The following is a 121,896-nucleotide window of genomic DNA, read 5'->3' as shown; positions in this document are numbered from 1 at the left end:
GACTGTGTCTGCAAAGTATATTAACCAATGTCTTAAATACAGCCAGCTAATATTTAAAATATTTTTATACTTTACTTTTTTGTCTATTAAATATTTCCGTTCAAAAAGTCATCACGAAACCTATAATATTTTACGATTATATTTTTTAGGCGCATCATAAGCAATATTTACTGTTGCTGCGCTACTTATGGACAAAGTTGTCATTCGTGTAGAATATAGATTCTATTCTTAGCATTAAAAAAGACAAAATTTCATCAAATTCTTTTTTATTTTTTTCACATGAAAAACATCATTTTTTTACAACATTTAATATCAATTAAAACATTTCTTTTCTAAATAATTTACAATTAACTAACAGAGAGATAGAAAGATAGATATAGAGAGATAGATGTATAGGTAAAAATACAAAAAAATAAAACAATATTGAGATAAATTACTAAACTTATTTAAAGTTTAATTTTATTATAGTTCTGCATGTTTAAAATCAAAATTTGATAATATATGTTTTGAAATCAAGATTCATTATTTTTGAGAAAATATTCTAATTATTATTTATACATTTTGGAATGGTTTTTAAACGGGGTTGATTCGATTATTTTTATTTTTACAAAATCAGGACTAGTTAACAAAGAAAGAATTTAACAAATACATTAGTATTATTTTTAATAATTTTAAGAAAGATACTCTTATTTTCAATTTTTATCATTATTATTATTTAAAAGGATCAAGGTTTATATTCTTTGAATTTATTAATGTTGTTTGCTTTAAAATTTGCTGCCAAGAACAAAAAAAAATTTCAACTACTGGGAAAGTTAAGAAAAAGGGTTGAAACAAAAGGGAAATATTAAAAGAGGTTGGTATGACACAATGCTGGTTTCAGAGTCATTCTTTTATTCTTTGATACATTATCAAGTTTGTCAGAAATAACCAGCACATAATACTGCACCAAATTGTGCCAAAACGACTCGGGAATCCGCCTAAAGTAAAGGACAAGGAATTCTCAAAGTTTCCAAAGTTTTGGACAGTCTGTGAAAGGCAATTTAGAAGTTGGATAAAAGTTCCACCACTTCACAATGTTGTGTTCTTGGTGTTAACGCAATGCAGTGTAATCTAATGTAAAAAAATAGCAAACAATCTTTTATTTTTCCTACTAGCCAATTATATTGTATTCTTAACCTTTTCCCTCAAACAATGATCATAAAAAATAATATGAAATATTTGTAATTAATCTATTTAAAAATCAGGTATGGCAAAATAGAAATTCAATGTGCAAAAAAACGCATTTTTTGAATTTATTGCACATTATCCTTTTTGTTGGAAAAAATACACTAAAAAATCAATAACAAACATTTTGGCTTTTTTCTATATGTATTTGAAAAAAAAATATTTTATAAAAGAACAAATATAGTATGTAAGCAGATAACAAAACTTAATGAAAATGGATTTTTAATAAATAAAAATCAAGGGGTAAAAGTACTTTTTATAACAATTATTTAATAGGCATATAAATACATAAATTGGGAGATCGAAATAATTTTCATCAGTTAATTTTAATTTATGCTTTATATTTTTACATAAATTTTTTCACTGAAACATTTAAGTCTTAGGAGAAAATAATTTTAAGTTATAATTGATTCTTTGACCTCGGCACAGCGTTTGAAAGATTTTTTCTAGTCAAAAAGATAACTTAGAACTATTTTAACAAATTATATTTAAACAATATATAGTTCATAATTTTACATAAGGGATACATTTGTAATTTACAATAACAAAAAAAATGAGGAAAGGCATTCATGATTATAATATTTAAGAATCGAACCATCACAGATTTTTAACTACATTTAAGTAACGGCCATTCCATTTTTTACGTGGTCCAATATTTTTTTTGGAGAAATGTTTATATGGATTTATAAATCAGTTTATATCAAATTTAAATGCTCAACATAGCATATTTAACATAATTATCACTATAAATAAATCTTTTTTTATTGTCTTTTATTAAAGTTTATTAATATCTATATACTATTTTTGTAATATTTAATTAAAGAAAGACTTAATCACAAAGAATTATGGGGTTAAATTTTTCACACAACGAAATTTGAAAATCGCCTATTTGAATTTCGGCGGTAAATTTCTAGTTTTACCGGACGGTGGCGATTTAAATAAATGTTTTGTTGTATGGTTATGTTCTTCTGCATGTAAAAGATTATTTGTTCTAACATTATAGCTCTGAAATCACGAGCGTTTTCATAATCTATGTATTTCTATTCTTCTCTAAATCAATCATATGATGAATAATAATGAAAAAAAAACTGCTATCTAAAGTCCAATTTTTCGCCGCCTGCTGCGGGGGCGAATTTATGTGAGCAGACCCTGGTTGTGGTGGCCCATACCTTCGGAGTTGTACCACGAGTAGTTGGGATACCCGCCCATGGACATCTGGCCGCCAGCTCCGCCCAAAGGCATCATCGGGGGCGGTTTGATATCTTGCTGGAGGTGGGGCGGTATCTGGCTCGGCCAGTGGGGAATCGGCGGGCTGCCGCTGTGGTGGTTGTTGCCCATGTGCGGGTGGTGGGCGGGCGACATGTCGCCGTGGTTTTGACCGCCTCCGGCGGGCGAGGGCGTTGTGTGGGGATGGCCGCCGGGTCCGCCCCCGTGTGGCAGGTAGGACGGGTGGTTGCCGCCGCCGTGCGACGGCGGTGGCGAGTGCATGCCGTCCCGCATGGAGGGCGGCGAGTTTTGGCTGGGTGAGCTGGGCGTCTGGTTGCCGGGCATGCCGATGGGACTTCCGCCGGTCGGAGAGCCTGGCATTCCCATCATGCCGCCGCCGTGACCGGTGCCTGCCTTCATCAGCTTCTTGTATTTACTCCGGCGATTCTGGAACCAGATCTTTACCTGAAATTTAAAAAAACATTATTTTTATATACAAGCACATTATATTTTTAAGCCTAAATGAGTTTTTTCTTTAATATAAACAACCAAACTAATATAATATGAAACTACTATAAATAACAAGTAATATGACAGCCAAGCGAAAATATTTTGTAGCCAATTTATCATTAATTGAAAAACTTTACTACTTCTGAACCCAGGTGGTCTTATATACCGTAAACTCTAAAAAAATTTAAAAATATATAAATTTAATCTGAATATAAAAATGAAAAAAATTTAAACAGGGGTAAAAATTAAGTAAGCATATTATACATTTTTGCATTATTACAAGGAAAATGCTGTTTTACAAGTTTTAAATTTTTATTTTTTACAGTTACATTGATACAAAGCAAATAAAAGATGTATGATCGGTAATAAAACAGAAATGAATAGAAATTGGATTTACTATTTTTTACTTTCAGACAGAAAGGTGTTTCATATTTTAGATTTTTTATGCGTAAATAGGATAAGAAAAACATGTTCAGAACATTTTGGTATTCCAGAAAAAATTTGTCATTTTTTTTTGCAAATTATATTGAAAGGACAAAGTTATGTATGTAAAGTTTGACCAACTTATCAATAAAGCAAGGAAGTGGCAAGAACATTAGCGGTTTACGGATTTTACCCCCTCTCCCGCTATCTTACATTTAGTGAAATTCACCCCCCCCCCCCTCTATCTAGAGTTAAGGATTTATATCATATAAGGGAAAATACCCCTCCCCCCCCTTCCTCAAAGATAGGATCAACGATATCGAAACATGGCCTAAAATTTAGATAAAACTTAAAAAACATTTTATATTTTAAAAAAATCAGGATTAAGATAAGTAGCGTGCGGAAGGAGGGTGTCAACTCCCAAATAATTAAAGATATTAAAAAAACTGCTTTCCCCTTCTTCACCCCATAAAGATTTGACACACCCCTGTTGAATCGCTGTGCACGCCACTGGTTAAGATCAGCACAAAAAAATAAGAACAACCTAAATCTACATTTTCATAAAAGTATAAATTCCTATTAATGCTTTCTGGTAAAGGCTGTCCCTAGTAGTAAGACCGGAAAGTTGTATAAATATTGATAATTAAATGCGTCACGGGATCTTGGTAAATTGCGTCATGCCTTTATTATTTCATTAACTCTAAGCCTGCTCCTATAGCCTAAAATTTAACCAACAACAGTAAAATTATATCTTTTACGTAGTATTTATGTTTTGTGATTATACAATTTCAAATGACCTAAAAATCGTCCAACTGATTTAGCTACTTGGCTTCTTATTTTACTTTTAATAGATTTTTTAACAAGAAACTTTAAATCAAAATAATTTAAAACTCCTCAAAATAAAACCCTTTTCAAGTATTTATTTGTTAAGATTGTAAAAATTCTTAAAGACTTAGAGATGACAAAATTAATGAACCCCGAAAAGACACTTTTTTAGAAAACAAAAAAAGTTTCTCAGCCCAAAAAGAGTTCAATGTACCACTCATATGAATCGGGGATAAATTTTCTAATAAATTCTAGAATACAAATAGTACTAGGGAAGGAAGGTAAAACAACATGCCCTAACCCAGCAGGGCAATAAAGTATCCAATATAACCTAACCTAACCTAAAGTAAAGTAATACACAAACAAACGATAACTATTTATTTTCAATTATGTTTCGAAATAATGGGTGATGGGGTCTTGTGCTCAACAAAACATTCTAAAGGAAAACGACAACATTTAAAAAAAATCATTGGTTGGCTTGTTAATACATTTTCAGTATGCCTATCCTTACCCCTACACACTGTATATACTATAATATATACACCCTTAGTTTAAAAACAACTCTAAAAAAATTTAGCTTGTAATTTTTGTCCTATTGTTTTAATTCTAAGAACAAAAAGACTTTATATTGTTCTATACATACAGATCTAGTGAAAGAAAGGTAATTTGTTAGTTTTATAATGTTTTACTTTTGTAAAAAAAAAGAAGCCTAAAAGAGGGACAAAACGAGCAAAAAGTAAAACAAGTATTTCTGTAAGACAAAAGGATATTTTTAAAGCTTTACTTTAAAGTTTAAAGTATTTACAATTGAAAATGTAAAAGTATAAAATAATAAAATGTTCTTCATTTTTACTTGTTTGTGTTTGTGAAAATTTCTGATCAAACTTTCAATCATATTTTAACTGTGTCGAAGGGTATAATTTTTGGTAGCCCGTAATAACTGCGGTTAATCGTTGTAGGGTGCATTAAAAAAAACTTTTAAAATTTGTACCAAATAATCACTATAAATGTATGTTTATTTATTGAATTTAACATTATTTATTGATGATTTTTTTCAACCGTAAGAAAACTAGAGAAATGAAATGAAAAATAGAGAGTGAAAAAGCTAAAGCATAAAAAAACTAAACGTTCCAAGTGTATCATTATTTTTCTGATTCTGTGATTCGATTGGACATTTTAACCATAATAACATACAGAGCTGTACAATCAAATTTTATAAATTGAAATATCTATTTTTTTGTTGGCTTTCAAAACATTTTTAATGGCAAGGTCTTTCTGCAATTAAAGTACGTCCGTTCGACAGTACGTTCATTATTTAACTTAGCTATTAAAAATGCGTAAATAGTTTATTGTGTCCTGGCAAAGATTGCATTTCCTTGTGTATACAAAAAATGCTGTAAGTTTATTTTTGCTGCTCTATTGTAAATATGATAGTCCTTTTTTCTGTTTGTCTTTAAAGGCCTAATTATATGGCTAAAAATAAATGAACTATTAAATAGGTCACACTATAAGTACAATTTTTATTTATTTACCTAATAAAGTAGTTAATATCAAGAAAAAAACATTAATTTTAATTAGAATTAATTAGTATGGGCAGACACAAGTTTAAATGATTGTTTATCATTTCATAAAGGCCAATAACCAGTGTTCATTAATTTGAACAAGGATATTTGTTCATAAGAAATAGCAATAGCAAGATAATAACATTTTCGAACTAATAAAACATTTTAACATTATTGGATGTTTTCATTGGCGGATTTTTTACTCAATGTTTTTCATTTTGAAGATTTTTTTCTTAATGGTTTTTTAGCCTTGGGTTTAACATTATCAATGTTTTTTGTTAGAAGTTGAAACATACCTCAATGTTAAAAAATGTGAATTTCTTAATGGTAAAAAAAATGTACTTTTGTTTGTTTTATTGTTTGGTCACCAGTTTAAACTCCTGGCGTCATATCAAATTATTAATTCAGATGATTTTCACCCTCAGGCCTATTATTTGTTATTACACATCTATAAACTCAAATTTGGTTGGGTAACAACTCTTGATTTTGTACAAGAATGAAAAGATAGATTTAGGATAGAATACATTTTTCTCCGATATTCATAGATAAATAATATCAGTTGTGCCCTTAGAGGTACAATTAATTCAAATCTTATTAAATAGTCCAAATAAAATTTAAAATTTTATCCTAATTTGATTTTTTTTTTAATTAAAAAATGTAAGTTGTTACCGAGCTAGCTAATCTAGAATTAAACTGCGTATTATGCATCTAAACATCCTTTATTTATGCCCTTTCTCTACCTTACCTAACCTAATACACACAGCATCTGAGGGGTTTAGTAAAACCGCATATTGGTCATCGGATGGCATAATAAGTTTACCCAGATTTTTTCTTTTTCATTTTAATAATTTTTTAGCTGACGTTAGGAAAATTTCAATTAATTTAAATAATTATCTTGTGATAAAACTTTTTAAGTACAGTAAAAAGAAATCATATAAAAATAAATTTTAATAAAAGCTAGCTCTTAAGGTATTATAGAGTGAAAAATTTCCAGAGCTGAATGGTGATTATATTGTTTTGACTATAAGAAACCAAATCATCATATTACATATGTATAATGTATATCAGACAGCTACTGCCTCCTCCCCTTCTTCAGAATTTCAAAGGGTTATGTTGGGAAGGGGGGTTGGGGTTGGATAATTGATGTTTATACGCACCTAGCCCCTAACCATTAAGGCCATACGGAGGCTTCAAATTTAGGCTTTGAGTCATAATACACGTCCAGGGACATATACAAATTTATATTACTATCATTATTTATGCCACTTGAAGTCTACTCAAATTTTCCCACAAATTTCAAGGACGTACAGACGGGCATTTATGTTGGTAGCTGCGCTACTTTAAAAGCCTGGAAATTAAGAAATCAGGTTGTTTGATTGATAACGAAATTAGTTTTGCTATAATAATGGATATTAGGTATATATATTTCTAATAACATTTTTAATGTATAATAATTTCTCAAGTAGCCTATTTAAGAAACCATTGATTATTTTTAAAAATCAATTAAAATTCAGGGATAGGTGTTTTGAAGAGAATTTATTATAGTTGCCAGAGTTTTATCTTATTTAGCTCTTTTCATATTAAAACTTCATTTTGTACTTTTTAATCCAAAAATATAATAAAAGTAATAAAACATTTCCCCTTGCTTAACTAAATATAGGAAATAGTTAATCCAATAAAAATTAAAAAGTTTGGCCGAGAACAGGAAATGTTATTTGCCACGGTGTATTATGATAACTCATCAGTTTATTTGATTGATTGATTGTTGGGAGAAATAAATCTTTTTAATTTCTATAGGATGTTGAGATTTTTAAAGAGGTTGCCTTAAAAGAAAAAGAAAATCGTCCAATATAAGACAGGGAGGGGACCTAAAAATATATACTAAATTCAGTCCAATTTAATATATTTACAAATTAAATAGCATAAAACCATCCCAGGACCTATGTGAAGCTTCCCTTAAATAAAGAATTTACTTACATTATTGCTATAAAAAAGTAATCTTTAAATAACAAAAATATAAATAAATTTGTATTGATAGGTAAAACCATTGGCAAATTGTGACTATTATTTCCCCTCTTTACATAGTAATCATAAATACATAAATAATCAATGAAAGATCCCTAATTACATTCTACCATGAATCAAAAGGGGGTCAAAATTACTGCCAAAAAATAAGAATCCTCAGAAATAAATAAGGAATAAAAACAATTTATGATAAGTCATTAAAAACATTTCAAATTTTATTAAGTAAGCTATTTTCTTAATAGAATAATATTGAAATGAGCAAGTTTAATTCATATCTGACCTTAGCAAAGCTCTTGATGCAATATATAATTATAAAATTGCGCAGCTACTCTATTTTTAACCTTTGACCAGCAAGTACCACTGTGTGTAAAAGTTGGTGTGGTCTAGCCAATCAAGAAATCAGAACCATCCCTCCCCATTAGCCATTCCCTGCCCCCCTTACCTCCGTTGTGACTATAAGAGACTAATTCTAAAATTTCGTGACTCCCGGATGCTTAAGCACTTGGTCCTTCAGTTTTGGCGGATTTTGACGGAGCAATTTGGTGAAATATTAACCCATGGATTCAAATAGACTTCATGGCTTCATTAAAATATAAATTGATTGACAAAAAAATGACTATTTATGTCTATTAAATGACAATTAATAAAAGTCGTCATAGCTGACATATTGTCTACATAACTATGTTGATACAATAACCTCATAATATAGATATTATGGCAGTTGTTTCAATTATGATCCACCAAAAAAAATCCGCCAACGTGTTCTGTTGGGGGAAATTTAGAGTGCGAATCATTTCCCCTTTGTTGTGTCGAGTTTACACTTAGCATAATGGATATTATTCAGGGGTGTCCACAGGATATTAGGCGTATCAATTGAGAAGGGGGGGGGGGAGCTTTGGTAAGAGGGGAATACTTCATTTGTCCAAAATTTATATTGACAATTATTGTTTAATTTCATTTCCAATATAATAAGAATTTGTTTAGCATTCTTTGCAAGTTTTTTTTTTTAAGTTTCCGCATAAGTAACCATGTTTTTTTTGCCATTTTTGTACCAAAAGGTAGAAAGAAAATATGCAATATGCCAATTTTTTGCAAGTGATTGTGTGTGTGTGGGTAAAAACGCAAAATTTTGAAATACTGTCATGCTACATAGGACAGGGAAGTATTTTTTTTGAAATAAATAGAAGAACAAAAAAAATCCTTAAAATTGTACAATTATTTTTCTATCTATGTTATATTGTAATTTTCAATTCAGAAGGAAGATTATTTATCTTCCTTGCACCTATCCTTGATAATATATAGGGGTAAACATTCGTCTGGGAAAAATATTTTTTATCGATCTTCTGCTTTGCGCATTTTTTGCAGAATATTTTGCAAATTCCTTCATTTTTATTTTGATCCAATTTAAGACCTCCCCTATACTTAGTTGAAAAACTTTTTTATAGGCCAATTGGGAGTCCCAGAAACCTTAGTTCGCCTAATGTTAATGTCGTATGGGTGAGTTGCACCTGGACTGAACAGTCAACTTGTCAACTCAAGGCCAGACTCTTGGTCCTTCACCTCATACCCGTGGTACAGTACATTGCAGACAACCAACCCTTTGATTGCACGATCTTTGTCTGGAGATCCTAACTGTGCATGGTAGTGAGTTGCGCCTGTTTGGGGCCAAGGCATTCCCCCTACTCAAACTCTTTGATGTCCTGTGCCGAACAGAGCAGGTAGGTACCATTTTTAACGTCTTTGGTACGACGCGGATTCGAGTTTGCATCCTTCCCATCATTTCCCTTGACACTTTAATTAGGGCTTGTGGGTAATTTACACTTCAACCTTATGGATGGTGAGTTAAGGTTTCGTGATTTTTGTCACGATATTATTGCGACTTTTAATGCAACCAAGGCACAGGACGTGGCGCTGTTTCGACAACGACACAATGAAGTCACATCAAATCCTAGGGGCTTTTCAGTCAACCTAGTATTTAAGGGTGACTCCCAGTAGATGAACTAACAAACGCTACTACTAACACACTAGCTAGCTACTACACAATGCTAGTCCACAGGGACTTTTCAGTCAACCTATGACTGAGCAAAGTTTTTCGATCACTAGTGTACCATGCCAAGGACCACCCATGCATACCTGATTTAGGGCTAAGGCTTCCCCCCTACTCTTACTCCAAATCTCTAACGCCTGAAAGAGCAGCAGTAGGTACTAATTTTTACATCTTTAGTATTGATGCGGTCTGGGGACTCGAACCCGACACCTCCCCAACAGATAAGCGGACGTTAAACCACTGAGCCATATCTGCGGGTTCGCCTAACCTTACCATCTAAAGTAACATTAAGGGGGGGGGGGGCAATGAGCAGTCCAATGTTTTTTAAAAGAACTTGCAAAATATTTTATATACACTTACACATGGAGTAAAGCTTAACACTCGCAAAATTGTCTGTTTTTTTTCAGTCTACAAATAATATCTTGTAATTTAAGTTTAGTTTAAATGCCAGTCAATGCTTTTTCGTATTACGTCTTAACAAATAAGGTATAGATATTTCTTATAAAGTCAATTTATATAGGCAATGGGAGAGTGGGGGAAGGGAGTGGTTGCGCCTACAACCCCATGCAAAATTGTCAAAAGCATATCGATCCAAAAGTCACAAATGCGTATCAATGAACTTCCTTTTTCACGTACAATATGCGTAACATTTATATTTGTAATCATTATGGTAATGATTGATTTGTGTAAATTTAACGTACTGTAGTTTGATTTATAGAGATGCTTCGCTTCTCACTTAAAATACCTTATAAGGCAAACTGTTTGATATTAAAACTGTGCTACTTAAAATTTGCTAATTTTATGCCAAAAAATGTAACGTTTTTAGCAACATTTTGGCACATTTGTGTATGTATGTGTATGTGTGTGTGTGTGTATGTGTGTGGGTGTGTACTGTTCGTCTGCCAGTCAGTCATTAGCAGTAAATTTGTTGATTGTTAATATTACGGAAACCTAATTATACTGCACTTCAGAGAAATTTTGTTAAATGTAAGAGGTAAAATTTAATAGTTGTTTACTAAAGATTGTCCTTCAAAATCACCAAACAATGAGATAAATCAGAATCAAGTATACATTAAATTTTAAGGTACGGGGTAAAAATACTTGGAGTATATTTTATTCATTAAAAAAGCTACAGTAATTTTGGTTAACATGATGCAAAAAACGATACTTTTGACTCAATAATGATTCCTCCCACCGAATGTATAGACACTATGTGTGTGTGTGTGTGTGTGTTTGGCTTGCGGTTGTGGGTAATCAACCATGGCCATTGTCAAACCAATTTATTTGCTATCTTTCTATCCATTTTCTATCACTTTGTCTATCTTTCTATCCATTGTCTATCACTTTATCTATCTTTCTATCCATTTTCTATCACTTTATCTATCTTTCTATCCATTGTCTATCACTTTATCTATCTTTCTATCCATTTTCTATAACTGTATCTATCCTTCTATCCATTTTCTATCACTTTATCTATCTTTCTATTCTTTTTCTATCACTTTATCTATCTTTCTATCTATTTTCTATCACTTTATCTATCTTTCTATCCATTTTCTATAACTGTATCTATCTTTCTATCCATTTTCTATCACTTTATCTATCTTTCTATTCTTTTTCTTTCACTTTATCTATCTTTCTATCCATTTTCTATCCCTTTATCAATCTTTCTGTCCATTTTCTATCACTTTATCTATCTTTCTATCCATTTTCTTTCACTTTATCTATCTTTCTATCTATTTTCTTTCACTTTATCTATCTTTCTATCCATTTTCTATAACTTTATCTATCTTTCTATCCATTGTCTATCACTTTATCTATCTTTCTATCCATTTTCTATGACTTTATCTATCTTTCTATCCATTTTCCACCACTTTATCTATCTTTCTATCCATTTTCTATCACTTTATCTATCTTTCTATCCATTTTCCACCACTTTATCTTTCTTTCTATCCATTTTCTATCACTTTATCTATCTTTCTATCAATTTTCTTTCACTTTATCTATCTTTCTATCCATTTTCTATCACTTTATCTATCTTTCTATCCATTTTCTATAACTTTATTTATCTTTTTAGCCATTTTCTTTCACTTTATCTATCTTTCTATTCATTTTCTATCACTTTATCTATCTTTCTATCCATTTTCTATCAATTTATCTATCTTTCTATCCATTTTCTATCACTTTATCTATCTTTCTATCCATTTTCTATCACTTTATCTTTCGGTTATATTTTTCTATTTATGTGAATTTCCATTTAGTTAAATTTTTAAATTTATTTTATTCAAATTTTCTATTTATCTTTATTCAAATTTTCAATATAACATTTGGGTTCAAATCTATCTATTAGGATCTAATAAACGGCAGTAATCAGGGGTCAAAAATATAATATCTTTTATTATTGAACAATAAAAAGCACGTAAAACACTTGCGACCACATAATGTGATTTCTATAACCAAATTGAACAGTTTTTAATTGGTAAAAAAACACGTTCAAAGGTCCATGCTTTTGGCCATTTTCCTCCGAATTTTCAACCAAGTAATTCTATAATATAAAGTTGTAAGAGTATGTACCTGAACCTAAATATATAGGATATTGATAGGGAAGCGTTTTAAATGTCTTATGGAGGTTTTGATCTTTTTTTCTGACCACTTCCACCCTTCCCAAGATGCTAATGAGGAAAAAAATGATAGATAGATAGATAGACAATTAATAGATAGATAGCAGGGAAGAACATTGTAGGAGAGATGCTTTTATTTCAAAGGTTGAAGGAACAGGTCAATTGGCGGTGAATTAATCTTCTTTTTATTCAACCATATGATTGTCTAGCTTTTGAAACAATGGTAGGAAAATTAGGAGTAGATTAATTTATCCTCAATTTACCTATCAATGCATCCATGATCCTTTCTATTATTCAGATTTGTTAAGGAATAATAAAGAGAAAGAAAGAGAGAGATTAAGATGGAATAGAAAGGGTGTTAGTTCAGGGGGGGGGGGGGTGGCTGAGGGTTAATTGAGTTCTATTATTGTGCTAGAATCAATTAGGATAATACGGCGGGTCTATAGTGGCAATGTAAACTGAAATTACAGTATAGAAACTGCCTTCCCCACTGCTATGATTGTTATGGAACATATGCACGAAATTGTTTGCAGGAATTGAATTTAATACGGGACAAAAGGAGTCTTCAACTGTGAGAAAAGTTACAATTACTCTTCAGGGAAAGGTCAATAGGTATAAAAATATAGAAATATCACTAAAAATGATTTTAAAGAGTTATGTGTAAGAAAAAAACTTGTGACATTTCTGATAAGATTTAATGATATTTAAACAAACATTAAAAACATAAAAGCAAAGCAGTTTCTGGTATCTTAAATGACAATTTGAAGGGCGAATGCTATTGTCAAAGATTAAACATCTGTTGTCGAGATTATCCATGCAGGCTTTAGGAAGTGGTTAGTTCAAGTTATTTTTGTTAAACCTGAATGGAGATGGAAAGTTAATGGGATTGGAAAATATGTTTAAACACACCAAAAAAAAGTTTAAAAATAAATTTCGAAAAATTAAACTTGCTTTATCCATTTAAATAGAAGATAATAGTTATTTATCGCATCGTATTATAGCCAACTTTCCATGGATATTAAAATGAAAAATTATGTGTTTAAAACCAGTTTTGTTACCCTGAAGGGCACTGGCCCAGTCTAACAAAACGTGTATTAATTTTATAACTTTATTTTAATATTTGTGGAAAATTGTCTGTAATTTAATGCTATACAATTCTTTTCAGTATGGCTGAGAACCGGTTCTAATCCACCAGCTATTAATCGGTATCTTTGACTAATTTTCCAAAGTAAGACATTCAGCCTTTGGAAACTTCATATATTAAGGAATAATGAAATATAACTTAAATTGGCAGGAAAGTAGGAACTCTATTTTTAAAAAGTCTAGTAGTTGACTTTTAGCTAATCTCTATAAAAAATGTGCTAAATCCTTCCTACTTAAGTATAACTGATCACTATTCATAGAAAGTTCACTGCAGGGAAAGGCAAATTGAGTATAAATTGTTATTCTCATTAAGTTTTATTGTTAGTATTTCAAATTCCAAAGTTTTTTTTGAAGATAGATATTTTTTTCAAAAAAATTTAATAATCATAAAATCCGTAAAATATTTTACTTTCTATAAATAGTTTAAGTTCTAAATTTCTATTATTCTATAATAATCTTATTTAATTAAATTTTTCATACAATAGTAAGTCAACAAATAGTAAGTTAATAATGATTCAAAACCAATTGAAAATCTTGAATAACTGCTTATGTCAAAATGAATTATATTAAACAAATTGGGGCACGGCCCTAGATCAATTTTTTTGCAGCACAGCTACTCTATGATTTAGGAATGTCCTTCCGTCCGTCTGTACGGGCCATATTTTAAAAATACCCACCAAAATGTACATTTTTTCTCGATTTTTACTGTATACTACTTTATCTTCTTTTTCCATAATTATAATGTTACTTATTAGTATTATAGTCCCTACTGTAGCTGTTTAAAGTTTATTTTAGGGTTGGGCCGGATACTTTTTTGGCCGGATACCGGATACCGGATATCCGGCTAATTTCAAATGCCGGATATCCGGTAACCGGCCGGATATCCGGCCAACGCCGGATATTCGGCAAATATCCGGTTATCCGGCCAAATTACCGGATATCCGGCCGGATAACCGGCCAAATTACCAGATATTAAAGTAATAAAAAAAATTTCTTCAGAAATCTTATATAAATTTACATAAAGTTAAACTTATTCAGAAAAAATGTTCTTCTAGCTTCAATAATAAGAAAATTATAGCCATTTAAGATTTTAAAAAGCAGAGATTTTTGGTGTAAAGTATAAAAAATTATAGAGCCGGATATCCGGCCGGATAGTTTCAATATCCGGTATCCGGCCGGATATTGAAAATGGCCGGATATCCGGCCACACCGGATATCCGGCCCAACCCTAGTTTATTTTCATATATTTAAAAAAAATAAGCATAAATAAACAGCTTTTTAATTATATGTTATTAAAAGAAAAGCTGAAAAACATCGCTACCACTATATTTCTAAAATAGATGCTCATCTTTTGACACACACACACACACACACACTGGTTATAGGGCGAGTGCGGTTTATACAATTGATTCCATGCTGAGCATCCCCCTCCCTCCCCATCCCTTCACCCCCCCTCTAAAGCCGCGGGGGCAAGAGAAACTCAAGCAAACAGGGGAAAGAAGGGGGAATTAGTTTCGATGGTTTGCCGCCAAGTTTACTTTTTGGCGGCAACTTGAATTCATATATTTTTGTTAATCTAAAAGGCTATGTTTATTTTATTTTTAAATACTAACATGTATATATATTTGTTTGTAAATTTATCAATATTTAGATAAAAAATAATAGATAAACAGATAGATTTAAAAACAAATTTCAAATAATGTTCTTTTTTAACTTTAAAAGCCAAAAATAAAAAAAATTACACTTTTAAGATATTTATTTTGCCGCTGAATAATATTCTTCTTCCAGATTTAATCAAAATAATTAACTTATTAGCTGTTTAAATACCCTAATTTATTAAATATTGATTTGTTTAGTACATATGATGTTAGGATATGGGATGAAAAAATGATATTCTTATAAATTTGTTTTTGAATGTGAATAAAAAATTTCACATATGAATGGATTTAAATTTAGTGTGAAAACGGTGATCGCACGCACACAATCTATTTACGTGCACTGAGGGGTTAGGCGCTCACAGACGTGCTTTAATATTTTGTACAACAATCAAATGTGCTTAAAGAATTGCTAAAGGTGATATCAGAAAAAAACAATGATGATAACATCCATAAAAGTGAGGCTAATTCAAACGGTAGGATAAATTTTTAGAGTATCAGAACTTAATCAACAAAATAATAATTTATAAATGTATACAAAAATATTCTGTTTAAGGACATTCTTACGTTTTTATAACAAAGAATATTTTGAATTTAGTAGAAATTGGTAAAGCAAAGTGTGAGTTCCAAAAAGGTTACATATCATATCAAAAAGTTTCAGGGGGGGGGGGGCACTTTAATATCATTTAAATGTATATTATTTAACTTTGTTTGGCTTAAAATAGAACAGAGCTTTGATTATAAGACATTAAATCTTAAATTTTGTAGACGTTTCAGACGTTTTGAACAGTATTTTTATATTTTAACTGACACTCTAAGTTCTTGTAATTAAATTTATTCTGTAATTAAATCTTAAACAGAAGAGTGTCCCTTTTAAATTGTTTAACCCCAAACAGGAGGATTTTTCAAGCATGAGGGGGGGAGGGAGGGTTGGTTGTGAGATTGTTTTCTAGTGAAATAAATAGAATTCAAAACTGGTGTCGGATGTTTAGTTCTTCATAATTTATATGTCATTCTTTTCCTGTACCCCCCCCCCCCCCCACAAAGGATATTTCCTTCCTTGTCTACAGTTTACCCCCCCCCCCCTCTTTATTTTCCTTTTTTTGCATGAGATTTTTTAATAACCACTTTTAATTTTCCCCTTTTCTTGTCATTTTAATATGAATAAAAACATCATATGAATTTTTAAAATGATAAATTTGCTGTTTATTTCTAAAGGACAAAATTAAACTTTAGTAAATGGTAAAGTAAGACAGACGGACAGTTTGTTTTGTATAATATTTGTATCTATTCCTGTATATATGTATGACAATATTATAACTACAAGAAGTCATTAAAACTGTCAACTTACCCTCTTCCCTCCCCCCCCCCTCTCCTCAACTAAAGTCAATTTTTTGACAACTGAATACACATGGCTTTTTTCCTTACTAGCAGTCAATTAGCCCCCCCCCCACTCATATTTATATTTAACATCCCCCCCTCCTGTATTTCTATATTTAACTTTCAGCCCCACCCTCATCCTTCCCCCCCCCCTTTATGTCAAAATATCAAAAAAATAATAATTTAATATTTTTTTTCTAATTCCAAAATATTTTATTGAATTCCCACCACTGCACAAGAAGGCAAAATCACCCCCCCCCCACTCCCCACTTATTAAAAAAATCTCCCCTTTTTCATAATTTCTCTTTTCTTACTATTTTTGGGAAGCATTATTATTTTTTAAAAATAAGAGCAAAAACAAAAGAAAAATAAACTCTAAGATTCTTTTCCCTTTTTTGGCAGTTAAGTGACGTTTTAAACTAGAAAATTTCAAACAAACATTTTTTATGTTCTTTTTGTTTTTCATTCATTTTCATGAAAATTAAAGAAAAAAATTGGAATTTTTTCTTTTTGTTGTCGAAATTTGTTGCTGACATACCTAAAATGTAAAGAAAAATATTAATACAATTTACCAATAATAAGACATAAAACCTTAAATAAGCAAAATCGAAAAAAAATTGTCGACATGAATTACTTAAATCTAACAGCCATGACAAAAAGATTCTAATATAAACAAGCAGACAATTAAATCTTTAAAATCTGGTTGCTTTTAAATGCATTTCAAAACTAAAATTTCTAACCTTTCTTCAAAAAATAGATAGAAAGAAAGATAGATAGATAGATAGAGCCCAAACCGCTGTATTTCTGAATAGCGGGCTGAATTTTGTAGCAAGTTGTTGGTAGGATTTGCCCGCTATTATCCTAACTTATAATTTTACAAAACCTCTCTCTCTCTCTCTCTCTCTCTCTATCATTCTCTCTCTCTCTCTCTCTCTCTCTCTCTCGCTTTCTTTCTCTTTAGAGAATTCAGCCCCTCCCTCTTCCTGAACCACACCCTCCCCTTTCTCCTTTACAAATATAACAATGTTGCCTTTCTTCCCCCCAAAAAATCCCAACCCCCTTTTTGGTTTCCAAAACCTTTGAAGGAAAGAAAAATGAATATGTGCATTGAAGCGAAGTTATTTTCTCACAACACAAGAATTATAATATTCTTTTAATGTACTCCTCGAATATCAAAGAAAAAATTGGCAAGAATTTAAGTATTTTTTTACTAATGTATTTCTAATGTACTAGATAAATTTTGGAGGGAAAAATTAGTTTTTTGAAAGCTTTTCTCCCAAAAAACTGCAGTGCCAAAACCAAGAAACTTTAAAGCGGGTTTGGAAGTTTTTGAATTTGATGGCATTGCAGTAGTATTTAATTTTTGTGTACCATATAACCTTTATGCAACTATGGTGCAAAAAAGACATAACAAACCATATTGACTCTCCTAACTTAAAAACCGAACATACAAACACACAAAAGCAGAAAAAAATGACCAAAAAGTAATATTTCAAAGGCTCCTTTACTATGTAGATTCTAATCAGATGTGTATCTCTGTGTTTACTAGTGTTACCTACTTATGTTTGATAACACAATCAGACGAGAACTGGTGCTTATCGGATGTTTATGTAATGTTATGTGTGAAATTTTGAATAATTATAATCTAATTAAGAGGTGTACTACTTACTACCAACTGAAAAAGGGGAAAGCTAATTTGATTTTTCCCAAACTTTTGATTCAAACCGTTCATTTCATTACAAAATTTTGTTTAGTTCATAAAATAAGAATAAGAGATGTAATGGTTAAATAAAAATGATCTGAAAATTGAAAAAGAGTGTTTAGATTTTTTTCTTGAGGAAACCTATCCCCTGGTTCGTGATGGGTGCCTGGATGCTGTCATGATTGTGACAGGCAACTACAGCCAACTGCATGACAGCTAGAGTCTTCAACCAGATGGCGATTTCAGGGTGGCCAAAACAAACTAGTTTTTCCCCATTTAAAAAAAAATTTAGTGGGGTAATATGGTTGAGCATTTTCTAGATTTTGGTGTAGCTTTTTAAATTGATCCTTCCCCTAAATATGTTTTTACCTTTTTCTACTAGTTAATGTCACATATTAAACGTAGAAAAAATTATGAGGCCTAAAAAAAACATTTTGGCATCCCCGAATTTAACAACACAACGAAAATAATACAAAAGGCACAGAAATGAAAATCTATCATAATAACAGATATCGATATTATATAACTGTAACTTTTTATTAATTTTAAATAATCATTGTTCTAATTTTTGGCTATGATGTATTATATTTTGAAAAAAAGAAGCATTATAATTAATAGATTGATAGATGTATATTTTTGATAGATGGTTTGTAAGTAAAACCAGAACATAAAATGAGTTTAGAAGAGAGGGCTGCATATACACAACCCCCCCCCCCCAAACAAAAATTTAGGGGTGGGTATGGCAATGGTGCATTCACCACCTGTTGATTTGCACAAAAAGAGGGGGGAGAGGTAAAAGGACTTTACAATTCAAATTTTGAATAGTAAGAAATAAAATTTATTGAATAACGTGGAGACTGTATTAAATGGACAAAGTTAGGATTTTTCAAAATAAAATTTGAAATTTAAAAAAAAAATAAATGCTAGGACAGTCTTTTTAGGCTGAAAAGGCCTGTTTTGTTGCATAAACCACTATTTGATAGGAAAAAACAACGAATTTCTACCAGTTTTGACGGCTAGAATAAACAGTACATTGTTGAGATAATCTTATTAGCTGCTTGCTATGTCAGGCGTTTTAAACGTAAACTCCTAAGATTCTAGACGAAATGGTTTAATGATATTCAGTAGAAAGATCTATTAAAAAAGTATATAAAACTATTTGAATTAATTTAAGAAATCTTCCGAAACTGGTTGAACGTGTGCTTTATTATGCATAAAAAGTAGTTATCCATTAATCTATTTCAATGTGTTTTATGCATACTTAATTTGTTAACAACAACATTTAACTCCGCGGGGAGTCGAACCACTTCATAAGTGTTCTCGAAAAACATCCAAAATCGCAAAAAAATATGAATGAATATAATATGTATAAAAATGCAGATAACCAGAAAGATAGTTGGAAAAATTATTACACAAATATAAATTGCTGATTTTATATGAATACATTTTGCTACATTGCTAGAATATAAATTTCTTAAGGGCTTTTTGTTCTTCTTTAAAATAGATTTTATATTGATAGTTTTAGTAGTCAAAAGGATGAGAAAAGTTAATGGAATATGGGAAATCTTTTGCTCATTTAAATAAATTTTTCATTTAGAAGTGATAGCTGATTTTTACATAGGTTTTTTATTGTTAAATATTCAACCTATAGAATTTTTATTAAAAATATGTGGTTTATTTTTATCTCATTTTTTGTTAGGTGGACTATTTCAAAGAAATGGGCTTACTACAATAGCATTGTAATAAAAAGAAATTAAAAATCTTCACCAAAAAAATCAAAACAACATTTGTGGTTCTTGCATATTTAAAAGTGGCTGGCATATGGCCCAAATTTGAAACGGTTAAAAAATTTACATTTTATGTACTTGAATAAAGATAGAAGTTGAAAACAGATGCTTTTCACAGTCTAGCCTATGAACTGCATGCTAATAGACCAGAAAGTAAAATCTATTATCATAGTTTGTTCAATAAAAGTATCGAAAATTCCCAATTAAAGAATTCTTGCTCAACCGTTATTATTTGGCTCACAAAACAAAGAGACAATAAGTATTTATCGCATCGTATTATACACAGCTTTCCGCGGATATAAACATGTATAATTATAAGATTAAAACCAGTTTTTTTTTACCCCGAGATGCCGAAGGCTGGGAATCGGTTTTAATCGAGCGGATATTAATCAATCGAAGCCATACTGGAATAATTTATTTACGATATCAACCCAATTTTCATAGTGCCCACTATTACATAGTGCCACAGGTGCCCTGCAAAGGTTTTGGGTGCCCGTCTGTATCAGCCCATCCCCCTTCCTATCGACACTCCCCCCATTATGTTAAAAAAATCTTTCATACAAACAACTTATTTATTTATTATCTATATTACATTTTTAGTAGCAGAGCAACCATATAATTAACCTTTGCATATTTTTCGAAATGACGGATTTTAAATTGTTGTTTGCTGCATTGGAGTAAGCAATATAGGAGGGAGGGGTTAAATAACTGTATGTTCCCTTACCGAGGACCCTGTGCCGACTTTCGATTGGGTCTATGAAAATCAACCAATAGCGTTGGAATATTAACACAAAAGATCAGAAAGCAATTTGCTAGCAGACGAAAAAGATCCACAACAGGTTGCACTACGTATGGAATAACATGTTCTTGTTTTTATCTAATCTAAATATGCCATTATTTATCTATACATTTTAAATAACGAATTTTCAAATGTATTAACTGATATAATGATAAATAGACGATATTTTATCACTCTTATTTATTAAAACAAGAGCGAATACGTCCTTTAGTACAGCTTTTAGTAAAAAAACAGACAAACAGGAATTCCTACCAAATATGCATATGACATATTTCTATAGAATCTTATTAAAAATTCATAAAGGTTCCACTCGATTATTACATATTATTAAGTATTAAATCATTGGGAAAGTACACAATTCTTTAATTTTATGTTCAATCACATACGCGCGGATTGTCATTTATATTCGCAAAAAGCAATAATAGATATTACTATTAAAGCAGGTTTTACCAAAAAAAAACAGTGATAAATGAGAAGGAGCAGTTTTGAGCTGTGTTTATTTAGCTTTGATAGCTTTTATTAATGTACAAAATACTTTTTGCGGAAGGCAATACCCACCCTTCTTTATACAATGACATAACCCTTTTTTATGTTTCATTAAAAGAGACAGCATTTTTTATTGTTAATAAAGACACTTTAAAATATATTTTTGATATCTAATTTAATTTAAATAACAGATAATCGAATTCTATTGGGCTATGATCAGATTATTGAAGTCAGAATAAAACCTTTTGGTACTAAATATATTTCAAAAAGAAACCTATTTTTAGCTTTTAAAATGCCCCTTTACAATTTTTTTACCCCGTCATTTTGCCAATCAGTGTGTAGTGTCTGCACCTTTATTAACCATAATTTTTATCAAAATTATACATTTCAATATTTGCTCAAAGAGAAAACGGTGAATTTGGTGGTGGCTCTCTTTTTAGCCTTTTTTTATGATAGTTGTAGCATAGCTTCTCTAGATTTGGATAAATGCGCAAATATCCGTCATATTTTCGAAAGACTTATAAACTAAAAAAAACACACTTGCATTAGAAATACTGTACAATTTAATTATTTGGATCATGGAAAGAAAACTTAGTAGCGGGTTTCTTTGTATTTTCGCAGTAGCTTTTCTCATATTTCTATATTTCTAATCCCTAGTCTAACCCTGAGGGGCAATCATTAACATTGAACTAACCTAACGTTAGCTAAAATAACCTATGTAAATACCTATGTAAAAACCTATGTAAAAATACTACGAAACCTGCTACTTCGTTTTCTTTCCACTAACCAATTATCTTATTTTAAATAATTTTTTTCATAAAAATAAATATCCTTGTTAAAATCAATACTTGATCAATTTTAGTTGCATTCCAATAGAAGCAATTTATTTTTAAAGTTTGTATGCCATTGACTATGTAGAGAAACTAAATGATTATTTTTTCATTGTTGAAATGTAATTATTATCACCACATTCTGTCATATGATAATAGATAAACAAGAATTACAAAATCCATAAGTAGTAAAGCTAATAAATGTAAAATATTTTATCAAAATTAACAGCAAAACAGATGAAAAAAAAGTAAAATAAAAGGGTTAAATCTGAACAGAAAAATTGTTAAAAAAACTTATTTCTCTTTTTGAAAGGACGGACGGACAGCAAAGTGGATTGGAGATTAGTTTCGTTACTAATAAATAACCCAGGCAATAATTTGTCAATATATTACATATTGTATTTATATGAAAGGGTTGACAACATTTATCGGCGCTATCATTATTTTTATTTTCAACATTGTTAATATTTTTTTTGTTGAAAAATTATTAATCTAAATTTTATTTAATCGTTTGCAATTTAGGCTATAAACGCTGTACTTTGTCAAATAATTTTTTATTAAAAAATATTATTTTTCTAAAAATATTTTTTAAGTCAAGGATTTTTTAATGTTGTTAGGGAAGGACACACAGTAGCCATGAATAATGGCCTAGCCCAGCGGGGGATAAATCTACCAAAAAGTGTCCCTCAGTCAGCACCCCTGCAGGGATGAGGAATAAGTAGCCTAAAACTAAATTACTTTAAAACACATTCTTTATCTAAAAGTTTACTCTGAATGATGATAAATTGGGCCTGTTCATTGCCAAGGAACTAAATTGGAACCGTTTTAATGTCTTTAATATGACGCGGATTTGATTGAGGCTCGAACCCCCAACCTCACCGATCTTAAACATACTTTAATAATTGTTCTACATAAAACTTATCCAAAGTTTACCCCTAGAGTGAGGGGTATATAAATATAATATGAAAATAAAAGACTTTATTTCTACATAGAAAGAGCTCCTATTAACACTGTACAAGAATAAAATCTTCCTAAAAAATCATGGCTTGAAGAAGCTTTTAATAGTGCCTTTACAAAATGACGTCACACTGGCCTACCATTGGTCAGTTAAATGTTTACTGGCCTGTCATTGGTAATTTAGTCTGTGTATTGGCCTTTCATTGGTCATTTGTGTTGTATGAAGTCAAATAGAAAGTTTGAAAGAGTACTAAGTTACTTGAGTTGTTGGCTGCTAAATAGACTATAGAGATGGACGTATTGCTGTGAATCTTAAAGATCATAGAGAAGCTACGCTTCCTGAAGGGTTGACTACTGAATAGTTGTAAGTAATTTATCTATGTACATACGGCTATTATAATATAAAACCCAACACAAATTGATGAATAAAAGCGTCCAACAGCGCACGTACGAGTATACTCATCATTATAATTGTTTCATCCTAGGGTGGGGTTAAACTTTAACAAAAATAGCCAAAAAGCACCATAATTAATCTCTAATAAACCTTAACATTTTGAGCTTTTTTATTAGCCTTAGCTGACAGTTTTAAACATTAGTAACATTAAAAAAATAGCCAAGCAATGAAAAAAAAATTTTTGTTGAATAATTCTCTGAATACCAGTCCTTGTTTGAGACACCTTTAGTAAACCATTAACAACCTACAGACAAAGGTTGTTGAAATAAATTGTCTCCTAATAGCATTATTGAATATTATCAGTTTTAAGTAGAAGAGAGATGGCTAGATAGACAGAAGAACAAACAGATATATAGACATATAGATGGATGGATTGATAGATAGAAAAAGCAAACATAAGATTTACAGACTACAATTTCCAATTTTCTATGACGTTTAATAGAAAACTAACAGCCGTTCCTAAAAGCTTAAGTAACACAAGCATAACAATGAGAATAATGGTTAATATTGCAGTGATTATACTACAATTAAACTGTTACTTTTGCGTATAGTATATAGTAGTAGTAGCAGTAGTAAATTGTAATTATTAAATTAGTATAATTAGTAATTACGCGGCCTGAACCTGACTTTGAAATTTTAATAATTATATCCAGCGTAGCTGTGATAATGACCCACAAAAACATGGCAAAAAAATTTCTGCAATTTTCGGCCGTTTTGTTTTGCATTGCTTTCATTTTGATTGTAGCGCAGCTTCTCTAGTTTAATTATCTGAACGTCTGTCTTTTCAAATTGAACATTGATATTAAGAAAATTGCCAAACGACTAAAAAATGTAGTCAATTATACTTTTTTCAACATTAATACTTGATAAAACGTAACTTGCTTTGCGCATTTATTTTCTTGTGATTACTTTTGTCACTTTGGCCTATCAATCATGTATAACAAAAAAGGGTTAATTTTCGAATTCATTTTTGCACTAAATTTTGGCGACACTCTAAATTATATACATTATTCTATTTATTTATTTAAGTATAATACATGTTTATATGTAATTAATTATATGCTCCCTGTTAAGCTTCAATGTTGTTATTATGTCAATAAAAGATTATTTTTACAAATGATCATTATAATATTTTATATCGAAAGCATAAGTTTGAAACTGAGAAAAAGTCGATACCTACTTTATAAATTGCAATAAAGTCAGAATAAAAACCACATGAAATGTATGTCAACACTGGTGACTAGGTCTAACAGAGGTAATTAATAATCGTAATTAAATGATTACATGACGAAACTTGTTTAGACAAACAAAAAATATATTTAATTAGATTATAATTTTATTCAAACACAAATTTTTGCTTTTTAGTAAAGCACCAATTCAGTGATCTAAATGGATAAGCCAATGGCCGATTAATTGATGTACATCCCCAATGATAATACTCAAAATTACCCCTTCTACAGATTAAAATTAGTGATTGAAACATTTGAACACTCAAGAACCAACCAATCAAAATTCACTATAGTCCCCTAAGTTGTTAAGCCAACGGAATTATAAAACTTTGGGGACTTGTGTAATATACAACTCATTTTTCCCTCTATCTCTTTTGTATGTCCTTCCGTTCGTTTGTCTTACTATTTTACTTTTGATATCTACTTATGGGCAAAATTTTTTCTTGTTTTTGAAGATCTTAAGGGCAAAACTTTTATTTGACTTAAAGAAATCAAATAATAACGAAATAACTTGCAAAGTCAACATTTAACTTAAAGTTAAGCAAATAAGTTTTATTAAAAGTCATCAGAAAATGATTAAATTTATGGTAAGTTTTTTTGCTTAATGCATTTTTTGGAAAATATCTATAAATTATTAACATACTAAAATTTGGCAAAATTCTTCCCTTTTCTCATACAAGTACGTTAAGCTGTTTTAATAATAATATGTGCAATTGTTTTATAGATTAACGAGCGGAAGACGTATGGCAATAACTTTTTAAATAGTTGCTTCGTTACTAAAATTGTTATATGAGTATATAAATGTTTTTTTTTTAATGTTTAACTTCCATTTATAAAATTTCTTTAGTATCAACTTTCCCCTTTTTATGCATTTCTTTCCCGTTAATCATTTTTTCTCCTTATAATATTTTACTACTTTTTAGGGACTTGATTCTAAAATATTATTTTACAATTTTTTTTATTTGCCATATTTGCTTAATTTGAGATACTTTGAGGGTTGGACTTTTGATTTTATGGGGTATAAGTCTTGAAAATCTGATTTAGGGTTACAGTTTATTATTGTTTTTCTTTTAGAATCAGGGGCCATTTAGAAAAGCAGTTGTAGAACAAAAAATGAGTAATTACTTTTTAATAACACGTTGGTTCAGAAGCTACTAAGCTAGCTTGTGTATGTGTGTGTGTGTGTGTGTTTGTGTATGTGTGTGTGGAATGATAGATGGACATATTACTTTATTATTTGTAATATTCCAAACCAACTCTTGACGTCTAGCTTTTTACCTTTAAATATTACATTTTATTTCTCATAAAAGAAATGACTTTAAACAACACCATATTGCTGCTCTGTCAGGCGCTTTTAATTACTGACAAAAAGAAAGTTTATAAATGAATGAAAACAAAAGAAAAAAAAGAATTATTTTCTATGATGAAATTGTGTAACTTTAATCCTAATCCAATCTAGTAAATAACAAACAATTTTTTTACTAAATAATTCGAGGATTTTCAAATCTAGGTTAGAAAACTTCAGAAGATTTTCTTCGCAGATGAATTGAAGTTGTACCTATTCTTATTTAAACATGTATCATAGTACAAATCTAAGCGAATAAAGCATATTATTAGGGTAAATTTTAATCCATGATTTAAAACATCATATATTTCAAAAATTTCCGTCATATACGGATGAAATTTTATATGTTGTTGGATTATCTCGAATCCTAGTTCATAAGTCCAATTAGTCCTAGAACTTTAGTAGGTTCTAAAAATTATTGATAGTTGAAAAATAACAATATAGTCTAGTATACTATAGACAGATATTCTAATGTATTTTTGGTAAAATACAACAGTAAAATGTATTTATTTATTATTATAAGGAAAATCTTTTCATACAATTAAACACAATAAAAGATTCGGATTACTCCTTTTAAACTATACAACTGAATTAAAAAGGATTAATAATTTAAACTTCATTTTTGTCTAAAATAAAACAAATGAAAAAAGCTCTTTTCCCTAAAAATTAGATATGCAAAAGATCCCTGTTGAAATAAGCTGTTACAATGTTATTACTTTAACCCTGTCTATCCTAGGGCGTTTGTGATCACTGCTAGGGACTTGTATTCAGAAAATACCAATAATAGAACAAGGAATTTGACTATATCTCCTTCTGTCTTTTTCTAATACTTATATAAAAAAGCTTAAAGGACAGGACTTATTCCAGCATTTGCTATAATTTCTTTCTATTTTTGATTGCAATTTTTTTTTGGAATCTTAATTCCCTTCCCTGTTATGAGTATTGCCCAGGGGAAAGGAAAGGACTATAATAATGGTAGCCCTGCCCCCCTAGTAAACCTATCCTAACCTTAGATTGATGGCACTCTAGAATTGACCCATACAAAAGTTGTATAAAATTACGTCCCTACGTTTTGGTAGATTTTTTTTTATATATAAAATTAGACTATTTTGGGACAAGTAAGAAGTTTAAAATGTAACATATCTTGCCATTCAAAGATGTTTTGCTTTCAAAAAGAAAAAAATGTTTTAAACAATAAAAGATCTGTGAATACTGGATAATTTTAGCTAATGCTTTTAAAATATATTTTTTTGTACTGCTAAAACACTGAATAAAATACCCTTAGGAGGATATTCTTTTTTTTGCTAACACATCTTTTGTCTAAAAGAAATAAAAAGAATAAAAAGGCATAAATTGTACATATAAGAAATGTTTTAAGAAAATGTATTTAATAAATATTCTATTTTTAGACAAAATATGTTATTAAGTTTATCTAAGTTTGGTTTAATGCCACAAAATTAAAATATAAAAAAGGTTTAAGTTGAAATTTTTCTTTTTTGAAAAGTAAAAGTAATACAAAAGTTTAAATTTTGATCTGATAAAGGTCTTTAGAATTGAACAGGTTACTGTAAGCTTTATTCTTTTAGACAGGAAGCCCCTTTTTAAAAATGTATGCAACATATTCAAACCAAGGTTCAATAATCAGGTGCATATTTTAAATTTTTCATGCTCCTTCAAAATTTCGATCTTTCAAATTGTAGCATTTAGAAGTTTTTAAACTAAATTTAGATTTTTAAAATTATCATTAGATTAAAATTCAAATGAAAAATAAGACAAGTATATAGTAAGATGAATAATAAAGATATACTTTTTCAAAATCTAATATTCCTTTCTAAATTGACAACCTCAATGAAAAACCTAGAATAAAACCAAAAGCTTGGACATAAAATTTCTCCAGGCAAAATTTTATATTTTGGTTACTTCCATCCCTCCCCCCTTCATTCCACCCCTAAAAAACTTCCAAAACCAACCCAAAAAAAGTTTGAATTAGGAAGAGAAAAATGTATCATTTTTGTTTCAACGAATTTGTAAATTTTAAGATTTTTTACCCCCTTTCAAACTTCACATGTGCAGCTGACGAAAATCTTCACTTTTTTGACATATATTATTATCAAATTTAAAACGTAAACATCACAAAAAGTTGGCTTTAAAAATGGTTTGTAATGGTTACTCAACCCAAAAATCAGTTGCTTTTCTATTAAAAAATCCCCAAAAGTGTGTAAAAAAGTTAAAATGTGTAAGTCAAGTAGTAGTTTCAATATTTTTGCTAAAATTACAACTTTAAAGGTTGAGCATTGACAACTAGTAGACAGCTACCCTCCCCCCACCCTCCCCATCAATTTTAACATTTATCTGTCTATCTCTAGTTCATATATGGTCTTGTTTGCTCATTTTTCTTCAACGTTTTTCTTCCTTCACCACCCCCCCTCCTACAAAAATCTTTTGTTTTTTAAAGTAATGAAAGTAGTTCACAAAAGTTGCCCACAGGGAGGGAGGGGACATTGGGCTGTTTATTCTTTTAGTCCAAAAGGTTTAAAAAGAAGTTTTCTTATTCGTTGGCTCAACATATTTGGGAACTTTTTAAAATTTTGATTGGTTGGTTCAATAAGTTCAGTGTTCAAACATTTCAACCACTAATTGTACTTCACAAAGGGGGTAATTTTGTGTATTATCAATTTATCGGCCATTGCATTATCCCTTTAGATCCCTGAGTTACCCAAGCTACTCCATATTTTAAACGATTACTTAAAGCAAAATAAGCATATAAAATTTATTTAGAAAATAAAATGAAACATTTACTTGTTTGGTGGTCTGATTGTCATTTAAAGAAAGCATACCTGAAATTACAATATTTGATCAATTAAAATTTCATGTGCTACAGCCAATAATAGCATTTTAATACCTATCTTTAACTAAAAATAAATAAATACAAAACAAAACAAAAGACAGAGACTTTTTATTGAAAAAAATCTAAAATAAGATTATTCAAAATAGTGAAAAGTTTTATCAAATGAAACACTTAAAAATTGTTTTGGACTTGGATATAAAATGAGCTACACTTTTGATTGATTTTAAAGAAAACTTGTCTATGTCTAAACAAATATAAACCCTCAAAAAATCCACAATCACACATGAAATAGATATCAAATAAACGAGTATTATTGATTTTTTTGTGTCCAATTTTTTTTGTAAACAAAAAATTTCTTATTTGAAAATTATGGGGGTAAAATTTAGAGTGACTTTTCTATTTTGGTGGTAGATAAAATCAAAATTTGGATACAGATTCTGAAAAACAATTCTTAGAACAGGGGAGATTAAGATTTAAGCATTTCTGTAATACCCATGAAGAACTATACTGATCATTCAAATCTTGAAAACTTATGTTCTGGTCATTTTATTGCATAATACTTTTCGTTGTCCATTGATAGACTGATAAAAATAATATGAGGGTATATTGAGTGTTTTTATTGATTATTTCCAAACATTTTTATAGTAGTATTGTAAAATAAATTCTATATTATTATTTTAGAAGATAAATTCTTAAAATTAAAATCAAAAACATTTTTAAAAAAATTTAATTTTGGGTTAAAAAAAACTTTGACATAAGCAAACAAAGTTGATTAAAGAATTATACAGGAAAAATTTTATTTTTGTCAATTTTTGCCACTAAAATAATGGGGACGCGTCATGTACACATCAAAAGGACCCGCTGTTTCTAAGATGGTTGTGCAAAAGTAAAATTACAGCACAATCTTAGTTCATTATGAACTGTAATTTCAATGTGTTTGATGGCATAAAACTGTTGCTAGAACCCTGCTAGGATGTCCTGACTAAAATACTCACAGATAAATGACAATATATAATTTTACAATTTTTTGTCCCCCTTAAAAAAAGATATTTTTTTTCGGCTTAATATGTGTGTGTGTGAGTATGTGTGTGTGTGTGTCTGTGTGGATGAGAGATAGAACAAGGAAAATTATGTCCAATAGCAGAGTAGCTTTAAAGTCAATAAGATTTTCTGAGACCAAAAAAAGAACATATCAGACAAAGAGACCTCAAGAAAGAAGACATAAATTTATAATTGGTAGACAGACAAATAAAGGTCACTTATACAGAAGCATCGCTACTAAAAACAGAAATTTTATTGGGAAGAAAAACTGAAATACGAGCCCCTATAAAATATCATGAGTTTTTGGGTAAAATTTGATATAAAATGCTTGCATAAAAAAGAAAGAAATACAAAAGGAAAAAAAAGGTGTTAGAATGGAAAAATTGAATAATATAGTGCTATATTTCATATCCTTTTTACAAAAATACTTTTTTATATTTTATATCGAATCAAAATGAAGATTTTAAGGCCCAACAAAGCTTAAGGCCTTTCAGGCCTGCTAATGACTTTGAAGCATAAACATCTGTATCTATCTATCCATCTATTTGTGTATCTATCTATGTGTATGTGTCCGTGGGAGTCGGTATTATCAAAGTGTTTCTATTCCAACTCATAAATCAGCATCACAGAGGATGCGCCTCATCTACAACATTCGCAAGCTTCCAGTAAAAATTTAAAATAAGAATTTTACGGTGATTCATTACGCGATCTCAACGGCTAAGACATTAGACTGTTAATAACGCTGGTATCCAAAGTTTTTAAAATACGTGATCCTATTCGTTGGCACAAAACTATTGGTAGTTTCATTAAATAGTAATCCAACTTTACAACAAACAGTTTTAATCTACAGCAAGGGTAATTTTGATCATCATCATTGGGAAAGTGTAGCAATTTATCGCCCACTGTCTTATCACTTAAGATCCCTGCAACTTAGAATGTATTAAAGATTACTAAATATAAAGATTTATTATATTTAGGACCTGCCAAGAGCCGACGAAATTAAGCTATTTAACAAGCAAAGGTATATTCTGCCTTTGGCATTAAATGGCCATCCAATGATACACACAACCACACACAACCACACACACACACACACACACACACACACACACACACACACACACACACACAGATAGACCTCTTAATAATCTAAACACCACTTAATGAAACTCAAGTTAGGATTTAATTAATTTTGTTCTGTCTTACTTCAAAATGGTTTAGCTATGAAAAAATACTAAAATCGGCTGATTAACATTTAAAATGAGGGAAATAAAGACATATGTTTGACCTTTTTTAAATAACACTATAAATCGGCATTTTCTTAAGATTTTTAACATCTAAAAAAAAGGTATATTTAGCCACAAAATTAGGAATATTGCTAACCATTTATTAAAACATTTTGTGTGCTATTATTACAATTTGCAAAACCCCAAACAGCCTTTCAATATATTTTTTAACCAGAGCACTATTGATGGTTTTATTTTTTTTTGTTTTAGGAAAAGAAAGAGATAGTGCATTTGAAGAAAATAATTTTGCAACAATTTGAAGGTTTATCTTAAAAGAAAATATTAAAACATTAATTGATTAATAAACATAATTGATTAATTTAGATCTGTAGCTAATATTAATTTGTTTAGTTATACTGCTTTTTTTAGGAATCCTCATATTTGCTTCTGTAAAAAGGGTTTAAAAGGGTAAATGAAAAAGTCCCTCCAAAAATGTTATGACAATAAAATAGACATGTGCTAACAAATTGTTTTTAAGTGCGTCCTTGTGATAACTATGATGGATAAACAGGGGTAAGACAATGGATGATTAATTGATCTTCCCCTTATAATTGTAATCTTTTACAGTTTGTACTTTTAGGAGAAAGAAAGAGTTGAAGATTATCTCTCACTTAAAAATCTGCACTTAAACCGGTTGGTAGATTTCCCCCCCCCCCCCAATTACAAAATTCGTTGCTTTGTACTGGAATTGAGTACCTAGGACTAAAAATTAAATAAAACCCCCTTTTTTAGGCCTAAGTGTATGAAAAATCTCCCAAAGTTTAATTAATTGATTAATATTCTAAAACCCTCCTAACTAGGGTATATAAATATGATAGGTGATTCTTCATAAAAAATAATCATGGCATAACAGTATCATGTATATATAATAGTTTATACTGAAAAGTACTGTTACATAATGCTCTATAAGACCTAAGAAACGGCCTGATATATTTATGAGCATAATAATGTGTTCTTGCATACCAACATGTTGTAGACATGGAGAGCTCTCCCATAGTCTTCACATAATACCACCAAAAAAGCAAAAACGCATATTTATCAAAATTGTACTTGATTAAAAGAAAAAAGGCAACTTTGATAGTTCAATAGCAGATAATTCAGAATGCAATTATACTCTGAACTGTTTAGCTTAAAACAAATTTAATCTTCTTTACTCTGTCCTCTATATTTTTATTAATTTGCAAATTATTTATTTTTGCTAAATAATTTTCATAAATTTTTGCAAAAGCCCCTTATGTACTACATATAACTATACAAGCCAGTTGCGTCGCGCTACCCTATAATTTATTCCAAATTTATCGTTAACATAATGACTGAATATAAAACATAAATTTCATAGGCGGGGTTGCAAGCCCATTTTTTATGAGCAGCATTTTTATAAATATTTTTCTCGTATTCATTCGAATCCGGTGGATAGGAACCGGTTCTCATCCATACGAAAAAACTATGTCTAGCATCGTATTATATCCAGCTTTCTACGAATATAGAAATGTACAATCATAAGATTAAAACCAGTTTTTTAGCCCGTGCCTTCGGCACCTCGGGGCTAAAACTAGTTTTAATCTTATAATTGTACATTCTATATCCGCGGAAAGCGGTTTGTAATACGTTGAAAGAAATAACGATTCTTAAATTCAAATAAAAACCGATGCTTGATTTGATTTTCTAAATAAAAAAGGAAAAATCGTGAAAGAATGATAAAAATAAATCTTTTATCTATTTTTGTTACTCTATTTCCGTCTATAAAGTTTTTACTCTGTTTTTAATTCATTTACAATGGTCAATGAAAAAATCTACTAATACGATAAATATATAACATAAAATCAACATTTATGAATATAAAAAAGTAAAAAACACATATTAAAAAACTATTTTACCAACAATTATTTGATCTGTTAAAAAAAGATCATCATTGAAAAAAAACGTTTTGTAGATAAATTTCCAGGTGTCTCATTTTACCCTTACTTTAGTATATTATATATTAGTAAATCTTGACTGTAACAATCTAACTCATTCATTTACTGGTTGTATATGAGCTATATGGCTGGCAATAAATCTTATTCTTGTTTTAAAATCATTTTAATTCAGGCTCTTTTGTCATTTTGATAGCAGACAATTAATATTTTTACTTCATTTCTTTATCTCTCTTCCTCTCTATTTCCCCTCTCTAATTCTCTCTTTCTTTTTTAAAAAAACAGGGATAGGGGAATAGGGCAATGATTTCAAAGTTTTCTTTTTAATTTTCTTACTATATACTTTTTTTTTATTAAATATTCTTTTTTAAACTAAGAGACAAAAAACGAAATGTTTATTGATTTAAACTTTTGTTTTAAAAGCTATGCTACAGTTGAAGGTGTAGAAAAATACTTTATTGTGAAGACCCACCCTAGCTTCCCTGATAAATAATGATTCTTTGGTCAATTTCCTTTTTTCCCCGCGGCAATTCCGCCACTCATTTAGAGCTTTTTCATTGATGGGGCGATTCTACCCCCCCCCCCCACCCCAACCCTCACATTTTTTTAATGATGCTTAAATGTTTTAAAAGTTTTTCTTTAATTAGAACCTGTATGTTAGAATGCCAAAAAGAAAAATCAACTAGATAAAATCGTCATATTGTTTACAAATTTATTTAAGCAAAGCAACGCTATAGCTTGGCCCAAAATGCCTAAATGTTGGGTGTTAAAATTACGATGTTGTTCTATTTTTCGTTTAACATTCAAAATTTTACCTTTTTTTTCTTCTAAAAAGCAAGATATTATAATAAATACAAAAATATTTCAAAGTTAACCTATTATATCCTGCAACGATCACTCCCGCGCCCAAAATTCATGTCGGCTTTGGTTAGCCTCAACATTTCGGGGGGTGTTATCACACTCCCAAAAATGTTAAAATCCGCGAAAGCTAAATGTTAAGAAATTGCTGCGTTTTGTGTTTTTTTGGTAGATGTCTTTAAAAAGTTCTATATGGAGTAAATTATATTGTATCTTTCTGAATTAGATCAAACGTATGGATACCATAACCCCTATGGGCCTATAGGCTATCATATAAACCTATGAAATACGGTAAGGTTTCTAGGGAAAAAAACATAAACTATTTTTTTTATTTGTATTTGTAATCAATGCTTGAAAATTGGAATAAATATTGATCAACTGCTTAGTAATTCAAGGGGTCATTATATTTGAAAATCTTTAGATATCCTGTTTTAAAGATTATTAGTTTCTGTGGCTGTAATACCACAAGAAAACCACATAACCAAATCAAACATAAACCCCAAGAAACCACACTATGTGTGTGTGTGTGTGTGTGCCCTTAAACATTTTATATACAAACATGAAATAAACATCTCTAGTACACTTCATTTATAGTGTAAATATTTAATAAAATAATTTGTAAATTAGCAGTTCAAATCTAAAATGTATTCCATTAAAAAAGGGGTTAGATTTCCATCTCTTAAATATTCTTTAATAATGACAAAATGTCCAAATGGCAAAAGCTGAAGTATCTTTGCTTTAAATACTCTTTATCATGCAAAGTTAAACACACACACACACACACACACACACACACACTGACTACACCAAGCATGCCATTTTCACCACGAATTTAAGGGTCAGACGCCCGAAAAAAAAGTATTGTTTTTTTTTTGTAGCGAAGCTACTCTATGTGTTTGTGATAGTATGTGTTAGCATTTTTAGGGTGATATGGCTCAATACTTTCATGGAAAGACGTTGAAATTAAATGGTAGTATGTTTTGATACTTTTGTTTTCAGAAAAAAAATTAAGGAGCAAACTCCCTCATCCCTGGGACTCTGAAACACTGAGTTTTTAACCTATAAAATGGTGGCGGATTTTTTTATGTTTTGCAGCACGCATGAAACATGAATTTGCAAGAAAATACATCGCCCTAACTCCACAGATATTATACTAAACATTAGAAAAGTTTTAAATGGATAAATCCCAATTTAAACAGACTATTTGCAAATTAGTAACAGTTTAAACGGAAAAAATCTACCAAACAAAGTGATAAAAAACTCTCGTAGATTTAGAAAAAACAACTACGTATCTATTTCGTATTTTATACATTTTTATATTATTACAATTCATATTTTTAAGAAGGAGGGTATCTATGTTTCTCTTGCAAAAGTATTATCATTGACTTTTTATTAAATTTTGTAAAGTATAAACACACGTTTAAGAATGAAAAAAAAAGAATGATCCTTTTCCTCACTTTTTTTTTTGTAGGTGTATAATAGTCATAAAGCAAAAAAATATCATAAATTTGAAGCCCCTGAATGTAAGTGAAAAGTTATTGTGATGCCCCTGACTAGTGTGTGCATATGAGTGGTGTAGTGCAGAATATAATTACCCAGGCTTCGCTTGACCATGGACATACATACTCTTATTCATACAAAACCGCAAAAAAATCGTCGAAACACTTTTGCAAAATATCTTCCAAATTTTAAAATAAAATTATAATTAAAAATCTTTCAAAGGCTTATTAAGTCAGTTAATATTTTTATAAACTGAATGTTTTTGGTTGCTGGTTCGAATCCCATGAAATTATTAGCTGGAATGCATTGACACTTATGCATGCACAAATACGAGGAATACAATTTACATCTTAAATTCAGCTCGATATCTTTCTCTTTCTATCTTTCTATCTCTTTCTAATTTTTACTGGTTTTTTCTAATATGTATCTTTTTTTGTTTTGTTTTTGATTTCTTTATACTTAAAATAACTAACTTTATAAAAAGACTGCTAAAGCAAGATTTAAAGTGATTTTATGTCATCCAAAAAGGGTTAAATTTATGATCAAAATTAATGACAAATGATGTGTAAAGGGTTAACTAAGTTTGAAAGAGGATGGACTGAATAATTAAGACACATGCAAAGTTTTTATGCCAAGGCACAAAATATTACAACTCTATATATCTTATGGGGTTCAAACAATGTCACAAAAAGTCTTAAAATAGGCAAATAATCAGCACCTTTAGGGATAGTATTATCTTTGACATATTGACAAAAATTTGTTAACATATATTATTGTTTAAAAATTTACTTTAGCTTAAGTTAAAAAATGGTTAAACATTTTAATATCTTTTATAAAAATCATAAATACATGCATACAAATTTTCCTGTTTTTCAAGGAAGAGGGCGTCTAAAAATTATTTTAAATAATTAAATTGGACAGAAATTATTAACCAATGATTTTATAACCACCCAAAGTTTTAAAAAATTGAGATGATTCAATTGATAAACCGCCCACCACGTTTCCAAATTTGAAAAGTCATTTCTATAAAAAAAATCGAGACATTCTTCCCCCTTTCTGATATAAAATACTCAAGGAGGGATAGGACATTGAACTATAAATCATACTTGTACCCAAATTTTGAACGGTTGGTTCTAAACTAGTAGTGTCAAAACCTTACAACCAATAAAATATCTACAAAAGGGTTGGTTTTGTTTATAATCATTGGGTATGTTAATCAATTTGTTGTCAATTGTCTTATCCCTTAAGATCCCTGAAAATGCTCAATACATTTATAAAATTAATGCATTGATTAATCTACATCCAAACATTTCCAATTCAATATTATTGAATATAGAGAAAGATTAATTCTATCTTTCATTGATGTATCCTTAAAATTCTGGATTTGGGCACCAAAAATTAATGGGGAATGGGGTTGAAAGGGACGTGGACTAGACTGAGCCAGATAGAAATGGCCGGGGTAAGAAGAAAAAGCCAGGCTATCACGAAATTATTTGAAACATATTTAAAAGAAAAGAAAATGTATAATATATATAAACAAGGATGATAATATCCATGAGTAGCGTAGCACAGAAATCATGTATTTTATAAGTTAAAAATGGTTTATGTAGTAAATGTTTATTTGTAAGAAAAATCTTCACAAAAAAACAGCTGTTTAACTTTAAAGGCAGCCAAAAAACATTTTATGCTTCCATATACTTTAAAAAAGACTGACGGATCAGTGGATTCAGAGATTGAATCACAATTTCACTTTAGGACAGACGGACAGGCAAAGTTAGTTATAAAGTAGCTTCGATGAAAGATAGCAACACAAGATATAATATATTATTTGCATTTGGCAAAAATAAACCTTTTTTTTGCTTAATTTTTGGCTAAAAAAATCTAAAAAGACTCACAAAGTCTAAATAAAACAAGACTAAGACTTTTGATAGATTTTTAGTCAAAGTTTTTGTTTAATAATCGTGAATTTCAAAAATAGGAAAATCAAACTTTTTTGTTTTATAGATTTTTTGAATTATTAGTAAATCTTCAATTTTAAACAATACTTTTTGTAAGTATATTACTAACAACTTAAATTATCATTAACTGTAGTCATTACTTTCTTTTAAAAAAATATTAATAAAAATTTATAACAATACCTAGTTATTTAGCGCATCGTATTATAAACAGCTTTCCGCAGATATCAAAATGAAAATTATCATATTAAAAAATAGTTTTGTTAGCCCCGAGGATTCGAAGGCCCGGGCTAACAAAACTGGTGTTAATTTAATGATTTTCATTTTGTCTGTAATAGGATGCTATACATGATTTTTCTACGGATATTAATCGGTTTGGAAGCCATACTGGAAAAGAAATAAAATATTTTTAAAAACTTGAATTTGTTTAAAACAAGAAGAAGACACTACGCCACGATTCTTAAAATCCTGAAAATTCAATAATCTTTTTCATAGCATGCATCATTGCATATATACATACATTGGGCAAAGGGACAAATTTTCTCGAAAACAAGGACAATTTTGTCCATAAGTTGTCAATCCCTAGAAGTTTAAATAAATTTAGATTGAAAGAAAGAAAGAGCAGAAAGAGAAAGCAAGAAAAAAATAAATATGTAGCTAAGGAAAAAATATATCATACTTTTTTATTGATTGAATTTCAGATTCTATGTACCAATTTGCGAGATAGATAGGCACACAGTTTTAATTGTAGGCTTCAATTTTGCCCAAAAGAAATGGTGAACTAGATAGCAAGAATATACAATATATACATAGATACCTAGATTTCATATAAAACTTCTTATTTTAAGGAAAAAAATTTACATTTTTTTAGAAGAGCTAGATAAGCTAAAAATAATAAGGTAGCGAGAAATAATATAAGAATAAATAGCAAAAGCAATACAAGTGTTTCCTTATGCTAGAGTCTGATTTTAATGTCATGATGTACTTTTTTGGGGAGCTGGCTATTAAAAAAATTTGCTTGATTATGGGAAGGCCAAAAAGCTAGACATCTAGTTCTGAATAAACAAAAATTTTTCTTTTGTTTTTCGTTGTTTCCATAATCGATACACAGTCATGCCATGCGAGGAGTAATAGCCAGGGAGGGAGGGCACATTGGATTGTAAATTACACTGGTACCCAAAGTTTTATATCCAGTATTTTGAGTTTTGATTGGTTTGTTCCAAACTAAAATGTACAAACTGTTTAACTAATAAATTTTCATTATGGACAAGGGGTAATTTTGTTGTAATTATTTGGGTTGTATATGAAGTTATCCTCCATATTGTCTTATCAATTAAGATCCCTGAGTAATAACTCAGGTATACAACTTACATACCTACATAAAGGTTTATTCTTCAGGTGGTAAAATAAGACATTTTTTATTGTATTTGGTCATATTTTGTCGTTTTTTAATTTGCATATTCTAGCAGTAATTGATTTATTTTAGTAATAGAAGTACTTAACTTCTGAATGATGGACTTAATGCAAAAAAAAAAATATGTAAGCCTATAAGACTACCAATGTATACAACCCTGAAAAGCAAAGGTATAAACAAAGTTTCTTATATAATTCCAAGTCTCAAAAGATAAGTAGATAATAGGCGTATGCCACGAAATCTAAACAAAATAAAAACAATGCCTCAAATTTAAAGTACATACCTATCTGCATATGTATGTATATTCTAATTTTCAAATTCTTAACAAAATTTCTTGTTACATATAAAAAAAAGATAATTTTCTCCAATTGTCAGAAATAAAACTGACAAATTTACTTGTAAAGTAGCTCCTATATTTAAACTATTATAATTATAAACAAGTATAAAAGTAAGAAACTTTGAAGACTTTATTCGGCCTTTTGCGGCTTGCCTGATTAGCCTAGAAAGTCTACTAAAAAAGTTTTGTTGAAAGTAACTTTTTTTTCTCTTTTTGATAATTATAAAAATGTTTTGTACTCTACTAATAGAATCTTTGAATAAAAGTAACAGGATGTCTCTGTGTGTGTAGCAATGGATCTCTCTATTTGGTTCTCCTTAACAGTAAACCTTCTAGTAGGATTATGGAAGGTTTAAAACTATTTTTGGGCTAAAAACTGTCCCCAGTAATAATGACTTCCCTAACCCCCCCCCCCTTCACTCTTTACTCAAGTTCCCCTAGAGGCCTCAGAGGGGCGTAGCCGCTAGTATAAAAGAAAAAAGAACAACTTCTGAAGGCCTTAATAATTGAATGTATGTTTCAATTTCATTTTTTGGGATGACAAAAAACAACAACAATAAAAAAGCGTGATTTATAGACAAAAAGCTCACACGCACACACAACATATTTGAAAGTTTTCCTATTTTTATTTTTGGTCGTGAAGTTGCCACGCCCCCTTCTGAATTCAGGGGGAGCCACACCCTCTACACACGTACGTGGGGTCATAATAAATGGAGACTCATAAATCTTAGTTTTTAACTTAAGGTTCAAAACAGCAGTTTCTTTTAAATTTATAATTATATTAAATCATACCATAAAGGCCAAAATCATACCCTTTTCTTAAAACAATAAAATATGAAATATGCTCTAGATATAAGTTTTTTTTAAATATAAGAAAAATAAGTGCCTTTTACATCCCTTTTTATCAATAACACAAATCTAACAAATAAAAAAACATATTTAGATAAAAAAGTTATCATAATAAATTGGGAGTAGTTCTGTATATATTTTTGTTAAAATTACAAATAAGATTTTTTAAATCAAATTTTTCTTTTTTCAAAAGCAAACAAAATTTATCAACTATCTTTTAAAAAATCAATAACGTTTTAGAACATGAGTCTTAACATTTTTTCGAGAGAGAGATATCAAGATTTGAGATGTATTTAATGATAAAAACCCACATTTTAAACATCTTAAATATTTTTTTAAGTAACCAAAATAAAGTGCCAATGGCAATTGGTCTAATTAGCTAATATTTTTACCATATTCTGAATTACTTTTATGACTCTAGGGATGGTATTATATCTGTGATTAATATCCATTTAAATAAAGTCCATTATAGTCGACATAGACAATCAAATTTGTCAACGAAAACATTCAGTTTTAGCAAGGTATTTCCCCTTATTCATATTTTTTTCTAAAGAGGGGATGGGAGGTTACACTATTCCTTTACAATCTATAATATAATCCGAAAAGCAAATATTTTTTGCGAACATTTTTTTGCATGGTTTAACAATACACACACAAACTCCGTGTGTGTGTGTGTGTAATGTGTAGTAGCAAATGTGCATACATAAACATGTGTTCCACTCACAAAAAATGTGTTTTTATTTTTTAAGGGGAAGTAGAAGGAGGATCGTGTGTGTGTGTGAGTGTGTGTGTGTATTTGTAAAAAGAAAGACATAGAAAGATATTCTGTTAAGCAAATAAGATATAAAAAAAACAATCAATTGGAACCTAAATTTCTTTACATCATTTGTTTTTTAGAACAATTATCAAAATTTCTAAATAACATAACATCTTTTCTTTTCATGTTTTAAGATTTTTTTTATTATTTGTATAAAAAAGCCATGGTATGGCACTTAAAGCAGTAAAAAAAAGAGGGAAGGAAAAATGTAAGAAAAAGAACTTACTTACTAAATATGTGTATGTGGTCATTAGAGTGGTTCAACAGTTTTTGAATCAAATAAAAATATATTCTTAGTAGCGGAGCTACTCTATAACAAAGACACGAAATTGTCACTACCAGTGATTTGTTGACAACACCTGGAAAAAGTTATTCTAATCTTTATGTTACATTAAAATGTTATTGCTGCGATACTTATAGACATAATTGTCTTAGCTTTTCATAAAAAAAACATTTTCTTAATTTCTTAACATACCTAAAAAATAATAAAATATTAAGCAAAATGAACAAAATTATAAATACTTGTTTTAATGAATTTAAAACTAATTTGTCCTACCTATATATAAGAGAGAGCCTAAAAGAAAAAAAGAGACAAATAGAGTTAAAAATATAGATTGCTCATAACCCTACTTTTTAATTTTTTTTAATAAAACATTTTTTGAAAAAAATAATAATAAAGGGAAGGTTATTATCTTATTTTAATAAACAGGTTTTAAAACAATCTAGAAGGTATAACTCTAGTGTCTACGTATAGAGGAAACAGGGGGCGTGTCCGCAGCTGTCATAAGCTGCTATCAAAGCCGTCAGCTGTCATACACGACAGCGAACAAGCAGCTTACTAGGGCTCTAGGCTAGTACACTAAAGAAATTTTGTCAAACAAAAAGTTTAGGTTATTTCTATGTATAGTTTTAAAGTATTTTAGAATAAGCAATAGAATTTTATGAAAGATATTATTAAAAATTTTGGATCATGGAAAGAAAACAAAGTCATTCCTAATTAGGACAGAAGTCACTGGAAATTGATCTAAGGAAGGCTACTTATGTCCTTCATCTAACAAAATCTAACTTAAGGGAGGTGACTTATGTCCTTTGTCTGACAAATTCTTACATTAGGAAGGCTGCTTATGTCCTTCATCTTGCAAAACTTAGCTTTTCTGTCCTTCACATTGCAAAACCTCACAAAACATAGCTTTTCTGTCCTTCACATAGCAAATTCTTGCAAAACATAGCAAATTCTAGCAACACATAGCAAATTCTTGCAAAACATAGCAAATTCTTGCAAAACATAGCAAATTCTTGGAAAACTTAGCTTTTCTGTCCTTCACATAGCAAATTCTTGCAAAACATAGCATATTCTTACAAAACATAGCAAATTCTTGCAAAACATAGCAAATTCTGGCAAAACATAGCAAATTCTTGCAAAACATAGCAAATTCTTGCAAAACATAGCAAATTCTAACAAAACATAGCAAATTCTTGCAAAACATAGCAAATTCTTGGAAAACTTAGCTTATCTGTCCTTCACATAGCTAATTCTTGCAAAACATAGCAAATTCTTACAAGACATAGCAAATTCTTGCAAAACATAGCAAATTCTTACAAAACATAGCAAATTCTTGCAAAACATAGCAAATTCTTACAAAACATAGCAAATTCTTGGAAAACTTAGCTTTTCTGTCCTTCACATAGCTAATTCTTGCAAAACATAGCAAATTCTTACAAAACATAGCAAATTCTTGCAAAACATAGCAAATTCTTACAAAACATAGCAAATTCTTGCAAAACATAGCAAATTCTTGCAAAAAATAGCAAATTCTTGGAAAACTTAGCTTTTCTGTCCTTCACATAGCAAATTCTTGCAAAACATAGCATATTCTTACAAAACATAGCAAATTCTGGCAAAACATAGCAAATTCTTACAAAACATAGCAAATTCTTACAAAACATAGCAAATTCTTAGAAAACTTAGCTTTTCTGTCCTTCACATAGCTAATTCTTGCAAAACATAGCAAATTCTTACAAAACATAGCAAATTCTTGCAAAACATAGCAAATTCTTACAAAACATAGCAAATTCTTGCAAAACATAGCAAATTCTTGGAAAACCTAGCTTTTCTGTCCTTTACATAGCTAATTCTTGCAAAACATAGCAAATTCTTACAAAACATAGCAAATTCTTGGAAAACTTAGCTTTTCTGTCCTTCACATAGCTAATTCTTGCAAAACATAGCAAATTCTTACAAAACATAGCAAATTCTTGCAAAACATAGCAATTTCTTACAAAACATAGCAAATTCTTGCAAAACATAGCAAATTCTTGCAAAACATAGCAAATTCTTGCATTAAGGGTCCCAAACTCAAAAACGAATTTTCAGCGCGATCCGACCACTGGTTCTTGAGATACGGTGACCTGGTGTCCTTGGTACCGACGGTAAGATTTGGGAAATGGTTCGAATCCTTAGTAAATTTGACTAAGTCCAAAAATATTTTGACACTTAGTCAAATTTTTGAAGAAAAAATACCCAGGTGACACCAAGCGTACCTACTGAGAGGACACCAGGTCGAAAATATTCTAAGTGTCAAAATTTTTTGGACTTAGCCAAATTTACTAAGGATTCGAACCATTTCCCAAATCTTACCGTCAGTACCAAGGACACCAGGTCACCGTATCTCAAGAACCGGTGGTCGGATCGCGCTGAAAATTTGTTTTTGAGTTTGGGACCCTTAATGTAAGAATTTGCTATGTTTTGCAAGAATTTGCTATGTTTTGTAAGAATTTGCTATGTTTTGCAAGAATTTGCTATGTTTTGTAAGACTTTGCTATGTTTTGCAAGATTTAGCTATGTAAAGGACAGAAAAGCTAAGTTTTCCAAGAATTTGCTATGTTTTGCAAGAATTTGCTATGTTTTGTAAGAATTTGCTATGTTTTGCAAGAATTTGCTATGTTTTGTAAGAATTTGCTATGTTTTGCAAGAATTTGCTATGTTTTGTAAGAATTTGCTATGTTTTGTAAGAATTTGCTATGTGAAGGACAGAAAAGCTAAGTTTTCTAAGAATTTGCTATGTTTTGTAAGAATTTGCTATGTTTTGCAAGAATTTGCTATGTTTTGTAAGATTTTGCTATGTTTTGCAAGAATTTGCTATGTTTTGTAAGAATTTGCTATGTTTTGCAAGAATTAGCTATGTGAAGGACAGAAAAGCTAAGTTTTCCAAGAATTTGCTATGTTTTGCAAGAATTTGCTAAGTTTTCTAAGAATTTGCTATGTTTTGTAAGAATTTGCTATGTTTTCTAAGAATTTGCTATGTTTTGTAAGAATTTGCTATGTTTTGCAAGAATTTGTTATGTTTTGTAAGAATTTGCTATGTTTTGCAAGAATTTGCTATGTTTTGTAAGAATTTGCTATGTTTTGCAAGAATTAGCTATGTGAAGGACAGAAAAGCTAAGTTTTCCAATATTTTGCTATTTGATGGACCAAAAACCAATTTTATGCAAGATTTTGCTATGTGAAGGATCAAAAAGCTAGGTTTTGTGAGGTGAAGGGAGGCTACTTATGTCCTCAATCTTACAAAATCTTTGTTAAGGGAGGCATGTTATGCCCTTCATCTAACAAATTCTCACTGAAGGAAGGCTACTTATGTCCTTTCTAGGAAGGTGACTTCTGTCCTAATTTAGGAATGACTTTGTTTTCTTTCCATGATCCAAAATTTTAAATTATTTAATCTAAATCATCCTTTTTCAAAACTGACTGTCATGAGACAGGACAAATCCCTTCAGGGCTAGGTTAAGGTGGGCTAAATACTCGGTATGCAAATTTATAATCATATAATACATATATTTAAATAATAATTTTCAATCAAAACGTCAAATATTTCAAAATTGACAAGTTGAACATGTAGAAAAATGTAAAAATATAAAATTTTATAGTTTCAAACATACAATTTCTTTCAATGTTGATTTGATTGCAGTTTTTTTTTATTTAGTCTTCTTAATTTCTTTTTGCATCTTTAGGATTAACACAGCTCGTATGTTCTAACATATTTAACTTAAATAATGTTCAATAAGGTTATGTAAAGGCAATACCAATGGGGACTAATTTTTTAAAGATAGAGAAGGAGAGAGATAGAAATAAAAGAGAAAGAAAAAAATGAATTGAATAGAAGGAAACGTAAGTGATTTTTTGAGTGGTAAAGGAAATACATGAAACCTAATATTTTTGATAGATAGATAGACATTTTGATAGACAGTTGGAGGGTTAGATAGATAGATTGATAGTAGAAGAGATTCATTATATTCTCCTTTTATTATGCAAAAATCCAGTAGAAAACTCAGACATGTCTAGGATCTGCCTTACATAGGTCACCCTTCAAAAAACACAATTTTTTTGTAGATTTTTTCAAAAAAAATTTGTAGATTTTCCAAAATAATGTTTTAGCATTTTAATAGCGTAAATATTAATGATTATATTCTAAAATATTATGTTAAAAAAGGGGTTGCAAATAAGCAAATAATCCCGAGTCAAAAAGGATGACACCAAAAATAAAACACATGGCTACCAGAAAACACTGTGCGTCACAATTATCAGCCAAAAATGTTATTTTTTGATTTAAAAATTGGGAAATATCACCTGAAGATTAATATAAATGTCTTAGTTTCTTAATTGGCATTTTAAAATGAGAAAAAAATTTTGACCTGCAGAAAAGTTGGATAAATCCATTTTTCCAGTTTTGCATGTTGAACAATGGCGCACAGTATCTACGTGTCCTGCGCATTGTAAAGCATGTGGCAGAGCTGCTAAAAGTGCTCGATGATTTAGCAAAACTGTCCTTAAAAAGCTCAGGAATTAGTAATAGTTAATCAGAGAATAAATCAACCCCCAATCTACAAAAAGGCAAAATTATTGCTATGGTTATGCAAGTATATATTGGAGAAAAGATAAAATCATCTTCTATAGACCTAACCCTATTTGAAGCCCTTAAACTGACAGAAAGTGAATTTTTCGGTTAAAATGTGGAGGAAAAAAACCTGCATATTAAGAGAGGGTGGTTCATGAAGTTAGTCTTAAGGTATCAGGGAAGAGATGGATCATCAATGTTTAGCTCAAACAAAGATTGTTGTCATAGTCAAATTTTAAAACTTATATCATAATTGCAAAAAATATCTATGAAATTTAATGGTTGAATTTATGCATGTTTACATCCCTGTAAACAGATAAACTGGTAGAAAAAGAGTAAAAAAGTGACGTAAAAGTGCCCTCCAGTCAAATAAACTTCATTTTGTCTACCTAAAAGTTGTGCTACTCAAAATATTCATAATTTTTTGAATGCATAGCAGTATAACGGCCTTTATTGAACCCTTTTTGTACTATAAAATTACTCTTTAAGTTTAAAATGCTGTTTTATGTTGCTTTAATTGTTGTAAATAAAGAAAAATAAAGTGCAACATTTTAATGATATTTTTCTTGATTGGTGGTGAAAATTTAATAGGCAAAGTAGTCTTTTGTTGTCTTATCTTTCCCTACTTTTAAAATATTTATCAACAGTATTAAAATATGTAAGGCTATAATTAAATTTTTGTTATTATGTCTTAAAACATATCTACTTGAATCGCCCCTCCCTAAGTAAGTATAGCTAAAATGAAAAACAATAAATGTAATTCTAATTTATTAGAGTAAGAAAAATAGAAAAGAGAGAGAGAGAAAAAAAAGGAAATAGAGAGGAAGAGAAAGAGAGAAAAAGGGTTAGCTGTCCTATTTCTAATTTAGGTTGTGATTTATTGGGTGGACAAAATTATGTCTAGTTTAATAAATCATACAACATAACTTGTTTCTTTTATCAGTGTAACAATGGCAATACACTTTTTATTGTTTTTAATAGCATGATAAATGTTTAATTAGTATTGTGCTTTTGTTTTAACAATACAAACGCTTAGGATAAAATTAAAAGATTTTTTTATTAAAAGTTAAAAAGTTATAGCAATATCTTTATTTTGTGCTTAACAAATGAGATATAACAAAATCTTTTTTTATGTAAAATGTTCTGATTTGAACATAAGTATTTACTTTATACTTTAATTTTCTAACTTTATTTAAAAATTCCATGAAAAAATTGAATGCCAACTGAAAAATGATTGTTTTAAAAATGTATTTTGATTTTTATAATGCCTTTTTTTACCTAAAAATTTGTATGCTTAAATTATTTCTAGATTCCATATTTTCCTTAAAAATTCTGTTATTTCAAAATGTGATAAACAATATAATGACTCAAAAATGATTTCCAAAAAAGAATTAAGAATTTTTTCTGCCTTTGCTAATTATCTCCAAAACAAGTCAAAAATATTGTTGATCCAGAAACTATGGCTTAAAATGTGCAAAATAGGAAAAAAATATCACAGAAATGCGCCAAAAACTGTCCCATATTAAGCCAATGTGCAAAAAATTGACTTGGTTTAAAGAAACCATAGCTGAAATATGGTATGCTAAGCTTATGTATTTATATTAAGGTTGATAAAATAAATAAAAAAGAAAGACTTTAGTACAAAGCGAGGTATAGTAACACGTGAATTAAAAAGTTTATCAGTAGGTTTTTCATCTTCTATGAGCAATTTTTTACAGGAAAATTGCAACAAATATTGCGTTATTTTTATGCTTTAATATACAACCTTGGAGCATGCCTTGCTCATTTTTTTGCAGCTAAGATCAACCCTAAGGTCGCAATGGATGTCTTAATTAGAAAATTTTAACATTTTTTTCCATCCCCAAAAATGGTTTTGAAAAGCAATGGGATTTGACGTGGAGCTTGCTTGCACTAAAATTCCACAAAAAATGGAGATAGAAAGTTGGAAAAAGGATAGATAGATAATTAGATAGAAAAAGAGATAGGTAGATAGAAACTAGACATACCCAAAAATACCAAAACATCAAAATAACTCCAATAGTAAAAATATTTTTTATGATTCTGTAAAATTTTATTGAAAAGGTAAAAAAACAAAAGTAAATCTTATTTTTAAATCTGTTGGTCAATTTTCACTTTAAGCTTTTATCATGCTATAAAAAAATGCAATTGATTTTTGGTGAAGGGATGGGGGGGGGGGATTTCTCCAGTTTTACACCCTTCAATTGAGTAACGTTTTTGAAGGGCGCATAGGGTATAATTTTAGCTTTTCAACAAGCCATGAGAGAAAAGTGTTGTTTTTGTTATATAATGTTTTTCTCGCTTTCCAGTGCATTTGGCCTTATTTTTCAATTTTGTTTTCATTATCAATTTGTCTATTTTAGATAGATAGATAGATGAATGGAAGGGTGTAGTTAGATAGCTCTATGGGAAAGATAGGTATACATATTAAAGATAGCGAAAGGAAATTTTTATGAATATAAATATGCATGATTGTATGCATGCCATTGACCAGTAAGTATCGGGTTCAAGTCCCCTATTAAATATAGATTAAGTACCACGGGTAGGAGACAGTATGGTTACCCTCCAGCATCTACACACACACACACACACACACACACACACACATACATACACACACACATACACACACTCACACACACACAAACAGATAAGGGGGGGGGGTAGAGCAGACAAAATGGCCGCTGGCAGGAAACTTTTCCTCCGGGCAACCAATACAGGGCAGAAACATTTTTACATGCATGGGAATCAAACCAGGCAGGGAGAGGACATAGGATATATATTTCACCCGTACCCAAAGTTTTAATTTAACAGTTATCTTATTCGTTGGCTCAAAAACTTTGGCTACTCTTATTGAATTTTGATTAGTTGGTTCCAAGTTAGTAGTGTACGACCATTTTAACCAGTAATTCTAATCAACAGAAAGGGTAAATTGTTTAAAATCATTGAGTATGTAGTTTGCTTTTCCCTTAGGATCCCTGAGCTCAAACACAACAAGAAATCTTTTTATCAATCCATCCATTTGTCTACTAATTCATCTTATCTTTATATCTATCTATCAACTATATGTCTTTTTATCTGTCTTTTAGATAGACAGAAAAAGTAGTATTCTTACAAAAAAGTAAAAAATTAAATACATTGAATTTAAGAATGAAATAAATCTAAAATCAAATGTTAAAATATAAATTCGTTGATAATGTCTGCAATAAATTGCTATAAAAAGGCTATTTATGAGCAATTTATACAAAATTTTAGGTATATATTTTTTCTGTTGTTTTGTGATTACACCAGATGTGGTTGTTAAAAAAACCGCAGGTTTTCTGAATTCAGTTGTATTTCAAGAGATGTTTAGCCGACAAATGTTGACGCAAAACTACCAAAAAAAAATCTACTTGCAAACATTGGTAAATATAAATTATCTGCCATAGATTTTTTATGTATTTTTAAACATTTGACAGAATAAGATAAATCTGCGAAAAAAATATAATAAATGCGCGGCATTTTATGGACACTTAGCCACAGACAGCGGTTGCTTAAAGTCACAGCAATAAGAATAGATAATACAATATATAGATTTATGTTAGCTAAACATGAAAACTTAATAGCCGCCAGTAACCTTTTTAAAGCAAAGCTTTTTTACTACAAGGGTATGTTCGTAAGTCCATTTATTGGCGTCACTTAAATATTTAAGAAAATGATTTTAAATTCCATTTTTAATGGACTGATTTTAAATTCAATATAAAAATTGCTTCAAACTAAACGACATATCTAACGAAAATTTCAAAATATCTGATTAACTGACATATGAAAAAGTTGCATACCGTAAACTATTTGCAATTCTTTATTCTTATTATGGAAAAATGTTGTTATGGATATGCTTTTTCTTGTTAGAAATTAATTGGGAATATCCTTTAATGCGACCGCAAATGTAAATCATATTTAACTTTGGTTGGTCTTTCTATTAACGTGTAAAAAATAGTTCAAATGAGATTTTAAAAGTAGATTTGTTTAAACAGAAAAGTATGTTAAAAAGCTTTTTTAAATAGGTCAAAATTATATTTTAAATTGACAATATTAATGAATAAGAACAGTAAATTGCTACACAGCAAGAAAAGAATTTTCAGATAGATTTATAAAAATCACTATTGGACATGCTTTTAAGAGTAGCTGCGCCTCTAAAAAAAATGTTGAAAAAATGTATAGGTACTTATTACTGCATATTAGTAATGTGGATGTGCATATTTATCAATAAAAATAATGCATTCAAATCAAATTAAAATAAAATATAGATGCATTAACACAGAGAGAAGGGAAAAACAATCTATAAAATGAATTGTAGAAAATGACACCGGATTTTTTTTTTTTTTTTACAAATCTTATCTCAGTTTAGAGGTAAATTAGCCAGTTTTAAGATACAAAGTCTCATCTATGCTTAACAGTTTTGTTGTTTGTGTATATAAGTTATAGTTGAAATTGACAATTCAAGATATTTTTACTTTTTTTTAGATTATCCATCCCCCATCCATGGGTATATCTGTTTACTCTTGACTAACTCCTGAAAGGCACTCAAACCATTTCAAGTCAAAATATCAAGGAGAGATTTCTTTGATGATCTGCTTCAAAATCTTAAAACTTTTTTTTCTTAGCTTTAAGTAGCGCAGCTACTTTTTTGTGTAGTCTGTACGTCTGTTTGATTTTTATGTTAGACTTTATACTGTAGACAGACTTGTATTTTATGACTCAGATATCAAGATTTTGAATTGTAAGAATATTTCAATGAAAATTTACGATGTTTTTTTTTGTAATAGTAAAGTAATAAAAGAAATTTATTAATGAATTGAACACACACACACATACACAGAAAATATGTGTGTGTATGTGGGGGGGGGGGGCACTAAATTTTGGTTTGTATTGTGGTAGTTCTCAGGGACACTTGGAGTGGTCAATTGGAATAGAAATTAATCTTTCCATCAACAATTTAGATGTAAATAAGGCAGAATTTTATATCTTTTAAATTGGAAGATTTATCTATCTTCCATTGGCATATCCATTTATCCTGAGATGGTTCCTAAAATTGTTAAAAAGACCACTAAAGTATCTAAACAAATTTGTTAACAGTACTTTATGTGGCTTTTTATGCATTATTCTTACTGTTATTCTAGCCATAAAAATTTCAAAAAAATCCGCCAATTCTTAATCAGCAACAAAAATACACCAATTAAATGTAATTATGGTTACTTAACATAAAAAATGTACCATACCATTTGTTTTAAAAACACATAAAAATACTTTTTCCCTTTTTATTATTTAGATCATTAGATTTCTAAATATATATTTATATTGTACTTTTTTTTGAAAATAGTTAACAGTACATTTTTGATCAATTATCTATTCATTAGTAAAAAACATTAAAAAATATAGTTCAAAAGTTCAGTAAAGTAATTTATGATGTAAATTTTCAAAATCTACCAACAAACAAGGAAAATGTTGTCATGCTCAAGTTACAAATGGACGCTCTTTCCCAGTTTATAGAATGGCTCTGCTACTAAAATAACTCAAGGATTTAAATGGATAGGACAATGGCCGATGAATGTTCACAATGATGATACACAAAATTACTCCTTCTGTAGATTAAAATTAGTGGTTGAAACGTTTGGATACTCAAACAAAATTCAAGTAAAGTCTTCAAAGTTGTTGAGCCAACAAATAAGTAAACATTATTATAAAACTTTGGGGGCTAGTTTAATAAACAGCCAAATGTCTTCTCCCTCCCTGAAAAAAAAAACTACTCAACTTGGAAAGAGTTTAAGGCTTAAATTTTGGGTGCAAGGTAAATTATTATAAAAATGGTGAAAACTAGTTATTGTGCATTTTTTCAGCAAGCACAGCTTTTAAACACTCTAAAAAATACATTTGAAAACTGTTAAAAAAAGTTATCAAAATGTTAACTTAAATAACTTACGTAAAAAGAACTCTAAAAATTAGGAAAATGTTTTTTTTAAGCTTTAAAAAACATGTTTTTTTTTAGAGTAATTTGTATCAGTATATTCAGCTAGCGCACCTCAAATTTTAAGCTTAAAAAATTTACACTCTTGCGTTGTGCATAAAAAAAAACTTAGTTAAGACAAGATCATATTTTGAGCTAAATTTTACACCTTAAAAATTAGGATCTATATTTTTAAGTATAAATTTTATTCCTAACAGGGATCTTAAGGGATAAGACAATGGACGATAAATTGATGTACATTCACAGCCATGATAAACAAAATCAGCTCTTCTGTATGTTAAGATTATTGGTTCAAAAGTTTGGACCATCCTTGTTAAGAAGCAACCATTCCCAGTTTCATAATGCCAACCAAGGAGAAAATATATTTCAAAACTTTGGGTAACAGTGTACTTTACAATCCGATGTCCCCTCCCTCCCTGATTATTATGAAAAATAAAAGTTTAACATTGATAAATTAACAATAGTAAAAAGATTGGATAAGAAATTAAAATATTATTGTTTAAAAATTAATGATCAACGTAAAGCAGGTTGTCATTAACAGAAGGGCAGCTACTACCAATAACTAGCGATTGTCTATCCGCATACGTCATAGGTTTTTTTTTAAAGCTGCTTTGTCTAAATTGTATATCATATAAAAACTTACGTCTGATAAAACATTTATTATGAATGAGAATATTTATTTATAAAACTTTCTACTATTTATATACAATACATATACCACGAACTTTTATGTCGGAAAAATTTGATTAATTCACAATTTTTATAAGACATTTATATTAATGATAGGGAGAACATTTATCAACATTTTTAAGCCAAGTTTTGGTAGGCAAAAACATTTGATGAAGCATTCAGCGACACAGAAAAATATTGTGAAAATGATAAATCTTTACACTAGTCCCCAAAAGTTTTCTTATTCGTTGCCTTAACAAACTTGGGGAGTTTTATAGAATTTTAGTTGGTGGGCTCATTTAGTTGAGTGTCCACACGTTCAATTATAATCTACAGAAGGGGTAATTTGAGTATCATCATTGGAGATGTAAATCAATTCATCGAGCATTGTCTTATCCCTTTAGATCCCTGTATAAATATGCCTATGTAATAATTTTCTAATAACATCAACAGTTTTAATCTATTTATTTTTAAGGAAAACTTAACCATGTCCTTGAGGTAAAAATAAATATACAAAGACAAAATTTGATTGTTTGATTTTGATAATTTTAAAGGGTAACTATTTAATGATACAAAACTATCATATTTTATCAATGTACTTTCTTTTTACTTAAAAAAAAATACTTTTGAATATAAGACAGCTAAAATTTTGTAAAATTTCATCAAAACTTTGCATAATTTTTGAAGAAAAAATGTTTTTCCGTTAAAACAATTAAAATGCATGGCAGAAACTTGAAATTTTTCATTGTGCAGACAAAAATCATCTTGAACCAGTTCGCTTGGCAAAAAATGAAGGCATTGCGTTAGTTTTGAAAAAATGCCCCGGGCCAGTTGGAAAATTTGTGTTTTTATTATCTAAGACCTTTATCTTTATGTTGGAAGCAATATTCATCAAAAAAATCAAAGTCAGCCCATAAAACTTGTGTTGTTTAGGATGCTTAGCTTCTCATGGTCTTATTTTGTCCAATTTTTCAGTAAGAATTCAATTAAACATGTATGTATCTATATATAAATTTCTACATTTTATATAATGTTTTATCCAAAGAATCTTAATAGATACTTATTCTTAACTTTCATAGGGTTTTTTGCGATGCATATGGTCTTAACTATCCTTGCTTTTTCAAGGTTAAGGGCTCTGCTTTAAATAAAATATTACCATACAATTAAGATATTAGAATTTTCATTGTACATTGAACTATTGTCAATAAGATATATAAAGAAAATCAGGGCTAGAAAATTTGTCATTTTTATAATAGAAATATTCTGGAAATCTGTTAATATTAGAACACAATGCTTGAATAGGTTAGAAATGAATAGCAGAATGTCGCTTATCATAAAGAGGACTTAGGACTAAGGGGTGTGCCTAAAAGGGCTTTTAGACAATCAAAACGAACAGGGGGAAACCCGTTTTGGTGGATTTTTTTGATCTCGTGGATTTTTCATTTAATTAAAAACTATACATTAAAAAAATTATTATAATCAGACCATTAAGAAAGAAGATACTTCAGCTAAAGTACTCGGTTGAACGATTGGACTATAGAGCAGCTACGCTGTATCTAAAAAAGGGCCTACACACAATCTGAATACGTGACTCTCCTACTTTCCTTTTGACAAATTATAACATAGAGTTGATATTTCATGACGATCATTGTAACACGATATTTCGAGTATTCTTTTTTTTTCTCTCAATGATGTCTCTCATGCCAATGCTGTTTCAATTGGAAAGGCGCCTTTGAAGATTTTTAAGCTTTTTTTTTGAGAGAGAGAGATAATTTGAATTTTGAATCTGTCGTACTTTTAAGTTTAAATCAAGGAAGGAAGGGGAAATTGAACTGTAAACTACACTAGTATCCAAAGTTTAAAATCAAGAAATCTTATTCGTTAGCTTAAAAACTTTGGGTACTTTTATTGAATTTTGATTTTAATTCTAATCTATATTTGGAATAATTTTCATTCTTGTCATTAAAGATTTAAATCATTGTCTTATACCTAGTATAATGCACATTAAAATTTATACATTTTTTACCCCAAAACCAACAGAATATTTGAAATGAAAGAAATAAATTTTCCACATACCTGCAATTATAAAAGAAATGATTAATGGAATATTTGTTTCAAAGCATAATAAAGATTCAAAGATAACTGGTATGACCACATTACAACAACACAGCCAAATAATTTATGAAGAAAGGGCTAATTTTACTAAAAAAATTTGTTAGAAATCAAAAACATAAAGCTTTTGACCAATATATTTTAACTAATAAAGTAAATTAATAAATTATGTTAAATATTCTGCTACCTATCATTAAAAATTTACATTTCATTATTTGAAATACTATAGATATACCTAAATATAACATAGGATAACATATCTTCGTTAATAAGTATGTCCAACTTTTGTTAAGACAAAGAAAATAAAATTGAACATGAAAAGGTCTTTTCCCTAATTCCATACAAATCAAAATGTACATAAAAATTGTAAATAGTCCATAGACAAAAAAGTAATAAATTTCCATTTATTCTATAGATTGCATTGACTTATTTTTGTCTTTGAAAAAGAAATTAATGGAAAAAACTGCTATTTTGATTTCATATCAGAAGCAGTTTAAAGTACCTATTAATGACGTTATTCAATACAAATGACAAATGATAGGTCAGTATACATTTTAGCATTAATCAATTAAAGTTTTTACTGGCCTATCTTTAGTCATTTGTATTGTATGACGTCATTTTTTATAAGGCTTCTTCATATCATATTCATGGATTACTTAAGTCCATAAAATGTTAAATCCATGTTGAATAATTAGTCTATGTATGGTATGAAGGTTGGTATGTGTTGTTGGTCTATAATTTAGCACCATTACCTAAGCCTAGTACCACAGTACCTCTACCTTAAACATCATTTAAATCCGACTCTGGTAAGCAGGCATAACTGCAAATCAATAATTCAAAATAGCATTTTTACCTTTCCCAAAATTTCATCTCTTTATAATAACTCATTTTTTTTTTATTTTGACAACTTTGATTTCGAAATTTACATATTTTTATTTAAGTTTGCTATTAAGAAAACAAATTATTTGCTACAAAATGTGCACAACCCCCCCAAATAGGCGAGGTACGTCTGTCCTAGGACCCTTCAACACGATAAATAAAGTTGGGGCACGCCCCCTTAACATACACATACAGATAGACAGATAGATAGGAAGACAAATGGATGTGGATAGACAGATAGATGTCTGTAACATTTACAATTAAGAATGGTATTATATAAAATTTATGTACTTGCTGACGTACAATTTTCTTTTTTTTTACCAAAATGACAAAAAAATTGTATTAAAACCTAAAGTATTTTTAAATTTACAAAGTTTTTTTTAGGATATATCTAAAGAAAGAATATATATGCTAAGATTCTTTATCTTTCATAAAAAAGTTTTAATTTAACATAAGATTAAAAAAGTGCAAATCAATAAAAACATTATAATATTCTGTATTGCCCAACTTATTCATATTCAGGGAAATATTTTCCCCCATTTATATATCCCTGTTGTTTTTATAGATAGAATTTAAATTTTTTTGTGGGAAGGAGAAAAATCTGTCTCTTTTTCTATGAACTTTTTAGACGATTTTTTAGATACATCAAAGATTGTCTTTTTTGACACGGTGTTACTAAAAGACAATTTTCCTAAAAATAACCATTTTAAACATTAAGAAGATGTAAGATTAATAAATCAATAATCAAAAGCACCGTAAAACAAACTCATTATGAAAGGAATTCATCTTTAAAAAGCCCAAGGGTTAAAAATCATTCATTTTAAAAAATAATAAAAAGAATTAATATATTTTTTGGATTGGTTTGAAAAATTGGGCCGCCTTGTAAATGCATATTTTATTTTTTGGACACCTGGCTAAGGACTGGTTTTTAAGTAGCGTAGCTACTCTATTTGTTATTGCCTATGAAGTAAAAAACCCAAACTTTTAGTTTAAAAAAATTTATTAGGATATTTAAAAACCATTTTCGTATTTCATCATTATATTTAGTTTAAATGCAATCTAAATTACAAAAAAAAACATTAAATGCTTTAAAAGATTCAATAAAGAATGGGCCTGTAGAGAATGATGAATTTAAAAACCGTCCATATAAAACATCATAGACCACACGATTTATTTTACCGCGAATAGCTTGCGGACATCTCAAATGGAACATTTTTGGCCCTTTTTTAAGAATTCGTGGCGCGTCGGCCCTTTTTGGAACTCTTTAAAACTCGAGATACTGAAACACGGTCAATTGATTATAATTTTTCAATATCATTCTCTCGTTTGAAGTTTATTTATACTTAATTCATAATCTAATTTAAACATTCCTTGGTGTTTTAAAATTGAAAAAAAAACATAAAAAATGTAGAATAACATCAAAGACATATATTAACAAAAACACAAAAAAACTTCTTTAAAACACTCACATACACTTGGGATAGACACAAAAACACTTTACTTTTATAGTATTTTTTGGGATTTAGAGAAAAAATATTGATTTTAGAATATAAATGAACATTTTATGAAATAATTTTGCCATGATAATTTTTAAAGCTGAAAATCATTCAAAATGAGTAGATTGAAAATAAGACAACCTCACACAAACACATAATTTTTATGAGGAATATATCTAACTGCATCATAAGAATAATGTTCTTTCATTTCAAGAACACACACACTAACACACACACGTACATACACACACACACACACACACACACACACACACATACACAAGCATACAAAAGACAGAAACAATAAAATGCAATTCCTAGAAATCAAAGGCCAAATTCAGAGGTGCTAAGCTTCTAGGAATTGGTTTTGAATTGATATATCAACTGACTAACTATCCATCTAAAATATCCAACTCTATATCTTCATAAAAAAATTTGTTCTTAATAGTAAAGTAAATGTTATGAAACAAAAATAACAAAACTAAATATCCTATTTTGCAGGTTTTTACCAAAAAGGATTATCTCAGCCCCCAAAAATAGACAATTCTTATAGGTTAAGTAAGTTATAGATAAGTCTATTGACAAGAGGGGGGGGGGGGGTTAGAGTTCATAGCTGGGTTTAAATAACAAGGATAAAAATGTGCATAAGAAGTACAGCTATAATACATTATGTATTGGAAAAAAAGAAAAATATAAGAATGACAATTTATTTGAAGTGAAGCAATCAATAAAGCAAATGAAATTAAAGGGGACGTACTTTTAGAAATAGTCTGACTATATAAAAGCTTCGCTTCTACGACTGTTATGGTGGGGGGGGGGGGGGGGGTTAGATATTGAAAGGTATATAAAAAAGTTAATCCAGCGTGTAAGAGATTTAAAAACCACAATACAAGCCCCCGCAAGCCAAAATCCCCTTAGTATAGGCCAGCCAGGGGGGGAAAGGATAAATTTTCTAGAAATTAGATGATATAAAAGGACAAAAAAAGCAGGAATATAAAGGGATAAGGAAATGGACATTAATTTGTGATACATTCCCAATGATGATACTCCAAATCACCGTTAAGAATAAAATGTTAAAATCGTATACAATCTAATTATTTTAAAGATTACTCTTCTATATATCAATGCTTTCATAACACACCCCCTTTCCTCCCCGTAAAATTTCTAAGGTTTTTTTCCCCTCCTCTCAAATACAATTTTTTGAAAATGTTTTTTGCCTGTAAAATCAGTTTCTAGTTGTCAACAGGAAATCAACAAAATTGAGTAAACTTGAACTTCAAAAAATCAAAAGATTTAATCACTACATATTACACAAAAAACACACACAGACATACACACACACAGACAATTTAACAAATGAAGTCTATAGAAAATAACAACAACAAAAAAGTACTAGAAAAGATACAGATGGCTTTTTTAATGGCTGTTATTGCAATAATAGAGTACATCTACTGTTTGTTTCAATTTGCTAAATAAAATAAAATTGGGATTTTTTTCAATCCTATTTTTTTGGTCTGTAGCTTAAGATTTCGATGAATGCTGAACCGATTGAGTTCTCCATTTTATTGAGTCTTACTGGTTGGTTTTAGTCTATTTTCCTACTTTCCTTACTTCATCTAATACATAGCTCCTAGATTCTATGAGCGCATCCGCTTTAAAATGGTATTTCAAGTTTTTTTTTCTCTAAAATTTGTGTTAAAAAAGGTTTAGAATAGGAACAGGGTAAGTCTTTCAGTTATTTTTATTACAAATATAACATGTATGTATTGCCGTGGCCTAGATCAGATATATCTTAAGAGAGGCACTTAGCTAATACTCAACTTTAGATCTTCATTTTGATGATCAAATGTGTCATATGGCGTTAGTGGTCATCAAATTATGTCTCTGACTCTTTTTAGTACATTTTTATTTTATTTTATAATAATTAAAGAAGCATATTTCATGAGTTTATTATGATTTCTTTAAGTATTTATAATAACAAATGTTAATTTTTCAAAACATAATCAAAGAAACCATTAGATAAGTATATAAATATAAATAATATATTATATATGTTCATATTTACATTTAGCGCAACTAACATAAAACTATTTTTCCTTATACAATCTGTCTGTTACTTAATTTATGAATGTAAAGATTGAAGTTGCATTGTCGATAGAGGTTTATAATAGTAATACTTTATTACTTATGTGAATTCAACATTATTGCTGCGCTTTCTATGGACATTTTATTAACAATTTATATAAAAGCGCAAGTTTAGAAATATTATGTACGTGTGAATTTTTGTTACTGTGAGCTCACGTGCGACATTGTAAAAACTTTAATTGTTTTACACTCCAATCCATTACACAGGGACAACAGGGAGAGGTTAATTGGAGAAAAGTTTCGATTTGAAAATAAATTTAAGTAATATCAAAAAGTAATGTTGGTTTCACTTAATGTGAATTGACAAGCTACTTAAATGTTTTTTTTGTTTCTTTTAGGTTAATTAAATAAGGTTTTAATGGTTCCGCGTGGGTAGTAATTCAGAGGGATAGGGCTGAAAACACTTTTTTATTAAATTAAGAATAGGAGGGTTAAGTTGGTAAAATTATAGGTATGAGTGAAGGAACAAATAATTTTTTCTTCAATTAATATATCCTTTTTACCCTTAGATATAGTTTTGGTGATCTTTTAGGACATACAATTTAAAAAAAAATAAGCATATTTTTGTTTATTAAAACTACACAGTATCAAATAACTCCTTTCCCACATATTACACAATGAAACTGCAATATAAATTACAATTAAAAGCAGCAATAATATCACAAGCCAGCCAAGAAATTTCATCCTATCTGCCAATTTAATTCTGTTGTTTTACTTTATAGTGACAATACAAGGAATTCAAATCAAACAAAACAACTAGATAAATTAATTTTTAAAATCTGCGAAATAGAATTGAAAAAAAATCCTCCAAACTACCTTTTTAAAATATTCTAAATATAAATAGGTAGATAGAACAGTTAAAAACAAACCATTTGTTAAAAAGACAAGCCGAAAACAATGGAAATCCAAACCAAATTTTCATGTTAACATAATAATACATAAATTAACTAATGGTTAATTGTGAAATAATGCTTTAATTGTTCTTCTGGCGAGAATAAAAAAAAATATTTTTAAATATTGTGAAAATATATAATTATAAAACATCTTGGTTCATGTTTATTCTCACAGAATGTCCACAAATCAAGTAAAGAATGACATGGTATAAGAAACCAGTTTTTAAAACATTTTTAAAAATCTTAAATTGATTTCAAAGATTAAAGAAAAAAGTTGAATTCAAGACACCTAGATAACCAAATTTCATGTATGCCTTGAAGATTTTGAGGGTAAATCAATTTTACTATAGATTATGCAAGGAAAAAGGGACAATAAAGACATTGATGAAGACAAAAAAATGGGAAATAAAGTTGGATTAAAAACCCGGTTCCTTGACCATCCGTTTAGGGGCAATGTGATGACATGACTGCCACCCCTTCCTCTCACACTCACAGAAAAACTAACATGAAATTTCATGATTTCATATCTTTCTCTTAAATTTATTACAAAATATCTCATAGATTCCATACTAAAGGATAATACAAGGAAATGTATTCTGAATAATTATTATTAATGTTGAATTTTAATCTATAAACATTCAAGGATCTAAAGGGATCAGACAATGGCCGATGAATTGCTGTACATCCCCAATGTTGAAACACAAAATTACCAATTCTTTAGATTGAAATTAGTGGTTGAAACGTTTGGACACTCAACTTAATAACCCAACCAATCAAAATTCAATAAAAGTTCCCAAAGTTGTTAAGCCAAAGAATAATAAAACGTTATCATAAAACTTTGGGGACTGGTGTAATAAATAGCCCATTGTCCCCTCCCTGTCTGATAAAAATTACATAGATTCACAAGAGAGAACTAAGTACAAATTTGTGAAGTTGAGAGGTAGACTTATCTTCATTGTCATATCCCTACAGATTTCCTTTTTTGGAAAAAATATCTTTTTTTTTCAAGTGACAAAAAAGAGAAATTAAAGAAGAGGAAGTAAGATAAAAAATTTCATATATTTTAGTTTCTTTAAACATGAAAGATAATGCAATACGAAAAAGGGAGGGAGATGGCGCCTAAAAAATAAATACAGTGACCAATTCTATTTTTACACACCTTTTTTCTTCCATTGCTATATCCTACTCCCTGCCAACAAAAAGTCTGGCTCATGATTACAACCAAAATTAGCCATCTTAACAAACATGAGGAGGCAGCTACTGTAAATGCTTTTTGCGCGCCAAATTCAGCTTCACAAAAATATGCGGCATCTGTGCGCGACTGAATATCGGATGACAAGTAAAAATTTTGACAAAAGAGTATACAACACTATACAACTAGTATACATAAAAAACCTAATTGAATAACTTAATTAACAAAACCGCAGAATATAATGTTTTCAACTTTAATTTATCTTTTTTACCTTTTTAATTGAAAATTCTTTGCAAACAAATTTGATAAACATACCTAAAAAATGTAAATTTTATTAAAACTTATTAAAATAAATATTTTGTATCTTATAACTTTTAAAAACTCTGCCTTGATGGATGGATTTTTGAATCAGTAAAGAGCAATGTCATGATAGTTAACAAGGTAACCAATTGTAAAAATACAAGATTTACTTTCGAAAGTATTAATATCTAAAACATATACCAAAGAAACTGTAGAAAACATATATATTACAATTGCTTTGAAACTTGTTGTAAAAAAAGTCAATTAATTCTAGTTGAAAAAAAGTTTAAAGTAGACAAAAAATGGTCTCTATATAACTTTAGATTCTCTTTACTGATTATCTGCGCAAGATTAATTCTATTTACAGCTGTAAACAGTGGCAGACAATAGCACTAAAACGATTAATTTCAACATGTTTTTTTATCATCTCATAATGTTAAAGTCAGTAGGTTGATATACATAAAATTTTCAAGCACTTTAATTGTTAATTAAAGAATGGGTAGTTTTTGAATTAAAGCTGTTAATTATTATTAAGAAATCAATTTATTCCAAGCAGAGTTTATGAAGTGTAAGAGTTAAAAACGGGGCTAAAAGAAATAAATTAGTTAGTGTTTGCCCACCAGGGGGTGTTGAATGTACTGGGGACAACCATTGCCTACCAGGGGGTCCTCTCTTCTGCTCCTGGATGATTCAAGATTTTGAATCCCGGTAAACTCTTTACATTTTTTTATTAGAATGCATTTTGTAAAGTTAATAGTAAATGTTCTAAGATTATTGATTGATTAAACTTATCTAATATTTTTTAGAAAATTTAAGTACTATATTTAAATGACAACTTGTACTGATAACCTTGAAAGCGATGGTAGGATGGCTGCTGAGAGTTCTATTCACACAACCATACACAACCACCATGGGGCTAAAAACACAAGTGTAGGAAAAAAGATTCACCAATCATACACAGGGTAATTATACACAAAACAGAAATTGATAATATATTTCAGAATACATTTTATTAATTTATGCTTTGTTGTCAACAAATAATAAATGATAAAAATCAATCTGATCATGTCAAAAGATTTTTCTTAAAAATTATGTGGTTATATCCCATTAAAAATTGACACAGCAAGGCTGTATATTTTGCCCTTCAACATAATCTATATGGCTATTAATAAAATTGGACCTATAGATAAAGTAATCACTTCTTTAATAGATTCAGTTAATTGATAATTAACCAAAGAGGATGACCTAATCAAGTGTGATAATGATGGCATCATCATGGTTGGTGGTGAGATGCGTAATATGAGAAGCACTTGAAAAATTCAACAACTACATGAGAATTGAAGAAAATAAGTGTGGAGATGGTTACAAGATAACAGAACCATTTGCAGTGTATGCTGTAATGCCATTTTCAAGGAAACTGGAGCACAAAAAATAAGAAAAAAAGGTCTAGAACTGGAAAATTGGGCAACAAATCATCTGTCAGCAGACAACATTTTTCTACTGTACATTTTACTTTTATATAATCGAATAAAACAGAAAATTACAGAAACAAATGTCTGATAATTGCCACAATTATATTCAACAATAAGCAGTTGAAAAGATTCAACAATGAACTCTATAAAGACCTTAATGATTGTGTATCCATCACCCTGACTTAAAGAAAGAAAGAAAGAAAGGAGAGAATTAAATAGACCCCAAGTATTGAGCCCTGAAGCACCCCTTTGCTACTTTCACATCCTTCCACTTTTGTGCCTCACTACCAAATGTATATGACCAGGACTTGTACCCCCCACTGGGAGGCTAATATATTGCACGTCCAAAAGTAAATTAAAAGAGATCTGACTGCTAAAAATGGTTGCTACTGTCTTTACACATTGGTTATATGTACATACTAAATCTTTTGGCCATTAAAATTTAGGGTTGTGTTAGAAATTTGTTTTTTTTATTTTCTTCATGTATTTAAATAACCTCTTATTTAAGGCTTGCAGATTTTACTTCTTGTTTCTAAAATTAATAAGATATAGAATATAAGTGTGAAAATATTAACATTAACATAAATTAAGTCAGTAGTCAGCACATCATTAATGATAATATCTAAAACCTTCATCTCAGATGCCTCTTGTCTTCAATCTTTATTCTCTTTCACTCACTCCCCCGGCCCAAGTAGTATGCATAATCACTTAAAATTGATGAATGAGTGAGAGAGGCCCATCCATGACAGGGCAGAAATTGATACATTGGCCAAAACAATTGAATCTAAAGTAGAGCATTGCTGCCGTGAAAATAAAACAGTTAATGCTAATGGAGATCTTGACAGCCAAGAAAGTTATAAATTAGATGCAGAAAATTTCCCAGGGTAAATGATTTTGTTTGTTCAATAAGATTTACTTAAAAATAAGATCTATAAAAGTAACATAAAAGTACCATTGATAGGATATTTTTTGGCTTTAATTGCAAAAAAATGTAATCTACTTTCTCTCCATGGCTAGCTATAGTAAAATGTTCTCAAGAAGACTTGTTTTGTTTTGATTTATTTGTGAAGAAGCCGGGAAAACTAATTAGCACCTGCTCTGCTCTGCCCTACCAAACTATTATTAAACTAATCTCGTTCTGCTTACTCAAAATCTTATTACAATTATCATGGATGCAAGGAAAGGTTAATTGCAGATAAATTTGACTCTCCACCCAATTACATCAAAAAAAAATCACAGCTTTGCTTGACATAATTGAAGGATAGATTAAAAATTTGCTAAAATTTTTTTATTTTTTATCCCGCCTTATATCCCTGCAAACATTAAATTACATTTTATTTGGGGGAGTAAAAATTAAATTGGGGATGTTTTTATTAACGAGAAAAAAGACATCCGAACAAATGTAATATAATTTTATGGGTATTAATTAAAGTAGGTGAAAATTTCTTATATATTTTTATTAGAGATAAATGGATTAATCTACTCAGAGTTATTAATGAATCAAATATAAAAACAAAAACAGCAAGACATTTATTTCAAGGCCAAAAAAAAGAAATATATCCAATAACATTTTACTTAAAATCTGTTGTTTATAATTACAGCCTTCCAAATTAAAAGCATAAAATTAAACAAAAACATTCACTTTCATTTTATGTTTGAAAAAAAAGTAAGAGTTTGGGCAGCAAAAAATAAATGAAATGAGATTTGGTAATCAATTCTAAGCAATAATTACTTTTAATTCAGGTATAATATTCTTTATAATTTTCCTGTAAATTGTTTAAAGAAAATTTTTAAAAACAAATATGATAAAAACATAATTTTCTTTTTTTATAATTACAAGAAAAGAATATTAACCCCTGTTTCGTGTAATAAAGGTCTGAGTATATATATCTAATTAATGTTGGTTATATCTATACAGAGTATATTGGTTCTATAGTTATTCATAAGCCTTAGGCCAGACCTGTCTAAAGTTAGCTACTGGTACATATATCTTTCTTTTATATATCCCCCCCCCTTTCCTATCCCAATAGATACCATTTTTAAAATTTTCTCACAAATTTTAAATTAAGTTTGCTTTTCAATTTTTGGGGGATTTTCTTTTTTAATTTACATAGATTTTTTCTTAAAAAATTAAATTTTCTAACTTTTGAAGTTTACAGACTATTTGGACGCTAAAAATGTATCATATTTACAATTGTTTTAAAAACTTTATATCAATAAATAATTCTTTAAGTGCATTCTATGAGTTAAAGAAATCTGCAAAAATGAAAATCTTAGAAATATTAAAATCCACTTTATCTTTGCATCCTTTACAAATGATCACTCTATTCATCATCGTAAATTTTCTACTTTTATAAGATGTTCCTTTAAAACTGCAAACAGCTGAATCTGAAACCATTTGTAGTTTAAGTCAGTTTCGTGCTATTCTGATAATGATATCAAACAAAGTCCTGCATTAATTTGATTATTGGGTCAGTTCAAAATTATAAAAAAAATTTTATTGAAGATTGGCTATTTTGGAAGATTTTTTATGCTAATGCGCTTGTTTCCCTGTGCGTGGGGTTTAAAATGCACTTTTGTCATTGGGAATGCATAGCAGTAAAAAAGCTTAAATGTGTATTTGTGTGTGTGTGTGTTTGCATATAAGGAATGGTTGAAAATAGGCCAGTTTTTAAATTTCTAATAGTTTTAACTTAAAACTATTTATTCCAGTATGGCTTCGAAACCGATTGATATCCGCTAAATTAGAAGCGATTCTCAGCCATACCGAAAAATCTTGTATAGCTTTGTATTAAAGACAATTTTCCACTAATATTAATTTAAAATAATAGAATTGATATCAGCTTTTTAGGTTGGTCCTTCGGCATCTTAAAGCTAACAAAACTGGTTTTGATATTAAAATTTTTCATTTTAATATCCGCGTAAAGCTGTATTATAAAAAAGTTTTATATAACAAAATAAAAATGATCATGTTTGATTAAAAACTCATCCATTTTGATGCAACTTTCGACATATAAATATATAATTACAACAAATCGTGTGGAAATTGGTAAAATGACCATCATTACACAGTTCAGAAACTACAGGATAACCCCAATTTTGGAAAAGGTCAAATTAAAAAATCTAGAATCTACTATATAATTAGAGATAAGAAATTTTGGTGAAATCTTTTTACCCTTTTTTTAATCGGGACCATTTTCAACTAAGCCACTTAAATTTGCTTCAGCTATTTCTTCAAATGCATTGAAAAAAATTGCAAAAGATTCATATAAAATAATATGCTTTTTTAAACAAATATTTTATTGATGAAAATTCGAGTATTTTTGACCTTAACATAGCAATAATATTAGAATAGATGATTAAGAAATATTTTAAGAAACTGTATAAAAACGTTTTAAACTTATAAATACATGTTTATATAACCAGTACATCTTTATATAATAGTTAAAAGTAGATTCTAATTTTTATGCATTTAGAAGTTATATAATAAAAAAGTTTTTAAAAAAATAGAGGAAAAAACTACTATTAGTTTTTGTTAATGATTAAGGTTTAACTTATGGAGAGCCTAGCCTTTTAATATACTATGTCAGTCGGACGAACGTACATCCATATTCTTCAAAATAAATCCGAATAAAATACAATCCCTTTACAGAGTACGATGAATACTAAGTTAAAATAAAATAAAAATCAATAACATATAAATACGATGAGGGCTCCCCACTGCTTCACCCTTCTTACTACCCTTAGGTAGGGATATAACATCCAGAGAAAAACTTTATTGTCACCATCATAGATACAATAAGATGCTTTAAATGATAACATTTTGTCTGAAATTTATTGGCGGATAATTTGAGGTAAAATAGCTTTTTTCTTCGAGATTTTTACCCTTTTATGTTTTTTATTTATTTTAACTACAAAAAAGTTTTCTACGTACTGAACATACTTCATGAAAAGATTAAGTAAAAGTTTTTTAAGCTCCATTCCCTCGCACGTGTCTAGTTCTGTTCAGTAATGATAATCCTTATTTAAAAGTAACAGGATGTCTCTCTGTCTATATGTGTGTCTATAGCTTTAGATATCGCTAACCACTGGACCGGAATGGTTCTCCTTTTCATTGAAGCTTTTTAGGATAAACAACCTTCCAAATTTTGGTTTACTTTTCATCTCTAAAACTAAAACGGAAAGTGAAGGGTAAGTTTATTTTATCATAAAAGATAAATCTATCTTACATTGTCCTATCATCAATTCCTTGATAGCAAATATGAAATGTAGCCCGCATATAAGAGAATATGCAGTTAAATTGATGAAAAAGGGAGATATACAATTTTCAAGGGCTCCTTAACTTGTTATATCCCCTATTCTAAATGCTATTCTTATAATCAATTTTTATATCAGTATCACAGCTCAATAAAAGGGTATTAAGAACCTAAACCCTGCAGTTATTATAGAGATTAAAGCTATTCTTTAACCCAACCTAACTTCCTTCTTTCAATAAAGATTTGATTAGCCAACAATGAGATTTCTTTGTGTTAATAATGTCCTTACAATAGAAACATTATAGATTTAGAATAAATATGTTAATATAATCATTTTCTAAAGACACCTATATATAAAGAAGTAAGGTTTTTTGATTGTAAGTTAAGCTAACCACTGAACTGATTGAAATTTCCATTTTAAGGTATCTTATCATTACTACCGGTTTCAGGCTATTTTTTGCATCCCACCCCCAGAATACACAGTCTTTAAATGCTAGGGCGAAGGAACTTATTTTCAGCAATATGAAGTGCATATAACTAGAAACATATTATGATTTACAATATGAAAATAAGCTGTCACCGAATTAGTCAATATGTAATCAACTTTCATGCATATTTATTAGTAGCAAAGCTACGCTATAATTAACGTATTTATGTTCGTATTTTCTTCAGGATTAATTATAATACAGTATACAGTTAAACAATTGCAATATCGCGATGTTCTATATTTGTAACTAAAACATTTTTTTCTGAATATCTCATAAATTTAAACTTTTAAAGAATGCCTATAAAAGTCATTTTTGGTTATAATCTGAAATAATATCAGAATTGTTGCTGCACTGGTTATCTACAAAATGGTCCTATTTGTGTATCATATATACAATACCCATCCCTATTGGCACACGCCTCCCCCCCCCCCCTCCCCCAACTTGTTTGGAGTACAATACAATATTTCAAGTTGTCATTTATTAAACCAAAACTATTATTCAAAGTCAGTTGCAGTGCCGTATATGTATATGTACCAGTGTTGTCAATGCACATCTTACAATACAACCACGTAGAAAAATCAATATTTGTCTGTTAGAGTTAAAATTTACATTCTACCTACATAAAAACAAATCTGAAGGTATCGCCATGTCGATAATAAGTCAGCCATGGTCACTTCAATTTAAAGTAACATAGTCGAAAGAAAACATTGATTGTGCATGTCGAGAGAATTTTTAGAGGTATAATGAATTTGAGAATGATATTCTGACTTTTATCTCATTTAAAAAAGAGTTCATAACTAAATTAATCTTAAACTAAATCGATTTTTTGCCCTATACTTTAAAAGTCAAGTTTATGAAACAAACTTTAGGTATTGTGTTATTGGAATACTTGAAGTTGATATGTCTTAATGATTACTTGACAGACTCGCCAATAGAAAACACTTTCCAAACTATATACATCACAGGAGGGTTACAGCTTTTTAAATTGACAAGTATATTGTGATTTTACACTATACTGCTTTACAAAACCCCCTCCTTGTAAGTTTTCCCTCGAGTCACCTTTCCAATATTCCCCCTTACTTTCGATAATTAAACCTTTTTTCCATGGTATGAAAATAAAATAATCATATTAAGTTATCATTTTAAAGGATTTTATTTTAAAAACATGAAATTCAATTTTGACTAGCACTTTTTTTAAAGTAAAAATAATTAGGTCTAAACAATTTAACTGCAGCCAGTCAGCCGGCCAATTATACAAAATTGTTTAATCATTGTCAAAGAAAAAAATATGCATTGTTAGTTGGGCCTAAATAAACAAAAAAAGTATGAATAAGGACCTGGGAAATGTTAACTGAAGAAAAAATATTTTGCTTCCAACTTTTCCAACAATGAAATAGATTTGATTTTACAAAGTAACAGTTTTCTAACTTTTCAACCAATAATTGTAATTTTAAATATATGGTATCTTTGTTTATCATACTTGGGTGGGACATTAATTTATCGGCCATTTTCCTATCCCTCTTTGTTCTTCTAAGCTAGAGGCAATAAAGTTATTCTTCAGATGTCCTAACCCTGTCCTCAAAATATGAAGTTGATTTAGAAATTTTGGATTGGAAAATTAGAATTATATTTGGGACTTTTGAATAATTGATAATCATATTTGGAAACTGATTCTTATTAATAATTAAATCATTAATCAAGGTAAAGCATGGCAGGGGTGAGCAGAGTTGTATTTTGCCATTAGAATTCTCAAAAGCTTTTCTCTATTTAGGGTAAGTCCGTTTGTCAATATCATTAATTTAGGCATGCTAAAATTGTCCTATTAATCTTGGTGTGATGATTTCTGTATCTAAAAAATTTAGACAGTGTAGCAACTGTATAATCATTACCAGAAAGTCTGTATGTCTATTTAAAACAAATCTAAGAAATAACATTTATTTTTGCACACCCCTACCCTTTGTGAAATAGGGACATCACAAATTAATGAGCTCCTTTCATGTTGGTAATTCATATCATCTGACTTTTTTTTATTCTTTTTAATCATTAGAAAAATAAAAATATTGTAATTTCTAATCATTTTTCATTTAGTTGCAATATAATTAAACATAAAATGCAATTAAAAGGAGGGACTTTTTTGAGTATGATAAATTAATTTTTTCCTTAAGAATATGAAAAATATAATTTTGTTTATTAGTAAATAAATGTACACTATTTAAACATAAATGATAATATGAAAAGTAATTTTGACTATTAAGATAAGGGAAAAGTACTTTGATAGACATTTGGAACAATTAGGCATTTGTGTAATTATCAAGGCTCGGCAGCCATGCATGGGCTACGCAAGGGATAAGACAATGGTTGATAAATACATTCCCAATAATGATAAACAAAATTTTCCTTCTATAAATCAAAATTATTGGTTGAAAAGTTATGCCATTATTTGTTTGGAACCAAGCAATCAAAATTCAATGAAAGAACTCATATTTTTCGAGACAACTAAAAAAAATATTTGGTTATAAAACTTTGGGTACCAGTGTAATTTACAGTTCAATGTCTCTTCCTCCCTGAAAATTTGTTACGACATTGAGCTAATTCTGCGGCTGTGGCTGGTGCGCGGCTGCCGAGCCCTGATAATTACTAGCAGAGTGATTAATTCCAGATAGATTCATTAATATTACCTCCATTGCATTTTGATTCGACAATTTTAGATTTCAAAAGTCACATATGGTGTCATTACAAATACGAAGCTTTTCAAAATCCAGGTTCGTTTCATTTACGTCTTTAACGGATAGCTTAGAATGAGGTATGTTAAAATCATCCTATCCTTTTCAAATTTTAGATGATTAATCTCGTAACAATAAGGTTTAACTTAGAAAGCATAGCAGCTTTGTAAAAATGTTTAACTGTATGATTTAATGAGCTTCGCTTTGAAGTATGCTGTCATCCTTGTTTTTACATAAAATTCATTAGTAATAAATAACTTAATTAAAAATAAATCCATATTATAGCTAAGCAGCATAATGTAGAAAATTAATGTGGGTAAAGTTACACCTGTTTAGCAAGTACCAACAAATCCATAGCAAAAATTTGCGGATTTTCCAAATTTAATGTTGGATTTTTCAAATAATCAAAAATATAAATTGCTTAATAAGCGAAAATAAATAATGGCTCGTGTTTTTTATGATTAACATTTATTAAATGCGACTTAAAGAGAATCTCAGTTCCGAAACCATTTTAAATTTTTCTCCATCTAATCAAAATATGGTTTTGTGAAATAACACAGAGCAAGAGAGAATAAAGAACTTTTTTTTGTGAAAAAAGCTAAAAATTTGAGAAAACAAATAAGTGATGGGAGGGAAAAAAAATTTTATTTTCAAAAATTAAGAAAGAAAAGTATTGGAGGGGTGGGGGGGGGGGTGTTAAAAGTTAGGAAGGAAGTTTCTTTGAGGGTGAGTGACTTTTATGTAAAGGGAAACAAAAGGAAGTGGGTAGGGGAGGGGGAGGAGGCAGTTGTGACAATATTGACTGACATGGGACTTACAACTTGTGTAGTAGTTATAAAGTAGTAATTATATTATACTAAATATTTTCATTATTATTACAAAGTTAGATAGACACCAAAATATTAGCAACTAGCGGCTGCGCCCCTAGAGGTCTTTAGGGTAACTTTATAGGGAGAATGTATGAAAATTTAACCTCCCACAAAATAGGAATAAGCGATTTGATCCTTCAGTTCAAGTAGACTTACAAACAGACATTTAATTAAATAGATGAATATTTCTAAATGAAATGGAATGATAGATAGATATTAAAATAATATTTGACTACTAGGAATATAAATTGAAAATTCTAGAAAAAAAACTTTATAAATTGTAATATCTGCATTTGAATCAAGCGTATCATAGATATTAGACAATGTTCAGTATTTTTTCCCATCCATCCTTATAATAAAGTAACAGGATGTTTGTGTGTCTGTGTGTCTGTGTGTCTGTGTGTTTGTGTGTTTGTGTGTTTGTACCGAAGGATCTCGCTAACCGCTGAACCGATCGGGTTCTCCTTAACAGGGTAGATTCTCATATGTCCCGGGAAGGTTTATAACTATTTTGGGGGAGGGTACCACCACCCTCCCTAGAGAAATTAAATTTTTTTTAAATTTCTCAATTTTAGAAAGAGAGTTCAACGAAAAACAAACATCAAACGTAAATTTTTTTTACTTTTTCTTTTAAAATCTAAAATAAGAAATTGAATTATTAAATTCCACTCTCTCCTCCTCAAGTGCCCCTAGAGGCCTCTAGGGGCGTAGCCGCTAGTTTTTACTAAAGTAACAGGATGTGTGTCTGTGCAATCTTCTAGAAGGCTAGACCGTAGTTCAGGAAAGTTCAGCATTAGTTAGGAGCAGGTTTCAGGCTATTTGAAAAGGGTGCAATAATAGAATTTTTAATTTCAAAGCGTAAATAAGTTTTTTTGCTTAAACACTTTTTAATGTCTAAACATTTGAAAGAATCAAACTTTTGAAAATGAACGATTAAAATCGTTGGAACCCTAAGTAAACTCTGTTATGATAGTAAATCAACTCACCATAACTTAATGCAACGAGAGGGGGTTCTAAAACGATTAGGTAAAGTTAAATCACAATAATTCAACTATCTTTTTCAAGGCTTTTTTCTAATGTGATAGTTTCAAAATAAAATGTTTTAAAAACCACCCTAGGCCGAATATATGAAAAAAGGAAAAGTAAAGACGAAGGGAGAGAGATAGCTAGCATAGTTATATGCAAAAGGAAGAGATAGGGGGATGTCTATATGTTCAAATAAAACCTATAAAAAGAATTACTTAAAGATAATAAAAAAATCTTCCAAAAACAAGAAAAAAATGTGCCAAAATAAATATATTTTTTGTTGACTTTAAAATCCGCGAAATAATTTTGCTGAATAATAAAGAATCGCTGTTTTACAGGACACCTCGCCGGGTAAACCTATAATTAAGATGGATAGGCTGTCGAACTATGGCTTTATATTATGTATTATGACCTTATTGTAAATATGATTTTATCCAGCAAGTCAGAATATACAAAATTTTACATTTTACAAGATAAAAAAACTTAAAAGATAAGCCTAAAAATAGATACTTTTTTGATTTCATAATTTTCATAGCATTACAGACAAACAGACTGAAAAAAAACCGGACAGACAGGCAGTTTGTAATTAGTAATTATAATTTATAAATCAAAGATGTGGCAGTTTTTATTATTGATCGAGGCTAACTTAACACATTAGAAAAGCTTCCAAATTTAATATGTTATGCTTTGAATCATAATAATATTTGAGGTTGATTTTAAGAGTATTATTCTTAAAAAGAAAATGAAATATTTTTTGAACACCCCACAGTAACCTGTCTTACGTTGTAATATGATGAATAATTTTTGAAAACCATGCCAAAAAATGATCAATTTGGGCTTTAGGGATTTTTGGACTTCTTTTTAATTTTCTGAGTCAAAATTTTTAAAGTTTCTAGCTTAACATACCTAAAATAGAAAAAAAACATTATTAGTAAACTAAAAAATCTTTGAAAATTAAAAAAAATCTTTGAACTTAGGGAAGTCGATAATTTAACAGACTTGATCATACAAAAGACAAGAAAAATGAAGAATTTTATAGGGAAGGGAGAGCAAAATATGAGGATATAATATAATAGCATAATAGAGAGGGGAGTGAGAATATATTTATGAATAGATGGATAGATAGATAAATATATAAGGGGATGGATAGATAGATATGAATATATACTCTACAGGTTATACAAAAGAGCATCCGGTCTATGAATGGATGGAGAAATAGATAGATAGACATCAAGATAGATAGATACACACTGGTATATATGGTTTATTTAAGAACGGTTACTTGAAAAAAATTAACAAGAAAAGGAATATTCCAAGTTATTAGGCAAGGATATATCACAAGAAGACAAAATAGTTTTCTTCTGTATCTTTGTTTAAAGTCAGGGAGGGAGGGGACATTGGACTGTTTATTACAATAGTCCCCAAAGTTTTATGATAGAGTTTTCTTATTTATTAGCTTAACAACCTTTAAGACTTTTATTGAATTTTGATTAGTTGGTTCATTTTGTTGTGTCCAAAAGTTTCAACCACTAATTGTATATACAGAAGGAGTAATTTTGTATATCATCGTTTGGGGTGTACATCAATTTATCGGCCATTGTCTTATCCCTTTAGATTCCTGAGTTCCAAGTTATGTTGCGTGACACAGGGTATGAAAAATTCAGAATTTACAAACCCTAGTAAATAATTGACAACAGGTTTAGGTCAATAAAAAAAAGAGGGAATTTCATTCAAGTGCAGGCAGGGGTGGTATATAACCCCCTCCCCCCTTCACCCCAAACGTGCATACCAGCGATCATTATCTTTATATAGTCGTAATCCTTTTAAAGTGTTCTTAAACAAACATAAATGACACGTCAATCTTGGGGTGTTTTACAGTCAGCTTTTAAGCGGTAATCAATGAATTAAATTTACTATTTTACAATCAAGATTCATTCTTTTTTCCATAAAGTAATAGCATGTATGTGTGTGTGTTTCTTTGTTTCTAAAAATCTAATAAATAAGTATCACAAAAATTAAATAAAAATCCCATGATTTGAAGTAGCCTCGCTACCAAAATTGAGTAGTGTATTGAATTCCCAAAATTGCACATAAATCTAAAGTAATTTTTATTACCAAAAAGATTTAAAATTGATAATTAAAGGGCTCAAGAATTTTTTCTCCCAACCAAAAGAATGATTCAATATTTTACCAAATAATTTATTAGGTTTTTTGGTAGTAAAATAAGAATGAGGGATTTGGAAAAAGATTATGTATATTTTTTGTGTAAAGTTTGATATACCGTTGACCGCAGATATGCAAATGTAAATGTTAATATTGATATCATAAAGGAATAAGGTAAAACTTTTTTACATTTTCAAAGACAAATCTTATTAAATATAAGAAAACTTATTCCAAATTATGGTATAATATCGCTATAAACTCAAAGGCTACTTAATTAAGTTTCAGCTTTAAACCTCCTTTTAAAAACTAGGTTATCTAATTTTTTAATTAATTTATTATTGTTTTAAGGTGGTTCAAATTCTAAAATTTCTTACATTTTCAAAAAGAGCTTTTTCTAAGTTAATAATAGTTATTTCTCGTATCGTATTATAAACGGCTTTCCGCGGATATAGAATGCACAATTATAAGATTAAAACTAGTTTTTTTAGCCCCGTGGTGCCGAAGGCACCGGCTAAAAAACTAGTTTTAATCTTATGATTGTACATTTCTATATTCGTAGAAAACTGCATATAATACGATGCTAGACATAGTTTTTTCGTATGGATGAGAACCGGTTCCTATCCACCGGATTCGAATGAATACGAGAAAAAGTTTCATTTCCCGCTATAACAAGTTTATTTAATATGTTAAGTTGTTAACTATTCAAATATTCTTTTGTAAGGATAATTAGTTTGTAAATATAACAGTTATGATATCACACCAACGAGAACAATTATAAAATCATTTTTCGCAGCAAGAAATTAGTAAAATATGGACTTACTAACAATTTATATAGTAGCTATAATTGTAATAAAACATTTATATGATGATTTTCTAAGTTATGATACCAGCACATAGTAATACACTAAAAAGACATTCTTTACTTTAAACTTTTTAGACGAATATTTCAATATTATGATTATATAACGTCCTTTAAAAACATTCTTAAGATACATAAAGTCCTTTTATTATAAAATAAAATACATGTAGTTTGCCGAGCAAACATGAAAATGATTTATTTTCTCAAATTTACTTTTCCTATCAAGTGTAATTTTTCATTTTAGTGTCTCGCTGCTATTCTATAATAATGCCTGTCTCTATGTGACTGTTAAACGTACTTTTAAGCTTACAGCATACATATTCTTTTAGTTTTATCATAATCCTATATTATATAAAGTAGTAAAGTTTTCTGTAACTTAAGATTTCGAAGACCATTGATCCGATTGAGTTCTTCATTTTATGGAAGCTTCACATAGGCCTCGGGATGGTTTTAGAAAATTTTAATTTTTAAATTTAAGTTTTGGGAAGGTTTTGCGCTGTTTTTCCGCCCATCACTTCCCCTTTGAATACTAAGACCCTAGAAGCTAGGAGCACTTCCGCTAGTAGATTCAAAAAGCTTTACAAATAAGCAGTTTTAAGTATAACAAAGAGTTTTAATATTGTTGGTGATGCGCTACTAATTAATAAATATGTCCTTGTTCTCTATACATTCCCAAACTAGAAACTATATAATTATCATTATGTTACTTTTTTTTACCTTTTATAGCAATGTTATTGATTCTCTTCTTTTTTACATACAACAAAATCAATAAGATATACACAGAAAGAATTTTTTTCTTCCTTTAACTTTTTTTCTTCTTATTTGAGTTATGGTTTTAAAAAAAGTGAAAAGTTTATAAAAATTATTGTTTATTTGTTAAAACTAACCGCAAGCTATAAAAATGTGTTTTTTATGTTTGTTTATGTGTGTGTGTGTGTGTGTGTATTTGTGTTCGTGTGTGTGTTTGTTCGTGTTTGCAATTTCTACTCTGAGTACAAAATTTTGCAAACATTTCAAGCATTAAAATTAATTTTCCGTTGGATATGATTAATCTTGTTCATATTAGATAGTAATTAAAGCAAAGGAGGAAAAAATGTTTTCCCGTATATTCTTATTTTTTGTCTGAAATTTTGTAAACAAATGCAAATGGTTACAAGCATATGCAAAATATAAACAAAATCTGGATGGACAGGTTACTTGAATTTAAATTTAAACTAATTAACTGTACTAATATTCAATATCAAATAAACTTAACGTAGGGAAGAACAACTTTTTTACATAATAGATATCTATATTCAAAATATTTACAGTACATGTATTTAAAGTTATTAATAAGTTTTATTATATAAAAGAAGGTGTATCAACTATTTTTTTATAGCTAGCCGGTTCTTTTAGTAAGTAGTAGATGTAAAATTTTTCATAGAATTCAGATATGCAATCGGTTTTTTTTGTAGACCTCTTATTTTTTAAGTAATTTAAGTTTAAAAAAAAAAAAATTAAGTCGATTTTAAGGTACTAAAATGCAACAAAAAAAAGAAAGAAAATGGTCATTATGAACAAAAATAGTAAGATCTTTAATTTGACACCTTACTTTTTCAATTCTGTCAGGTAATTATTGAAAAAATCGATTTTTTTAAACCCACGAGAATAAAAACTTTGAACTTAATTTTATTATTTCACAAATAAAAAAATATGGGTTCATATATACCATTAGAATCAGAAAAATATTACGAATCCATTGTAAGCAAAATTGAAAAAAAAAGTTTACAATATAGTATATAAACTACAATAAAAGGAATTATATGAAAATATCATATTATGTTGTACAGGCAACGTCTTAATTCTTCAATTGAGTATAAAAATGGGAAGGGGGTAAAGAGGGGGTAAAGAGGGGGTAAAAAAGGGAAGACAATAGTGTTGTCTGAACAAAAAAAATAATTGGCCATTTCTGTAATTTTTTAATTTTTTAATTTTTTTCAATTTTGCTTACAATGGATTCGTAATATTTTTCTGATTCTAATGGTATATATGAACCCATGTTTTTTATGTCTGTTTGAGAAAATATTTAGGTCTAAAGTTTTTATTATACCGAGGTTAAAAAAATAGATTTTTTCAATAATTACTCAACAGAATTTTAAAAGTAAGGTGTCAAATTAAAGATCCTACTATTTTTGTTCTTACTGACCATTTTCTTCTTTTATTTTGTTGCGTTTTAGTACCTTAAAACCGACTTAATTATTTTTTTAAAAAACTTAACACAGGTCTCCTTAACAAAACCTTAGATTAAAAAAAATCTCCAAAGAAACGGACAACGGGGCCTTCAAAAAGGGCACAGTGGTGGTTAGAATCCGTTGGAGATTAAATCTTAGCTGCTCCTTCTTGCCAGATATTGCAATTTGAAGTTTTGCTGTAAAAATGTCTAAAATTACAAGAATTCCAAGGATATATGCATACATGAACACCTTGATTCATTAAATAAAAAGGTGAGTTTAACATTTGAGGAGTTTAGATGTCTCTGCGTATGTAAACTCCTCAGTCCCTCCCCATTTAAAAAATTTTAAAACTTAAAAAAAAATATTTTAACAAGAGTAATGAAAAAGGTACAATGTCAAGTTTATAACTTTAAGCTAGAAGCTGTTACCCTGGAACCAGTAGAAAAACCTCAGTTCAAGTTTACATATAGCTAAAGTTAGTTTTTAAAATACTCACAACCCCCTCCCCCCCTTCAACCCAACCCCTTACAGCCCATAAATTTTAGGGGGAAGGGGGCGGGGGAGGGGCAAAGTAATAGTATTATGTTTTACTCAAACCTACTTGAAGTATTGTGAGAAAAATTTATATGTAAGATTCTTAGGCCCCAAGTTTCTGGAAATATTGTTGACTACCCCCATCCCCCCCCCTCCTAATCAAATCTAATAGGAAGGGGGTGAAGGGGCAGAGTTCTTTAGATATCACTAAAGAAATATATAAGCCTTAGTACCTAAACTTTAGAAGGCATCAAAATCTCTTACAAATATTGCTGCAACCAACCCCCTCTATCTGATGGAAATAGTGGCTAGTGGCATAGGTAAATAATATTGTGTATCATTTAGAAACCTCTAGAGATATTCAGGGTTATTATTTTAACTTATATAGGCCCATATTTACTTTTATAAATATCTATTCCAACTACAACCCTAATATTTATTCCAAATACAATTATTTTGCTACATAATCTCCTCCAACCTTTGGACTAATAAAAAAAATATTGTCAACCCATTGCTCCTTCCCCAAACATTGAATAGGTAATACATATAGAGCAATTTGTAAATCTAAAAGCTTTATTCCAAAGTTTGCTCCTTAATGCTTTAGCGGTTCCTGAGTAAAAAACAGGTAGTGAGATTTTATGGAGGGTAGCTTATGAGTGAGGGGGAGGGCAAGCAATAATTTAATATTATTTTTATGGGGGTGGAGGAAATTGTGCAGCAATATAAGGGGGGGGGGGGGGTTTAATGCAACCATCTTGTAATCAGTGAGCAAATTTTGGTAGGTCTATTTTCCTAAATCGAACAAAAAGTTGAAAAAGTAACGGCTAACGGATCAGCCGTTTAGCCGTTTATTAGCTATTTTTACGGCAAATCTGCCATAAATTATGTAGGAATCAATTTTTTGAAACATATTTTTGCTTTAAATCATGTGAAATGATACAAAAAAAAAACATTTTTAGATTTCTAGTACCAGCAACTAGCAACTAGAACCGTTTGAAAACGTTTTGGAGCAGCATAGAGTATTATGTAGGGATAGGTTTTGTGATGACTTCCCTTGAAAATAGTTTTAAAAATGGCTAAACTGCTGAGCCGCCAGCTGTTAGCTGTTACTTTTCCAACTTTTTGTTCAATTTAGGGAAAATAGACCTACTAAGGATTACTCATACAAAATTCCAGATCAAAATTCGAATTCTAAGTGCCATTTGCTCACTGATTATGAGATGGTTGCATTAAACCCCCCCCCCTTTTTCTGGATGGGGTTGGTTGAAGTTGGGGAAAGGTCAGCAATATTTGTTCAAGTATGAAGTAATTATGGACCTACTAAAGTTTAAATCCAAAAGATATTGATATACTTGCTTCTATTACTTAATTGGAGGGGGGGGGGGGGAGGGAGATTGTAAAGCAATGCAGCAAATTTTGTAAAAGTTGCTTTTGACCTACCAAAGCATATCTCAAAGGTTTGCTTTGCTGCTACAATTCTAGCTGTTTCTTAGTAACACAACAGAGTAGTACCCTTTCAACTGCAACCCTCCCCCCTTTCTCTCTTTGCAAAATGTTATGTTTTTGATTTATGAGGGGAGGGGAAGAGGTCAGCAATATATGTAAAAGTGCTTTGGGTCCTACAACAATACAAATCCAAAAGCTTATATATATATCTAATAGTTTTTTAAAACACATTAGAATGATCTTCTGCCAACCCCCCAACCCCCACCCCCTCCATTAGGTTAGGACAAAGGGGAGGGGGGGGGGAGAATGTGGTCAACATAATTTCTACAAACTTTTGGCCTAAAAACCTTACATAAAAATTTTTCCCACTATACTTCAATTAGTTTTTGAGAAACATAATAGCATTACTATGCTTCCCCCCTCCCTCCACCCTAAAGTTTGTAGGTTGTGAGAGTATGGGGGGGGGGGGGGGAACCAATATTACTAAAAGTAACTTGGGCCATATGTAAACTTAAACTGAAGTTTTTTCTTCTGGTTCCAGGGTAACAGCCTTTAGGATAAAGTTGTAAATTGGACAAACCTCTTTAAGCTTAGAGTATTTAATACTCTTATTGAAGTTAAAAACATCATTTATAGTAGTAAAAATTGTTTTGAATGGGGATGTAGTGTGTAGTTTACATATAAAGAGATATCTTAACTCTTCAAATGTTAAACTCACCCTTTTTATTTGATGAATTAAGGTGTTCACTTATGCATATATCCTTGGAATCCTTGCAATTTAAGGCATTTTTACCACAAAACTTCAAATTGCAATATCTGGCAAGAAGGAGCAGCTAAGATTTAATCTCAAACGGATTCTGACCACCACTGTACCCTATTTGAAGGCCCCGTTGTCCGTTTCTTTGGAGATTTTTTTTAATCTAAGGTTTTGTTAAGGAGACCTGTGTTAAATTACTTAAAAAATAAGAGGTCTACAAAAAAACCGATTGCATATTTGAATTCTATGAAAAATTTTACATCTACTACTTACTAAAAGAACCGGCTAGCTATAAAAAAAAAGTTGATACAACTTCTTTTAAAAGTTTTAGTCATTAAAAGACCATTGAATAAAAATAGTTTTCAATTAATAAACATAAACTAATTTTTATCCCATTATATAAAGTATTTTTTTTTGTCAGAAGCTTAAGATTTTGATAACTACTGAACCGATTGAGTTCTTTATTTTAAGGTAGCTTTACATATGTCCAGGGAAGGTTTTGGGCTATTTTTAAAACCCTCTCCTACACCTTCTATTATTCACTATTCGATGGGGGCCCAACCTGAAGTATAAAATATAGCATAACAAATAATTTCAAAACCAAGTTTGATTTATTTATATGCCATTGGCATATTCCTGTATATTGTAAAGAGATAAAACAGGGTTAAGTGCTAACTTTTCAGTAGGGGGGGGGGGGGGAAGAATGTTTTGATTTCGGTGATCAATGGTTTTGGTTATTATTGAATTGTATTTGTCGGTGCTTAATAAGTGGTTGATGCGCAGACTTCAGGGCTCCTACACCCATCCCAGTCAGAAGGTGTCCCATCATTTCAGCACAATTTTGATTGCGAGATCTTTGTCCTAAAGTTCTAACTGTACATGGACCTTATTCTAATTATTTTATAAGTAGTATTTTAGTCTTTAGTTGTAACAAGTTCCAACCCATTAACCTACTTAATGACAACAACAAAAAGACACACTAATAAAAGATGATACTTTTAGCGGAATTAATTGCACATCCCTTTCTTATTCTCGCTTTTATTATCTACCTATTTTATCTATCTCCAAATCTCTTTCATTTTTTAAGTCAACAAATTAAAGTCGCTGGTAATGCAATACAAACAACACTGTTTTGTCACTGCCTTATTTATGTGATTTTGTTGCGCTACTTATAGACATATTTGTGCTTGTTTCTAAACAATCATTGACAGGAGTAAATTTTAAATTTGTGAAACAATTCCAGAATTAGTTCTGCCTTGAAAAAAAACGGTCTTGATTTTACTATCTATCTATATCTTTCTCTTAAATAAAACTGAAATAGTCCAATTTTTTTGCCAAGAAGTTTTTTTTGAGGGGGGATGAATTGAAAAAATTACACATACAAACACAAATCCACCTAAAAACAAACACACAGACACAAGTCGCCATTGCTTTAACCTCTATTCAAGAAATGTTCTAAAAAGACGGGTGAAATTTGATGTTGTCGGGGAGAATTAAGTAACAATTTCTTATATTATAGTCAACACAAGACCGCCCTTCCATGTGTATTCAAGTAACGTATTACTTTTAGAAGTGGGTAATGGTGAGGGGAGGGTGGATGGACACGCCCACCCAGACTATTGGGGCGCCAGAACACCTTTGCTATGCTCTCACCCCCCCCCCCCTCCCCCACAACCCTTAATCCTTAAGAAATGAACTCACACAACCACCGAAGCTAATCCACCCTCAACCCCCCCACCTCATCCCCAAAAACTGACCTTGGTTAAAATGGAGAAAATTTTACTTAGGGGGGAGGGGGGGGGGGAGGATTGAAATATAAATATACATCTATACTTAGAGGGTGAGAAATCTTTTAAAGGTAAAGAAAATCATTAGCAAAAATTAATCTTATTTTTGATCACAAAAGTATTTATTGCGGGATGCCTTTAAGTCAATTGATTATAATTCTTTTGGGGTAGATGTTTATTTATGAACAAAATTAAATTAAGGCTTAAATAAAACACACACGTAAACATCCCCCTCCCCCCCCCCATTTTCGCGAACATATTCTTAGTCCTAGACTATAAATAATGTTTTAGGCAAAAATTATAATCATTTTTGACAGAGAATGGCTCCAGCGAATTTTGCGGTGGTTGTCTCGCGGATTTTTTTTTGCAAATAACTTCAGATTAGCAAACTAGTTTTCTTTATCTTTCTTATTTTGGGAGCGTAGCTACTCTAGAACGTTGCATGTCCATCTGTGTGTCCGTTGGCTTATTCTGAAATGCTCATGGATATAATTATCATTGTTATCATTAAAGCTATCTGAGATTATTTTTTGATGGTTTAAAATCTTAATAGAAAATAAAAGAATACCTTATATGTTCCAAAACAAACGGTTAAAGTGTTATAAGTATTAATTTGTTTATCAAAATGTTATTATTTAAGTAATTGAAAACATTAATATGTAATATACCAGTAAAATAAACGTTTATTCTATCATACAGATAATCTTATGTACCAAGGGATTAAAAACTACAAACACATATTTAAAAGCCTAATCCGAAAAACCATATAGGATGTAATGTTTATTTTTTTATTATATCTACTGTCAATTTACTGAAATTTTCTATAATTTATAATCATATCGAACCAAAGAGGCTTTATATTTGGCTATTTCATGGCATTTATACTTAACTTAGGTATCTTAAGAAAACTAAAATAGACTGTTCAAGAAACAAACAATTTAAACAACGAGTTTAATTTTTTTAGCGTACACCCTTAAATTTTGAAATAAGTAAATTTGCAGTATGGCCACTGAATAATATTGAAACAAAAAGACCAACAATATTTATGTTGATACATCTAGATATTAGTTCACATCCAAAATTTCTCACACGTAAATCAGCCCAAAACTTTTGATAATTCATCAAGCATTAGAAGAATACGTTAAGCAAATACAAGTAACTGGACAAAGTGTCTCAAAAATCAGCCATGTGACGTCATAAAAATGAGGGAGATGAGAGGAGAAGTGGGAAAGAAAACCCCTTAACAAGTGTTGCAAATATATTTTTGCAACGTTGCAAAAAGTACCAACACAAGAGATGGATAATTCCTCATATTTATGACGTCACGTGGCTGATTTTTTGAGACACTTTGTCTAGTTACAAATACAACAATAAATGCTAGTATACCAAAAAAATTCCTGTTTTTTTATTGAAAAGAAACAAAAAAATGTCTGAATAAGAGTAAGAATAAAATTATGAATGTTTAAGGTTTCAAAAGTTTTGTTCAATGATAAGGCCTACATATATGGGTATTAGGATTAATATATATAATATATAGCTCATATATATCATATAGTTTAGATGATATCTTTTTCTAATCACTTTAGCCCCTGAGATAAATGCTAGTAAACAACTTTTATATGGGACTTTTAACTCTAAAAAATCCACAATGTTAAATAAAATTTAGAAGTTTTTTTTACAGTAAAAAAAATCTACAAAAATGCAAAACATCAAAATAAACAAAACTTGTATGAAAAAAATAAACAGTCATATTTTTATTATTCTAAAACCAACATAAAATTTCTTTAATAAAATAAAAACTAAAAAGCCTTTTTTTACTTTTTACCCTTGTCATGTTTATAAAAATGAGTTGGGCTTTTGTAAATGCCAGGAAAAGGTTAAATATTTATTTTTTATTGAATTGTAATGTTTTCATTTTTTTTAGTATTTGCCTTTTTACCCCTTCACCTCGAGTATAGACTTTGTAATTATATAAAAATATATCAAATATATTATTAAATCTAAAAGTAAATTATTTAACACTGGGTTAGGTACTTTTTAATTAGGCCTTTATTTTTCATATTTTTTTGACTGTTTATATATTTGACTTTGAACTGAAACTTCCGTAATCCAGATTTGTAATCAAAATATTGAATCAAGTGGATTTAGCTATCAACGCCGTCGCGCAGATGAAAGTAAAACATGCTATAACGTTGCATTTGAGCAAAAATAGCAAAGCTAATATAAAAGGTACATAACAGTAATTTTTCGCCAGTCAAAAAGGCCTTTTTTTATATAGAATTAGAGCATCTTACATCAAAATTTAAGGCAGAAATCTTAAAACCCTGTTTTTGACTATTGAAAAAGCTGTAGGAAAAACACTACATGAATTTCAGAAAAGAGGGGCAGGTAGTCGAACCCAGAACCCACATGATTGTTCCTGACACTTTGACAGAACCATGTTCCTATCTTACACGATAATTATCCTTTCATACACATAAACACACAGACACACACATACCCACACACAGACACACATACACACACAAACTCATGTGAGTATAACGCCATACAAAGTAGTAACTGCCTTTTTTGGCAGCCTAAACTGTTTACATGTTCAATGTACAACAATACTAAATTTGTTTTGTTTTTTTACGTTTTAACTCAAACTTTAAGGCCTTGTTTTTTAATTTAATAAAGGAAAATTATGTCCATACGTAGCGCAGCAATATCAACAATGTTCAATGTTAAAACAAACTCACCCAACTAAAAGAGTAGCTTCGCTACTAAAAATTATAGAAATAAAATAATTTTCTACAAATACGGAACTGCAATAAAAAACTTAGATAGATTAAATTTCTCAAAACCATAGCATCCCATATGGTATAATGAATTAAAAAATAATCTCCCAAAATGCATCTTCTCCAATATATTTTCTCCAAATATTTATGCATCTTTCTACTAATCATATAGAATTCAAAAAAAATTTATAATTCGTATCAGAACCGCATTTTGCCCCTTCCCTAATTTTTATCTACCTTAACTGAAAGATCTTATTAAGACTTAATAATTTTGTTAAATTAAAGGGTTTGATATATAATTTAGTATATAAAAACATGCCAATATGCGTTGTGGTTATAAAAATCAGAAATATATACATCATTATAGTTGTAATAATTCATAAATTTCAATAAAAAGTTAAATTTCGTTCCCATTGCAATGAAATGATGGATGGATAAACTTTATCGATTAGACCACTATAACTTTTCCATATGATAATTCATTTTGAAATTTCCAAGGCACAATAAAAAAAAATGTCCTTTAACCTATTCTTAAAAAAGGTATGTAATTAATTTTTTCTAGAAAGGATATACACAAGTTTTAGTGCAGTATGCTTTAATTACCCCCTAGCTGAAAACTACCTAATTAATTATTGAAAGAAAAAAAGGGCTATTAGTCAAATAAGACACTGATAGGTATAGATATGTATTCTGCTTTTTATAAAATTTAATTCAACTTATCTAAACTCTGAAGCAATATCTAATGTAATCCTTTTGTAAGTTTAATCTTTTTGGTGTTTTATATTGTCAGAGATTTTCTGCATTTCATTTTTTAGAATGATTGTCTGCCATCCATGTGAAAAAGGATATTTGCTTTGTTAAAATGTGTAAAATAAATCAAAAACTTCATAAAAAGAATTTTTTCATAAAAAAATTAAAAATTAAATACATCAAGCTTAAGATATTATAACCATGTGTATGTTTGTCGCATAAGATTTTTAAGCCAATCAAATAAGAATAAAGAAAAAAAATATGATAAAAACGCTTTCACCCCGAGCGTATACAAGAAAAAAAGAAAACCAAAAAATTTGACAAAACGTCGCTTCGCTTTTTAGACGACTGGTGTATATACTGTTAAGTCTAACATATAGGCCTAAAGAGTATGTAAAGCAAAGTATTAAAATCAAAAGAATTAAAATGTGCAATATACATAACTTTTTTTTATAATAATATAAGAAAGATTTTAAATAAAGTCCTTTGACAATTTTCAAGCTCTTCTTAGAATTGCTTATTAAAGTGTTTTAATTAATTTTGAATGTCTTATTTTGATATAATTACAGCAAAATTGAACTGATTATTTTCGTAATTTATCTACCTTATTTTTTGTACTTTGACTGGTGCTTGACTGACTAGATAGTTGGTTCTTTTTTAATCAAGGATTTTATACTTAATGTTAATAGATTAATATATTAAATAATACTATTACCTATTTATATCATATTACTATTTTGTTAGCTCAAAACTTTGGGTACTTTTATTAAGTTTTGATTGGTTGGTTCAAAACTATTCGTATATTAGTTGATTGCAACCAATAGTTTTAATCTAGTGAAGGGTAATTTTTTTATCATAATTGTGAATGTTTATGATTTTTTCTCCTATTGTCTTATCCCTTAAGATACCTGAAATCAAATAATCCATTCTTTTTATTCTTATTGCAGGTATTATCAAGTAATCTACTAATTTCCCAACCGCCAAGGCAGCAGTCCTTGGCGGCTTTGGTCGTTCCTTGCGCCGTCGTTCGCTTGGCTGCGCGTGATTTATGACTGCTACGGCCGCAAAAAATGACAACCTAAAGTTGACTGAAAAAGATTTAGATCATTAATATCTTATCTTTAGATAGTAATACATCATCACATGGCCAGGGTTTTTTTTCTCCGTGGTAGCGCAGCTACTCGGTAATTAATCTTTTTGTTTGTAATCATTTTCAATGTAAAAACTACTAGTCCTTTTTTATTCCTAACAGCAAGGCCATTCTATAGTTAGTCATTTACTTTATAATATTGTTCTTGAAGATTGACTAATAAGAAACATCGCTAGCTTTTTCAATATCTTAAATTTCTTTAAGATATCAAATATCCATTTATGTTTATATTTATTTAATGTTTTTTTTATCATTAAAAAAAATAAAAAGATTGCATAGCTTGAAGTGTTTAAACAGCATGAAAACGGAAGAAGTTGAATTATTTGATTTTTATAAGCGCTTTATGCATTTTTGAAGAATTCATAACATTGATTTAATGCTCATTAGTTAACGTAAACCAATAAAATGGCATATTAAAAAATTACAACAGTTTTTGTAGCGATAATATAGATACATTTTGGTAGATATAGATTTTAGCAGTAAAGCTTCAGCAAAAGGGACTTTAAATATACCAAATATAATCAAAGAGGTAAGAACCCAAAAGTGCGGTCCTGCCGACTTTTGACACTACTGATAGTGCATGCATTTTTCTGACCTAAAAAACTGAAATTGATGCTTTTTCGACAGCGACAACAATCGGTGCATCTGTTATTCTATGTCTCCCCTCAATTTTATTTCCATTTGTAAACAAGATAATTTATTTTTATTCTTTTTAAGAAATGACAAAAAAGTACACAAAGGAACGTCGTTCCAGCATAGCCTAGCCTCGGATATATGTGCACCTGACACAACAGCAACAGGAATAATTTTTAACGTCTTTAGTTATGGCGTGCCGAGAATTGAACATATTATCTTTCAGAGAACTAGCAAATGCGCTACTTGTTACGTCGTCACAGTCACAGGTTAAACGGGATAGGTTAATAGAAGATAAAACAATTGTTCATACCTGTGTCTGAGTGATACCAAGACTTGCAGCGAGCTCCGCCCGCTCTGGGAGTGCCAGGTACTGTGTCCGCTGGAACCTAAGCAGATACAAATATGTTATTGTTACAGGAATCCCTGCAGTTAGAACTTTGTATGCAGCTGACTGACCACTGATGATTGATGTAAAGATGAAGCTAATATTTAAGAAATAAATAGCTGCAAGTGTGACTGGATCAAATAATTGAAATATATAGCCCTTTTTTTCCTATTTTTTTTATTTGATTTTATATTATTTATAGAAAAAGGGAGTGTATATTGTCAAAAAGAAAATGATTGTGGTCAAAAATTGCTTTGATTATTTTACCTGCGTTCAAGCTGTTGAATCTGTAGACTGGAGTAAATGGAGCGGGGCTTCCGAATCTTCTTGCCCTTACCATTCACTCGGGTTATTAGTTCACCATGTTCTACTACACTGTCTAAATAGATACAAACATGGAGTTAGTATGATAGATAGATAGACATATGGATAGATATAGATAGATAGATAGGTAAAAATATCAATTTATTACCAAAAAAAATGATAAATAATGCAAATGACTTTTTAAATTAAATCAAAATTTGCATAAACTTAAAAATTATGCAAGAAAAAATACTTCCAGTAAAGTTTATAAGTATCTTGTTTAACAAACTAATATTTCTACCCAACACTTTAGGTGCAGAAAAAATTGGTCCTATTTTGCATTGGGTTGCAAAAAAAATAATTTTTTTTTTTTTTGCAAAATATAAAATACTTTTTAAGACTTCATACTTAAGAAATGTTTCTTTTTTAGAATATTTAATTTTTTCTAAAATTTTGACTATTTACGATTTAATATTTAAGTAATGCCATAAATAATTTCAAAAAGCAGCATAAAAAAAAACATTTTCGAACGGACGGACGGATGGCGATGAAATAAAATCTTGGTAAAAAATGTTTACGCATAGAAAAATAATTGCGGCATAAATCAGCTAAAATGCGCACGGATTCTCATTATCTATCTATCTTGCTATCTTTCTATCTTATCTTGCTAATCTTGTTAGCTAAAACAATGGAACCAAACAACCACAAAAAGAACACTTAAAGCAGATGAAATGATATACAAAAACTTCGGCTTCAGACGGCGGAGGGGTTAATTATTTCTTAATGTTTTATTTACATAACCCCGCGGCTTTTCAGCCATTTCTGCTCAATTTTATGCTTTCTTTAACAGAATATAACTTTTTAAATCTCAGAGATATAAATTATGATAAGATTGTTGAGAGCAGGGGAGTGGGCAAAGGCTGCTAATGATTAATTTCATGGGTCTCAACAAAGTCATTACCTTTAATTATCATTAAAAATTGTTTAGTGATTTTGCTTTCAATATTAGCCTCTAGGCTTTTGATCTTTCTATCTTTCATTTAGATGTTTAAAATCCAAAGATTTTGATTTTTTCATTAAAAAGAAGCTATTCATATGAATTATAGTCTGAAAGTTTTGATATCTTTCTTGAGAATTATAAATTTTTTGTTGCAAAATAAACATATACTAAATTTGGATGTTTGTTTGTCTGTCTTTATGTTTGTCTGTTTGGTTGTATTTATGTGTATATATATAACTTCACATAGCCATAAAAAGATCATAAAGTTAAATCTATTTTGTTATTGGCTGGCAGGATCCAATGAAAATTCAGCATTCTTATGGACCAAACTTAGCCATTATAATCCCCTCTTCTCTACTCTCTCTCATATAAGTATGAGCATCTATTTAAACACTCCCCTTTTATGTTAACTCTCTATATATCCATCTTTCTCTCTATCTCTTTTTATGCTCATTTCAGCCAAGTTGAATAATAAATTTCTTTTTTTCTCCCTTTCAATTTTGGCAGACTAACTCCCCCCCCCCCTTCTCCCTACTGTTTTTATACATCTATTCTATATGTTTGGTTATATGTATATGTTTGTATTTGTTCCTTGAAAAAGTGGGCGGGGTTTCAGACTATTTAAACTGTTCTAAAAATTCATTAGGATGGAGGTTTACAAAATGGTTCATAGGCAACTTAAAAAGCTTTATAATATTTGTCTAAGTTCTTCAAAATTTTGGATTTAAAAATGCTTTAGATGCAAAATAGATTAATATTGAGTTATGACTTTGAAGGACTTAGTTTTTAGTTCACTTAACAATTTTAAGGATACACAAACAGAACATTTATAGAATATTGAATTTTATTTAAAAGTCTTTAAAGATCTGGTCTTAAAAATGCAGAATTCCTTGAATTTTGAATGAAACATGTCGATATTTAATTCCACCTTTTTTTTTACTCATTACAATTCTCACAATTAAATGATATTTAACACGACTCTAAATGCAATGTCCAGAGGCAGGAGTAGAGTCAACATTTTAAGATTTTTCATTTCAATAAACATGAAGTTTTTTAGTAAGTTGCTCAGCAATAACAAGATATAACATTTTTGATTAAAAATGAACATTAAAACATAACTTTTAGGGTTAAGTCAATTAACTAATATAAAAAAAGTCTTTGTCATTAAAAAGGTTTAGACATTCTATTACTAATAAGTCAAAAAGGAGAAAAAAGATAGACAAAAAGATAGAAAGATAGCCAATAACAAGATGGACAGATAGAAATTATGTATATCTAAATTTCACATGAAGTACAAGAAGAAAAATTAATATTACAGTTTCTGCAATAAAAATATAAAACAGAAAAAATGTTTTCAGATTTCAAGAGCAAAGCTGTTCTATAATTTATCCATTTAGAAGCAAACATATTTTTTTTAATGTAAAAAATACAAGCACACTTTTTTGTGATAAAATATTGAAAATACTAAATGATAATTTGCATTGATTTATATTATTATTGGTCCGATACACGCAATCAAAAACTTTTGGAAAATCCGTCAAAATTGAAAGTTTTTATTCCTTGATACTTTAGATAATTTTAAAGGCTATAAAGCTGAATTTATTGGCGACAAAAGTATAATTCTTAATTAAATAAGTGGGAGGTGTTATTTAAGGAATTTATAATACCATAAAAAAGAACAAATTAATATACCTAACATGTTAAATTAAAAACAATAAGATTAATCCCCTCCCACTTGAAATTTATATTAAAGTCAATAAATATTAGTATACATTAATTTTTTAAATGAAAACAAAATTAAAATTAAGAATTTGGGGGGGGGGGGGGGGGGAGGGGATTCCAGAGGCGGCGGCGTAAACAAAAAGGCCGAATTATTGATGTGTCTATGAATATGGGTTGTGGCAATTTTGTAGCAATTAAAACAAATAGTCAATAAATAACTTATTTACTGCGATTTTTTCGATAAAAAGCATATTACTAAATGATGAAATATTTATTAATTTATTAAAATGTTTATTTTTTACTTTGCTCGTTGATTGCCACAACCTTGGTAAAATCGGCAAATGAGATGAATATAAAAGAAGTAATTGACTGTCATTCTTTCTCATTTATACTAGGGCAATAGAGAACAATATTCTAATAATCAATTAGTAAAAAAGGACAAACAATGATTGAAGGATTTAATACCTTGATCAAAAAAAGCAGAAGGCGAAAACCCAAAGTTTGTTTTTTTAAATATTATTTTAGTAACTTACAAAGGTTAAATTTATTTTATGAAATTTTTTCACTTTCCATAACTAAATAGTAAATAGACTACAAGTGGTTTATTGGAGGGGGACGGGGGGAGTACATTAACCACCAAAGTGGCACCCCACTGGTTTTGTAGGGTTAATCCTTGATAGAAAAATTAAAAAGGGTTAACTAAATAACTTTTGACCTAACCGCCGCCCCGCGCGGATTATATTTTATTTTTCAACTTCTTTTGTTACCTTTTATCATTCTTTTATAATAAAATTTTATCAAATTAAGTAAATGTTGACGTCACAACAATAAAGACCAATATAATACCAATAAAAATTAGGTTGAAATATTCGAAATTGATGAAATATTAACCAGAAGACATAAAGATCCTTTGATATTTCAATTTTTATCTAAAAATTCACAAAAATTTGTTTCAGCAAAGGAATAAAAAGTAAAAAAGTACACACTCACATATTCGGGTGGGGATATGTTTTATTAAAAACAATTGATAGAACAGCCAAATATTTTTTTGTAAATTGGAATAAATCTTAAAAAATTAGTTTTAGCAGATTTCTGTACTTAATTTTACAAAAAAAAGATTTTAATATAGATTTAATATTTTAAATAAATCTAAATTTTTAAATTAACGTTTTCTTATTTATTGGCTGAGCAACTTTGGGGACATCTATTGAATTATTGTTAGTCTGTTCATTAAGTTTAGATTCCAAACGTTTCAACTAATAATTGTAATCTATAGAATGGGTAATTTTGTGTATAATCATTGAGGATTTACATCAATTTATCGGCCATTGTCTTATCCCCCTCCCTGGACACATGCACACAAAAATTCACGTATATTCCAGAATTCCTAGAAAACACGAAATTCATGAAAACATGAACAAAATGCAAAATTTGAAACATGGCACTCCTCTCTCGCGAGAGAGAGAGGGAGTGAGAATGAGAGAGATAAACGAAAGAGAGGGAGATACTATTGCTGCTTCTTTATACCTATAACTCCCTCTCTATACATCAATGCACTCTCCAAACATAACATACTCCCTCACCTACCATCTCCCTCACTCCCTGACTACATCTCCCTCCTCCCTCGCACCAAGCACACATATACGTGTGAAAATAATGGCACAAATTTACAAAACATTGCAAACTGAAATCACGGATTGGCAAAAGCGCTTGCTTTGCATGGTTCCTTCAAAAGCAAAAAAATGGTTTCAGAAAAAATCTGTGTTTGTGTGAGCTTCGGTGTTTAGGGCGGAAATGATAAAGAAAAAAATGATCAAGAAAAATCCACCAAAGACATTTTTAAAAAATCTACAAATAATCAACAAAATTTCTATAGAAATTGAATAAAAATAGCAAAACGAATAGTATATTGATTTAAATACTATGTATAAATTTAACAAAAATAATGTAAGTTTTGAAAATTAAGAAACATTTTTATTAAAGTTGTTTTTAAGTACACCTGTAAAACTGATCCACATATGCTTTTAAGTTTATCTACAATCTTTAAGTTGATGTTCATTATTCATACTTCAATGAACTTATACACAAGTTTTTAAATTTTATTTCTTAAAGTCAAATGCTATTTAAAATGTAAAAAATAAACTAATTTCTTAATTTGTAGGTATATAGTTTAGATACAAAAAATAATTATAATCCTGACTTAAATTTTCTGTTCTATATATTTTATTCTTACACAATTTAAGCAAAAAAATACTTAAATATTTTCGAATGAATAACTCAATAATGAAAACAAATGTTTTTTTTTTAATTTTAAGAATGACCTATATTGATATAGATTTATCATTTTGATAATAATAAAATAATTAAAATTTTACTTAATTTAAATGTTGCTATTTTATGATATTATTTTTCTTGACAATTATTTTTAAATTTTCTTTGAAGTTTTATAGTTCAACCAAGATAGCAAATGAGATAGATATTTTAGATAACCAAAAATCCGGAAAATATTGATCGAGAAAGAAATTAAAGCAAAATGTTTTGTTTGAAAATATAGATATAAAATAAGTTAGAAAATGTCACTTACCCTCTCTAGGTCCGGGTGATTGGCTGCCTGGATACCCAATTGGCGGGTAGCCGGAATAATTTTGTCCGGGCATGGGTGGGAAGGGATAGCCCGGGTACCCCCGGTTTAAGCCATCATGACCCCCAGAGGAATTATTGTACAAGCTTCTGGGCGAGATATCCGGTCAAGATGGCTGACGTTTACTATTTAATACAGAGTAGAGGCGCTCCATGCAACATTTTAGTTAAACTTAAAAATACAAACTTTTACTATTTTAGACTTAGAGAAAGATTTTAAATAAAATTTCCATAAGTTTTAAAATAATGAATATAAAAACGCAATAAACACTGATTAGCAATTCTTAATTTATGCCAAAACTTTATTTGTATTTCTTATGACATACATACAATTTCTGTACGTAGTTTTAAGTATATTTTTACATAAGTATAATTAGTTTTATATTCATGAAAGAATTTTTTCTGATAAAGTTTAAAAGTTTCCTATAAGATGAATATAGTCTTAAAAGTTTTGGAATTTTTTTTTACAAATTTTCTGACGAATTATTAATTTATGTCTTTTATTTTGATATGGTTTTTTTTATACTTATTTTTTGAAGTCTATGATGTACAATGTACATTAAATTTTTTTCTCAAATTTTGTAAATGCTAATTTTCATTTAGCATTTTCGCCTGCCAAAAATAATTGTTAGCACAAGGCACAAAATTCGCTGTTATTATCATTAACAAAGATTTTTAATTGTTGGTAAAGTTTAAGGCGATAAGATTTTTTTCGTCCTTTAGAATAAAAAAACTTTTAAGACGATGAATAAAAATGTCCAACCGCCGCGGGCCGGATATCTTTCCTGTAAGGGCCGTAGCCCGGAATTCCGCCTTGCTGCTGCAGCTCCATCAGGCTCTTCACCTGGTCGGACTCGTTATCGCTGCCGCCCCCGCCGTTACCGCCGCCCTGGTTCCCGGAGCCGTACGGAGCTCCGGGCAAATCGTTGAAGTTTAACGTGATGGTGGCTTTTTGTCACTGGTCAGAAAAAATTTGTCACTTTTGGTCGCTTTTTTGACACTTTTTTTCTTCCTTCCTTGTTTGCTGTTATCTGCTTATCATTTTATATGTTTTTTTTTATAATCAAAACACTTTCTTTATAAAAATCACTTTATTTTGTTTACATAAAAGCACTGGATTTATGTTATTGATACATAATGTTATACATATATGACATATGAAGCACTAATATTAAAATTTCTGTGCACGTCGTGTGTGTGTGTGTGTATATTATATAAATATGTAGCTCACTCACTCTTAGTACAACACTACTAAACTGTCTTTGCAACTTTTTCATTCGACACACACACACACACACGCACACACCACCAAATCGAGAGCGCCGTTGTTCTTCTCTTCCATACAAAGTAGTACACACAGGTGTTACGACCTTCCCTTTTTGCTACCCCCCAATAATACCCACCCTCCTAGCTGCCATACCCCCGTCCTCTTTTCTCCCAAATCCGATTGGCGCTAAAACTTGCCGCCACGCACTGTCATTGGTCGGATTGAATGAACCAGCGACCTGTAGCAAAAGGATCGGAGCAATTATAAACGGCGGCGGCAAGTTTCTGGCCAATAGCAGCGCGTTTTACAACAGGTTTCTATCCGGTCATTTGATTTCTCGTGTGTCTATCTCTTTCTATTTCTATCTTTCTTAATTTTGAAAAGAAACGAACATCTTGGATTTAACCATTTGAAATCAGCTTCCAAAATGACCAATCAAAAGAGATTAATCCTATAATATAAAGTAGTAAACTTTTTTGAGGATAAAAATCTCGGAAACCGGAAGTCCGAAATAATTATACTTTTCATGGAAGCTTTCTAAATGAATTTGGGTGGTTTTAGGCTATTTTTCTGACCCACTTCGCCCTCCCCTAGAATCTACCGTGGCAACTATAAATTATTGTAAACCAGTATTAAAGTTAGATTTTAAAATCTTATTAAGTACATTTTATCTCAGAAAATTTGAAAAAGAAAGAAGAAAATATAGATAAACCGAAAGAGAAAAAGCAAAAATAATAAAAAAAATTCTAAGTAATATTGTGTGTTTTACATAAAGATTTTGGGAAAATATTTATAAAGGTTAAGGGCGAAAAAAATCACCTCTCAAGACGTCCAATCAAAACCATCAGAAAATTTATAAAATATTCAACAAAATAAAAAAATACAATCTAGTATAGATTGTAATGGTTTATGTGGACTAATGACATTAAATTAAAGTGGACATAACTGACAAATGGTCTACCACATATGACGATAATATGGCATATAAAAGTGGTAAATTCTGAATAATTAACGATATTCTAATAGCATTATGACGTCATAAGTAGGAGGAGCGAATCCCAAAATTTAGACACTATTTATTTAGAAGAACTAGCGGCTACTCCTTAGAATCTAGGGGTTAGAAAACCATCCCAAGACTTCAATCTAAAAACAAAATAGCCTTAAACCATCACAGAATCTATAGGAATCTTAACTAGAATAGAAAACCCAATCGGTTCGGACGTTATTAAGATCTTAAGCTTCAGAGAAAAAAAATCTTACTACTTTATAGATTAGGATTAAGCAAAATGGCTTAAAACAAAAAAAACAGTGTTTTTCTTCCTTCTATTTGTTAAAATGAGAAAATGTTGTAAAAACATTATTGACATTTTAATTATAGTTATTTACCACCCATCCTATCATATCATATTTAGTAATTCAATAATTATTAATTTCTTTAAAAAAACAGAGAAAATTATAACAGGCTAGACATATCCTTTTATATAAAACTAGCAGCTGCGACCTTAGCATCTAGAGACTCTCTCTTTAAAGAGGTAAGAAATAGGCAGAAATGTAGCCTAAAATTATCCTAAGTCTTAATCTAAAAATAAAGAGCCTGAAACCATCCTGGGACCTATGTGAAGCTTCCCTTAAATGGAGAACTCAATCGTTGCAGTAATTAAAGAAATTTTAAGCTACATACATAAGAACATTATTACTTTATATGATAGGATAGTAAGCTTAAGATATTTAGATTTACATAACTACTAAACCGATTGAGTTCTCCATTTTATGAAAGCTTCATATAGGTCCCTGGATAGTTGTAGGCTATTTAATTTTTATGTCTAAGTTTGGTTTTAGGCTATTTTCCTATTTTCCTTACTCCTTAGATTCTATACATAGTTCCTAAATGCTAAGAGCGCAGCCGCTAGTCTTTTAATAACAGGAAATATCTTTTTGAACAAATCATAGAACCGGACAGACTAATAAATGAGTAAAGATCCAAGTAAAACGTTGGTCTAACAATTTTCTTTTTTTAAAAGAGGAGCTTTTCTACAAAACGCATGTCCGTAACGCTTAGCGCATATTGTTAATTTAATAGATGTATAATATACGTGGATATTTGACAAGGCAAAAATGTCGTCAATTTAGCTTGTTAACACGGACATCAGTGATGGGGAAAATAGAGGAAATGGGGTGGATCGATATTTTAGCCAGCTACAAGTTTTACTTTATTACAGTACATGATCATATGGTGTAATATCCAAGTAATAAAAAATCGATTGTTAATTTAGGCTTGTTAGAATTATCCTATCGATTTAAAACTTGGCATTTGAGAAATTTGTCTTTTATATTGAACACCTTTGAATAAAAATCTGGTCCACATAGCTATGTGTAGTTACATTACACATACTGTTTCTAAGGACTAATAAAAAGTTATCTGCTTAATTTCTGTTGTTCTTAAAATGATCCTTCAACCCAGCCACCTAGTTTTTGAAATGTAAAAATTATATTTTTACCCAATGAAGTCTAAGAGTAGTATAACTCTTTCTCTCTCTCTCTGTATTATAATATCCAAAGCTTTTTCGGAACAAATTCTGAAGCTTTTCATAAAGAGTATATATAAATCATTAAAGCTGCTTTAGAGGTTTTTGGTAACCAACATAAACCTCTCATATTTATGGAGGGGACTTGAAAAGGTAAATTATGCTGGTCCCCAATGTTTTATAAACACGTTTCTCCATTTGCTAGCTGAAAGAAACTTTATTGACTTTTAATATAACTTAATTGGGTTGTACATCTTAACAATGCTAAACTTTTCCACCAATAATTTCATTCTACAGATAGGGGTAACTTTGTGTATCATAATTGGGGATGTATATCAATTTATCTTCCATTGTCTTATCACTTTAGATCCCTGTATGTAACAATCTATTGCCTTTTTCTTTTGTGTCATCCGTGTGATTAGTTGGAATGCCATGCTCTAAAATTTGCTTATTTATTAGCATGTTAAAAAAAACCTGTGTATGAGTTGAGTGTGGGGGGGGGGGGGGGTTTCCAACTCACACAAACTAAATGGTAAAATGCGGGAACGATTCTTAATTATAATGGGTGGGAAAAAGTAGACACAGATTCTCATTGACCCGAAATATCAAAAACACTTTTGAGCGCCTTTTAACGCGCATTAAGAACAGCTAATTTTTGTTTGAAACAAGAACAATTACGTCCAATAGAACAGTATAGGTTAACAATTATAAAATAGATATGAAATAGGGATCTTAAAGGATAGGAAAATGGGGATAAATTACCTTTCCTTTAGATCCAAATTATTTGCGGAAAAATTTTAACTTGTAGTTTAAATCAACAAACTAAAGATGATCAAGGTTGTACGTCAACGAATGAGAGAGCGTGTTTATAAAACTTTAGTTACCAGAATAACTTACAGTTCAATGTTCCACCCCTCTTTCATTACGATATCTAAATGGCTTTTTATGTTAATTTGTACAACTTATTAGACGTTTTGCCATTTACAGATATATCTTAAATAGCCTTCGGACAACCAATAATCCTTATTAATGGTTGAAAATGCTTGTGAAAGGAGTTGTAAGTATCATTTTTAACGCCTTTGACAATTTTGCAACCAAGACGTTGTTATAACATGTATAGACTTTGCAAAAATCTTGTATGCCAGTATTAAATCTTGGATGTTAAATTCAATTTTTTACGCAAATCCTTTGCTTTTAGAATTTTTGTGAGTTTTGAAAGAATACCTTCTTGAGCTAACTAGCCCTTAGCCCCTTGAAAAGGTGATTCGAAATCATAATTAAACAACACTTTTAATGTCTTTTTCCACAATGCCTTTGGAGCTGATTAATTTCTGCAGGATTAGAACCAGTTATGAGACATACTGAAGAATCATGTATCGGATCATTTATAGATAATTTTCTGAACTTAACCTAGCCAAAAATAAGCAGAAATTAAGAAATAAGATAAGAAAATGTTTTAAAAAATTTTGTATCACTATTCATTAGATCTAGATTCTTATAACTTTTTAAAATATAACTTAAAAATAATGACAAATTTCATATGCTGCACCTACACAATTTTTTCTCAACCTGGTTAAAAACAATTTGAAGAACAAAAAAATACTATTAGCGAAGATACTTTTCAAGGCTAGTATGTATGTAGTCTGTTTTCCTTCACTTTTTAATGTTTTACAATAAATGTTTAAGTATAAATATATAATCAAGATAACTACCTGGATTCAGTGTTGGGGGCCTTTTTGTCTGCTAGCAAATTGCTTTCTGCTCTTTTGTAGCGACTTGGCTGTGTTAATATTCCAGACGCTATTGACTGATATTTATCTCGCATTTTCAGTTTATTGTAGAGGAACCCCAAAGAATAATCACGATTTCTTATTCGTCTGCTTAAAAACTTTTGGGACTTTTATTGAATTTTGATTGGTTAGTTCATTAAGTTGAGTGCCCTAACGTTTCAAACACTTTTTGTAATCTACAGATGGAGTAATTTTGTGCATCATCATTGGAGATGTACATCAATTTATTGGCCATTGTCTTATCCCTTTAGATCCATGATTGGATGTAATTGTCATATTGAAAAATCCTGTATAGCTTGGTATTTTAGACAATTTTTTTGCGAATAAACTGGTTTTATCCTAAAATTTTCAATTTGCTACGCGCGAAATGCTGTCTTTGATATCACGAATAAATAATTATTCCTTTTTTATTGAACCATTTTTTTCACATTTTCTTATTTTTCTGTCTATTATGTATTATTATTATTTCCTGTTTCCCGCTCTTTTTTCTCTCTCCAAATTAAGTTTTAGATAAATTGTTATGAAAATAAGTAATTAGTAAAATTGATTACTAGCTAAATATGAGGGTGCTTTTACAAACCCGCCACTTTAGTGCGGAGAGTAACAGCAAACTGTTTGGTTTGAGACCAAGCCCGTAAATTTGAAATGGTATATTAAGGTGTTTTTACAAACCCGCCATTGTAACTGGAAAATATTTGGTTTGTGCCCTAGCCCATAAATTTGAAATTGCTCCGATAGTGCTTAATATAGATTTTAGGAGGAATGTCTTAGTATATTATATGACATGCAATTTAGGACTTCAAAACAATGGTCAGGTCATACAGTTAAAGTGTCCCTCAGTTAAACTTCTCAAAATTGTCATTTTTAGTAGTTTATATCAACTACTTGGCATCAAACAAAGTGGTATCTGCTGATATATTATCAACATGCAGCAGTTAAAATTACCATTCTATTCTAACAGCAAGGAAGGCCTGGATATTGAACTGTAAGTTACACTGGTACCCAAAGTTTTATGACCACATGCTATTATTCGTTGGCTCAAAAAATACAGAGTACCCTTGTGTATTGTTTTCAAACAAATCGTGTTAAAACAATTTAATCTACATAAGGTGTAACTTTGTTTATTGTCATTAGAGATGTACATCAATTTAACAACCATTGAATTATATCTTAAGTTTCTTGTACTCTAGTAATGAGACAGATGTCAATTTAATAACAGCAAAAGGCAATCAAGTCTCATAGCTATTATGCTATTTTGCCCTTATAACATTTTGGAAGCATTTTGGGAGCACCAAATTGATTACTAGCTAAATATAAAAAGTTTATTCATTGTTTTTTTTAAAGCGAAGTTACTCTTAATAGTCGAACAGTCTTTATGTAGGTCCATCTGTTTATAAACTTTTTAAAGGATTTAAAATGAATTTTTTGTTTGTTTAAAGCTTGATAATTTCAATAACTACTGTGAGTTCCTTATTTCAGGGAAGCTTGACAAAGGTGCCGTTATGGTTTTAGGCTTTATATATTTTTCCCATTTTAAAAGCTAAAGGTGCAACCAGGGATCGGAAGCCGCGCGTAAGCCGCGTGTAAGCCTCAGTGAAATCTTCATGTTATCACTATAAAATTCATCTGGATGTATAAAACTGCTCTTTAGCAGACAATCCTTCTTTCTGAAATTTTTTTTTATGCTCACAAGCAGGTTTAAAACTGAGGCTTATGTGCGGCTGAGGCGCGGCTTCCGAACCCTGGGTGCAACCGCTAGAATTCTATAAAAGAAGCTGTGGTACTATTGGATATATACACTCTCTTTATGCCAGAAGAGTAGTATAAGAATCATTTGAGTTTAACGATCGGTTTTATATACATATACATATATATCTTTTCTCAATAACTTACTTTGTCCTATTGTTTTGTTTTATAACCACGTTATCTTATTTGTTGGCTCAAACAAAGGGTTCTTTTATTGAATTTTGATTCGTAGGTTCCATATACACTAGTAGTGTCCAAACTTTTCAAACAATAATTTTAATCTAATTAAGGGGTAAGATTGTTAATCATCATTGGGGATTTTAAAAACAAATTTCTCGTCCATTGTTTTATCCCTTAAGATCCCTAAGTTTTCTATTGTTTGATATGTAATGCACGCACGGCGTAAGCGCACGCGCGTACTCATGATCAATTATTTGGCCTGATAATTACTATTAATAATTCTCCGACCAACTTCAAGAACAAATATTCGGAATTAAATCATTTCAAGGGTCCACATCTGCCAATCGGCAAATGGTTGAATTTTTAGTAAATTCTTTGCGAATACATATTGTTTAAATCGAATTGAATATTTTATTTAGGTATCTTAAAGGACAAGGCAATGGACGATAAATTATAAAACATCCAAAATGATTATAAACAAAATTACCCCTTTTGTAAATTAAAATTATTAGTAAAACCACTTAATCAAAGAATCTAAATTTTGAACCAACGAATAAGATGAATATTGATATGGAACTTTAGATACCGTAATGTACATTCCAATGTCTCCTCCCTCCCAGATTTTACTTTTTTCACTTTGACGTCCCGGGGGGAGGGGGGGGGGGGGGATGTAGTTAATTTGTTTTGAAAAAGCTTGTCCCTTTCCCAAATTAAAGTTATTAATATTTTTGTATTGCTAATTGGAGGAGGGAAAGATTAATTAAAACAGTACAGACATAATTTTTCATAAATATTATGTAATTCTTATAATAAAGTAACAGGATGTCTGTCTCTGTGTTTGTATGATTGTACCGAAGGATCTTTATTGGGGGGGGGGGGGATCGTTATTTTATCCCGCTACAAGTTTCACTTTATTAGAATACATGATAAATCTAGCTGGTGTAAGATCCAAGTAATAATAAATCCATTTATAGTCCCCAAAGTTTTAAAGTAATGTTTTCTTTTTCGTGGGCTTAACAACATTAGAGACTTTACTGCATTTTGATTGGTAGGTTCATTAAGTTGAGTGTCCAAAGACAGACACGGTCACTTATAAAGTAGCTTCACTACCCTAGGTGTAGCCACTTATTACTCAAACTATTATCTATATGTTCTATCTACAGTTATATATATTAAATGATCTAAAAGGTTAAGAAAATAAGTATTAGAATTTTTTTTACAATCCTTAAAAATACAATATTCTTCCCTTTTAGAATTTGTTACACCGTACCTAATATTCCGAAGAATTCAAATAAATTAAAAATGGACGTACCAACCTCGTAGTAATAAATATAAAGTTGCTACGCTTTTAGTAAATTGTAAGTTTCGCCGTTTGGAAGGAAATGTAAACATTTAGGCCTTTCAAAACATATTTCAAAATAAATTCACAAACAAGTGCAGGGTGGAAGGGGACAATGAGCTGTAAATTACACTGGTACCCAAAGTTTTATAACAGTGTTATCTTTTTCGTTGGCTTTTTACTTTGGGTACTTGATTCTTTGGTTTTTATCTTGTCAATTAGTAATTTTAATCTACATACTAGGTTAATTTTGTTTTATTGCATTGGGAATGTATATCAATTTATCGTCCATTGTCTTATCCCTTGAGATTCCTGGAAACAAGGGAAGCCTAGGACATGCATAGGGGGCTATTTGTAATAAGCGAGAGAGGGGGGCGGTGCCCCTGGAAAAGTTAGGCTCCACTGTCTGAAATGGCTAAGGGAGTAGAGAGGGGGGGGGGGTATCCCAGATTGATTGATTTGTGATTGAAGGGTGACTTTGACAGGGCCAATTTTTGTGACACTTTTCCACTGCTATATCCTGCCTCTATAGTCAACAGGGGGGGCCAACTTTCAAATTTTGAACAGGGTGTCCAACTCAAAGTATTAAAAGATTGGAAAGGGTTGCCATCTCTTAACATTTTATATTGCCATGTTAGTCTATACATTCAACAGGGGGACCTACTTTCAAATATTAAACAGGGTTCTCAACTCAAAGTATTAAACAGTTGGAAAGTGTTGCCACCTCCTAGCTATATCCTGTCTTTAAAGTCAACAGGGGGGCCAACTTTTAAATTTTAAACAGGGTTCCCAACTAAAAGAACTAAACAAATGGAAAGGGTTGCCACCTTTTAGCCTGCCTCTATAGTCAACATTAAGGATGACTAACTTTCAAATAATGACGGTTGCCACTTATATTGGCTTTTATTTAAGTTATCTAAAATCTAGATATTCTTTTTTGTATACACAACACATTATCACAATAGTAGCTTTCAACTATTATAAATAATGTATAATACCTTTTGTATAGATAATAATCATGTATGGCTTATAAACTTTATTTTCTTCAGGTATTCTGTCCCTCTTTTATGAAAGTTACAATCACTGAACTTGTACCTTTTCATATGAAAAGTACAAATCCAAACGACATCTATTTCTATCCATTGCAATTACATATAATTATAACAAACAAGTTATGATCTGTCCAAAAGGAGCGAAGCGACATTAAGCTTACAATGTTCTAGATAAAAATTATGAACTGTAATGCAGACAATCAACACTTTGATTACATGACATGTGTTTAGCAGTGTCCTAAACATACATGGTAATGAGTTGCACCTGTTTTGGGCTAAATCATTTCACCTAATCTGTCTACTTATACTGTTCAATTAACATTTCATCAATTATGACATACTTAGTAAATTCAATGTTTAGACTAAATTTATTAAATTTTTTAGTATCTCTTCTGCAAGCGTGTTACGCATGGTTGTGTAATTGGACGTATACAATTATCTAAATTAGAGAATTGCTGCGCTCTTTAAAAACTTTCTGGTTCAGTTATAATCAAATGATGATATGCATATCAATAAGTTTTGTGGTAAAAACATTTATGATTGTATGAAAAGCGAAGCTTACCTATAATTAGAGTCGGTCCGTCCTTATTGAACAAAAAGGTACAATGTTATAAGCATAGCCTTTCCTGAATCATTTAAGTATGTCCTTTAACAGTATCCTGCATTTAACCAATATTACAACAAATTTACTTACAATTTTGTTTAAATTTAGAGTTTTGTATTCTGCTTATTAGGTTCTGAGTGCATGACCAAAAATATATATGTAAATATAGTATTTTTGAATAAAGGATTACTTACTCTTCTTGAAATATTAAAATTATTAATAACCAATTAGAAGTTTCCTTGAAAGAATTAAAAGGCAAAGCCTTTTGCGAGATCTTAATGTAAAGATAGATAGATATTCTAACAATTTGAGTAAATTGGTTCATAATGAATTATGTATGAAGTAAATTGAAATATTGAAAGGCAATGTTGAAATAATGTGTCAAAATCAAAATTTAATAATAAAACCAGGGCTCGGCAGCCGCCTGCAAGTCTCAGAGAGGTAAATTTACAATTTTTAAAATCATCTGGAAGTCTAAACAAGACCCAACCAATTCCTCTTTAAAACATTTTTTTATGCGTCCTCACGGGTTTAGCTTTAAAGCTTAGTCGCGGCGGACTCTCTTCTGTGAGCCCTAAATAAAACAAGAACAATACATAAAGAAATAGCAAAGTAGCGCATCTAATAGTGCTATCGACCAATCATTAAACTTTTGTTTTGATAATCTTATTTACAGAAGAAGTAATTTTGTGCTGTTAACTAAATTAAAACTTATTTATTGGTTGGTTTAAAACTATGTAGAAATGTATTTTAAGCTATTTTAGAAATGGTTATTTTGTTTTATCATTATTTTGGATGTTCATTGTCTTATCCCTTTATATCCCTGGAAGCTATTGACAACCAATGGACCAAAACGGTGCAGTGGGCACTAATATAAACAATTAAATTTGCCATATGTCCTATAACAAGGCCATGACGTTCATAACACAAAAAATATGAAATCAACGGGAAAATGCAGATTTAGTTACAAATGAAGAACTGGATCATGGATCAAAATTGTTGGTTGAATGACGTCCAAGCTTTATTTTTTTGGGGGGGTAAACATTTTTTAAGGGGGGGGGGGGGGGTAAATCGTTTTTTTTGGGGGGTAAAATGGTGCGCGAAGCGCGTTGCAAATTTTTTTACCCCCCCCAAATTTTTACCCCGGGGGTAAAATTTGCTTGGGGGGGGGGGGGGTAATTAGCCCCCCTGAAATTTGTTGGCAGGAGTAAATTTAGTTTACCCCCCCCAAAAAAATTTACCCCCTGGGTAAAATTATTGGGGAGTAATTTAAATTTTATTAAATATTTAGTATTAAAAATGCGCGCGAAGCGCGCAAAATTTTTTTTATTAGAGATTTACCCCCCCAAAATGGTTGGGGGTGCTTACGGCACCCCCAGGGTAGGGGTAAATTTTAAATGGGGGGGGGGGGTAATCGCCCCATTACCCCCACCCTTGGACGTCTATGGGTTGAATAGTTTGGACACTGTTAGTTTGAACGAACCAATCAAATTATTCTAATAAATTATGGTCGATAAATTGATGTATTTCCCCAATGATGATACAAAAAATTACCCCTTATGTAAATTACAATAGTTGTTGAAACATTTGAACACACAACTTAATTAACCCACCAATAAAATTCAATAAAAATTCCCAAAATTTTTGAGCCAACGAATAAGAAAACGTTAGGGAATAAACAGTCCTATGCCCCCTCCCTCCATCCATGTGTGCTACTAGTATTAATCTTGCTGTCTAATGAACTTTTTTTGGATAAATTATAAATAAAACTATTGTTTTATTATCAAGCATACACTATACACTGGTAAGTGAAAGATTAATTAAATTTTCTCGTTAATTGAAAATAATATCATACATAATACAAGTAAAGGGCAAGATCTTTTCATATTCTATTGTCCTATACCTGGATCCTTCGAAATCGATTAGTATCCGCTGGATTAGAACCAATTCTCAGCCATACTGCAAATTCGTGTATAGCATCGTATAACAGACCAAACCTTCCGCCTCTAGGGGCTGACAAAACTGGTAACTTATTCTTCTAATTTTTTATTTTAATATCCACGGAAAGCTGTCTATAATACGATACTAAAAGTAACAATCCTCCCAAATTTTAATTTCTCTTCTCTTTTCCTCTTATAAGGCGTGTATACATTTCAACAAATAAAATAGGTGAAAAATAACATTCTTAGTTTTACTGTTATCTTCTAAATAAACAGCCTCTTTCTAAAATAATACAAATCCTTTGTTAATCATCGGTTTTTATTTAGATTACGGTATTTAGTGGAAGGTTTAAAGTTTTAATACTATATACCCTTAAATAAATATACCTTACTTTATTTTTACTTCATTGGAACATTTATTTCCACCCCTATAAGACGACTCTTTACATTGGTGTTTATTTATTACTGCAGATAAAGGTATCTTTATGTTCTCTAGTTTCTCTATACACAGGGAAAATATATGTTCAAAGGTATTGCGACATTATCAATATTACATCATTGGGACAAAAAATGCTAATTAGAGCGAGTAACAAAAATGTGTTTGAAATTCTGCTTTTAATGTAAACAAAACGAACATCTATGGACTCTGTTTTCGAAAGGGGAGGTAGGGAGCAGAAAGTTTTAGGTAAGATGGCAGGGACACCCACATGTACATGTATATAGCTTAACCCCGCAAGTCCCCTATTTGCCTAGAGCTAATTGGCGTACTCTGTATTAATATCAAGGAGGGGGGCATCTTATTAAAATTCAACAATTATCTTAATTACCATAAAAATAAACAATTTAATTAGCTTAGAGGCAGAGAGGTTTAAATTATTTAATTTTAAAATCATATCATAATGGGTACTTCTATTCAATAAATAAAATAATAAAAATAACTTAAAGCCGTTAATTTTAACAAATCAGGTGAAACAGAATATAAAATTTTCGTTTTTACTTTTAAGCATCAAATAATATTCAATATGCATTACTCCATGGCCATATTATTACTTGGATCTTACTACAGATGGCAGATTCTTATGTTCTTTAATAAAGGGAAAAACGCAGCTGTCTAAAATAACGAATTCCTTCCTTCAATTACCTTTACCCCATCTCCTCTCCTCCTAAGAACAAATTGACCAGTAAGTGATGTCAATGTTAGGTAGCTAAATCAACGACATTTTCCCCCCTGTCATAATATCCACATATATTCTACATCCATTATTACTCATCTACTTAAGTAGGCTGACAAATTCTTTGGAGACTTTAACTCTACATAAAAAGATGTCTTATTTTTTTATTCATCCATAACTTAACTATAGCGTTACATTTAGTACATCAACAGTAAAAAGATTATTGAATCTCAGCCCAAATCCTGTCATAACCAAAGACGATAGAAGTTGTACCTACTGTTGCTATTCTCGATACAAACTATAAATAGTAAACGTAGTGGGAATGAGAGGCAAGTATACATTGTAATTGACCAATGGTAAAATTTATAGTGGCCTCTCATTGGCAAATTTTTTTTACGTCATAATCAGAGTCAGACACTTTTATTAGGTTCCAAAAATAGTAATTTTTAATTTAGATTTTTGGTTTTCGAATGTATGCAACACTTTCAATAAAAGGATCTAATAAATAAATATTTCACTCTCACTGGCCTACCCCCCTGTGTACGCTAATAATTTCAATATTTGACATATTCCTACAGACTTTGATCTTAATTACCACCTCTGTGCCTCAAGGATATCAACCAAACCAACACAACTTAGGGGTGAGTGCTGGTGCAGTTTATAATCTACCAGTTTAGTAAAATACTTTTTTTATAAAAAGGATCTTAAGTGATAAGAAAAATTGATGTAAACTAAAATTATTACCCCATCTGTAGATTAATAAAAATTGTAGAAAAGATTGGAGCAACCAAACAAAATTTCACAAATGTCTTCAATGTTTTTTTAATACAAAAAATGAGAAAATGGGTTTATAAAACTACTTTGGGGACCAGTTCAATATACTGTCCAATGTCCCAAATAAATAAAGATTCTTTTAAACTTATTTATAAAATACACTTATTATGATTTGCAGTTAAGTTAAATAGAAACATGGTATAGAAATTATTTAGCCTTAACCTCGTCAATTACCTAGTACAGGCGAGACTGCTGTCCAAGACAACAGGTCCAATCACCAAGGATAACCAGAGGAATCCTTCTCTCCTTGTCTGGTCAGATGGTCGAGGTATTAGGTCAAGTAAAACCTGAAGGACAACCAACTCTTTGATTGCAGGGCCTTTTCTGGAATTCGTAACTACTCATGGTGATAAGTTGCACCTAATTTGGCCAAGGCATTCCTCTACTCTAACTATTAATGTCGCGCACCTGACATAGCAGCAGTAGATTTTTTATAATATTTAGTCATGGCGCAGCGTTGAGCCGAGATTCGAACCCATCACCTACCCGACGACTAGCTAATGCTTTATACTAACTAAGTAGACTACAAATCAAATGAGCACAAATATACACAGGGATAAGGGAAACCCCTAGAGGAAGGGGGAATTGCAACTAGCGACCTCATGAATGGGGGGAGGTAAATGCATGTTGCATAGAAAAGCCATAAGGAGGGAGTGGGGGGGGGGGGGGTGACTCTAGGTGGTCCCATCTATATTAGATGAGCTGTTTATATGTAAAATCAAGGAACGTGACTTATATTAATCAATTTTTAGTTATTTAATATTTGTATGAGTATATTCTTTATCTGACCTTTTATTTTCATTTTCTCCTTATACTAATTGGAAACTTTTCTTTTAGTGTAAAAAAAGTACTGGCTTACATTTTTCTTCAAATTCAAATATGTTTTTTAATATATGAAATGTAAATATTAATAAATGTAAAAACTATAGGTTTTGTACCTATGGCTCATGGCGAATATTATTAGAATAATGAGCACAGCATGCAACAAGGAAAGATTTGACTGTAAGCAGCGCAGCTATGAGAAGGTATCAACCATTGCCATTGATATCCTATCATTTAAACTTTTTGTTTTGTCGGTCGCTTAAGATTTCGATAACTACCGTATAGATTTGGTTCTCCATTAAAGGGAAGCTTCAATGAAGTCCCAGTGTGGTTTTAGGCTATCAAACGTCCAGATTTAGGTCTTGAGATGGTTTTAGGCTATATTTTGTCCTTTCATAGAATTTCAAATACAGAGCCACTAGATGCTAGGGGTGCAACCGCTAGTTACATGATATAGAATCAAACTTTTTCTTCTACTAACACATTACCTTGGACATTAATGATATATGTCTTTAAAAATATAACAAAACTAGCGGCTGTGTCTATAGCATCAAAGCACTTAGAAGAGATGGAGGGGGGGGGGGGACTGGCAAAAATTGCACAGGTCTTTTCAGTTTATTGACTTAAGGTAAGTAGCTGTAAACAAATCCAGAACCTATGTAAGGTTTAAATGTATAGAACTCGGTCCAGTGGTTAGCGAGATCTAAACGGACAAACAAAAGCCTTACAACTTTATATAATAGAATTCTTTTTTTAAAGGGGAGAGAGAATTGGGTGAAATATTTAAGCTAATTTTAAAAGTTAAAGTTTGTCCAAAATTAATATCTATTTTGAAATAATGAGTTTGCTTAAACTTTGGGTTGTGTTAATAACAAAACATTTACTTAATTGTACAACTTTTTGCAATATTTTTCGCATAAAGACAGTTTTCCGCGGAAAGAAAAATAATGCTGTTTTGCATTTGGTTGTTTGCTGTACAAGATATCTAACAATTATTTCAGGACATCATTGTTTTAATATATTTTAATAATAGTTATACCCTCCAACAAAATAAAATAAGGTGCTTCATTCTTTGAAAGACCAAATCGGTTCAGCGGTTTGTGGTATATTTTGTTTTCTATCAAGTAGACAGACAGAGAGACATCCCACTTTTTTAATACTAGCTACTACGCTTTTAGAGGCAACTAGAAGTACTTTTAGAAAAGAAGGGGTGTGGGGGGGGAGGGGTAACCCTAAACTTCACTTTACTTTAAAATCCTGCCACCTGAACTATAAGGCACAGTGCGTATGAAGGTGCTTTGACTTTTGTGTCAGAACCTAAATTGGGACATAGTGCATTTCATTACCCTAGGTTAGGTAACTTCATTTCACTTTTCAATAAAATCTAAAATGCAGCCGTTTTTGAGAAAATTATATTTGAAAATTTCAAGTTCAATTTTCATCCACAAGGAGTTACTGCATAATCATAACAAGGAAAGCAAATGTTATTTATTTAAAATTTTGAACAACTTTGCTTTTATAAAGTCAGTCAAAAACCTCTCTATATATGATTTATTTAAGGCTGAATTTCTGTGACCTTGGCAAAGCAACTGATAAAAATGGCCATGAATCAATTCACTTTAGGGGTGGTTTTATCAAGAACTTTATAAAAGCAAACTTGTTCAAAATTTTAAATAAATAATCTTTGCTTTTCTTGTCATTATTATGCAGTAACTCCTAGTGGATGAAAATTGAACTTGAAATTTTCAAATCTAATTTTTTAAAAAACGGCTGCATTTTAGATTTTATTGAAAAGTGAAATGAAGTTACCTAACCTAGGGTAATGAAATGCACTATGTCCCAATTTAGGTTCTGACACAAAAGTCAAAGCACCTTCAAACGCACTGTGAAGGAGAAGGATTTCTTTTTTAAAATTAACCCTACTGTACACAACAGAGAAATCTTCGTATGTTTATCTTAACAACTTATGAAGTACTCTTTTTTAATATTCATAAAGTATAAACAATATTGTTATGAAAACCCATGGAAAAAAGAGGAATATATGAATTTAAAAATAGCTGTTAGTTGTAAAGTATAAGGGTTAGAGAGAGGCAAAACTCAGGGAATGGGGGACATTGGACTGTAAATTACACAGGTACCCAATGTTTTACAACACTTTATATTATTCGTTGACTCTAAAACTTTGGATTATTTTATGAATCATAATAGGATGGCTCCTACCTAAGAGAGTCAAACTTTACATTTGTTTATCATCATTGAATATTTATATTAATTTATTCAACATTGTCTTATCCCTTAAGATCTAAACTTAAAATAAAAATCAAACCTCTGAAAGTATACTGTTTTGGGTCTATGTCTCCATGCGTAATTGGTTGATTTTAAAATATCTTTCAACGCAACAATTTTTGTCCCAAAATACCGAGAAGTTTTTGAGCCATCGAATAAAATGTTTATAAAACTTTGGGTACCAGTGTAATTTTCAGTCCAATGTCCCCTTCCAAAAAATTTACATATTTTTGATTTTTCTAAGTATTATTATTATTTTACTGATTAGTTAATAACAATTTCATTATAATAGTTAATAATAGATATAAGGAATAAGAAATTACCCAAAAAGTTATTGCCAATTGTTGACAAAATATTAATTTTTGATTATTTTGGTGTAACAGCTAAGCCTATATGGTTCTCCTTTTGTTTTAGCTAGCTGATACTAGACATAGATAGTAACTTGTTGTTACAAGGGATCGAAAGGGATAAGTCAATGGCCGATAAATTGATGTACATCCCAAATGATGATAAACAAAACTATCCCTTCTATAGATTAATAATAGAAGTTGAACGTTTGGACACTTAACTTCATGAACCAACCAATCAAAATTCATTTTAAAAACCCCAAACTTGTTGAGCCAACGAATAAGAAAACGTTATTCTAAAACTTTGGGGACCAGTGTAAAAAACAGCCCAATATCCCCTCCCTCCCTGGGTTGATACAAATTATTGACACTATGTGGTGTAGAGTAGCTCCGCTTCTAAAAAAAAGACAAAGCCAAAGTGAAAAGCTTCCTTCTTCTTTATTTAAAGAAGAAACAAAATATTTTTGATTGAATTTGAAAAGAATTTAATTCATAATTGGACACATTTTTGGCAGTTTCCAAAAAGCTTAATTTAAAGCAGAAACTTTGGGTACTTGGGTACTTTTTTGAAGTTTGATTGGTTGGTTCAAACTATGTGTGTCCAAGCTTTCCAACCAATGATTTTAATAACAGAAGGGAAATTGGATGTAAATAAATTTTTCGTCCATTGTCTTTTACCTTAAGATCCTTAAATATATCCTATACATGAGTAGGGTGGGTTTTATTTTCATTTCAAATGAAATCTATTTGATATTGTCATCTTTTTTCATCCAAACGCTTTGTAGATTGATTCTATACGGACAAAAATAAACGTAAATTGGAACGGCACAACATTGAAAGTATCTTAGATTTCGGAACCAATATATCAGGAATCTCTAGAGATTAGACAATAGACGATCAATTCATAAAGAGCTACAAGGATAATAAACAAATTTATTTCTTTTGTAGATTAAGGTTTTGACTGTAAAGTTTACACACTGCCAAATTAAATCAACTTTCAACATTAAATAAAAGTCCCCAAAGTTTTTAGGGGAACGAATGATAGACCTTTTTCATAAAACTTTGGGTACCAGGAATATTTAAATTTCAAGGTCCATTCCATCTCTGATAAGATAAAAGAGCTTTTGAAATGGTACAAAATTGAGAAAATGCTGGAAAATAAGAAACCTGCCCCTTAAATTGTTAACTATAATTTCAACGCTTTATTCTATTTTTCATCCATTATTAACTGACAGGGACATGTAATGAGAAAAAATAATGAAACAGTCCATGGATCTTATGGGTTAAAACAAATATGGTAAATAAAACTCCCCACAAAAATCTAATAGTAAACTTTGTAGTTAGCTGGTTAATGATCACTAAAACACAAGATACAAACGATTAAAAATTGTATTTTCTACGCATGTGATAAGATTTTCTTTAGAATTAATTTATTACAGTTTGCTGTTCTTTTAATATAAACTTTTTCAAATACTTTGTTAATGTACTATTTTGGAAACAGTTTTCCTTGTTATAAATTTATTTTCAAATGATAAAATTTATAAAAAGTGCTGGTTTGATAAAATTTGTATGTTTTAAAAGGGGCGAAAAAATCTGAAGAAAACACTAATTAACTAAATATTATTCGCCCCTGACCAGAGCATTTCGGTTCCATTCGGTTAGTTAGTTAGAAAGATATAGCCTCTAATAATATATTTCATATCAGTGGAATTGAATGAAGCTCCAATGAAGCAGCCAAACTTAATTCTCAAAAACAGTGAACATAATGATGGAAAGTTTATGATTCTAGATTTTAAAGTGGTATGAATAATTCCTGTACTATTTCTAGTTTAAATCTAAAATACGCAAAGAAAGCTAACATTTTGATAGTAGATATTGGTTTATAATGGGCCTAAACGTTTTCAATTTAAAAGTAAGTTATACTGTTCCTAAGTAGGCTTTAGGCCTGTTTTCCTGATAAAGCATTCTCTTTTTATAATCAATAATGTATTTTAAATTATCATTTTCTTTCTTCTTTTTGAATGAACATGTTTGTATCCAGTGAATTGATCCTATGGAAATAATAATAATGTTGCAGTCAGTCCATACAGACCAAGGATAAAGGGTTTGGTACATGGAAGATAAATTGATCCGTACCTCCTCTTCTGCCATCGTTTAAATTTAATCCTAGAAAAAAAAAATTTGGTTTTAGTCCCTTTCGTGACATCGCCTCATAAGGGCGTTTCGTCGTATTTTTGCGTTAGCTTTTGATAGGTTATTTTAGGTTAGGTAATTGCTCTGCAGGGTTAGAGCCCCCGCATGGGCTAGAAATAGGGAAAAAAATACGAGGAAACGCCCCCTAAGAGTCGATGTCACGAAAGGGACTATACACAAAAGTTTTTATACTCTTTTTATTAAAACTGATCACATTCTGTCGCCGTTTTATTTCAATGGATTATGTCGACTGTACAATTCTTAGTGACATATTTTCTAGATGCAGTATTTTCGACATTAAGACAATATTACACTAGATTAAAGTGGTCATTGGTGACATATTATCGACATAATATATTAATGGCTCCAAACGAAACTTTAATAGGGTTAAGAAAGTTGAATATATTAATTCATCTTCAATTGTATTATCCCTTTATTTCCGAGAGATACAATCAAACATATAATTAGATAGATATATGGATAGATGGATAGATATTTACAGATATATAGATGTAATTGTACATATACATATTTACAGATAGATAAAATAGATGAATTGATAGGGAGAAAAGTGTAAACTGAACAATGAACATAGAGTAGCTGTAACACCTAATAGATAAAAAAAAGGAAAGAGAGAAATAATATATTTCAATGAAGAAGTTTAAAATAATACTGAATGTTATGTCAATAAGAAGGGCCGCAATAAACATTTTTGAAGCTTTTCAATGAAAACAAAATAACGAGATAATAAAAGTTAGAAAAGACATTTTTTTTTAAAATTAAGACTTTATGCAATTTATGTTTTTAAAATATTCAAATAAGATATTAATTCTGGACGGACGCACGGACAAGCTGTGATGATAGAGTCGCTGCGCTACTAATGATTAAGAGTCCACTCGGAGTTGAAACATATAATTTTTATACAATTTCATCCATACAAACAAACACATAAACACCAGGCGTCAACGAATAGTTATTTCTCGTATTCATTCGAATCCGGGGAACCGGTTCTCATCCATACGAAAAAACTATGTCTAGCATCGTATTATATCCAGTTTTCTACGAATATAGAAATGTACAATTATAAGATTAAAACTAGTTATTAAGCCCCGAGGTGCCGAAGGCACCGGCTAAAAAAACTGGTTTTAATCTTATCTTAACTAGTTTTTAAGCCCCGAGATGCCGAAGGCACCGGCTAAAAAAATTGGTTTTTTATCTTATAATTGTACATCCTATATCCGCGGAAAGCCGTTTATAATACGATACGAGAAATAACTATTATCGCATCGCATCAAGGATAACTCTCCGCGGATATTAAGATAAAAAATTATAAGATCAAAACCAGATTTGATAGTACTGAGGGACTAAAGACCTGGTCTAACAAAACTGTTATTAATTTTATGATATTTGTTTTAATATTCGTGGTAATTGTTTCTAATACGTTGCCATACATGATTTTTCAGGTTTTGATGTACTTAAATAAAATATATATCAACCTTAATTATGACAAAAATACAATAAATCATACATTTTTTGGTAAACTACTAGCCCATTTATCCCATTGAAATTATAGATGAACTTAATAGGAAGCTCATATTTAATTTTTTTTTATTATTCTACGGGGTTGCTCTACTTGCAATCTTATGTTTTAAAAGCAAAAAATTGAATAACTTTTTTTTTGGTGGGCTTTTTTATTCCAGGGGCGATTTCTCTTGAAAGGGTGGAGGTAATCCCTACCTTAAAATTGGTAAATACCTTTACTAGGCCTATAAAAGGCTTGTATATTTAAGGTTGTTGTAAACCTTTAAATCGATAGATTTGCCTACAATCAAAGCAATTAGATTTTTTTTTAAATAGGGGTTTCATACAAATAGATGTTAACAAATGAACCAAATAATATTTAGAAATAGACATAAGTCAAATACTGTCCCTTTAATTCTTATATTTCTCAATATTGACTAACTCAGTGAATTATATTTGAAAGGTTGAAATTATACTGGACTTTGTTTTCTTAATGGAGGTAGTTGCACGGAATTATCTATAGAACCATGGATAAAAATAAGGTGCTTTCCCACAAAATTAATAGCGAGCACAGGAACCCTCCCCTTATTTAAAAAAAAAGTAAAAAATAAATGTTTTCTGTAACCCCTAAGAGAACTACTGACTATGCTGGACTAATACCTACAGTGCTCCAACTCTGCGGAGCTAAACTACAACTTAACCACTGATCTGATCTAACCTGTATTAAAGTAAAACACGAACTCACTAAAAACAACCCCCTCCACCACCTCTCATTTGAAATTTATTTAAAAAGAATACTATAAATACGATGCGATAACAATTCTTATTGTCAAGTTTTCAGAATATAATTACCTACTCCAATGTTTCAGTGTAACCCCAGGGAGGGAGAGGATAATGATTATATAAAATTGAAAGGTTTCATCAATATATCAGATGCTTTCTCCAAAAGTGTCGATCATCTAAACATTCTTTCCTCTTCATCTTTAAAAATTAATTGAAAATTAAGGAAAAGGGTACTTTTTTCCTATGCCTGGCTCCTGCGAGGGGGGGGGGGGTCTTAATTATGGGGGCCTATATCATCTGTGTCCTAACCCTGCAGGGTGACTTAGTACCAACTTTCATAATTTCATTAATCTTGTATTGTCCTATCCCCCAATTCCTGGTATAACCAAAAAAAGAATGTTGAAACACGAAAAGAAAAGGTTTGTATTAGAAATACTTTTTTAACTTTGCATTCTGTCTCTGGATAAAGTTAGGCCTAGGCTGATATTTCGCAATTGACTGAAATAAAGGGATAAGACAATGGCCGATACATTAATGTTCATCCCCAATGATGATACACAGAATTCCCTCTTCTAAAGACTACAATAACTACGTTGGAATACTCAACTTTATGAACCAACCAATCAAAATTCACTAAAGTCCTTAAAGTTGTTAAGCCAACGAATAATAAAACGTTGCTATAAAACTCTGGGGAATAGTGTAATAAACAGACCATTGTCTAATCTCTTTTTAAAACACAGTTACTCTGATAAGAACTTTTGTTTACATTTTGAGATTTGAATATAGAGAATCTCTTTTAGAGGTGCTTTGCTTTTAATATTGTGCCGAATCGCCCTAGGAACTAATTAAATAGTAATTTTAAAAAGTTCAAAAAACCATAAAATATGACGTAGAACTGACTTATTGAATTATAGAGTTGATAAGCTTACTAATTCATACCTAATTGATGCAAGAATCATTATGGAATGTTTAAGATATTTTTGTTATTTTTCAGAACAATTAATATATACAGACGGACAGATGCTATATGTCAAAATGCTTCCTTCCTTTAATAGTTTCGAAAATGTGTAAATTATTGTTACAAGCCTAATGTATAAGTCGGCATAAGATCACAAAGCTGCATGCAATCCAAGCATACTGTATAAAAAGGCCTCAAACAAAGGCACTACATATAACTAGGGATACTACAGAAATCCAAGCATACTGTATAAAAAGGCCTCAAACATAGGCACTATATATAACTAGGGATACTACAGAAATCCAAGCATACTGTATAAAAAGGCCTCAAACATAGGCACTACATATAACTAGAGATACTACAGAAATCCAGGCATACTGTATAAATAGCCCTCAGACATAGGCACTACGTACATATATAACTAAGGATACTACAGAAATCCAAGCGTACTGTATAAAAAGGCTCCAAACATAGGTACTACATATAACTAGGGATACTAAAGAAATCCAGGCATACTGTATAAAAAGGCCTCAAACATAGGTACTACATATAACTAGGGATACTACAGAAATCCAAGCATACTGTATAAAAAGGCCTCAAACATAGGTACTACATATAACTAGGGATACTACAGAAATCCAAGCATACTGTATAAAAAGGCCTCAAACATAGGTACTACATATAACTAGGGATACTACAGAAATTCAAGCGTACTGTATAAAAAGGCCTCAAACATAGGCACTACATATAACTAGTGATACTACAGAAATCCAAGCATACTGTATAAAAAGGCCTCAAACCTAGGCACTACATATAACTAGAGATACTACAGAAATCCAAGCATACTGTATAAAAAGGCCTCAAACATAGGCACTACATATAACTAGGGATACTACAGAAATCCAAGCATACTGTATAAAAAGGCCTCAAACATAGGCACTACATATAACTAGAGATACTACAGAAATCCAAGCATACTGTATAAAAAGGCCTCAAACATAGGAAGCACTATATACATATATTCTTGTAACTTAATAAAATGCCTTCTGCAATATATGAGGTCACAAGGCAGTTAGTTGCAGGGTTCTAAAGGAATAAGTTAATAGCCGATAAATTGATGTACATCTCCAATGATGATATACAAAATTACCCCTTATTTACATTACATTTAGTTGTTGAAACGTTTAAACACTCAACTTAATGAACCAACTAAACAAAACTCAATCAAAGTCCCCAAAGGTTTTAAGCCAACGAATTTTCAAACATTATTATAATTGTTATAGTATACATTTAATCATAAGAGAATATCGTCATACCCATAGTGGTTGAACCATTTTACAGAACTTGAGTTGTGAGGTGTCGATACTTGAAATCATATCTATCAAATACTCTACGTTGACTCCATGGGCTTGAACATGTTGATTAAATTAGTTTATTAAATTCTAATTTTTATTTTTGATATTAATTTTTTTATTTTTGATGTTTCCTGTAACAATAAAGACACAATTGTAACTGTTGCAACTACATAATTTTATCAACAAATTAGTCTAATTCTTCTTGTAGTTTGATGCTTAATTTAGGTTTTGTTAAGTAAAGGTGAGAAGAAAGTCGCTGGGTTAGGACCCCAGAGGTGATTCAAATACCTTTTTTCTTCTTAAAATTTAAAAATGTTCTTTGATAGCTGATAAAGTTATGAGTAGTATTACGCTGAAATTCCAGTCAGTTTATCGGTGCCGGTAACATTAATGTCAGAAAAAATAAAAAAAAACTGCGTCTAATTGAGATTCTTATGGAGAAAAACCGGTTGGATGTACAAAAAAACTTTACTTATATTGATATTTAGTAAATTTAATTGCCTAAATAAAAGTAATTCAGAGTAAGCTTAAATAAACAACTCCTTCCTACTCAATGTGCTCATCAAAACCTCGGAAATGGCAAAATTCGCCAAAAACCGGTGCCGTTAATCGGTTAAGTTAAGAGTGATACACTCATATCCCTCACTACAAAGTGTGATATAAACCAGACATACTCACTCACAACACTGTAGAGTTCATCTGCAAAAATTCAGTTTCTTTAAAACCAACCAAAATACTTAACACTTTTTTGGTATTTTTATGCTAGCATTAGGTAAGTAAAGGTTAGAAGAGCCTTAAAAAGATAAGGCCTCTAAGAGTCTAAAATTCTGTTAAAGGTAAGAGAGAGAGAAAAAGAGAGAGAGAGAGAAGGGGGGGGTGGGGGTGTACCACTTATTCTCTCCAAATTTTCTACATATTACATATCATCCGAATAGGAAATGGTAAGGAGATTTCTGTCTCTATGTCTCAAAATATTTAACTAATTACTAAGCTAATTCGGCTCTTATTTTCAAGAAATCTTGTTATAGGGTAACAGGTCTGCAAAGGGCTTATCTTTGAAAAATAATCCCCCTTTTGAATTTTTTTTTAACAAAACTGTATATGAGAAACGTAATGTTTTTTTTTTATGCCGGTAAAAGCAGAAGATCTCAGTAATGATATTTGCAATAATGATTGAACACCAATAAAGCTTAAATGTATGTGGGCGATACCAATGGATGTAGGATATACGTGGATATTATGACAGGGGAAAAATTGAAGGTTGCCAACGTGGAACTCGTTCATTGATAAGTTTGTTCATCCAGTAGAATGGGGAATCGTTTTTTAAACCGCTGCGTGTTTTACTTTATTAGAGAACATGAAAATCCGGTGTAAGATCCAAGTAATAATATATCCTCCATTGCGACGATACATCATACCAGAAAAAGGGATACAACAAGTACTGCCTTACAGAGAGATAGAGGGGAAAATGGGCTTTTTATTACACTGGTCCCAAAAGTTTTATTATAACGTTTTCTTATTCGTTGACTTATCAACATTGGGGACTTTTAAATTTTGATTGGTTCATATATTAATTTTCATTTACATAAGGGGCAATTTCGTGTATCATCATTTGGGATGTACATTAATTTATCGGCCATTGCTTATCCCTTTAGACCCCTGAGTACATAACCAATCAGGGATACAGGGATAGGACAATGACTAAAAAATATTATTGTCTTTTGCTTTACAATAAAACTTGCAGGTACGCATCTAGGGGCTCTTTATTCAAAAGGTTCAGAGAGGGAATGGAATAAATAGCTTAAAACCATCCTAAAACTTAATTCTGAAAATGAAATAGCCTAAAACCACCTCAGTACCTTTGTAAAGCTTACCTAAAATAGAGAACCCAATCGCTTTAGTAGTTGAGATCTGAAGCTTCAGACAAAAAAACCTTACTACTTTTATAATAGGATAGCATTTTCTAATAAAACACACTAAAAAGGTCGTGCAATAAAAAATATCGCTTGATCTTCTATACCCTACCCCTTTATGATAAAGATTACTTTTAAACCACCTCCTATTTTGGGAACAAACCGATTAGTTTGATTGATTAAAAGCAAACACTCGGAATATCCTTTTTTGGCTGTATAGTTTGCAGAAAAAAATATCTTCCTTCATAAAAAAATAAAAAGCTTCTGGCGAATCTATTTTCTCGTATTCATTCGAATCCGGTGGATAGGAACCGGTTCTCATCCATACAAAAAAACTATGTCTAGCATCGTATTATATCCAGCTTTCTACGAATATAAAAATGTACAATCATCGGCACCTCGGGGCTAAAAAACTGGTTTTAATCTTATAATTGTACATTCTATATCCGCGGAAAGCTGTTTATAATACGATGCGAGAAATAACTATTAAAAACCCTTGTCAGTCTGTAAGGATTGAAATACAAACATACTTTGTCGTGAGGGATCTAAAGTGATAAGACAATGGCCGTTGAATTGATGTACATCCCAAAAATCATTCACCCCTTCTGTAGATTACAATTAGTGGCTGAAAACTTAGGACACTCAATTTATTCAACCACCAATCAAAATTCAAAGTACCCATAGTTGTTCAGCCAAAGAATAAAAAAATCGTTATAGTAAACCTTTCGGGACTAGTGTAAAAAATGGCCCAAAGTCTCCTTCCTCCATGCAATTTAGTACAGTTAGGTACAATCTAGAGAGTGTAGCATACCTATAAACATAACCAAAAATACCGTATGTTTTTTTGACCACCTTTTATTTTTTTTTTATGAATATTGTCATCCTTGTTTCATTAAAAAAAGGGATAAAATGGAATGAATTTTTTTCCATGTTATAATCAATAATAATAATATTAATATTATAGAAAAAAAGTAGTTAATCATTTCTCCCTCATAAATTAAAGAAAACACGTTATAACAGAAAAACCATTATTCATATAACTTCCCTTAGTAATACATTAGATTTTGTAAATGGAAAAACATAATATTTTTTGTAGTAAAAAAAGTTATCTGTATTTATAGGTATAATATACCTTAAATACAAACAAAAATAAGTTTTCGCTTACAAATATTTGAAAACTCGATCTAATTTACTTATGAGTATGACTTTGATTTTCTGTTACTTAAAATTGTACATAAAATACGTTTTATCCTTTTTTTTTACTTCCATACACCTGTCGCCAAAAGTTGGCCCCCTTCCTTTTTTTTATAGTTGTACCCTAAACTATATTAGTTGTGCAGCTACTCTATAACTCTGTCTCACGCAGGGATATAAATGGATAAGACAATGGACGATGCATTGATGAACGTCCCAAATGATATAAACAAAATTAGCCCTTCTATAGTTTAGTTTCTACTAGTTTGCAACTAACCAATCAAACTTTAATAAATTACTCAATTTTTGGAGCCAAAAAACTTTGGGCACCAGTGTAATTTACAGTCCAGTGTCCTCTCCCTCCCTGGGCATAATATAATATATGATGTAATGTATATATTTTTGCAAGGAAGGGTTGCAATTTTTAAGCATAAATCATTTTATCCTCCCCTCTATATTTCTTTTTTTTTGCGAAACGCTGCTATTTA

At 30.2% G+C, this 121,896-nt stretch overlaps 1 protein-coding gene across 1 annotated transcript; it reads right to left on the bottom strand.

Moving 5' to 3' along the window:
- Nucleotides 1-249: 249 nt before the first annotated feature.
- LOC145326041 (uncharacterized) lies at nucleotides 250-94,853 on the bottom strand. Its single transcript, XM_080169136.1, has 5 exons — nucleotides 94,375-94,853; nucleotides 93,532-93,676; nucleotides 88,190-88,301; nucleotides 87,848-87,923; nucleotides 250-2,895 (listed from the first exon to the last, which is right to left on the bottom strand). The coding sequence occupies exons 1-5, from the start codon at nucleotides 94,417-94,419 to the stop codon at nucleotides 2,359-2,361; spliced, it is 915 nt and encodes a 304-aa protein (XP_080025262.1). The 5' UTR covers nucleotides 94,420-94,853; the 3' UTR covers nucleotides 250-2,358.
- Between the last annotated feature and the right edge of the window lie 27,043 nt (nucleotides 94,854-121,896).

The sequence above is a fragment of the Acartia tonsa genome, chromosome 8 (genome assembly GCF_053477335.1).
Source record: "Acartia tonsa isolate MP-2025a chromosome 8, ASM5347733v1, whole genome shotgun sequence".
Lineage (NCBI taxonomy): Eukaryota > Metazoa > Arthropoda > Copepoda > Calanoida > Acartiidae > Acartia > Acartia tonsa.
Note: the sequence above shows the minus strand (reverse complement) of the source record. Positions and strands in the feature narration are given on the sequence as shown.

Excerpts from the sequence above, each read along its gene's own strand:
- LOC145326041 (XM_080169136.1), bottom strand. The coding sequence starts at position 94,419 with ATGGAGCTGCAGCAGCAAGGCGGAATTCCGGGCTACGGCCCTTAC. Across the intron at positions 88,302-93,531 it reads ATCACCCGGACCTAGAGAGG|ACAGTGTAGTAGAACATGGT; the intron begins GTAAGTGACATT and ends GTATCTATTTAG. Across the intron at positions 87,924-88,189 it reads ATTCAACAGCTTGAACGCAG|GTTCCAGCGGACACAGTACC; the intron begins GTAAAATAATCA and ends GTATCTGCTTAG.